This window comes from Brachyistius frenatus, unplaced genomic scaffold (assembly GCF_029030835.1).
Source record: "Brachyistius frenatus isolate BFR_SWC_R1_liver_20210118 unplaced genomic scaffold, ASM2903083v1 Contig_301, whole genome shotgun sequence".
NCBI classification, from domain to species: Eukaryota; Metazoa; Chordata; class Actinopteri; family Embiotocidae; genus Brachyistius; species Brachyistius frenatus.
Window position 1 is genome coordinate 18,556 of NW_027210900.1, and position 143,594 is coordinate 162,149.

The 143,594-nt window shown below is 40.6% G+C and overlaps 8 protein-coding genes across 11 annotated transcripts; 6 read left to right on the forward strand and 2 right to left on the reverse strand.

Moving 5' to 3' along the window:
* Window positions 1-1,170: 1,170 nt before the first annotated feature.
* Window positions 1,171-20,791, forward strand: b3gat1b (beta-1,3-glucuronyltransferase 1 (glucuronosyltransferase P) b). Of its 4 annotated transcripts, none has more exons than XM_069722718.1 (8): window positions 1,171-1,433; window positions 11,177-11,429; window positions 14,608-14,710; window positions 16,274-16,415; window positions 16,707-17,218; window positions 17,389-17,685; window positions 18,001-18,106; window positions 19,399-20,791. In XM_069722718.1, the coding sequence occupies exons 4-7, from the start codon at window positions 16,304-16,306 to the stop codon at window positions 18,085-18,087; spliced, it is 1,008 nt and encodes a 335-aa protein (XP_069578819.1). In that variant the 5' UTR covers window positions 1,171-1,433; window positions 11,177-11,429; window positions 14,608-14,710; window positions 16,274-16,303; the 3' UTR covers window positions 18,088-18,106; window positions 19,399-20,791. The 4 variants fall into 4 exon arrangements, with proteins under 4 accessions (XP_069578819.1, XP_069578820.1, XP_069578822.1 ...); XM_069722719.1 differs by having other exon boundaries at window positions 14,657-14,710; XM_069722721.1 differs by lacking the exon at window positions 11,177-11,429.
* Window positions 20,792-20,928: 137 nt separating this feature from the next.
* LOC138635304 (beta-galactosidase-1-like protein 2) lies at window positions 20,929-28,394 on the reverse strand. Its single transcript, XM_069722716.1, has 19 exons — window positions 28,389-28,394; window positions 27,744-27,929; window positions 27,587-27,655; window positions 26,998-27,093; window positions 26,537-26,645; window positions 26,356-26,448; window positions 26,128-26,209; window positions 25,926-25,990; window positions 25,727-25,811; window positions 24,524-24,661; window positions 24,247-24,327; window positions 24,056-24,162; window positions 23,813-23,959; window positions 22,798-22,869; window positions 22,601-22,679; window positions 22,411-22,498; window positions 22,217-22,328; window positions 21,562-21,678; window positions 20,929-21,072 (listed from the first exon to the last, which is right to left on the reverse strand). Exons 2-19 carry the CDS (start codon window positions 27,905-27,907, stop codon window positions 20,986-20,988), a joined length of 1,791 nt encoding a protein of 596 aa, XP_069578817.1. The 5' UTR covers window positions 27,908-27,929; window positions 28,389-28,394; the 3' UTR covers window positions 20,929-20,985.
* A 795-nt stretch (window positions 28,395-29,189) lies between these two features.
* ei24 (EI24 autophagy associated transmembrane protein) lies at window positions 29,190-37,212 on the forward strand. The gene is made up of 11 exons (XM_069722717.1): window positions 29,190-29,290; window positions 30,515-30,651; window positions 31,404-31,549; window positions 32,740-32,800; window positions 33,153-33,219; window positions 33,305-33,429; window positions 33,990-34,109; window positions 34,536-34,647; window positions 34,742-34,853; window positions 35,586-35,660; window positions 35,740-37,212. The coding sequence occupies exons 2-11, from the start codon at window positions 30,610-30,612 to the stop codon at window positions 35,900-35,902; spliced, it is 1,023 nt and encodes a 340-aa protein (XP_069578818.1). The 5' UTR covers window positions 29,190-29,290; window positions 30,515-30,609; the 3' UTR covers window positions 35,903-37,212.
* Window positions 37,213-37,806: 594 nt separating this feature from the next.
* On the forward strand, window positions 37,807-45,773 carry stt3a (STT3 oligosaccharyltransferase complex catalytic subunit A). Its single transcript, XM_069722704.1, has 18 exons — window positions 37,807-37,872; window positions 38,670-38,790; window positions 38,884-38,944; window positions 39,030-39,151; window positions 39,308-39,453; window positions 39,740-39,830; window positions 40,354-40,460; window positions 40,547-40,711; window positions 40,857-41,037; window positions 41,355-41,510; window positions 41,599-41,690; window positions 42,503-42,658; window positions 43,193-43,381; window positions 43,492-43,608; window positions 43,685-43,787; window positions 44,019-44,207; window positions 44,785-44,900; window positions 45,386-45,773. Exons 2-18 carry the CDS (start codon window positions 38,703-38,705, stop codon window positions 45,422-45,424), a joined length of 2,118 nt encoding a protein of 705 aa, XP_069578805.1. The 5' UTR covers window positions 37,807-37,872; window positions 38,670-38,702; the 3' UTR covers window positions 45,425-45,773.
* Window positions 45,774-46,091: 318 nt separating this feature from the next.
* LOC138635291 (cytoskeleton-associated protein 2) lies at window positions 46,092-49,197 on the reverse strand. The gene is made up of 7 exons (XM_069722703.1): window positions 49,151-49,197; window positions 48,632-48,714; window positions 47,745-48,499; window positions 47,323-47,656; window positions 47,174-47,234; window positions 46,805-47,057; window positions 46,092-46,650 (listed from the first exon to the last, which is right to left on the reverse strand). Exons 2-7 carry the CDS (start codon window positions 48,674-48,676, stop codon window positions 46,386-46,388), a joined length of 1,713 nt encoding a protein of 570 aa, XP_069578804.1. The 5' UTR covers window positions 48,677-48,714; window positions 49,151-49,197; the 3' UTR covers window positions 46,092-46,385.
* Window positions 49,198-50,563: 1,366 nt separating this feature from the next.
* On the forward strand, window positions 50,564-55,867 carry thap12a (THAP domain containing 12a). The gene is made up of 5 exons (XM_069722708.1): window positions 50,564-50,731; window positions 51,965-52,082; window positions 52,349-52,447; window positions 53,430-53,466; window positions 53,561-55,867. Exons 1-5 carry the CDS (start codon window positions 50,646-50,648, stop codon window positions 55,387-55,389), a joined length of 2,169 nt encoding a protein of 722 aa, XP_069578809.1. The 5' UTR covers window positions 50,564-50,645; the 3' UTR covers window positions 55,390-55,867.
* A 2,107-nt stretch (window positions 55,868-57,974) lies between these two features.
* Window positions 57,975-72,290, forward strand: LOC138635289 (uncharacterized). Its single transcript, XM_069722701.1, has 11 exons — window positions 57,975-58,321; window positions 61,272-61,392; window positions 62,721-62,828; window positions 62,933-62,969; window positions 63,116-64,914; window positions 65,013-65,043; window positions 65,726-67,494; window positions 67,645-67,693; window positions 67,803-69,601; window positions 69,911-69,947; window positions 70,089-72,290. Exons 1-11 carry the CDS (start codon window positions 58,227-58,229, stop codon window positions 71,612-71,614), a joined length of 7,371 nt encoding a protein of 2,456 aa, XP_069578802.1. The 5' UTR covers window positions 57,975-58,226; the 3' UTR covers window positions 71,615-72,290.
* A 7,421-nt stretch (window positions 72,291-79,711) lies between these two features.
* Window positions 79,712-89,470, forward strand: wnt11 (wingless-type MMTV integration site family, member 11). Its single transcript, XM_069722709.1, has 6 exons — window positions 79,712-79,949; window positions 81,780-81,971; window positions 83,687-83,931; window positions 85,562-85,839; window positions 85,954-86,246; window positions 88,461-89,470. The coding sequence occupies exons 2-6, from the start codon at window positions 81,889-81,891 to the stop codon at window positions 88,633-88,635; spliced, it is 1,074 nt and encodes a 357-aa protein (XP_069578810.1). The 5' UTR covers window positions 79,712-79,949; window positions 81,780-81,888; the 3' UTR covers window positions 88,636-89,470.
* Window positions 89,471-143,594: the final 54,124 nt, after the last annotated feature.

Here is a 143,594-nt window from a genome sequence, read left to right on the forward strand (position 1 = left end):
TTCAGAACACAGATGAGAAATAATTAAAATAGTTATTTGGTTTTTGATATGGGACGCTATCCATTCAAGGCACATCACTGTACTTAAAGGCCTCAGCTTCTCAGTCCTCCTTTCTTTCACAAACACATTGCAACACTTCTGTAAAAATAAGTGAGACTACTCACACCTAGCCTTACTGACAAATCCCTGTGATTGGGGAGAAACTTTAAATGTCAAAATTCAAACCTTGAAAGGCCACAGCTGCTGCACCCTTGGGGCTCATTTTGATGAAGCTAGCAGGGATGATGCATGTTGTTACCAGAATAACTAAGGCAAGTCCTGCTGTATAAATAGGTTTTAAAACATACGAGCCAGCACACATCTGTCTTGAGATGCAGCAGAATAGCATCACAGTAGAGTGGTAAGATTTCAAAATGTTATTTCACTTCATCACTTCTAGGCTGAGGTGCACATCTTACCTAAACCAATACTGTTTTCGTGCCATTAATCGACAAGGTACATCATAGAGTCGACTAATGTGCACACACATTGCAACAGTTAAAGTGCCGCACTTCGAGTTTCATATTGTTTTCCAATTACTGAGGTGTCACATGATGCACAGCCACAATAAATTATTTAGTAAAGGTTAGGCTCAAGTTTGGTGGACTTCCCTCGTCTGCTTAGCATTTCTTAAATGTCACACCTTTCAAAAAGAGGAAAAGTAGCACTTAATGGTTCCTCAGGGACGATCCTTCACTGTCAAAAAATACGTATTATGTCTTGCATGTTTGTAAGGTGATTCTGTGCTTGTTTAAATCAGTGGCTCCTCATATGTGGACTCTTTTCTCTCAATCTCTCACACAGAGTACTTTTTCTTTCTCATCCTGTTGTACCATTGAACACTGTCTATCCCTCCCTGATACATGCCTGCTTGTTCCAGAGGGAATGGGGGTTGGTTCTGCTCTCAGAGCAGAGAACCCTTCAGTGCCGTCTCGATACACTCACATACACCTTGCTTTGTCCTGTTCGCCCCTCTCTCTGTCTCACACAGACACTTCTGCTGGAATGAGACAGAGACGGTAAAAATAAGAGAATAAGAGGAGAGAAAGTGTGACAGTCAGAGGAAGAGCGATGGGAGGAGAGTAGAATAGAGGGAGGGAGGGTTTATAGTGCCAAATAAGCTGCCCACTCTTCTCCCACATCTCACTCTGTGAGCACTGGAGCACGTCATGAGCTGTGGCAGCGCATTCCCGACATGTACACCTGTAAACCCTATTCATTCATTCAGGGATGCAGCGTTCGTGTGCGAATGAATGGCAGCGACGTCGTTAACTGCAGCGAAGAGTGTTTGAAATCTGTCTTGACAAGATCCTTTGAGCTTGGAGGCAGAGGCAGCGGAAGAGAAGGCGGCATGCAGAGAAGTGGATGCTGGGCTGCTTCAGTCTGCAATTAAGGTCAGAACCCCTTTTTTTCTCCCTTGAGCTCTCAATCTTGAAATATGCAGAATCTACAGACAGGATATGCTGTTTGGTTGTTTTCAAAGGGTCATTCTTCCTTTGCGTCTAAAGTCACAGTGCATATTGAACTACAGACTAAAGTTAGAATAGTTTGTCAAATCCTCAGGTCTATCTGGCTCAAATACACAGACCTTTCATGCTGTTTCTCAGATTAGAGTGCAGATATGTTAAGAATATTTTTCTTGTTTCATAGTTCTTTATTGTTGAAAAAAACCTCCTCCGGTCCAGGTGAAAAGAGTGATACATATTTTATATAGTCATGTTGCAGCCTGTTGTCTAAATTTTGCTCAGCACTATGGGAATGTTAGTCTTTTTATTAGACTCTAGATGATCTTCAAGAGGTCTTTCTGGCATCTTGCTGCTAGCTTTGGGTAAACTAAAATTCCCTTTAAAAAATGTTGACACTGATGAAGATGCCATTTAATATAAGCTTGATTTACTGACACAATATTTCTGTCTATTATTCAAAACCTTACAATGACTCAGACAGACTACAGTAGGACTCTAATGTCCCATCAGCCCAAAATGTCTCAACCACTGAAAACAACAGCACGATAAAAACAATACATAGGAACAAAGAAAACATCACATTAGCAAGTCATCAACAGTACAGCTATCTGTTTGCAATATTAATTAATCAATTTAAAAAAATTAAATCCAGCAAATTGATATTCTAGCAATGTTGCTTCAGCCAAACTGCAAATCAATGTTATCATTTACAGCTTCACAAAATATTTCTAGAATGAAGCATTTAACATTTTGCAGGTTTGAATTTTTCTCTTTGAAATGCGTTAAAACGTTATAGATATTTGTGTTGAATTCTAGAGATTTAACTTTTAGATTTGCACTTCACATGCATTTTCATGAACAAATTCCTGACAAATTATTATTTTTTGATATTTTGGTCAAGAATTAAGATCATCATCTTTTAAATTCATAAGTGGGCTATTTCACTTCAGTGTATGAAATACTTCCCAAATATTTTAATTCTGCATCAATTCCATATGTAATCTATATCAAATGCATCTCAACAGCATCAAGAGTAGCTCAGAAGGATAGTCAAGAGAAAATCAATAGCCATTTTTCTTAATCTGAACACTGCGCTCTCGATGCACATTACAAAAAAGTGACTTTGAGTTAAATTGTCTGAGGTTGTTTTTACCAACTTTAAAGCTGGTTCAGATCAGAGGCAAATTCTCAGTTGAGGCAGAGAGATTACTCAATGAGCAGATCAATACACAGAGTGGGTCTTTGCCAAACCAGCAATATCCTCCTATGAAGCAGGATGCCGACTCCTCTGAAGTTCCCACTGAACTGTACTCTTTCATGCCTGTACTATAAGGGATTTGAAGATGATAGGAACAGTATCATTAATGCTAACTGTGAGTGTGATCTCTATGTAATGACTGACGATTGACTTTATATAAATTTTCAGCATTCAGTTCATAGAGATGCAAGAATGTTGCTATCTAGTGGCTGCACTGTATCCTTACAACATGTACGTGTTATCAGAAGAAGTACTCAAACTGTTTCATGTGGGAATAGAAAGGGACAAAAGTTATTTTCTGTGTGAGTTAGATATATTTTCAGCCATGATAGCAGCGTGGTTTTAGATAAAACTAACCACAGATCTACAAGTGACGGAAAATAATGGACTGAGACGATGTATTCCCCCGAGATTACAGAGTTTATTTTTTTTTAAATTAAAAAATCTAACAAGCAGTGAAATAAAGGGTAATTTATTAAAGCCTTTACCTCACATCAAACGAAACAAAATTCTTACTAGACTTTCTTACCCTCTGAGGAACAGGGGCTAGGCAGGAACCAGCCAGCAGAGGATTCAGGCAAAGTAGCAATAGGTACTGCGGGATGCTGGTCCCTCACACATAGGGTCTGTACTCTGACAGGCCGGGGGATCTGTGGTCCAACTGCAGGTCTGACCACCACCCACAAGTCATGCTCCTCGATGTTAGGGCTTGTTGCAGTTGGGTTAGGCCTATTTACAGGAATAGGATCACAATTGGGAACAGGTATAGGTTTAAACATGGAACGGTGAACATGTTGTACCTTTGTTGGCCTTCATTGTGGGGCAACAGCATACACTGCACCCCCTAGTTCAGGGGGTTTCACCACCTGGAAAACCTCAGGGGCCCAAATGTCCTGGATTTTATTTCATCCTCTAAGGGACTAGTCCCAAAGATAGACATGTTGTCCGGTGGGCAACACCTACTGAATTTTTGTGAATTTAGGTAAATGTGGCCGCCGGGGCATCTCGTTAGGGGGCGCTCTCGAGCCATTTTGCTGCGCCCACTCGCGACTCCACTAGAAAACGAAATTTTTCGCCGGGAGACATATGTGTATCCACTTTCATGAGTTTTAGAATATGATAAAACCTCCAAAAAGGCAAATCACTTTACATAAGAAGAAGAAGAAGAAGAAGAAGATCTTTACGAAAAACAATAGGGCTTTCGCACCGATTCTCGGTGCTCGGGCCCTAATAATTGAGTAGAAATTCCCTCTGGTTGATTTACAATCTGGGCCTGATTCAAAAGCACTACGGGATGACGAGGATGCAAAAGGACATCAAAACAAAAACAGCAGTGACTTTCACTTATTTCTGGCCTGAATGTCATGCCTCCTCCATCCAGGAAGGCTAATGAACTTGAAAGACACCTACCAGATCATTGTGAATCACAATTTATGTAGCACTCAGACACCAGAAGGCAAAAGCAGCCTGATGGCAGCTCATTTGGTGCAGCTTTTATACCCTGCCTAATGGGTGACCCAGGAAGTATGAGGTGCCAAGGCCTACCTGAACCTACAGTAGCTCAGGAGGGACATTTACTCACTGGCTACACAACGTTTACATTTTTTGTAATAACTTAGATTATCTGTTGATCTAGAACCACAATCAAATATAATGAAAGTTATCGCTGTGCTCCCATAATAAAAAAATGTTTTAATAAAGACCAATATAATGTCAACTGACGTCCCTGTGGCTCAGCAAACCGTCCATTCCTTTTGGCAGTTTAAATAGGGAGCGAGGTGTGTGTCCAGGCTGTGGATCAAAGTCAAACCCGCCAATAGAAACTCCTGTCTCCTCCATGAGTGCAGGCTTTACTCATTACATCCAACTCACCTCGCAATCAAAAGTTTTTGCTTCACAACCAAAAGTTTGTTACTCGTAACCAAAGAGGTTGCAAGTTTTTGTGACACAAGCAAAATTCTCAATTGTGTGACCTAGGCCTTTCTTTGTGGAGTTTGCATGTTCTCCCCGTGCCTCCTCTCTGTTCTCTACGGGTACTCCAGCTTCCTCCCACCATCCAAAAAACATGCACCTCAGTTTAATTGGGGGTTCTAAAAAAATAAAATTGCCCTTGAGTGTGAATGAGAGCGTGAATGGGCTTTCTTTCTGTGTGTCTCTATGTGCTGCTGAAGTCCCCTCACCTCCTCCCACCCCCTCCTGGGAGAAACAATCTCAGCAACTAAAATACAAGTGAACAAGTTGATGTATGCATATTGTGTGTGTGTTTTTGCAATTAGGATGAGTGACATGCAGTATAAAGTGGTTGTATATAATAGAAACTGCGGTGGCTGTGTGTATAATTGAGTAAAGGCTATGCAAACGCTTCCTTGCTGATTGAACTTCTTGATTGTTCAACCTATATGTGGCTGTGATTGTTCTGAAGATATTTTTATTTGAATTGGAAGATACAATTGCTCCTGTTGGGGGGCTCAATACTTTCAATCAATGAAAGGTGACTGAATACTAATTTATTTTAAACGAATAAGTGGGTTGTTCTGCGCACATCAACATATACAGATACAAATACCGATAAATATAGGTAATGCAGTCACAATGCAACAATGCTGCCTTAAATCATACAATGTACATTGACATGTATATTGCACACTGACTTCACTGATCTCCTGTGTCCTCCACATTTCTTTTAGATGTAGATACACGAATATTCTGATATCACTTCAAGGCGAAGAAGAAGCTGCTTCATTTGCTGTGACTACTTACACAGACTTGTTATTTCTCGCTTTGATCATGAAAATAATGGGATTAAACTAATTACATCCCCAGCAGTATATTACACTTTGTGTGTACACTGTGATTTTTTTATGGAACTGATTGTTATTTGCCTCTGGCTGCTGATTTGAATTCTATCATGAGAATGCAGGCGTTACGACATGCTTGTATAAGCCTCTTAACATAATTATTACTTGATTATGGTCACATTTAGTGAATTATACTGTGATACATGCATTTTGAGGGTTAGGGTTAGGGTTAGGGTCACTTCAAAATCTGAGTGCATTGGAATTAGTAACGATGTGATTATACTGAATTTCTCCACTGTGGGATTAATGAAGTCCAAGCCTTTATTGCTTACAATTTCAACTTTTCATTGTAAAAGGAACAATGTGTTGTTCTCTCTGAAAAGTTACTTTATGTTCCAAAACCTAAGTGTCGCTCTTATATTATTCTAAAAATGTCACTCTTGTGAAATACCTGGCAATGTGATGTTCATTATTTGAAGAATACTGTTTATATACTGTATATATATTTTTTTATCAAACTAATAAGATCCTTATTGAGAACTGCAATAATGCAAATTGTGCAAAATATTTTTTTTGATGACACAGCGCTGTTCTTCTGAAGAAGACATTCTTTACAATCTTCCAAAAATCAGTTAGCAATTACTTTTTAAATTGAAGTTTGACTTTGTCAAATCTTGTTTTTTTTTAAATTATTTTATTCATAAGCCATAGTGTGAATTAAAAAAAATTGATATTTAATTTACTGATATGAATTTCACTTCAGTAATTTTACATTTACCATTGCTGATTGTGAGATGACTTCTGATAACACTCCATTCACTCCAAACAATTCACTCGTGAATATAATCTTGATAGCAGGAAGCAAAGATGAGGTAGTGAGGAAGCTGGCACCAGCACTAACGATAGGAGGGAAGTGGAATGTTCGGCAGGCAGCTCAGGTGGCATCACAGACTGTAAATAATAGTAGACCTATAGCTTCCGGTTCTGAAAAGTGGGCCAATGTGGAAATACCTTAAGTTGCAATACCACTAAGGCTGCTTGGAGTTGGCTCCAAAAAGTTTTTGGTTACATTGACTCCCATTCAACTTCTCTCATGAATACAAAGTGAATAAATGTGTTCAACAAGTCATAATGGCGTCATTTGTTGAAGTCACTCCTTCTTATTAGTTTTTAGGCAGTCTATCTAAAAATAATCTCATCATTAATTAGATATTAGGCTTCAAAAAGCTGTATATTTGTCGACATGTCTGATTGACAGGCCTCTGGTGTAAACAGGTTTCTGCTCTACATGGGTGGACGTAGTGTCCTAAGGTACCCTTCAGATTGAGTCAAATCCACCGCCCGCTCCTCCCCAGCTTGTCCAAATGTGGTCAATTCTGGCTCCAAAATAGCAAGATGATAGGTGATTTCACAATTGGTTGCTGCTTGGGTGGCACGGGCAGCAGTAAGGCAGGCAAAGGTGGTGGGTATAGGTGCATCATGGAAGGGGTGCTTAAGTCAGTGCACAGGGGATCCAACGTGAAGTAAGGTGTGTCTTGCATAGAGGAGGAAGCCGGTGATAGATGAGGTGTGTCATGAGGAGCAGAGAGATGTGGTGGGGTAGTTGCTTAGGGTAAGCAGGGGCAGTGGGTAAACTGGGCGATTGTAGAGAAAAGAAAGTGCAGTTAAAAAGGACCTGTGGTGAATAGAGGAGAGTCATATGATCTTTCTGCTGGGAGCAACATACAGTGCATCCAGAAAGTATTCACAGCACTTCACTTTTTCCACATTTTGTTATGTTACAGCCTTATTCCAAAATGGATTAAATTCATTTTTTTCCTCAAAATTCTACACACAATACCCCATAGTGGTAACATGAAAAAAGCTGTTTGGAAATTTTTGTAAATCTATTAAAAATAAAAAACAAAAAAATAACATACATGAGTATTCACAGCCTTTGCCATGACACTCAAAATTGAGCTCAGGTGCATCCTGTTTCCACTGATCATCCTTGAAATGTTTCTACAACTTGATTGGACATGATTTGGAAAGGCACACACCTGTCTATTTAAGGTCCCTTATATATATATATATAAAAAAATATATATATATATATATATATACAGTGGGTACGGAAAGTATTCAGACCCCTTTAAATTTTTCACTCTTTGTTTCATTGCAGCCATTTGCTAAAATCAAAAAAGTTCATTTTATTTCTCATTAATGTACACTCAGCACCCCATGTTGACAGAAAAAAACAGAAATGTAGAAATTTGTGCAAATTTATTAAAAAAGAAAAACTGAAATATCACATGGTCATAAGTATTCAGACCATTTGCTCAGTATTGAGTAGAAGCACCCTTTTGAGCTAGTACAGCCATGAGTCTTCTTGGGAATGATGCAACAAGCTTTTCACACCTGGATTTGGGGATCCTCTGCCATTCTTCCTTGCAGATCCTCTCCAGTTCCGTCAGGTTGGATGGTGAACGTTGGTGGACAGCCATTTTCAGGTCTCTCCAGAGATGCTCCATTGGGTTTAGGTCAGGGCTCTGGCTGGGCCAGTCAAGGATGGTCACAGAGTTGTTCCGAAGCCACTCCTTTGTTATTTTAGCTGTGTGCTTAGGGTCATTGTCTTGTTGGAAGGTGAACCTTCAGCCCAGTCTGAGGTCCAGAGCACTCTGGAAGAGGTTTTCTTCCAGGATATCTCTGTACTTGGCCGCATTCATCTTTCCTTCAATTGCAACCGGTCGTCCTGTCCCTGCAGCTGAAAAACACCCCCATAGCATGATGCTGCCACCACCATGTTTCACTGTTGGGATTGTATTGGGCAGGTGATGAGCAGTGCCTGGTTTTCTCCACACATACCGCTTAGAATTAACGCCAAAAAGTTCAATCTTGGTCTCATCAGACCAGAGAATCTTATTTCTCATAGTCTGGGAGTCCTTCATGTGTTTTTTGACAAACTCTATGCGGGCTTTCATATGTCTTGCACTGAGGAGAGGCTTCCGTCGGGCCACTCTGCCATAAAGCCCCGACTGGTGGAGGGCTGCAGTGATAGTTGACTTTGTGGAACTTTCTCCCATCTCCCTACTGCATCTCTGGAGCTCAGCCACAGTGATCTTTGGGTTCTTCTTTACCTCTCTCACCAAGGCTCTTCTCCCACGATTGCTCAGTTTGGCTGGACAGCCGCAGCACTCCACCAAGCAGGCCACTCCTCAGTAAAAGGCACATAACAGCCCACCTGGAGTTTGCCAAAAGGCACCTGACCGTGAGAAACAAAATTCTCTGGTCTGATGAAACAAAGATTGAACTCTTTGGCCTGAATGCCAAGCGTCATGTCTGGAGGAAACCAGGCACCACTCATCACCTGGCCAACACCATCCCTACAGTGAAGCATGGTGGTGGCAGCATCATGCTGTGGGGATGTTTTGCAGCAGCAGGAACTGGGAGACTAGTCAGGATGGAGGGAAAGATGAATGCAGCAATGTACAAAGACATCCTTGATGAAAACCTGCTCCAGAGCGCTCTGGACCTCAGACTGGGGCGAAGGTTCATCTTCCAACAGGACAACGACCTGAAGCACACAGCCAAAATAACAAAGGAGTGGCTTCAGGACAACTCTGTGAATGTCCTTGAGTGGCCCAGCCAGAGCCCAGACTTGAACCCGATTGAACATCTCTGGAGAGATCTGAAAATGTCAGTGCACTGACGCTCCCCATCCAACCAGATGGAGCGTGAGAGGTCCTGCAAAGAAGAATGGGAGAAACTGCCCAAAAATAGGTGCCAAGATTATAGCATCATACTCAAAAAGACTTGAGGCTGTAATTGCTGTCAAACGTGCTTCAACAAAGTATTGAGCAAATGCTGTGAATACTTATGTACGTGTTATATTTTTGTTCTTTATTTTTAATAGATTTGCACAAATTTTAAACAAACTTTTTTCACTTTGTCATTATGGGGTATTGCGTGCAGAATTTTGAAGGAAAAAAATGAATTTAATCCATTTTGGAATAAGGCTGTAACATAACAAAATGTGGAAAAAGTGAAGCGCTGTGAATACTTTCCGGATGCACTGTATAACGTGCTTCCATCAACACAGAATCTCAAGCTGTGGGAGGACCCAACCTGTCCATTATGCTCAACAGTAGGAACAGTAAAACTCATTTGTCAGGCTGTAAGATTAGTTTGCCACACAGTAGGTATACATGGAGGCATAATCAGGTACTGAGGAGCTTGGCTACAGACATCGAGAAGGGGAGAATGGAAATAGGAGCAGGGGATTGTGGAAACAGGGAAACAACTATTTGGTTTTAGAGAGGGAGAGGAAAGCAGGGGAAGAAAAAGCCTAGATAAGCAAGCTTAAAGTCTGCTAAGTGACGGTAGGAACTGGGAAATAATGGTACTTTGGAAAGGTGGAAAGCTTGTGATGCCACCTTGTACATGATCATGTAACCAGCGCATAGTTTATATAACTGCCAACAGACCAATTTACTCTCGCACTCTGGAGGTGCTTCTGTATTGTTGTTCATGAATATTGGTGTAAATATTTGTTTTGTTTTTTAAAGATTCGAGAAGAAGAGATTGCAAATGTGAATTGTTGGTTTGAAGTTACAGAAAAGATTTATTCTGTCAGTAAGTGTAAATCTAATCAGAGTTCACAATGCAGACCACTTTCTGACTCAATAAAACTGTGCTCTGGCTTCCTCCTGTCCAATGAGATGTGTGCTACCTTAATGTGATTGGTCTAGGTCTAGGTCTCGGTCTTGGTAACTGGTCTAGGTGTGAATTTGGTCGTGAATGGTTGTTTGTCTTTCGGTGTTGGCTCTGTGATTGACTGGCAACCAACCACAGTGTGCACCCCAACAAGAGATATAGGGACTTTCGTTATAACCCACTTCGGACTTGTAACAGTCTGACGGATATTACTTGAATGCAGCATTAGGCCTGTTATTTTCCAGCAATCATGCCTGTCTTGAGAAATATCTCTTTTAAATGTTTTTACTTTGCGAGATATAAATAAACATCTTTGTGTCTGCGATACACTGCGAGATTTTAACTGACTTAATCTTTCACATGCTTGAAGTCACAGCCACTCATCTAAACCATTTGCTGTAATTGGCATCATTCACAGCCACATGTCAATCCTCCCCCATTACCAGCCTCCTTAGTTACTGATATGAGCCGTACCATCTTTCAAACTGCTGCCTCCTCTCCATCTGTGGAGTTCTTTAGATTAGAGGCATATTTCTTCTCTATCCCTCTATTAGACTTTTCAAGCATAGGAGTCCATTCAAAATGCACTGCTTTCATATGTCTGTCAGGAAATGAAAGCAGAATGAATAGAAATGCCCTTACTGTCTGACTAGTGGGCCATGTGACTAGCTGTTTATGCCTCAGATAAACAACCCCCATGTTATGCTCTCTCAATTTTTTCAAATCCTGCTTCATCCCCAAGCAAGAACTCCATTTGTGGAGCTGTGACATTTTTTATATGATTTATTCTATTGTCCTGAGTCCTCTGACCGTGGCTGCCCCTCCGCCCCATCCCCTTGCCTTCAGCATTGACAATCCCAGCCTTTGTTTGAGCAATGAGAAGCAGCATTCTTCCAGAGGGATGACCTCCTCTGTCTCCACAGGCGCTGGCACTGTGGATATGACCCCAGCCGAGGATTGGATAGCACCCACCAGATGCTGTGAACGAACTCCGCTAGTTGTCACCCCAACTCTGCTGCTTGCATGAGGGCCAAAAACACTCTCCTCTCCTAAGACAACTTGAGGGATCCATCTGTTCATCACAGCTTGACACTCCAAGGCCCAGCACCAGTATCAGCACTTTCATCATTAGCACAGCACGGCACGATTAAACTCTGTGGCTCATCACTAATTTCTGTAAGTACCTATCTCTTACACCTGATTATTTTTATTGTTACCATTTACTTAACATTGTATTCGAGTCAGCGCTTACTGATATTGGTGTTATCATACAGTTGACTAACAGGGAAAATAATTTTCTTTCCTTCTTACAAAAACAACTTTAGACAAAACTGAGGCAACATAAGGTCCTGAAGTGAAAAACTATTTCAGAAAGACTCATCCTGAAAATCCCACAGCACCTCAATATTAGAATTCCAAACCATTCGTCCAAATCACCCAGCTCAACTGTTACACCTCAAACCAGTTGAAAGGGATGAGTGCAAAGATAAAAACATCAAAAACCAGAATGAGTAACAGATCAGAAACCTACAGCTGTCTGTCATATACAGGCCAGCATAAGGATTTGAGAAATGTAATAACACTTGTGTTACCACACAAGTGCTATTACATTTTCTTGATTTGATTTATGGCTATTTTCTATTCTTAATGCTATAAAAATTCCACATTAACAGAATAACACCTTTAACCAAAGAAGTCACATTGTGGGGTACAGGCAGATACAAGAACAAGTACTGTGTGGTCACAGTAAAATGTTGATGCCCAGCAAATTGTTCCTACTTTGGTTGCTGATTGGTGTTTTGACAGGCACCACTTTAATTGGCTACACGGTTCAGCGCTAGCATGCGGTACAATTGTCATGTTTACGGCCGAGCTGAGGCAAACAATACTGTATTATGTGGCTGGTTCAAAAAGGAATAATTAAAGTATGAGAAAATATATTTTTTTTAAAACATCTAAAAAATCACCATAAAATCCAACTTTATAAGGTAAAAAGCAACTTTACCATTACAGTTATATTGGAGTTCTGGTATTTGTACACTGACTACCTGCAGAGGACATTAACAAGTGGCAGGCCCCTCCTCCCGTGGTGGTATTGTGCCAAGTAGTCTACAAACAATCAACTTCCAGCTTTTGGGCTTTCACAGCAAATATGTTTGATCAAAAATCCCTCCAAAACAGCTTATTTAGTGAGTTACTGTGACCTCTGTTATATTCTTCTCCCCTTACCATGTGCAACAAAGGTCATCCTACAGGGATGATCTGTGAAAGCTGCAGTTACAGTAACTGCAGTTGTTGTAATTGGAAATGTTTCAGGTAAAAAGAATTACAACAGCAAAGGGATTCAGCCAGCTGGAGACAACACTCATTTTCTGTCATATACATTGAAAACCAAAATGAGATGAGGACATAACAATCACATTTTAAATGTGTTGAGTTTAAGTTTGTCCTAAATTTTGGCTGTATTTTGCAACCAATCATTGGTTGCAAAAACAAATAAGCAGAAACAAATTTTGAAATGCATTGCCTAAAATCTGGTATTTGATGTCTGTCATTGCCTAAAAATCCTGATTAATGAACTTTGAGCCAAATGTAGTAACTGTGTGGATTAAATTCTTTGGAGCTGCTGTCGTCACAGACTTCCCAATTGATAATATGAATGTAAAGTGTAAACACAAGTGACTGGACTCTGAACAGAAAGTTATTGCTGCCCATCAGACATCCAGACAGTTGCTGCAGGTTGCAGCACACAATATGGCCCACAGTGATAATCTGTGATCTCGTGTCCATGCACCTTCAGGACAGGGAACTCACTTGAGTTTGATTGACGGGGATTATTGCATTTCCTTGCTGCATATCTGTCAGGAAGACAACCTAGTTAGTGGTTTTATTTCATTATTAATTAGCTCCACCAAGAGGGTTGGCTTTTCATCCACATTTGTCTATTTATTGGTTTGACTGTTTGTGAACAGGATATTTTAAATAAGACTAAGCAGACTGATACATCTTAGCAGTTAGTATTTGGCTGAAAGCAAACACTAATTAGTTCTAGATGTTGGAAGAAATGTACATGTTGCTGATAATTCCTGAACTGTAAAGTGTTGACACAATTTGTTTTCCCTGGCTTCTTTGTTCAAACACTATTACAATGCAGTCGACTATGCACATTTCACAGTACAGTTTCTCCAACAATTATCCAACATATTTCTTTCACTATTTACTCAATTTACTTTGAAATGCAATACATGTCTAACTATTGATTTGTTTCATTAACTGATTGCTAATTTCTTGCAGGCATATCCTAATTGTCAAAAACAAATTGAACAAATTTCAATGACACATTGTGCTAGTGGAACCAAATCTGCTCTTGTACGGTGTATTAATATTCCTTGGATGTAGGAATTACTAAAATTATGCATATTTAAAATGACATTTTTAGCAAAATACTTTGAATGTTGCTTTTTCAGAATACAAATGTAGAAATTGTTTAATTTTCTTTCTTTTCCAACTCATCTTAAAGTAACATTTCACATTCATGGTTGCTTAAAACCTGATGTGATGCAGCTTCAAAAGGGGATGCAAAATGATGAGGTGATGGAGTCCTCGCTCTTCAACCTGATGTGCAAAGATAATTAGCTTGTCTATAGCAATGACATGTTCAAACAGGACCCTGTTAAACCTATTCTCAAAGGTTAATTAGCTAGTAAAACCTTTGATTTCAGACTGGGGTTGATCCTTTTTAATCAAGGATTAATTATGTCTAAAAACTTGTGAATACCCAGCAGAGGATCTGTGTCATGAAGAGAAGACTGAGGAGAAGGGAAACAAAAGCATGCAAAGTGTTTGGTTTTTTCGGGATCACAGATATCTGGGTGTAAACTGAAGGCTGCAGGGCTTTTGGACTGCAGGAATCAGTTGACTAAATATTCAAAACTAAGAATGGAAAGGTACAAACTGTTTTCAGCCTGTCTCTATGTGATCTCCTTCATGCAAATAAGCACCAGGATTTGAATTGCCTGAAAATTACAACTGCTGTAACACGAAGGACTTTTCTGGCAATGATTCAAACCAAAAGCACAAACATAATGTTGATGAAACAGTTGTTTAGGCTTTGATGTAGGATGCTAAACATTTGCCCCACATAAGTCAGTCTACAGGGACCCAATCATAGACTTCACAGTGATCAAATAAGCCCAATCAAAGACTGAGGATGCTCATCATGCTGGGCATCAAAAGTGTAACTTCAACAAAATGAATAACAGAAAAGTTTGTGACATAGATACACGACTCTCATGAAATAGTTATCTGATGTGCTGTCAAACAGATTTTAATCCTACATATGTTTTCTCTGCAGGGATCAGCGAATGAACTGAACCACTAGTGCTCTCAATCTATATTTACAGAGCAGAGCAGTGTCAATCACTGGAATGGCCATGTGTGGTGACCTATAAACATAGGTAAGATAAGAATGGAAGTGGACTGCATTCACACACACACACACACACACACACACACACACACACACACACACACACACACACACACACACACACACACACACACGGCTACTGTGCAAGGGACTGACCACATCTTTGGGATCAGTTTTGACTTCATTGTCTTGCTCAAGGACTTGATCCATTGATCCATTGATCCATCAAGCACTCCCAATTTACCTCCCCACTTAAACTTTCAAACTTTTTTGAATCACATCCGTTACATGACTTCATCACATGGTTTCTTATGAGCCGAGTCATATGTGTGTGTACTTTTTGCACAGAGGCGAGGCAAAAAAAAATTGGATTGTTAGATGTTATCTTTTAGTGGACTGGTGGGTTTATTACACACTTTGGGGTGAGATTTGGCTGGCAGACAAGAGGTACAGGGTTTGGAGCAACAACCCTGTAATTAACCCAGTCACTCTGAGTCCCAGCTTGCCAATTGTAAAGTACTGTCGAGTGTCATATGAAACAATGACTGAGCCTCAAGCAGTAAGATTACTCAGAAAAAAGTTGAAATATTTTAAACCGGAGGCCATGACATTGTTTAAATATTGTGCGTACAGAAATATTTTTTCCACATTTTCAGTAGTATGCCGTACTCTTTGCTCGCTAGTGTTGGAAACAAATATTGTACTGAATTTATCAAGAAAACAGTTCACAGTTTACATTTAACTAGTGAATAAGGGAAATCAGAAATAACTTCTATAGTAGTAATCAATTAAAGCCTGTCTCTGCCACTGGCATAAAGAAGGGCAACTGTTTGTGAATATGAAATATTCAACTATAAAGGTCACATAGATCTTCTTAGTTGTGTCTGTTCTCAGTTGTACTTTCAGGGTTAACTGAGGTTAAAATAGAGTGAATCCATGGCGCGTTTCTCTGTTTACAGGCAGGAAAGGGCCCGACCCTTCCAGCCACTGTAGCCCTCTTCAGATCATTAGCTCAATTGTTCTCTGTAGTACACCAGTATGCTTTCAGTGGAGATACAAAAGAAAGCTTGGAGCAGTTTCTGACCTATATTCTGTTGTGCAAGCAGCTTCAGCAGGCGGAGGCCGCTTCTTAACAAAATGCCTCCTTCCTTTTAGTTCTTCCCTTGCAGCTAGGGATGTTAGTTTTCAATTGAGGGCCTCCATGTATGGACTTCTAAATCTAATTTACATACAGGGATGATGCCAGTAGATGTAGAGACCCAATGAATCAGCTCATCCATTCACAGGCTAAAGACAGAATGATAAATATAACTCAAAAAGCTGTGAAGGTTTTCCTCTAAAAAGATTATCATTCTAAATGGAGTTTGAGGTAAAAGGCCCAATACAGCACTTCATTAATATGCAAATTAGTTCACCTTGTGTAAAAAAATTAATAAATACCATAATGCCTCAAAATTCAGTTTATTTGATTTAATACATGTAGAAAAAAAGACAAATTGTGAAAAGTAAGGTTTGAGAATTGTTCAATGAGATATAATGACACAAACACCTCATTTCATAGATTTCTGGTTCATGTGTTATTTGCCTCAAGGAGTGACATGATGCAGGCCTGACCCCAGAGATGCCGAAGAGACGTGACATCGTCGCCATTGTGTTGATCGTGCTGCCCTGGACACTGCTCATCACTGTTTGGCACCAGAGTGCCATCACTCCTCTGCTTGCTACTCGAAAGGGTAAAAAAAAACTAAGAGTCATAGCAGTATGCAACATAGGCACTTCTGTTACTTACACTGTGCATATGTGTCAGTGTGTTCTTACCTGAGCGGCAAATACCACAGGTTGAATAATGCAGAGCGTTAGGTCTATTTACTTACATGACAACCATAGCATCACATCCAAGAGTCGAAACTGTCTAGAACAATAATTTATCAAGAATAATATACAGACACTGAATGAGGCACAAGGTTCCATCCATATTTGACAGCACACAGAAGCTCATTGTACAAATTTTACCTCCTGGCTAGATGACAGACGTGATGGTCACTCCAAATCCAGAAATACCTTTGCTTTAAAGGAGTCCTGCTCACTCCAGAACAGAGACATCGTTGAGGTGGTGCGAACAGAGTATGTCTATAGCCGGCCTCCGCCCTGGTCCGACATCCTGCCCACTATCCACATCATCACCCCCACCTACAGCCGCCCAGTGCAGAAGGCAGAGCTGACACGCCTGGCCAACACTTTGCTCCATGTGTCCAACCTACACTGGATCCTGGTTGAAGACTCTCAGAGGAGGACCACACTGGTTAGCCGTCTCCTCCAGGACACGGGGCTCAACTACACCCACCTCAATGTGGAGACACCCAGGAACTATAAGGTACACGGGGACACTAGGGACCCCAGAATACCACGAGGCACCATACAGAGGAACCTGGCTCTGCGGTGGCTACGTGAGAGCTTCAGTGTGAATAACAGCCAGTCTGGGATTGTCTACTTTGCAGATGATGACAACACATACAGTCTGGAACTGTTTGAGGAGGTGAGGAGATGTGTTTTAAAGCAAAGACAAAGTCCTTATCCTCCTGTCTCTTCATCCTTTCACTTGTCATACTTGTGTTTTGTGTCTTTAGCTCAATCTATATTTTAGGATTTATCGAATTTGTGGTTTGTAAAGTGATTTGTATTTCTGTCTCTGTTTTCAACAAACAGATGCGTTCCACTAAAAAAGTGTCAGTGTGGCCTGTGGCATTTGTGGGTGGCCTCCGATATGAGTCCCCCAAAGTAAACACCTTGGGCAAGGTGTATGGCTGGAAGACTGTATTTGACCCACACCGGCCGTTTGCCATCGACATGGCTGGGTTCGCAGTGAATCTGCGCCTCATTCTGTCCAAACCTCAGGCTTATTTCAAGTTACGCGGGGTGAAGGGAGGATATCAGGAGAGCAGTTTATTAAAGGAGCTGGTCACTCTCAGTGACTTGGAACCTAAAGCTGCTAACTGCACTAAGGTAAGGAAAGGAGACTCTCTGTATGTTTAAAACACTGTGCAAACCCAGTGAACTCACAGTAAAACATGCTGCATTTGTAAATGCTGGAAGAGTAAGAAGATGAGTCTTGGGATCATTAATGTCATAAAACTGAGTTCTGAAAGCCTTATCAGCTTACAGCCAACCCCTTTAAGCTCATTCTGCCTCTAGACATTGTGCAGCAGGTATGATGTAGAATATTACAACTCCACAGCATTTCAAGCCAAAATTTCTGAAATAGTATCTCATCATATTGACTGTGTTCCTGCTTGTCCATGCTTTTCTTCTTTCCTGCAGGTATTAGTATGGCACACACGGACGGAGAAGCCTGTGCTGGTAAATGAGGGCAAGAAAGGATTTACAGACTCTAATATAGAGATATGACATACTTCATCTGACACAGGTAATAGCAGAGATTTAGAAATGCAAATTACTGCCTTTACACTCACTGATTACTTTGGAGGATTGATCAAAGGGGTAGTGTCTTCTCTCCTGTGTGCATTATGAGATATGGACCTTATCTCAGAAAAATGTCTGACATTTATATAACCTTTTTTTTTTTTTTCATACTTTATTACTTGATCCATGGAGGCTCTGTTTTTGGTGCAGTTTGTTTGTTTGCCTGATTGTCAGCATGATTACAGAAAACGACCAGCCTGATTTTCATGAAACTTGGTGGAAGTGTGTAGCAGAGGTGGAGGAAGAACCTAGTAAATTTCCGAGGCGATCCGAATCACGGGGTTGATCCACAACTTATTTTTCGCTTTAATTGACACTGAAATAGAAAATTTGGCCTGCAAATCTTCATATATCCAGTAGATGGTGGTGAAGTTTAGAACATAAACATATGCTGTGTTCCAACTTGCGTACTTTCATACGAACACTATTTGTAAAGCATAGGTGCGTTCACATGGTCAAGTATAGAAACATGGCAGTGCACTATGAGTACCTTGAGTGTGTAATTAAAACTGTCCACATATTGAGTGTGAAACCATGAACCATGTATCACATTTAACAGTGACCATTATGGTTACATGGTGGAAAGGGAAGGACCACCGACCTCACGTATTATCAAACTATGGTGGCCGAGGAAGCTGCAGCTGTTGTGGAACAGAAGTGTTGATTCTTCTCTAAGTACCTCTGTACTGCTGTTAACAAAAGCAATCAGTATGGGGATGCATTCAAATGTTCCAGTTATTTCCAACAAGTGCAAAACGGTGGTGTGCTCGGTACCTTTAAAATTTCTCCACGAGAGTAAGTGTGCTAAAAGTACGTGAAAGAGGTGGTAATGTGGAGCTTCCATGCACAGCCTCTCTTTCATCTCATCGACTCAATCTCATAGTTCGATATTTTATATATATATATATATATAGAGAGAGAGAGAGAGAGAGAAAGCGAGCGAGCGAGCGAGAGAGAGAGAGAGAGAGCGAGAGAGAGAAAGGGAGAGAGAGATTTCAAGCCTCTACCCTCTGCATGACAGACACCCATTAGTGCTTTAAGAAAAATCAGAGTTACCAAGTTGTAATTATGACAGTGGAAATTGACATTAATGCTGTTACCAAGTTTGAAACTTGCAATGATGATAACTTCAACAAACATGGCATTTGTATAGCCTCTCAGAGAACATTAACATGGCTGTTAACTCGTACTCTGTTTCTTTGTCAGTTTTTATTAAGTCTAAATTTCTTATTTCAGGGGAGGAATATTTCTACTGGATTCTGGCTGGATTCAAAGCAAACCTCAGAGCTCCATAAAGCAATGGCCATGGCAAAATGGAGAAACACCTGTCCACCCCAGCAAGCATGTGCAAAGCCATGTGTGTGTAGCGACAACAGAGTATCAAAGCACAGTTACACAAAAACAATGCAGCCTGTTTTGCTTAGATCACCGGCGGGAGTTTCCAAAAGGAGCTTGCCCACTGATGTCCTCTCCAACAGCCAAAACAAAGGATGTTACATGACTTACATTGCGGGAAGAGATGCCACGACAAGCAATAAAGAGCCTTCTCAGCACAGACAACACCAGCCAACCATCCAATCAGCACTAAAGAGGGCCCTTTTGTTCTGAGGCGAGCTGGCTGTTGGGTACAGGGCTGCACTGAGGAATAAATGAAGTCCTTGTTTGAATTGAGTCAGCACCGACTGACAGACAGTACTGATGGGATCTGAGCCCTCCCCACTCGTACTGTACAACACTGAGCAATTTAAATAGCACCCTGAGCCCAGCACTAATTAGGAGTCCTGTTACTTCTCAACAGTCACACATGCTCAGCTGTCACACTGCACACATACACATGCACTCAAAAACATGGAGCACCAATTTATTGCAGCGTAATAGCAATGCTCTCTCACATTCATTCACTATAAGCTCTTATTTCGTCCTCACATGCTGTAATACTGCTGAGGTCCAATGATTTTTAGGAGAAGATTCAGTCTTGCTACTGGCCTGTTCATTTCACAGGATTCCTCTTCAGCTATAATTAAAATCGCATTGGGATAGCTGGAGGTTTCTTAGCAGTTATTTATTGTTTCAGAATAACTGGTATCATTCACTCGTTAGTTGTGAACTATTCTTGTGAGTCAATTGAATATGAAGCCATTACTTTACCAACTGGAGGTGCATCCTTTCATAAAGCTGTGTTACAAATTGTAATTATTCCTACTATGGATAGATGGTTTGCAAGAGAGGATTTCATACCCCATTTACTTGTAATAGCACCGCCTTTAAATGCAAATGTTCTGTCAGACTACAGCTTTTAAGAATTTGGTTAGATATCAATGTGACAGGCGAAACCTCAACTTAAAGATAAGGGTCAAAGCTGTTTACATTACTTCTTCCTCATCATGTCCCATACAGTCAGTTGTTCTTTTACATGCTGAAGATACATTCTTCAACATATTCACACAAGCAATATAAATCTAATAATATGAAAACTTCCATCCCCAAACAGAAACTCATTAACTGGGAATTCACAGGTAAGAGGATGTGCTTGGTCTCTATTGGATATGCTCTATATGTGTAAAATTACCCTGTAACTAAAGGTACTGTATGTACATAGATATAAAACTGCTCCCATACAATCATGACTTTGTCTTTGATTGATAGTTGATGTGGCTGAATATTAGACCGTGTATGTATGCATGTCGAATTTATTGTATTATATTAGACAATGACCATTAAATTAACAACATTTGAGTTCGACCTGATATGATAAGCACTTTGTAGAAACAAAGGCACATTTTTGCACAAAAAAAATCATTCCCAAAGGTGCGATGAAGATGGTCACTGGATGTCCGCTGCCATTCCGAGATCAGGCATATCTTCAAAGTGGACCTTGTAGTCTCCCTCTTGCTCCTCAAACACAACGACCTTATTTATTTGGACAGAAAAAGGTAAGAGGTGTGGAGGTGTTCGAGACTTGACTCTGACTTGCTGTGTTTTCAGAGGCTGTAAATGTAGAATGAATCTTCTAAGATCATTGTAAGGCAAAGAACATATAAAGGAATAAATATGAAGCTCGAGCAAGCAGTCAGTTAGCTCAGCCAACTGGGAACAGAAGGGAGTATCTAACTTGGCCTGGCCTAAAGCACATTAATTATGATGTTATAGCTCATTATTTTAAACTGTACAAAAACCAAAAGCAGACATAGTGATTAAAAATGAAAGAAAATGGCCAATAACATAGCTATTAGTATTTGATTAGTATCTACTAGGCTAGGTAAAGATAATGGTAATGTAGCATACAGTCCAGAGAATGACATTGAGCTTCTCATCTAACTCTATTATATTCTATTATTGCATGTTTGTCAACATGCCAACATGTTCCTTTAACAAGGGCTGGTTGGTGCACAACTGTACCTGGTTGATTCCACTGTTGAGAAATGGACCAGGGAGGTACAGAGTCTGCTGGGGGCCAATAGACCAGTAGCGGCCCAGATTCAGCCCATTGATAAACACAACGCCTTTCTCCCAGCCCTGTGGAGCCCCAACAATGCATACATCAAGTATTACTTGTTTAAACAAAAAGTGACAATATCATACATAGCATAGAGAACAGAGAAATTGTCATCTTTTTTGACATATTTGGTGAAGCAAACATTTGACCCTCTTTGAAACAGTACCTACAGAAAAGGGTTGTGTATTTGAAACATGGCAAGATAAATTTCCTTTGTCAATAATTTATTCAACAAAAGTATCAATAGATACTTTGAAAAAAGTAAGTCAGTCGTTGTCCGAGAGGCTAGTATTTCTCCCTTCAGCAGAAATAACTTCTTGAAAGCATTTTTCAGACTTGTTTAAATTAACTTAATTTTTCCCTGTGACTGATCACTTTTTATAATCTATTTACATTACAAAAATGCCTACAAAATGTCAATTTGATGTGTCATTTGTTTTATATCCCTTTTATTATTACGCACGTCTTCCAAGAGCATCAAATGTTTGTTTGTCACATGTTCAAATAAGTCAACAATTTGAATAAGATGTACTTATTAATACGTTTCATTTCACTTACTGGCAGCTTCACAAATGTGTCACTGGGATACCCGTATGCAAACAGCCTCCCCATAAAAAATGCTGGGAAGCTCGGGGTCTCCGGAAGAGTTTTCCAAGGTGCCTTATAAAGACTGAAATAAGGCTACTTCAAACACACTATTACAGTCAATGAAGCAAATATGCTGCATATTAGATATAATAAAGTGTACAAACCTATCAATGAAGCTGGGTTTCATATCCAGGCTGTAAATTGTAAAATCCCGCAAGGGGATATTGTTTAATAAAATGTCTCCCACTAGTCCTGCAAGAACACAAATATAAATTGGCTTGTGCAATACCCACCGAGTGTTGTAGTGATTTAATAGCAGGCATAACAAAGAACATCACGTTTTCTGTCGATCACCTTTATGTTGTTTGTCAAGGTCCTTTCCCTGGTGAACTCTTCCACAGTTCTCCACCAATAAACTCAAAGTCCGCTGTTCCTGTAGGGATTGGTTGCTTTTTGGTCTTTTGATAGTTTCAACGGCCAAAGAGCCAACATTTCAGCATCCATTACATCTAATGAAGCATTTGCCTTTATTGTTCAGCTTGATGCTGTACCTTGCCATCAGGAACTGCCAACTCTAGTGTCTGTCGCTTGAAAAGGCCAATGTAGCTTCTGTCTAAAAACACCTGGGGCAACAAAGATCACCGTCAAATAATTGCGTTATAGTATGAAATGTATTAACGTTTGGTTTTTCAAATATCGTTGTCGACTTCACCACATTATTTTCACTGTATGTCTTCAAATGAGTACTGTGGGAAAACCAATGACATGGAACATTGACTCACTGCACTGAATACTCAAGATTTTGGGAAATACACTCGATCAAAATGCTCTAAGTTTTGAGTGGCATTCGCATTTCATTTCATTCTGCCCAAAACCTGAGAAGGCACGTTACATCAGGAATGCAACCAGGTCATTTTTCTGTGGCACTCGCGTTGTTGCGTGCCGTATATTCCTCCAGGGGCAGACGGTCAAACTGAGTGCAATTGAGACGTTCTGAGGGAAACTATTTAGTGTAAATGACCTGAACTGGGGAGCGATGTCGAGCAAGGCGCCTGCTCACAGCACGTTAAAAATGTGTGAGTTTCTCCCTCGCAGCTACACATTTGTTGCTCCCTTACTCAACAGATTTTAGCTTCTTTTTGTTCCCAAAAAAATTGGACACCTGGCTGGCAAACAGGATGCCACATGAACCGTCACAAAAACATACTTTTTTTTTTTTTAAATGGATGATACTTAATATCATGTTTTTATTAATAAGCTGGTATAATTACTTTATTTTTACCTTTAGAGAGAGATGGGCCGGCTGTTTCCTCCTGTTTCCAGTTGTTATGCAAAGCTAATTTAACTGTCTCCTTTTCCAGTTTTAGGCAGATATCAATGGTATCTGCTCATCTAAATTTCAGCAATACGGCATATTTTCCAAATTGTCCAACCTTTCCTTTAAATTAGTTTCTGGCAACTACAAACACATTACGCACCTTAATGTATGCAATTAGTTAATGGAAGGCAACCACATTCATAATACAAAAGGTCGGAGCAGTGAGATTTCCAGTGAAAATGACTCACCAGGGCACGGTCTCTGACATTGTTCCCTGACTTCAATAATCCTCCACTAGTGATGGTCGTCTCATACAGAGTGTAGCCATAGGACTGGCCATTCCTGTTGTTCATGGGTAGATTCTCCATGTTAACTGGCTTAGCTGACTTAAACGGCTGCAGAGAAAATAATGTTATTTTATTAAGAGGAATATTCCTTTTCATTGTAGAGATATTTTATGTAGGTTACAGATAAGCTTGTGTAAAACCTACTCCCTCAGTGAAGCTCAAAGCGTCCCATAAGGACAGATGCTGGTACATGACCGCTGGTTCATAAGCCTCCCTGTAATGCAGGGCTGGCATGTCGGGGAAACTGTCTCCTCCTGCATAGAGGTCAAAGCCAATCAGGCAAAGAGGTCATTACCATTATGTATTCACACACTGTACTTTCATATTTAACTTACTGTTGTGTCGAGATAGTAAATCCCTGAGAAGATGGTACTTCTGCGTGTATTCCCCAGCTTCAGACAAAGGCGCATCATAATCTGCAGAACATCATAGTGTAGGTTAACTGGGATGTGCTGCCACCTGCTGGGTGTTAAGGTCAATGCTGTTCTGTAAACAACAAAAACATACAGTATTCTCCTCTATGCTTCATCAGTTACAGAAAAACCTTGTGAATCTGCATCAAAGTCGCCACTAGTTTGTTTGTGATAGATCACACAACACAGAGGAACCAACCATAGCTGGGGACTAACGCTCTGTAGGAAGGATTGGCGAGTGCTCCGCTCATGAAGCCAAAACTGGATCCTCCGTGGAACATGTACAGGTTGATAGACATCCCTCTCCTCAGAATTTCCCTCACAGTGGACACCATATCTGAAAAGAAGTTCAAACATGTTAACAGTGTCTACTTGCAAACATTAAGGTCATTTTGTATGCCAGCAACAGAGAAATCATTCTCAAATCTCCGTGCTGAAATACAAATTAAAAATTCTGTCACTGAAACCTTTTTGACCCTCTGCTGACCCATTAGCGAGGTGCTGAAGTGACACATACCAGCAGTAGGGCCCTGACTGTCACATTTGCGTTTTCCTTGTTGGCATGTAGCTGGCATTCCTCATGCAAAAAAGGAAACTTTCTATGAAGTGATATACAAAGCAGGAGTTTACAGCAGTTAAGTGACTTGAGATGACATATAACACGTGATATGAGTAAGCTACTGTATGACTAAGGACAGAAAGTAGCTTTATTGTTTTCATGTTTGTTAAATAATTATTTTTTTGGTGCAGAATTGGGTTTTACATGGATGCTTTTTTCAAGGTTAAGGCATTTGTAAAGTAAATCTGCAGATAATCTAATTATTTTTGATTATGGATAAATGTAAAAATGGGTTTAGCCACAAGATATATTACAAACTTTATGGGAAAAAAACATGACAATGAAAGCTACACCGAAAAATGAATTTAGAGAAATTCTGTGAAATTAGCACATCTTTTCTGGTTGACAGAAGTTAATATAGAAGTTTTATTAATTTAGAAGAAATTCAACTTAAAAAAATCTTTTTCATGATTATTTTCAGACCAGTTGAGTATTCTTGGCTTGAAATGAGGAGTTGAATGAGTGGATTGTTAAGAATTCACTTGACTGATTAAATCAAGTTTATAAGACACAAAACTATTATATTAGCAGACTTTGATGCCTGTGTGTGAATGTGACTGTGGATGGTTGTCTGTCTTTTATATGTTAGCCCTGCGATGGCCCGGGAACAGGATGTACCCCAAATTTGCCCAATGTGAGCTAGATACTAAACAGCACATATTTCTGAAGCCAACAATGTACTCACGGACAACTTAACACCTAATTTAGAATAGGAGATAAGCACCAGTAGAGAAGTGTCAATTTCTCTATAAAGCCACTGATTACAAAGATAACCTTCCTTACCCTCTGGGGGCAGCACATGGTGGAGGTTCCCCCACACATCATACCAGCCGGTCCAGTAGTCCATCACCATGGTGGGGTTGTTGGGCTGCAGAAAAGGCACATACTGTCAGTTCACACAGCTCATGCCCAGTGTTTTATTATCAGTCCTCTTTACCGTCCTCAGTGACAAAACAGTGACGTGTAAAGGTAAGAAACATACCTGGATGACATTCAGATCTTGGATGTCTCTCTGATTTAGCTTCTGCAGCTTTACTGTCCTGACGGCTAAGAGAGGAGGTCATACGTTAAAATGTATGTGTGTATGTTTGTGTGTGTGTGTGTGTGTGTGTGTGTGTGTGTGTGTGTGTGTGTGTGTGTGTGTGTGTGTGTGTGTGTGTGTGTACATTAATGATATGCTATACCTCCTTCAACACCACCTGACTGTAATGTGTTGTGGATGTCTGATGTGAGCAGCAGTTCGTTGATCCCTCGGGACTGTAAAGCCTTTCAAAATAAAACACAGTGACAACCGTAGAAATGAAACTCATCTGGCTGATCCTTTACATCAATGTCAACTTCTATTTGTGCACGTCTGCCCTCGTTCAGGTCTGATCTAGGCGAATTTCAATTAAGCAAGACTATAACTTTACCTCTTTAATAAAAAGCATATAACTCTGATCCTTTGCAAAGGATCCATACTCGTTTTCGACCTGCACCGCAATGATGGGACCTCCTTTTTTGAACTAGAATACACAAACAATCATTTTATTATGAGGCTGATAAGTTGAATGAACTGAGGCAATGACAGAATTGTAATCTGTAAAAAGTGACCTGCAGAGGAACCACTTTTGGTATAAGCTTGTCAAAAAACTTGTTGACAGCCTGCGTGAAGCCTGGATGAGTGGTCCTCAGTCTCATGCTACTATCTTGGAGGAGCCAGCTGCAAGTATACAGAAAAAAAAACAGTGCTCAGATATAACTAGAGGCACATAGCTGCAAGAACAACAGAGCCATAGTAACTCTAACATACTGGACAGAGCTTCAAACACTGGGCAAGTCTGTCCTCACAGCAAAATGTTTTTTTTTTTTTTTTTTTTTCAAACCTGATTTCCCTCAACAAAATAAACAGTACTTTGTGGTTAGGATCAAGTTTCTTGTGTTTTTTCAGTTAAATTCACTTACACATTAAATTTAAGTTATTAAGGGAAGGTATTACACATTCAACATTCCTGTTCATACACAGAAAATCAGTATTTTTATATGCACTAATAAGCACATTATACCAGCGCTACCTCGGCAGCCCTCCTAGGTCCAGCTCGGAGGAAATGTAGGGCCCTGGACGCAAAATCACCCATAATCCCAACTCTGCTGCTAGACTGATATAGGCTCTGAAACCAAATAGAGAAGACAATAAATCAGCAGATTCCATCCGCACAAACACAGTTTCAACTCATGTTGAGAGCCCATATCTTGTTGTTTGCAGAGTGTGAAAAGTGCCTGGCAACAACAGCAGCAGGCTTAGGCATCACGTCTCTCTTCACTTATCGCGGCCGTGTAATTAATTGCTTGATAAGTTGCTGTTGTTGTGGAGATGCCACTGTTGTCAGGCGGGACTCGCTGCTTCTAGCTTCTCCCCTGAGCACTGGGGCTTAGATGATGAGAACAAAAGGAAAGTATTCCCAACACGCTTTAGAGCAGGTGGTATTGTCAGAATAGTTGGGGAAGTTGTCCAAGAAAATTTAAATATTAATGATGACATTTTATAGTTGTATATATTGGTTTAATGAGACTATGTTCGACACACCGTCAAACAAAATACTGTATGGTGATTAATCACCGGTGTTGTGTATTTAGGTCAAATAAGACAACACTTCTTTTTACTCTAAATCCAGCTGTGTGTGGAAGTTAAACCTCCCCCTCTCTGGCTGGTGGAGATTCCATGGCACATATCTGCAAGGAAGCAGGATGCCCTCGGTTAGAATTCACCTGGTGACCAGGCTTTTGGCACAAAACATAAACATAGTAGTAGTCTTCATACGTAGTAAGGGTGTTGATGCCACAGGCCTTCAACTTCGTCAGGCGGTCTCTCCAGTAGGCTCTGGGCACACGGAAATAGTGGATGGATCCCCCGAGGACCCGGAAGGGCTCTCCCTCCAGGGTGAACTGGGATGTGTTGGCATATAGGCCCAATTTCCTGCTCATTCTCTGCCCCTTTGGCCAAACGCTGAAGCAGGAGTTGGGAATTCACTTATGTCACACTGACATGCTGCACAAAGGCTATTGTACTTGAACTGACCACATGGCATGCTTGATAGGAATTTGCAGACGTTTTAAAGTTGGCAAACAGAATTTTAAAAAAAGAGGCAGATGTAGGGGCAAGACAGACTTCAACATATTCATATGCAAAACTTGTGTTTTTAATTTTACTTTTCTGTATCATCAATTATGCTGTGGGTGAAGGCTACATTTACACCGTTCCCAAAAGGGAAAATATTTTATGAACTACAGTGAAACTTATGGATACCGAGACTGCAGTGAAATTGCTGCACATTTGCCAGTTTCATGTACTGTGGCAACATTATGATATAGAGATTGACCCGTAATAAGGCACGGCATTAGGCACAAACAGCCACAAAACAACTCTAACTAAAACGTATTTAACAAAAGTGAGAACTTAACTTACCCGAGATATCTGTACATGATAACGCCAACTAGGCACAGGCAGATAAGTGCATATTTCCTTTTGTGCACATTTCTTATCCTCAGGACAGCCATCGGTAGTGTGTGATATCCCGTCCACTATAATAGGCTGGAGTCGGGTTAAGTTTAGAGCAGCATCTGAGCGCGGATGAACGCATGCTGCCCTGAACAACGCACGGCCCGGTGGGAGTGCCTCTATACAGGGCCATGGAAAGTAAGTCACACCATTAACAGGGTTTGCCTGGATGTCCCCTAGGGAGCTCCGTAGTTATTGTTTGATTTGTGCAAAAACACACACACACGCACAAAAAAACCCTCTTCCAGCCAACTAATTATGTTAGGTGGTCTTTATAACATCCAACATCGTCTTCGTTAAAACATGAACATTTAAACTTAGAAAAAGTTTGTATTATCTCCAAAAACAGTGCCAATTGATAGCAAATCAGCATCTCTAAAATGTTCTTTTACACTCGTTTGATTAAAAAAAAACCACACACAAACATCAAACATGGCTATAATAGGCTATAACTGCAACCCTAATAAGGTAGGCTTTTTCTAATATTACTAATATTATGTTCTCAACTGAATACGTCCCAATGTCATACAACAATGTACATATGGACTAACAATTCCGTTTGCGTTTTAAGCGGCATTTCCCACTTTAAAACAGTAAATTAGAGGTCTCTATTCCTGTCGTTCCCTTTGTTGCCCCGTCGCCCTTTGGAGGACTACATTTCCCATGATCCTTAGTGCCGGAGCTTGCGCAATATGTTTTCCACGGCCCTAGCTGCTGGCAGTGTGTTTGGTGTTTGTTGTTGTTGTTACATTAAGGGGGCGAAAGAAAGAATTAACGAAGTTAATATAACCCCGAGCCTGTCGCATGAGGTAAGGAGGACACCGCGGTTAAAAGCGCGCTCTGTTTCTGACTTCGCCGCTTGTTGAGTTATTGTCTGAACGAAGAAACAAGAGTTGCATTAGTTGCTGAGCGCTAACAGTTAGCTAGCGACGCTATAGACGAGCTAGCAGAACACCAAACAAACCACCGACAGTCAAAGAGCCTGATGTCAAAGGCGTCATGCAGACCCGTCTGAGGTCTTCATGTTCACTGTTGAAGACGTTTTGGGAGGCCGAAGACAGCCAGCTAACCCCGAGAGTGAGCTATCACCTAGTCGAGCCTTCAGCAAACTCACTGAGTCAGCTGGCTAACGTTGACTTACTCAAACAGTATCAAGAGACATAAGAAAAGCATGCACCTTTCATCTGGTTACAAATCTGGTTTAATAACAACAGTGGTGGCATTGCTGTTATGTAACGTTACCATGCAACAAATAAATGGGTTTGTTGGAAATAATTGGGTAATAGCAGCATAATACTAAACAGACATGAGCTTTGTTTTCTTGAGGTTAGTTATGTGGCTAGGGACATAAGATTCAGCATTTATGAAGTTTGTTCCACGATTTTCCTTGATATGGTTTGTATTGAAGTTTTTTTTACAATATAAAGAATCACATATAGTATTTACGACAAAGAAAAGACTTGATATGAATACAAATCACTTTGTACAAAGTACTTTAGAGATAAGTGACCGATTGCATACTGACATCGTTTTTTTAAAAAATTATTATTAAATGTGGTGGGTAGTTGGGGTGTTGTTGTTTTTAAAACAAATAGTTACATCATATACGAGTCCTGTCCAAAATAGATACTGAATATTCGTAGTATGGGAACATCATTGTTCTTTGAAGTAAAATAATAGCAATGTGATCCTGAAAGGTGGTATTATGTATATCCATGATAATTCAGCTATGCGAAGATCACTGTTTGTGAAGCCAGACCGAGGCCACTACATAAAGGGCTGACTTTGTGACGTAAAATCAATAATGGTTATTATTTCTGAATATTAATAAAGTTGACATAAGTGTGAAAATTGAGTAAACAGAAATCACCACAAAATGTGTATTTAAGCAACTGTATCTCCGGTATCAGCCAACCAAAGACAGTGTTCTGCTGTTTAGATTTACAGATTAAAGCTTTTTGGACGTTGCTAGAAAGCATTCCATCCATTAACTCCTGTCTGCTCTTTGTGTCCTTGGTTTTGGGTTGTGGCAGGTTCCTGGGTGAGCCCCTCCCTGCCATGAGAGCAGACCACCAGGTCACCAGCCCCCCCTTCTTCTGCAGTTGATGGATCTGCAGTCGGTCCAGAGATGACAGACAGCGTCAGGGCCTTCCTCCGCAATGTTGCGACGGTCAGCTGACACAAACGCATCGCACTCACACATGACACCCAAGAGTGTAGTGTATAGACAGAGAAACAGAAACAATCAAAATAATGGCACAATTTAGCACTATATTGAAATAATAGAGACATCTATAGGTTTGTTTATTTGTTGCTCAGCTGTGCAGATTAAAGATTGAAATTCTGATTGATTTTTATTGTCATGTATCCCACTTACAAATCTTAAAGTGGATAGTATTTTTCAGAAATATCACATTTCTGATACTCTTATACGGTAAAAGGGAACTATTTGTTTATGGTCAGTACAATAAACAATAAAAAAGAACACTTGCACTCTATACTTCCCTCTAGTCCTGAAATAGATGTGTAGGTAAAATATTTGTCACTGTGTCCACAGAAATCCTTCACTTAAATCAAACCATCTCAGTCTTTGACAGGTTTTTGTGGCGTATAAATAGCCAACTTAATAAAAAAAAGTTGTCATAAGCAATACATTAGCATTTCTGTATCTTTGTCCAAGACAAACAAGGATGGTTGACTTAGTTTTATATTTATTATCTTGAACTTTATTATTGTGGAGCATTAGTTTTACAGCCTGAAGATAATGTTTGGAATATTATCAGATATCTCTCTTCTTTTGTTTTTTCCATCATTAGTGGTGCTGCAACTATCTGACAATTCAACACTCTATTACACAGTTTTTTTTAAGTTAGAAACAAACACCCAATGTATGTTCACGCTTTCTTTGTCTGGGCTGTCTAGGGGATCAAGGACTCCATATTGGGGATTGGAACAATCTCTAAGCTGGATGCCCGCATTCAGCAGAAAAGGGAAGAGCAGCGAAGGAGAAGGGCCAGCGGGGCCCTGGCACAGAGACGGGCACAGAGTGAGGAACGCAAACCAGACAAGTAGGCCAGCTGAATAGCCGAAAAGCTGAATATCTTGGTTGCAGTGCCCCTGATTGTCTTCCTTAGCCAGAATCAAATGTGTTCACAGATAATTGTTTATGTATTCTTGTGCTAAAAAAAAGAAAATCAAAGAATCCTTACAACTGTCCGTTCATACAAATTCATACAAAGAATGAATTTTTCCTGATGTAGATCTGAGATATATGTATGTCTGTGTGTGCATAACATTTGGTTTTCTTTTCAAGTCAAGAGTTTTTGTGTTACTCCCCCTGACATCAACCTTTTAGGTAGAACCACTTGTGCACCTCTCATGTTGTCGACTATTTCCCACAATCTCCAACAATTAAATGGCGATATTAACCTTAAGATGAGGGATGGCTAGATTTTTCCAATAAGAGCACAAATTTACACAGCTTGAAAGTAAGTGCTGAACTGAAGAATTTCCAAAGCATGTTACATCTCTTAGCACCTTCAAACAAGAGCTGGATGGAAATGTTTCTATGTGTTCAAGTCACTAATGCGACTAATAATGAAGACAACATTATAAATGAGTAAGTACAACATGCTGCCAACGGGAGCAGTCATGGATCTATACAGTTCTGATATCTCTTCATTTGAAAGTACCTGCAACTGTTACCGTGATATCTGAGTAAACGCCACTGCAAATAGAGGCATGTTAGCAGCATCCATGAGTTACATACAGGAATTTGATCTCTTCATTTAACCATCAGTGAGAAATGAACACACGCTCTCACACACACACACACACACACACACACACACACACACACACACACACACACACACACACACACACACACACACACACACACACACACACACACACACACACACACACACACACACAGCAGAGGGCAGCTGCAGAGCCCAGGGGGCAGTTAGGGGTTAGGTGCCCTGCTTAAGGGCACTACTGCCTCGACTGTTTTTTTTCGAGGCAGTCCAACAAATTCAAGCGATGACCCTTCGGTCCAAAGCCCTGTTTCTCAGGGGCACAACTGCTCCCACAGAGATCCTGCAATGCTGCAGTAAAGTCGACCCCTCATTTACACGGAACCAAAAAAAAAAACGGACATAATGCTGCCCTGATGTTTTTTTTTAGATTGCATGCTCACATCTCCTATTAATAGTCAACAGTGTCTGTCATTGTGATTATTTATTGTGTCTTTCAGTGACCCCAAAGTAGCCAGCAGGATTTTTCAGTGCTGTGCCTGGAATGGAGGAGTGTTCTGGGTAAGACTTGTCTCACATTCATACTGATGGCGATTGTTTCCCACAATAATACTGCCTCTGGGTGGATGTTTTTAAGCCAAATGTTGTCCCTTGCTAATTTTCAATTTCTGTTTTGGGACAACTCTTTTCTACCCATGTTGGCTGGCCTTAATAACCTTAATGTCCCTAATCCTTTGAGTCATCTTAAGACTTTTTTGGGATGCTAAAGAGTTCCTTTGCAGCTCCCAAAAAGTCCTAAGTTGTCTCAGAGTCCATTAAATGATCAAAGCCAAGTACCAGATTTTGAAAAACCCTGTCGTATAGAGAAGCATGAGTTGAAAAGTAACTAAAGCATTTCATTTTGTTTTTCCAGCTCAGTCTGTTTCTCTTCTACCGGGTATTTATCCCACTGCTGCAGACTCTCACAGCAAAAATCATCGGTATGTCTGGCTGCTAGTGAATCTGGGTCAGGTTATCTGGCATTTTGTAGCAACCAGTCAGTCAACAAAGCTGTTTGTGCCTCAGGTGACCCCTCCCTCCATGGTAGTGTGTGGTCCTGGTTAGAGTTCATCCTGACCTCCGTCTTCAGCGCTCTCTGGGTTCTCCCCCTGTTCGTCCTCAGCAAGATAGTCAACGCCATCTGGTTCCAGGTCAGGCCCCTCTTTCATGTCAGAGATGTCATTGCAGTCTGATATGCCATATCCACAAAATTAACCTTAAAGGGTTTTTGTAATATGACACCACATGTGACTGCAGTATCAGCTACTGTGATTTATAAAGCCAACTCTAGCTACTACCAATTATAATGACAGCCATTCTTCCTGTGCAGTGTTTCATAATTCTTCTTTATCCAAAAAAACAAAGCAGCAAAAAATGTGATGCAGATATAGAGAAACCTTTACTGAGTTGTGTGTTGAACTAAAGTCAGATGGGATTCAGTCAAATTAAGGTATGAGCCAATCAGAGAGCACCGCAGGGCTTTTGGTAGGGAGAAGCTGTTAGCACACAGGACTCCTTTCTTTTATATGAGAGGATGAAGACATAATCATTTTGAATAGTTTCATTACACAGAAACGAGTCCATTTAAAGTCAAGTTTTATCTTCTGTCATTTCATATTGCCATCACAGAGCCAAAGGTGACTGTGTTTACAATGTTTTGTATGCTTTGTAAGTTTTTCTACAGTTTCACAGATGCTGTTCTCTGTTGCAGGATATAGCTGACCTAGCATTTGAAGTGTCTGGCTGTAAAGCTCAGCCGTTCCCCAGCGTCAGTAAGATCATCGCAGACATGCTCTTTAACCTCCTCCTTCAGGCACTCTTCCTCATTCAGGTGTGTACCCTACCTTTTTCATCAGTACTACAAAATCACAGTGCACTGCATACAGCCAGAAGAATATGATTCTCTTCACAGCTGCCACACAGGATGTTTGAGTTGAATCGTAACAGTAAAAACTGCGATTGTGGACTGTCACCATAAACTCTGATTCACCACATTTTTTGCTCGTAGTGCAAATCATATAACATATTATTGATTGCACTCAACCCAAAGAGTTTGGTCACTCAGAATGGCTGCTATCAACTGTCATGCCAATTATTTCACTCCTAAACTCTCAAGTCAATCCATTGAATCTTTATGATGTTACACTCTGCAGAGTTGTTTTTTTGACTTGTTTTGAGTCTTTTTTTATTTATCAAACTGCTCTCTCAATGAATTCATGGTGAATTAAATTGTGTGTGTATTTTTGTGGTCCTTCAGGGTATGATTGTTAGCCTATTCCCCATCGATGCCATTGGACAGATGGTCAGCCTCCTCCACATGTCTCTGCTCTACTCCTTGTACTGCTTTGAGTATCGTTGGTTCAACCATGGTGAGATCCTGTCTCATTTTCCACACACACACAGAGTCACCTGGATTAAATGGGAAACTCAATAACAAGTTTTGTCTGTTTATGTTTGTTTTAGGCATCGAGATGCACCAACGGCTGTCCAATATTGAGAGGAATTGGCCGTATTACTTTGGCTTTGGTCTACCCATGGCTTTGCTGACAGCCATGCCCTCCTCATACATTATCAGGTTAACATTGCAACATTTTGATTAAGCAAAAAATAACCAACATCATTGATATTGAAGATTCACGTTAGTTGCAAATGTTTTTGTTTTTTTCCATAAAATTTAGATTGTTAGTTTGGAAAATCCATTTTCCAGTTGTTTATTGCACGTTGTTATTATAGCGACTGACTGACTGACTGTACTTTTTCAGCTCTTGTCAACTCTAACATATGCTTATGTGTGTTCACAAAAGTTTTGCTCGGCATTAATTATGGTGGAAAAAATAACATCTTTGTAGATGAAAAGCATTTTTTGTTTGAACAAAGTTTTGTACCTTCAGTGAGGAAGTCCTATTTATCCAATTGTGACTGTTTGTTCATACTTTGGGAACAGCATGTGTAAGAAAGTCAGCCAAGCCTACAAGCAAAGAGCAGCACATCTCAAGGAACAGTCTCCAGGGTCGCATCCTGTTTTAAGCCTTAACTGAACATAGTTATGAAATGTATTAAAATGTGTAGCGATGAAAAAATTAGTTAATACATTAATCAACACAGAATAATCTGCTATTTAAATGCGTTGCATTGGGCTCTGGAAGTTTATCATTTGTATTTGAGACTATTGACAAAATCATCAAACATGAAAACGGTCACAAAACATGCAGGGATTTTAACAGAGAGAAAGCAATGTGGCAGACAGACCTCATACAGTCGGGGTTGGTTTTAACTGTGTCCAATTTGATCTTTCTTCTCTACCTAGTGGCTGCTTGTTCTCTATTCTCTTTCCTCTGTTCATCATAAGTGCTAACGAGGCAAAGACACCAACGAAGCTCTAGTAAGTGTCAAAGACAACATGTTAAACAAACTTGTTTGTTTCACTGTGCGACTCACTGATGACATTTCTGCTTTTCCAGCCACTTCCAGCTGCGTCTCTTCTCTCTGGTTGTGCTGATCAGCAACAAGCTTTTTCACAAGACCGTCCACCTGCAGTCTTCCTTGACGTCATCTGCCTCGTCCGAGAGGCTGTCCTCGCCCCACACCTCCCCAACACGCCACAGACTGATGCCCACACAGTGATGGATCCCCTCGAAAGAAGATAAGACAAGAACCGCAGAGTGGTGTCACTCAGTGGGCGAAAGAGATTGCCCTTAATGAAAAGATGTGCAGTTTAGGACAAAAGGTTGACAATGTTTTTATCTAACCCCCTGGCCCTTCGGTTATTCATTTGCAGCAACCGCCAGACACATTTTTAGTGTGACACAAAAATCAACTGCCCTGTGCCTCACACTCAAAACACATTATATACTCAGCTCTAAACTTCTTTTGTGATTTTTCTTTCATTGTTTTTTTTTTTTTTTTTTTTTGTATAATGTGCCATTTGAGTGACTCCTTTTAATAAATTACAGCACAAGAGATCGTGTAGTTTTAATATGTGTAAGCAAACGTGTGACTAAAGAAGGATTTTTTTTTTTTTAACTTTGAAGGGGCTCATTTGTGTTCAGAAGCAAAGCACAGTCGTGTTTCACCTACAGTAAGTGTTTTCTTGATGTTGCAAGTCACATTCCTTCCTCACAGATTGAATGCTTTCATGCACATGGATATGTTTCTCTGTCCTATTCTGGTGTCCTGGCAATTCGGTTGACTACCTTGTACAGTTATAAATGGAGGCTTTATTGTTTTGTCTATCCACACGGCTTAGTTTTCAGTAGAATTTACACATCACTTCAGGAGCTGCTACAAAAAGGATTGGTGACCTTTTGTCATGAAAACCAAATAACTAAGTCACTCGTGTGTGTTGACAAAAAAGTGTTGCTTGGTGTCTCATCCCAGATTAAAATCTCCCTCCAGTGTCTGATGTTGCAGTTCATAAGGTGACGCCAGCAAAGGAAAAGCTGCCTAAACCCCTTCAATTTGTGTGAAATGAGTAGGTGACAGGGGAGATGACACTGCCAAACTGCTGCTCTATGTTTTGTTTATTTCACTTTGACCACTACAATGCTAAAGCTCTGTAACAAAGGAAGGAGTCATATAGATAATGCCTTTCACATCTTAACGGGTGATCAGCCTCGACTTGCTTGCTCTAGTCCAACTCTTCCCCTGAGAGCTGATTCAAATATAACTGATCCCCAAAGATCATTGGCTGTTTGTTTTTTGTAATGTATATGATGTTGACACCTCCTGAATGTTCACTCAGAAGCCCACCAACATGCAGCGACCGACAACCTTTCTCTCACTCGTTTGAGCTCGTGGCCGTGGAGAGGAGCCACGATTTTGAAATGGTGTGCTTTTATTGTAAGAAGAGCGTAGTGTTTGTGCTGACTGATATTTGTGAGTGAGATTTTGTAAAAGTAACACGTCTAATTTCAATAAAATTGGTCAGTATTCAATATTTGATGTTTGTTGTTCAGGGTTTTTACGTAGGACGTTTTAAACTGCAGTGGAATGAGTAGGATGCATGGGGAGGGGACCATCAGTTTGAGACCTTGCAAAGAAAATGGTCCCACTGAAAAGCTGTTAAAACACAAAAAACAGGGCTATTAAAAAGCAGTAAATGTATGTCGCAATGAGAATTATTTTATTTCTAATTTTGGTTTTATTTTGGTGAAAGCAATCTTCTCAATCCAAAGAGAATCAGACACCACACCACTTATTTTTGTTATATATATATATATATATATATCTCCCCTTATAATTTACTTTTAGGGACTTATGTAGCATCTTACATTTTCATACAGGACACAAATTGACAAATAAATATATACTTAATGTAACTATTGTGGTAACTAAAGGAATGAGATTAAATCATTTTGAACCAGCAGAGGGCGAAACCTTTTTTCTTTTTCCTTAATAAGGACACGTCACTTATACCAAAACGGCAAGGTAGGAAACGAAATGTAAATGGCAGCCATAAGAACCAATCAAATTCATGTTAGATAGCCGTAAATTGACGTTCACCCAATAAACGCGCAGCGTTGCGCGGTTAGGGCGGGACTACTTTACGGTGAAGGTTTTGCGTGAAAAGTGTATGAGTACCAGGAGCGAAGCGGGTGAGTTTCACTAAACATACATTTAAACCGTAAGCTCATTAAGGCACACCAGTTGTTAGGCTGTATCTTGCTGTCAGATGAAAAGGAGTCACTTATTTTCAAAATAAATCCGAGAGGATGCGCGTGCGAAGGGTTTTCATTAAACAGCGGCTAGCAGTTTGCTAGCGTTGCTAGCTATTACTCACTTTTAAGTGGATGGAAGCAGCATCGGTACTAACCGGCCTGAGTCTTCACTAGTCTTCACTAGTCTTCACTAGTCTTCACTAGTCTTCACTAGCTCCGAAATGGTGTCTAATCTACAAACGTGCATGCATGTATACATGTGCACACCATAGCTAGTTAACGGATATTAGCTGCTGTTCATTTCATTGCTCTGTGATGCTGACGAGGTGGGGTAACTCTAATTCTGCTGTTGAATTGAAAGTTAGCATTTATTAATGCTTCTTTCTTTTTTAAGATTAGTGGCTTGAGTTTTGGCTTTGCATAACACTTGAAGGCAAAAGCTCAAGTAGACGGGATCATATTTCTGCACAGGGTTTTCCAAAGTAGCTGCTTCCTGGTTCCTGACGCCACAGCTGTGCGTGGCCTTGTCTGGTTGGGCTGGACGCGGAGGTTGACTCCCACAAGTTCATGCACTGATTTAGCTCGTTTAAAACCACGATTTGAACAATTTTCCTTTTGTAGGAGTTTTTTTTTGTGTCAATAAATAAACTTGTTAGTCAGTGTCGGGCTGAGACATGCCTTTGCACTGCTTTTTCTCCACAGTTGTGTTATTGTGTCTGTCTTTGTCCCACCAGGTAGTACGGTGAGCTGTCCCTAACCTCGCCAAAATGACCAAGCTGGGCTTCCTGCGTTTGTCCTATGAGAAACAGGACACGCTGCTGAAGCTTCTCATCCTGTCCATGGCTGCTGTCCTCTGTAAGTCGTGTGTACAACAGCATTGCCCCCCCCCTAATGCTATAAAACAAACGCAACCCATTGATCCATGTGCTTTTCCTTCTTCTCCCTTAGCATTCTCCACCAGACTCTTTTCTGTGTTGAGGTTTGAAAGTGTCATCCATGAGTTTGATCCGTAAGTACCGCTCGTGTCGTGGTTATTTTGATCGGTTTCCTCATTTTAAAATCATATCTCACCTTCGGTTTCATCTCACCTTCAGGTACTTCAACTACCGTACCACCCGCTTCCTGGCAGAAGAAGGATTTTATAAGTTTCACAACTGGTTTGATGACAGAGCATGGTATCCTCTGGGGAGGATCATTGGTGGCACCATTTATCCAGGTAAGACTCAACCTAGAATAGAGTTTCTGTAATTGTTGTACTATTTTCAAGTATTTTTTTTTTACTCTGATCACAGAAGTGGAGCAGTTCAAGTGATGAAAAAAAAAAAAAAGTGACGTCAGTCAAAGTCTGTGTCCCTCTCGTCTCCTTCTCCAGGCCTAATGATCACGTCTGCCGTCCTCTACCACGTCCTACATTTTTTCCACATCACCATTGACATCCGTAACGTTTGTGTTTTCCTGGCTCCCTTGTTCTCTTCCTTTACCGCCATTGTCACCTACCACTTCACCAAGGAGCTGAAGGTAAATCCCATCACCATAGAGGAAGGTTTTTGTTTCTGCTGAATGCAATTTTCTTTGTGCGAAGTCATGTCAATTCTTTTTGAGGCTGTCAAAAACTGAATGCACTCAGTTATTAGTTTGTGGCGCTGTTAGAATATAATTTATTATGCACATACATGTTTTTGTTGCTTAATCTACCCTCATTGATATAAATGGATTTGACAATGTAATGGAAACAGCAGTCAGTATAATGCAGTACCATACCAAAAACTGCAGCCTGCCACTGAAAAGTGTTTTGTCTCTTTAGGATGCCGGTGCCGGGCTCCTGGCGGCTGCCATGATTGCAGTGGTGCCTGGATATATCTCCCGTTCGGTTGCTGGCTCTTATGACAATGAAGGTAAAAGAAGCTTCAGTACCAAGTCATTTAATCCTTTGTTGGAATGTAGAGACCAAGTTATACTGATTTTTTTGGGGCTGATACCAAAAATCAGAACAGAAATATGGTTCTGAAATACTTGTGACAAAGATGTATGTAAAGGAGGCAGGATATTGATTAAGTTTAATGATTGATGTTATTGTCAAAATGACATCAGTTCATTGAAACAATGAACTTCACTATTTTTCAGCATTATATTTTATAAAAAAGTTCTTATATGGACCAATTTATTTGCTGTTACTGATGATGTCTATGATGAGCTAAAATCAGCCAACCAGTACATCAGTCTCTAGTGATTGACAGAAAATTAATTTACAATTGTTTTGATATTTGGCTGATTTGTTTTTAAACAATGCTGTTAAGTTTTGGACTGTTGGTCGGGCACAAAACAAGACATTTGAAGGTTTTTTGGGGGGTTTGGTCCATATGATAAATGAAATATCATCAAATTGTTTATGATATCCCTGTTGTCTCCTCTATTCAGGTATTGCCATATTCTGCATGCTGTTGACCTATTACATGTGGATCAAGGCTGTCAAAACCGGGTCGGTGTACTGGTCATCCATGTGTGCACTTGCCTACTTCTACATGGTGAGGAGATCTAAAAATATGCATGTTCTACTGAATTAATTCAGAGTGTACAGAAATCATGATGAGGTCTTTGTGTGTGTCTTTAGGTTTCCTCCTGGGGTGGCTACGTGTTCCTGATCAATCTTATCCCCCTCCATGTCCTTGTGCTGATGCTCACCGGCCGATTCTCTCACCGCATATATGTGGCTTACTGCACAGTCTACTGCTTGGGCACCATCCTCTCCATGCAGATCTCTTTTGTTGGTTTCCAGGTAAGGTGAAAAAAAAGTACTGTCACATCACCAGAGGCCCTCTGCTTTCAGAACACTTACACAAACATTCCAAAAAAAAAAGGTGACAATCACATGATGGGTTGAAGATGTTTCACCTCATTGTCTCTCTCCTCTCGTACACCAGCCGGTGCAGTCATCAGAGCACATGGCAGCCTTCGGGATGTTTGGCCTTTGTCAGATCCATGCCTTTGTGGACTACCTGCGCAGCAAACTCAATGCCCAGCAGTTTGAGGTGCTCTTCAAGAGCGTCATCTCTCTCGTGGGCTTCATCCTGCTGTCTGTGGGTGCTGTTCTCATGCTGACGGGTAAGAGAGTTGACAAAGTGCACCAGTGGAAACACTGTCAAAGAGCAAAGTAATGGATGGAAATCCTTTTAAAATGTTGGCTTCACTCCTATCCTACCTTCTTCTTTCCTTTGGTGACAAACTGATTTGAAGTTCTTTTGCTTTAAACTATGATATGTTTTCCTCTGAGCCACTCTTGGATATTGTTGAGTTCCTTTGTATAATGTTGCAAAGTTCTGTTATAAGGACTTTACCATGTTAAGTGCCCTGAAATAACGTGTTTTATGATTTGGCGCTATATAACTAAAATTGAATTTAATCATGTCTTTTTACCTCAGGAAAAATCTCTCCATGGACTGGTCGTTTTTACTCCCTGCTGGACCCGTCCTACGCCAAGAACAACATCCCCATCATCGCCTCGGTCTCTGAGCACCAGCCCACAACCTGGTCTTCGTACTACTTTGACCTCCAGCTGCTGGTCTTCATGTTTCCAGGCAAGTCAGCTGAAGCACACAGTGGCCAGATTTAATATTATACCATCACAGCATATTTTAATTCTAGTTTACTTTTCCTTTCTTACAGTTGGTCTTTACTACTGTTTTAACAACCTGTCGGACGCCAGGATCTTCATCATCATGTACGGAGTAACTAGCATGTACTTCTCAGCTGTCATGGTACGTCTGTACAGATTTTTATAATTTACATATCCAAATATGTATCCGCTGGTACGACTCAAAGGACTCGGCAGAGGTTTTTCCCATTTAAACAGAGTTGCCAGAGTGAGAATAAGTAAATTATGCACACTTAATTGAATTGAATTAAAGTCCCCAATGCAATTCATTAAATAACAAAACTGATTTAAGAACAGTGTGCTCAAACATCTCTGACGTTGTGGTGTTGATAAATAAACTGCAAATGGGAGCGTTGAGTGTGAATAATTTACTGTGCAAAAATGATTTAAATGGTCAAAGCTGGCTTCTGCGTCATGACACGTGCCAACTGCTTGATTCACATCCAATTCAAGTGACAAGAGTCAGCTTCATTTCTTATACAATTAACTGAATCTAAAGGTTGCCTGTAAAAATCTTGTTTTAATTATATATCTAGGAGGAACTTGCATAAATACCGCATTGGTGTTTATCATTGTAGAACATCCACCAAACCTGTCTGTGGGATTTTGGCTAGGCCTTTTAATGTGTGCTCTTCCCTAATGAAGCCACAAAAAATAGGCCTCTGCCGGCTGCGCTGCACTTAGACCCGGTTCAAGCTGGACGAGGTACAACTTCAGCTCAAAACTGAATCCCAAAATTGCACTTCACGTCCACATCTTTTCCGACACACCCCTTGTGCCGTTCCACCCGTCTGTGCGCGCCTGGATCCACGCTGCGACTGGTGCAGAAAAAGGCCCTGGCAATCTAGCGAAGGGAATTTGCACCTTCGTTATTTGTCTCACGGGTTAAAAGAAGTTTGTTTGTTTCCTCCTCAGGTGCGTCTAATGTTGGTGCTGGCTCCAGTCATGTGCATCCTGTCCGGCATCGGTGTGTCCCAGGTTCTGACCACTTACATGAAGAATTTGGATGTCAGTCGGCCCGACAAGAAGACCAAGAAGCAGCAGGACTCCACCTACCCGATTAAAAATGAGGTAGGACGTCTGAGAGACTGGTTGAGTGTGCTATCGCAGGTCTTCTGACATTCTGGGACACGAAAATTAATGCATTCAAACTGGTTACACCGTAATAGACAAAAGAAGAAAAAAAAAGTATAATATTTCTTATGAATCAAATCTGTTAGAACAGATGTGTGTACAATAGTGTAGGTTTTTTTTTTTTTTTTTTTTTAATCTCTTTTCCTCTCCCACTAATCATCTCACAACCTGTGAGGTTTATCTGGTGACCTTTTGAGGGCCCCAAACCTTAACATTCAATGACCAACTGTAAATAGACAAATGAAAAGGAGCTTCCAGGTCCAACAGTAAAATGTTGCTCACACAGTGAACAACAGTATTAATCATGTCATATAATGTCACTCAGAGGGTTGTTTTTCTGGAGAATGAATAATGTTACTTTGAATACTCAAAATACATGTAGCTGACAATACTTCAGTACTTTTCCTGATGTAGGATTTTTGTACATAAAGTAAAAATCTGATGCCATCCTGTGTTGCGTTTACTGACCAGGTTGCCAGTGGGATGATTCTGGTCATGGCTTTCTTCCTTATCACATACACCTTCCACTCCACCTGGGTGACGAGCGAAGCCTACTCTTCTCCTTCAATTGTCCTGTCGGCCCGCGGTGGTGACGGTAGCCGCATTATCTTCGACGACTTCAGGGAGGCCTACTACTGGCTGCGCCACAACACGCCCGAGGTCAGTCACTCCCACAGAAATCCAGAAAAAGTCCCACATTGAAATAAAGTAAAGCCTTTGGACTAAAAGGTTCCCTTTCAGAACATTTTGGTTTCACTTTGTGTCTCCAGGACGCCAAAGTCATGTCTTGGTGGGATTACGGCTATCAGATAACTGCCATGGCTAATCGAACCATTCTAGTGGACAACAACACGTGGAACAACACGCACATCTCCAGAGTCGGACAGGTGAGCTGGGCCACCTTTTGGCTAGTCATGTTTACAAAGTGCTGCTGTTTTGACCCAGCTGTTGTTTGCTCTGTAGGCCATGGCATCCACAGAAGAGAGGGCTTATGAGATCATGAGGGAGCTGGATGTCAGTTACGTCCTGGTCATCTTTGGAGGATTGACAGGCTATTCCTCAGATGGTACGTCCTCAAGCATTAACACATACTTTATATGCCGTATCAGCATAGTACTTGGAACACTGGCAGGCAGTTTTGCTGTGTTAAGCTGTCAAATGTTTGGAGTTTGATTTCTGTGAATTGGCAGGACTAGAAAATATTTGGCTCACCCATTCAAGTACATCGCTGTTCGAGTATTTTTGAAGCCATTGGTGCCGGGCAGCCGTCTAATCGATGCGTCTCTCTGTATGACAGACATCAATAAGTTTCTGTGGATGGTCCGTATCGGGGGAAGCACGGACACGGGCAAACACATCAAGGAGCACGACTACTACACTCCCACCGGAGAGTTCCGAGTGGACCGGGAGGGTTCGCCTGTCCTGCTCAACTGCCTCATGTACAAGATGTGCTACTACCGCTTCGGACAGGTCTACACAGAAGCCAGTGAGTAGCGTTACGTGCATGAGCCACTTTTTACCTTGCTGTCAGACGTATGTTAAGGATGTAAGTACTTCTGAAAGAGCAGTGGTGTTTACACTGACCAATGGCAGTCGCATTATTTTTAACCAGTTTGACAGAAGGAAAAAAACAGGAAGTATGACAGTAAATGTCGAGCAGGAGAAATGTCTGCTAAAATCAACTTAATCGTTCTTCTCATTTAAAGTGTAGGCTTTAGGGGGATCTATTGGCAGAAATGGAATAGAATATTCATTATTATGTTTACATTGGTATAAAATCACCTGAAACTAAGTATCATTGTGTTTTCAGTAACTTAAAATGAGCCTTTCATATCTACAAAGGAGGAAGTGCACTTCCATGTTTGCACAGTAGCCCAGAAGAGACAAACTAAACATGGAGAGAGTGTCTTTCATACTCACCACAAATTCTCTTATACTCTTGTGAGATGAGGATGAGGAGGTTGGGTGTTCAGTTGGTTGTAATCTACCATAATGCCACTTAATGCCTTTTAAATATACAAGTAGAGCCCTTTGTACTCTAATTCTGATGCTCCTCTCTGCAGAACGCCCACCTGGTTATGACAGAGTGAGGAACGCGGAGATCGGAAACAAAGACTTTGAACTGGATGTATTGGAGGAGGCCTACACAACAGAGCACTGGCTGGTTAGGATATACAAGGTAAACCAGCTGACCTTCTCTTTTTTGATATATCAGTCTGTAAGGATGGTTGAACCCCAGATTGGTTTGCTGATAAAGGTGAGATCTTTTGATATGTAGGAAATCACAAAGTAGATGTAATGCTAGGAGGGTAAATCAAGATTTCTTTACAACTTTAACCTGAAATTCCAACAGCAAGATTTGTCAGTCGATTAGTTGAATAAAAGAAAACGTATCTGCAACTAATTTGAATTGTTTAGGTCTTTTTTTTTTTTAACAAGGCCTAAACTTTGTCTCTTGTGTTAAAAGTGAAATTAATTACAGTAACTTTATTTTTCGTTAAAACAAGATGTATAATGTCATATGAGGAGATTTTTTTTTTATTTCATATGCCATCAGTTGACTAATTGATCAAAAAAATGTTGCACTCTACAACATAATATGAAATCTGAGCACCTGCAACTTTAACAGAACTTTCTAACCAAGTCTTGCATTTACTGTTTTAGGTTAAAGATCTGGACAACCGAGGTCTTTCACGGACATAAAATCTTCAGACGGCAGTGAAACCGCACCGCACACCTTCCCTGTGGTCTGCAGATGAGTGGGAGTGGGGGGGGGGGGGGAGTACTTTTTATACTTTGTTTGGGGACAAAAATTACATCAAAGTGGGGGGGGGGGTGTTTGTGGATGATTTTTAATTTTTTTGTTTTTTTTATTATTTTGTTATAATAAAATGCCTCATCTGGGATCAGAGGGAGCTGGTGTCAAAACGTCCTGTCTGATGTCAAAACGTCCTGTCTGATGTCAGTATCAGGCAAAAGAAAGCAGAGATCATTTGAGCGTTTGGGGATTTTTACAATGTGATCAATTAAAGTGGGATTCAATGTGATAAAATTGTTGTCATTTTTTTGGGGGGGGGGGGTTATCTCTCAAAATGCACAGTATGGTTCAAACCCACAGCTGGTGACCTCTCCAGGTGGACTAAATTCCAGAGGCTATTTATTTCATTACTGACAAAGATAAAAAATGTGCATGTGTTCATCGTGTGGATGAAAGCTAACTGTACTCAACATGAATCTGTTTATGGGATGTTCCCGGATCTCAGCTCTCAGTACAGCTGTAGTGTTATACATACACTTACGATGAATTCAATATTAAATCAACTTCAGAGGTCTAGTGTCAAATTACAACATTTTAAGATGAGGCAATGTTTTTTTTTGACATTTTATTATTGTGCATGTATCAACATCCAAGCTTTATATTAAGGAAGTGTTAGTGTTAAAAGAGAATTACACATTCAAAGCAAGAAAGAATAAACGTGAATATTGTATCACCCCTTACAATAAAACCATCTGCATGACAATTTTGCATAGATGCATTTAGAGGAGTAGAACTAGCTTAAAGGTATCATTATAAAGTGGCCATTAGTTTAATGTTGTACATTTCTGAAGTTTTTTTTTTTTTTATCTCTCTCTCTCTAAAGAGCACAGATATACACAGCCCTCCTCATAATCTGGGCTGGTCTGGCAGATCTTGCAGAAGTGCAGTGTTTTTTCTGTAGATGTATGCGTTGGCATCATCATCCAGCTTCACCAGCTCAGCCAGTGATGACACGCAGGGATCGTGATCGACAAGCATCTTGGGCAGGTGGGAAGATGCACGCTGGATGCGGCAGGAACGGCGAACTGGTGTCAGAAACTTTAGATCTTTGATGTTGCTCTTTCTTCTGGATGTACTTGTGCAGGCCTCATCTTCGATTGTTCTCCTGACGCTACAAGAGATATTTCGAGAGGAAGAAAAAAAAACAGTCTTTGAAATGCTACAAGAAAAATAATTATTTGTGGTTCTTCATGACTTAAGACTGAAACAGCAGACAGACAAAGCAAAGGAATTACAGTACAGCAAATACAAGTTGATGGCCTTACCTTTGCAGGTATGGAGTTGTCTTCACGCTGTATTTTATCACTGAAGCATCCTCCATCATGCCTTCATCATCATCACCACTTTCAACTTCTTCTATCTCCACTTTCTGGTCTTTATTGTCCTCTACTTCATCCTTCACTTGCTCATAAACATCTTCTGGTATCTCATTCTTCCCCTCTTCATTTTTACATTCATCCACCGGTTCACTGCCCTTCATTTCGACATCCTGAAACTCATCTGTCACCTGTGTGAGTTCTTATGGAGACAAAAAAGACAAGTGATTACACTCTTTCAAGATCTGACCTAATACCACAGAATTCACCAAATGCACCATTCTAAACAAATCCTAGAAGACGAGGGCAGTAACTTACCATGACTGCATCTAGACGGTGTCGCCATGGCCTCCAAGGCATCACACAGATTCACAACAATCTGAAAATGAAAACAAAATAGAATCAGGTCTATCACTGGAAGGAAATATTTTTATTCCAGCTAATACAATAACAGAAACCCTGCTTACATCATCCACCCTGTCCTGTGGGTCAAAAAGCAGATCTCCATCAGAGTTGTCGAGCAGGTGCAGGGTGGTGTTCATGATCACGGGACTTTGGCTGTTTGCTGCTAGGTCGGCTCTCTGGTCATCTGCACAGTCACCAGCAGCAGCGACTGGCTTCTGTGCTTCCACAGGTTTTGTTAGCGGCGAAGGAGGCCGAGGATCAACATCAGACCGAGACTGAGGTTTGAGATCAGCCCCAGGTTTTGCAGAAACTTTAGATTTTGAAGGTACTGCTGTTGTCATGGCTGGTCTTTTGAACATCTTACCCTTGGAAGCCATCCACTCAGACAGTTTCGCTCTGCAGAAGGAACACAAACATTTTTGAATACTGTCTGATGTACGGTAACCCCAAGGCAAAAATGACACTTATAAAAGAAAAAATTTACCTTCTCTCCTCTGCAGTCTCCACTGTAAATCTGTACTGGCTGAGGGTGCTTGGGACACAAGGCTTCTTGACCTTTATGTCTGTCCCTGGAACCTTTGGCTTAGAGCTATGAGTCCCACTTAACTTGGTGGGAGCCACAGTCGTGTTTCTGGAGCTGGTGCTGTTTAAAGTTGCTGGAACAGTTCTGGTAGGAGGACGAGTAGAGCAGAATCCAGTGGGAGGACGGCGGCTGGCTGCTGGTTTAAGCGCACGAGCAGGTCTATTGAACCCTGACTCGGATCTCGTCGGTGCACTTTGTAGGTTGCCACGCCCTGGGACGGCAGAGGCAGATTTGGACCGGCTTTTTGTCACATCTCCATTTCTTTGATTCTCTGTTTTGGGTGCTAATGGCTTGGGATCCGCTGGGCATACAGCGGCACTTGACTTCCAAATAGATCCAATTTTTGACTGGATGATCTTGCCTTTGTACATACCTGGAGCGGATTTTGATGACGGCACTGCAGTTGGAGGATTTGGAGTTTCTGCAACTATTTTTTTGTGCATCACAGGCTTTTCGGCGAGAACGGCCTTCCTAGATGTTTGACGTTGTTTGACATTAGTAGCGGCAGTACCTTTCCCATCTCTCTGCACGGGCCCTTTTTTTGCCTGAGTTTCCAGTTTTTCATTGCTTTTTAGTTGTAATGGAACAACAGACGTTTTGTCCGTTTTGGGAAAAGGCTTGCTTTCACGTGCAGGCTGGGTGTTTTCCTTGTTTCTCTAGTACAATAAAAACAAACAAAAAAATCAGATGGACTGAATTTGGGCTGATAAAACTGCATGTTATTTAGCGTTCAAGACAAGTATTTCATGTTTTCAATGTTTCATGTTCACAAACCTTAACTTACTTACTTTCTTATTGGTGTGGTTTCGTCTTGAAACAACAACGTTATCCATTGTGGAGCCGCAAAAAACAAGGAACTTGATGGAAACCTCTGGAAGGTCAAAAATGGAATAAGTAAACATGATTGTAGTGAATCATTTAGGTTATTACATCGTCTAACCTGCTAGGATTGTACTTGGTATAATATGCAAGAAAGATGGTGGCACAAAGCAGAATTCCTGCAAACTGTAAAAGCCATTACATAAAATGCACCTCTAGGATTTAAGTTTGAACAAACTTGACCCCGGTACATTTAGAGAATATGATCTATTACACAGTTACCTTTCTTTTTCTAGTTTCGGGTTCACTGCATACATTAGGTAGTCCGTCGACCTTAAAACGTGACATTAACTAGCATGAACGGCAAAAGCGAATAAATGGTCATGTAATCGAGACGTGTGGAACATTCGGTAAAATTCTGCTCCAGTGACCTAATTAGGCCTGTCACTATGCTAACGTGCCAACGTTAACAATCAACTTCAACTTACCCTTAAGTGGTCTTTCGTTGTGATAAAAGTGTGGAAAGCTCCGCCAACGTAACACACCGTAAGAGCAAAACAAGTCGCTTAACTTGCTTCTTGAGGCAACGCGATTTGTTTTTGACTTGGCGCCGCTGCACTGCTATTGGTCACGCTAGTATCGCGAGAATAAAAGTAACCAATCAAATGTATCCAAACCAAACTAAGAACGAGAATTGAAGAAGACTGCCTTCATTCTTCCATCGCCAGTTGTTTGAATCCAAACAGGCTCCTCTTCAAGCCGCCGTGACGCGGTACACGCCCTGACAGCCACTTGTTCTCACAAGAGTACACATAAGCGTGCGAATGATTTAGATGATATTATCATTTTAATATTTAAGATATTGGCGGTAGTTTCTACACAAGTGGATAAAATCTTCTTGAAATTAATATAATATTAAATTAATATGACAGCAGTTGGCACGTGTATCTATTATCAACTTCAACTAGAGCTCTAATCCATCCATATCGATGTGAGATATGAATTCCACACCAGTGATTTGTTTTGTAAATAGACTTGGGATATGTCGCGGTATGTTTTTAACGCTTGGACTTTGAAGAGACCGCTGAGGATTATGGGACATAAAGGAAAGGCGCGCTCGTTTGATGACCTACAAAACAGTTTGAACACGGAGCGGATCCGCCTTCAAAATAAAAGTACAATCAGAAACCAAGAGCACGTGAAGAGTATTTTCGGAACAAATAGAGTTAAGGTGATTAATGATGAATAACATCTTGCATTTCAAATCCTTTACGAAGTACAACATTACTCTTTACAAAATGTACTAAAGTATCAAAATAACAGTACCTGTGCAATAAAATAGTCAACAGTCGGTATAGCTGATTGAGGAGAAACTAGTTTTTACTATCATTTAAATTTCAGGTCGCCTTTTAGTGGAACAGTCAATGCATAAACATTTTTCACAAAAGGACCAAGAGCTTTTTTTGGTGACTTGCCACATGTCAAAATGGTTGGAAAACACTGATTTAATCGTTTTCAGTGTTATCACATGTTTCTCTCATGTTAAATCTTAAAATATGATACTGTCAGTTAGTTGAAGCATAAGTAATGATATGTGAAATGAGGCATTAACAACTCCAAGAGATATAAGATCACTGCATCTGAAATAAGCATGTAGAGATGCACAGAAAGACATGCAGAACCACTTCAAAGAGATGTCAAATATTTACAAAGAGAAATGACGAGACTATAAAGATATATGAAATGATTACAAGGACGAGCATAAAAAACACAAAGAGGAGCGAAATGGCTTCAAAGAGTCATATTACTGCTTTTTCATGACGCATTAAATTACAACCGATTTTATTTTGAAAGCAAAAGTCGGAAGAGGTTTTGTTGTTCCAAGAGGCTTGCTAGCGACTGTTAGCAGCTACTCATAAGTATCTCACGGAAAAACCAAGCCGGTCTGTGATAAAAACATTTTTTAAAAACAACAACTTAAAAATGCAAAATCATTGCGCTGTGCCGAACTGCCTTAGTGGCAAATCGGACCCGGAGCCACTCTTTCGGTTTCCGCATGATCCAGAAAGGTAACTAATGCAAGTAGCGATGCTAAAGCAAACGGAAACTAGCTAGCAAACACCCGTTTCTGTTGTATTTGCGATGACAACACAAAGCGTTGTTCTTAGTTAGGTCATTATGATTAAATGGTCCCAATTTAGCTTTTGCAATAATTTAAACCTTTGTTTCGTCTTAAAGTATATCTTTTGTCAGATATGTCTACATGTGGTTTTCATTTAAATGTTCGACCGGTTCACGTCCTGTTGTATTTCCCTCAGTGTTTCTGGCACATCGTAGAATTGTTTGGAAATATGTTTTGGTAATTGCGATGTCTCTAAAAACAGCATTACATTTAACTTGGCATAAAGGATGCTTCCGTCCGTGCGCATCTGCTGCGTAGCTTCCGACAAGACAAGACAACACAACCAGTGTTGGGAAGTAACGAAGTACAGCAACTCAAGTTCTGTATTTAGGTGTAATTTAGAGGTGCTCGTACTTTACTTTAGTATTTTCATTTGATGCCACTTTATATTTTCATTCAATTACATTTCAGAGGGAGATGTTGTACATTCTACTCCACTACATTGATCTGACAGCATTTGTTACTTTCCAGATCAGTATTTTATACCTACAATATATAAACAGCTACTATATATGCATTGATATACATAGATTACAATCTACATCAGAATAGTGTTAAACTTGTACCTACCATGACAACATTATGCTGCCCACATCTACATGCAAGTTAAATAATATTCCAGTCATTTATATATTCTAAATATAAAACTCTAATTTGGGCAATTTTGCTGAATGATTACTTATAATTTTGATACTTTAAGTACATGGTGCTAATATGGTATTTTACTTAAGATTTTCTACTACTTCTACTTGTAATTGAGTATATATATTTTTTTTTTTACCTGTTACAACTTTTAGTTAAGTCAAACATCTGAGTACTCTTTCCGTCACTGTCTATAAAAATTATTATTATTTTTTTTATTCCCAGTTTTTGGTAACTGAAAGTCATATCTCTTATATGCAAAGCTTTTTAAAAGCTATTTTAAACACTATGAGCATCCGCATTTCATACATTTTACGCTGCTTAATAATTGATCAGGATGCTTGTCATCAATGTATTTTCAGGCAACATTTCCGTATCTGCAAATGTCCAATACTTGAATGAACTGATTGAATGAATAGAGAGTGAACCATAATTGCACCGCAGAGACAAACGTTGGCAATCTGGTATCTCCTTTCAGGTCCAGGACGTGGGTTGAAAAATGCCAGCGGCAAGACCTTATAGGCAAATCACCAGAACAGCTGTACAGATACTACAGAGTTTGTGGAAAACATTTTGAGACATCTTCGATTGATAATGTAAGTCATGTGCTGAAATAGCGCAAGTTTGGACCACATTGCAGATGTGACGCCAGACTGTGCAGTGTTTTAGATGCAATTTTCAATCTTTATGTAAAATGTGATAAGGGCATAGTCCCCTCCACCTGCCAAACCTACCCATGTAATTTTATTATTAAACAGTATATTTTATAGGGTTCAGTGAATAGGTATGCAATGTAGGTTTAAGTTCATAACACAAGTTATATTTTCTTTTTTTCCTGTCATTATGTGTGCTTTGGTTACAGGACACTCGGAGTACAATGTTGAAGGATGATGCCATACCAACTATTTTCGATGTGCCAAGCCAACCTCAAAACAGACAGGTGAAGCGCGGTAAAGAGATGGTGGGTAAAAGTAATCAGACTTGTTTTGAATATTGGAACCCTTTAAAAATTTTGATTAACAAGTACTCACAGATTTCTGATAAGGCAGACTTGTTTTGGGCTGAAAAGCAAGACTTGGTTCCAGTCCGTTGTGTAACATACATGGATGCATGTATGAGAACACCAGTTGGTACTCGTCAGAACATACCTAAGAATCATCAAGTCTAAAAGATTTCTGTAGTATCAGTATAATTTGGTGATGGTTGGCGGTACATCTAATGCCACGTTGCAAAAATTAACTGTTATTAAGTGAGTTTAATTTAATAATTTAAACAAATATAGGCTAAAAGAACAGGGTAATTCACTGTATCCATGGTATCCTTACTGTTTCTTGTAAAAGTTTACATTGGTTCACACACAAGTGAAGACTGTCAATGTTTAATGCAACATTTTCAAAAATAAGGAAGCATTTATTTATTTATTTAAATAGCCAAATAGGACATACAATTACATCAGGTAGCAGCATAATGCAACATTGTAATAAGCTTATATACATATAATCTATATTGATAACCCCATTAACCTTTTCATATAATAATGAGATCCAGATCTTGTAAGTTTTAGATCTGATGTCATAATTATGAGATAGTAAGGCACAATTATGTAACAAGATCTCTTTTTTTTACATTATTTTGTGAATGCGTTGCACTTCCATGCAATCACCTAGCAAGAAAGTAACCTTAATAAAAATGTTCAGCTCAGTTCAGTTCGATTAAGCATCTTTTCTCCAATTTATAACTGTCAAACCCAAAACAAATGAACAAAGCAAAAATGTGTCCCAATGACTACAAAAAAACTAAAATTAGATATCCAATTGCCTGGCCGCTGACCGTTATAATAATTATTTATCTCACCCCTATTTTAAATGGCGAAAAATATTTGGCATATGAGTTTTGTCATTTCTGTTTCATCACATTTTTTATTTATCAATTTATTTTTGTAGATCAAAGACAAGGAAACAGAGAGCACTGGGAACAAAAGTAAGTAAAATTATTTATACAGATGTTTGCGAGTCTCACAGCCACATTTGGATACAAGATGAATCATTTTTTTGGATATATGTTTCCCTTACAGAAATCAAAAAGTCTCAATCAGAGACGGTTGAGGAACATGTCCAGACAGAATCAGAGGAAGACGAATACAAAGAGTATCTCAAGTCATTATTTGAAGTTCTGCTACTGTTGGGAGGGCAAAGCATTCCTCCCACAATGCCCTCTGATAATAAAGAGGAAGGCCTCAACAACATTCGGGCACTGCTAGAATTTCGCATGACCTGTGGAGATGAAGTCCTGAAGAAGAGGTACGACGTGAATAAGGAGTGCTGCTCCTCAGAACAGCTGAATCAGTTGATTGAGGTGTGTGAGAAATGCATCCGGGACAAGCTGGTGGAGGAAGTTAAGCAAAACGGCTTTTTCTCATTACTAACTGATGATCTGGTGAAGATCTCCGGAGAATGGCACCTCCCCGTATTTCTTCGTTACATGGACCAGTCCAACTGCCAACAGGAGAGGTTTGTTGGATTCCTAAACTTTGAAGGAGATGGAGACACCCTGGCTGAGACACTGCTGTCTGAAATCACTGACAAATGGGGTTTGGATATGAAACAGTGTAGAGGTCAAGCCCACTGCTGTCCTGGACCACATTTTAGTCGGATAAAGGCATTTGCCGCGAAACTCATTGAGAGGTATCCCAGGGCGGTACTCGCACTGAGATCTACTCATGCCTTCAACATGTCACTGGCCAATGGTATGGCTCTGTCAGGGGTTCAGCTTGTCATGTCCACCTTTAAGAAGATCGAATCCTTCTTCGGTCAGTCCTCTGTGTTGCAGTTGGAGTTTGAGCACGCCATTTCCATTTTCTACCCGGACAAAGAAGAGAAAGTCAACGAATTGAAGGAAATCTGTCAAAACAGCTGGATGAGGAGACACGATGCGTTTGAGGTTGCAGTGGAAATCCTAGAGGCACTGTTACTCTGCGTGGACAGTGTGCACGATAACGAAGACATGAGGTGGAACGACCAAGTTACGCACGATGCCTTAGAGATTTCAAAAGCGCTAACTGACTTTGAGTTCGTCATGGCGTTGGTTGTGCTGAAAAATGCTACGACGCTGACCCAGGCCTTCGGGAAAAACATACAAGGCAACACAACAGATGCCCATTTCGCTGCGAGCACTCTCAAAGCTTTGTTGCACTCCTTGACAGAAGTGTCCCACAACATCGACGTGTATCACGAGTTCTGGAACGATGAAGCCGTTAACCTGGCCACGGCCATGGAGATCCCAGTCAAGGTTCCTCGGTCATTCTTGAGAAAGCATGAGGCGGAATCTGGAGCCGTTCGGCCGGAGTGTTACTACAAAGAACAGCTGTCTGTCCCGGTGGTAAACCACATCATCAGAGAAATAAATGAGCTCTTCTGTGAGGACCACCTGAAGATTCTGAGATGCCTGTCACTCGTGCCTGCTGTCATAGAGCAGCACAAATCCACAGAGCCCGAAGAGGACAGCGTGCAGGTGTTCAGTGATGACATCCCGAATGCAGCGACCCTCTCCGCGGAGCTGCACTGCTGGTGGGTTAAATGGAGCAAAAAAGGCAAAGATGAGACGTTTCCCTCCAGCCTCAACGAAACACTGCAGCTGGCCGACGTGAAGTTCTTCCGCAACATGCTCGCGGTCCTGAGGCTGATCGGCATCCTGCCGACCCTGGCTCTGGAGGAGAACTGTGACGTGGCGTACAAGCGCTTCAGGATGTACGTAGAGAACACACCTGACAAATTCAAATCAAAAAGCCTTGCTCTGTTGAACATGAACAATAACGGTGGGTTTGATCTGGATTCAATGGTTGAGGTCTACATGAAGACCTACCCTGACAGGCCAGAGGTGTCCGAGATAGCTTGTGGGAACTAGGCTGCTGGATAGAGTCGGTGTTTTTTACTTTCTAGCCCTGAAACTGAAGTAACATCTTTTTGTAGGCTGTTTCATTTTTTTATGATAAAATGTAGAAATGAGAGGCAGTACTGAACTGCAACCTGTGTTCCTGCCATCAATACAGACTTGTCTGAACGAACTGCAACCCCTCGACTCACTCCTGGACTCGCGTATTTTGTGTAGAGCCTTGACATCCATGCTGCACTCACGTCTTGCGGCATGGATGGAAAAGTTGTGAAAGATTCCCAAATCATCAACTCATTACAGGAGGATAGTATTCTCACTACCTTTTTCTGTGGCAAGCTGTTGTTCTCGTAGAATGTCACTATACTTCTGTAAATGTTTGTTAGTGTCTTTTAGCTCTGTCACCTATGGTGACATTTAATAAACGGGTAAGAAGGATCAGCTATATATCCCTCTCTCACTGTTAATAAAAAGATCATTTTGTCTCCTTCTACTTTTGAGTATGTGTGTGTGCTTTTCTTAAACCTGTCTTGAGTAAAGTGTGCCTTGATTTTTTTACATGTTGAGCTGGACCTCAGGACAAAGTAGATTGAGTCGTATAATTGGTAGCTCCTCCCCTTCTAGTATCTAACACTACCCATCTTACACGCTGGGTATTATGTCTGTAAATGGAGTGTAAACTTGCGGCTAAAAAGCTGAGGAACTGCTTTGAGGCTCAATTTTCCACTGTTGTGTTCAGTATCAATTGAATCTGATCTGTTTACAGCAGTGACAGGTCTCCTTCTTCACCAAATATACACATTTTGAAGTAAAAACTTTGAGTTTTTAAATAGTTTTTAGTTGGTAAATCATCTCTTCAGGAGGCCGATGTACAAAAGAAAGAGTTTTCCTCGTGAATTGCTCTGACGAGCTAACTTGTATAGTGTGTAGGAGGAGGGAGTTCATATAATCTGTAGTTATTTGTCCTGAATTACACAATGTGTGTTTGCTACTCTGGTTTTAAGATTTAATTTGTATTATTTGGAGACATTACCTTTCTTTTGGACACTAAAGCCATAAAATGATTTACCCAATTCATTTTGTGCTTGAATTAGACCTGTTTTATTCTGGACATATTAAATCACCACAGGCTGTGTTCTACACATGCATCAACCACTATATTGAAGGTTCAAGTCAGTGCAGTCATTAGGCCTCGATCAACAAGATCTTAAGTTTATTTTTTATTTTTTTTTATGTGTTCTTAAATAGATCTTAAGAAAAGTCTACATCAGCTCTATTGAGTGTTTGAAACCAAACATTCTCCCTGCTTCTCACATATCCATGTGATTAACAGGCATACAATTTGTATTCAGCTTTCAAACATTTTATTTTGCAGTAGGCCACAATGGTTTGTTTTTATACACTGTAATTTATTCTTATCTCAGATCAGACTTAAGTGAACACTGACACATAGCTTCAACATTGGCCACAATCTCAGAAACGCATGACAAAATAATACAAATTTGAAAAAATAAAGACACACTGAAATCGGGTTTTTTTTTTTATGATGTGTTTCCTTCTTGAGATTAATTTTAAACTATAAATAAGCATACTGTAAAAGTCAAATTAATTTTAAAGACTTTATTTACAAACAAGCTACTGCTGTCCAACCAGGACAGCCACTGTGTTGTCCAGTCCTAGGAGTGTTAGTGTAGTGTTCCTTTAAGACTACAATGGTTGTAGTAAAGTAATTAAAATAATTATTAAAATGTATATTTTTGCAGATTATAAATCTATCATTATGATATAACTACTACAATGATATTACCATTATTATTTAAACTGCAGAATTGAAAACACAATAACCAATTGTTTTGTTCAAACATGCACTCAGATGTGCTCTTAAGTGTGCATAGATTCTGTTCTTAGCCAAGAAGAAATAGGAAAACATTGGTGAATCTTTGTTAAAACTATGGAAGTGGGCTTAAAGAAGACATTTTGTCTTCAGGAAAGTTGGTGCACGAGGCCCCTGTTTTGGGATATAGCATACAGGATCAGAGGGTTTAATGGTCTTCTGGAGAAGGTGTTTAATGCGTGTTCAGGATCAACAGTAAAAGATTTGAAATGAACCAGGATTGCTTTTCAATGTGTGAAAAGGGAAAGAGGAAGCTGCAAATTCAAATCAAAGAGTATCCAGTCAAACAAGAGGAGCACTGTTACTCGGTTTAATGCCTGTGTAATGTCAGGTATGTCATAAATAAATCGAAAGTTTTAATTAAACTAGATGTCTGGAAATAAAGTAATGGAGTTTCTTCAAAGGCCACCAACAGGAATAGGTAGGCTAGAGAACATTCATTTAATAGTTAATTAAGAAATACATTGAAATCCATCCCAAGAGTGATGTTTTATTATTGTAGCAATGAGGGGGGGGGGGACAATAAAAGCTTTATGTTCAGCTACACAAAAGTAAAGAGCGTTTCCCCCCCATGCTTAAGCGCTTTGCTCGATCACACTTGAATGGGGCGTGAACTATCTTGATCATGTGCCCTCTTTGGCCGAGGCCAGCGGTGCCACTCTGCCCTCTGCTGGTGGACATTCAACGCTGCACGGTCCAGTTCCTGGTTGATGGGATAACACGCTTTCGGTGACTCTTAGCTCAGCACGCAACATCAACTTTTGAAAGCATGGATTCAGTGTGTTCTTAGTTTGTAAAAGAGACCTTAAGCGAAAACAACATTGAAACGCAACTGTGCCGGTTGCAGGTTTTGTCCGAGGCATGACTCTGTAGGCAGAGTTTGCTCACAGTAGGCTTGTCAGCTTGCAACCGCCAGCTAAGCTAGCTAACTTGCTTGCGAGCTACATCACAGTCCAAAATGACTGACTGCTGCGCCGCAGCGAGCTGTGATTACCAGCAGCGGGAATCCGAAAACACCGCTACACTTTTCAGCTTTCCGTTGGACCCGGAGCGGTAAGGCTTGTGCTTATTTATTTATTTATTTTATTGCGATGCGGGATAGAAACGAGCCGCAGAGCATGCGAAATGAGCGTGTTAGCTGTGCACCGTTAGCCCTGGCGTTAGCTTGACATGATGTTGGCTAGTAGTGACACTACTGTGGAAAATGGCGCAGACTTACGTTACTCTTGAGAGAAAAGTCGCTGTGAAGCAGACTGTGCGCTCATCGAGGCTCGGAAACCCGCACTGACGCTCGGTCACGTTTCTGTCCGGTTAGCTTTATGTTCGAGTCGTTTCCCACACGAAGAGAAACCACAGTTAAAAACTTTTTTTGTGTTGTAATTTAAATCGACACCTCCGACCCGGTAACGTTAGCAGACCGACTCACGGTAGCTTAGCCAAGTTGAGATGACTCTGAACAACAGTCCCGGTGGCCTGGTTGAGGGGTTCTGATCAAACTGGTCATTTAGCTGTACAGCTCATTATTTAAATCCAAACTTCATTACCATATTTCAGCTTTGCGGTTTTCTGACCCTGTGAATAAACATCGGTGGAGCACTTTGGTTTAATGCTGCTGTTCTCCTCCCTCATAACATCTGGATCAGTAGCTGGAAGGACTGGGACTTTACTTCAACACTCATCCACCTATTTATTCATTCACTGTACCAGTTTAAAATCTCTTGTTTAGTCCTCAATAAGTTCATTATCACGCAGGACGAAATGGACCAGAACATTTTAACAATGAAGAAGCGGTAATCAGATCATTTTTGCATTTTTCTTCCATCCATTAAATAAACTGACTCCAAATGATGAATCAATTATCAAAATAGTTTGCGTTTAATTTTCTGTCAATTGACTGAAGGTTGCATCTCTAGAAGTACATTTGTTCTTGTTTGTGTTTCTGTCGTAGCTTGAATGCTCATTAAAAACATATATGAAGTAGTACGTTTTTATTGTTTAATCGATCCGTTGGATGGAGCTTATCTGTAGCATTTATAATCATTATTTGCAGGCCATATTATCTCTCTGTGTCCAATCATACTTTCACACTTTGGCCACGATGATCATGAAATAGGTTAGGTTAGGTTAGGTTAGGGTTAGGTTAGGTAGTTACTTTATTAATCCCCAAGGGGACTTTTTTTTTTCACTACAGCAGCATACAGGAAAGCAATAAAATAATAAAAAGCAATTAAATAGCATTACCAAAATATATATATATATATATATTTTTTATTTTTTATATATATAAACAACCAAGAAACACAGACAACAGTGTTATTGTTGTGTGGTGGATTTTGCCAGAGGTGAGTTATTGTACAGTCTTATTGCAGTATTTCATTGGTTCTGGAAAGGTCTTAAGTTTAATATGTTGAACTGGTAGATTATAATATTAAATAGATAATCAAATTAATTAGTTTGTTTTTCACACAGTACCCTTGTTGAACTGCCTGAGAAAGAAAATAATGTTTCCTATTGAAAAATGAATTAAAAAATGGTTTTGATGATGTTGTGTCATGATATAAAACAAATTAGCCAGTCAGTTGCTGTCTATAGTGTACCAGTTAAATCTGTTACTGTGATGGCACTGATGACTGTCTGTAAAGATGGCCGACATGTCGCCACTTCCTCCAACTGCGAAAAAGCAAAAGTGTTGTAGAAATAAGAGCAGCCATCATTTGGAGCCAAAGTCGAGTCAGTCGTGACCAGAGACTCGATATAAAAGTAGATGTAGCTTCCCAGTCGGACAAGTGAGGCCAAATGTGTAAGTGCCTTAAACTGCAATACCACCAAAGACCACTAGGTGTTGGCTCCGAGAAGCCTCTGACTCATCGACGCACGTGAAATGCAAAGTCAATCAAATGTTTTCCAACGATTTAGTATGGTGTCATTTGTTAATCCTATCACTTATGAAACACAATGTATGGGCGTGTGTCTGTTTAAGGTTTCTGCTGTAGTCGGGCAGGTGTAGCGTCCTCATGTTTCCAATCAGATCGAGTCAGATTCACCGCTTGTTCCTCCCCAGCTCGTCTGAATGTGGTCACTTCTGGCTCCACCATAGTAATGATGCCAACAGATGGCGTGAATCTGAACTCGCGGCTTCAGGACGGCCCTTATGAAGCCTCGAAATTGGATTTTGGCCGGCGCCATCTTGCTAGTTTGGAGCGGTTTGGAACCTGAAGTGACCATATTTGGGCGAGCAGGTGGATCTGATCTCGATTCGATTGGAAACCTGGCGATACTACGTCCCGCCCACCGTTGGCTGTAACCTGACTACACCACGGGCCTGTCAATCAAATAGAAACGCCCCCCAAAAACACGTCAGATGGACCTCCAGAAAACTAATAAGAAGGAGCAACTTTAGCTAGAAAAAAGAAAGAAAAAAAAACATTTGGGAGAAAAAAAATGATTGACAAAATTTTTATGGGACTAGTTGAATGGGAGTCTGGAGCAGGAGGCTTTTTTTTGAGCCACCTTCTAGTGGCACTTTGTAGTATTGCAGCTGAAGACACTTCTGCATCATTTTTTCAGGGTCTGGAAGCTTCGTCCACTTAAACGGTCAATGCTGTCTCCCATTAAATTGGTTGTGCTCTTAGTTTTGTATGGAGGGCTGGAAGGAAGCGTTATCATGTCTCCACCCCTTTTCAGTACTGCACAGACTCTGATTGCAAAGTCACCAGCACAAGATGCCAGTGCCTATGTCTGAGATATTTTGGCTTCGCTTCTGGGGAACACTCATGCTCTCTGTCAGGTTGTGGAGTTTATGTCAGTCAACCGTGTTAAACTGGTATCTCACGATGACCAGAGTTGAACATTTTATGAGCTGTTGGACACTCAAAAATAAGGAGACCCTTTCAATGACTGAGCCATTATTCAGTGTTTGTCGTCCACTTATAATCCTGCTTTAGTAGTAATGGTTTAGTTTTGACCCGAACAACTGATGTTTTTTTCCTCCTGTATTTTTCAGCTGCAAACAATGGGTGAACAACTGTCACCGTCAAGATTTGACATCAGAACCTCCCGAGCAGCTGCATAAGCTGTACAGACTTTGTGTGCAGCACTTTGAGCCGTCGATGATCTCTCATCAGGTAAGAAGCAAATCTGTTGCTCGTTGCTCTTTGTATAGATTAATAGACAAAGAAGAAGAACTGTCGTTTTACCCTCTGTTTTGTTATTGTAGCACTCTGCAAATACTACCTGTTCTGCTATTTTCTCATCTGACAGGATCCCCTGAGTTACCAGTTAATACAAACAGATGCTTTTAATGTTTCTTATTAACATACACCAGAGAGAGGATCACTTGTGTGCAGTCAATGTAATGACAGTGTTTCCCATACATTTACTCTACTTGGGTGGCCCGCATATAAAAGTTGAAAACACAAGTTAATCTGGAAACATCCAGAAAGTCTGTCACATACAGGCTGAAAGAGATGAAAATTACAGACAAGCTGGAAGTTCATGTGTCGGTGCTGCAGTATGAAATCAGCCTGCAGCCAGACACAGAGTCAACTAAAGTATATCAACATGGGTTAACAATTAAAGTTACCATTAACCAGCTGATGGTTATGGGTGCGTTCATAAATTCAGTCTGAAATGGTCAAAGCGCCATCTGAGCTGTGGGTCAGAAACTCAGTTTCACTTTCATATCACTCAGCAGGAGCGGATCAATCATTCCGCGACGAGGGGCTGCAGGTAAAACTACTGTCAAAGAAAAAGTCCTGTTTAATATAATGCTGATGCAGTTTGCTACTTAAGAATTTATATATAGTACATGCTGTATTTTTTTTTTTGCTCTTAAACCCAAAAGAACCAATTAGAGTGTCATTGGAGTGTTGAATCAATAAGCAGTATCATTAAAATCTAAACAATATCCATCCCTGTTCCTCACTTGCTGTAAATACAGAAAACTCGAGAAGCAAATTAAATAATTTCAGCCAATAAAACAAAAATAAGTTGTTGAATCTTGACTCATTTTTATGTTGTGTATTTATTTGATCTTTTGTGCCAAATTATGGACAGTCATATCCATTAGAGTTTCAATAAGTAACCATCGTATAAACACACCCACACACCCCACTACCAACCACCACAAGTCAATTCTCAACCTATGGGAAACACTGTAATGCAATCAAATAAAACTACAAAGAATCTTAGACCTGTATCAACACCACTCTGAAACGCGCATAAAATAAAAAGCAGCTCTAACATTGATGTGATTGTTGGTGTAAACTTTAAGTCAGGGAAGAAAAAGTACTTTTGGTTTTTTTATAATGTGTCAGTGTTTATATTGGTTTTATATAACTTGATTTTTAAGACAAATATTAATGATGTTGATGGGAAATTCAATTTTTTTTAAATTTTTTTTTACTGTTGAATATTTAATATGATCTGCTTGTTGTTGTTTTGTTTTTTTCAGAGCGCCTCTGGTTGTGTCTTAAAGGAAGATGCTATTCCCACAATATTTGACTTCACAGCTCCTGTGAATAATCAGTCAACCTGCAACAGGAAACGAGCCCGAGATCCTGTAAGTGTTTCACTCGGTGTTTAAAATGACTCCTGTTGGTATTATTCATTAGTCATTAAAATACTAATTATGTAAATCTGTAATTATCCGTTTCATCTACGTAGTCCAAAGAAGAAGCTACTGCTGTGAAGAAAACAAAAGGTACAGTAACTAGTTTCAATCCTTGATCTCCTTGAGGTGTCGTTCATGTTAATAACGCGTATTAGCTATTGTTGTGTTAAATGACTAATTAAATTAGCCATTTTTTTAAATTAACCTGTCAATCAGTATATTCTCTTTCACCATAGAAAACGCAGCAGCAGAACTAACACAAGAGGCGAAAGAAGCTTCTGGAGAGAACAGTGCGCTGACCGAACTGCAAACGCATAACCAAACCCAAGAGGATGTAGCCAGCTGCAAAGCAAAAGACACGCTCAAAGTCTATTTTAAGGAAATCTTGGCACTGACAGGATTTAGCATCAATGGCGCAAACATCAACGCCGATGAGCCGATGGGAGGCGCGAGGGGCCAGCAGGCTCTTAATCGCGTCTGTGTGGAGAAAATTGACAGGAAGGAAATCCTGCAGTTCAGCGAAGACCTCATGCGGGAGGAAATCCAAAACAGCCTCAGACTGGCCCGATTCTTCTCCATTCTGCTTCAGGACGTGACGAGCATCGAGGGAAAGGAGCAGATCCCCGTGTTCATCAGGTCCGTCACCGTAGCCGGGTTCCCACAGAAGCACCTTATTGGCTTCTTACCATGCGACATGGATGCAGAGAACCTGTTTTACATGCTCCTCTCCGACCTGCGGAACAAGTGGGGGCTGAGGATGGGGCACTGCAGAGGACTCACTTATCTGGTTACAGGGAGCGTGTGTCAGAAAATGCGAGATCTCACCTGCAGGATTCTGCAGGAGTTTCCACAAGTGGTTCTGTCACCTAGCGACCCATATGCCTTCAACATATGGATCATCCGCTGCATGCCCGTGCCCTCCATCCAAAAGGTCGCAGACACTGTAGAGGAGGTGGCTACGTTACTCAGGAGAACACCAGAGCTGTGCACGCGGTTGGAAGGAAAGATCCAGATGACCTACGGGCATGTAAAAGGGGAGGTGGACAGGATCAAGGCAGCCATCAGCGGGAATTGGGAATACGGCACGGATGCTTTCCAGACCATGCTAGATATTCTGGAGCCGTTCCTGAACTGCATCAACGAGACCATTTCAAAGGTAGACGAAGACACTGCTGAACAGATGGCCAAGCTCAAACCAGTTCTGAAGAATTTTAATTTCATCATCTCACTTGTTGTTCTGAAGAACACCCTCTGCTGTGTGAGCATACTCAACTCGAGTCTCAGGGGAATCATTAGCATCAGCAGTACCTTGCAGTACACAATTTCCAATGCCTTAAAGCTGGTTAGCAAATACCAACAGGAGCTCGCAATATTCCACAGGAAGTGGTTTTCGGATGCAGTTGGCCGTGCGAAGAAGCTCGGAGTGGAGGTCACTAAACCGGAGATGGAGCAAGGAGACCCAGCTGAGACCCCGCTGGAGGACTTGTATAGAGAAACTCTGAGCCGGCCCATCCTGCAGTATCTCGTTGCAGAGGTGAAGAGAGTGTTCAGCACGGAGATGGTCCGGATCCTCCGATGGCTCTCGTTGGTGCCGTCTTACATGGCCGACCACAATTTCAGCATTCGCAGGGATAAAGTGGCGGACGCCAACTTAAACAACCTGGCACGGCCCGACACGTTCTACGAAGAACTCGGGTGTTGGGAAGTGAAGTGGAGACACGCGAGCAAGAGGAGAATCCTCCCAACCACTGTGTTTGCGACCCTCAAGATTCCAGATATCGGCTTTTACCCAAATGTGCAGAGCTTGCTGAGGGTGTTGGGCACCGTTCCGTGTGTGAACGCCGAGGCAGACGTGTACGGCCAATACCACATGGTTCTGGAGCGGTGCCACTCCTACCTGAGAGCCACACCAGAGGACCAAAGACAGTGCAGCATGGCGTATGTCTACGTGAACCAGGACGTGCACTTCAATGTTGAACAAATGGTGGACTCGTATGTCCAGAAGCACCCGGACATCCTGCAGCTGCTGCAGACGGTGAGTCGCCGTTCGTAAGTCGAATACCACAGCAGTTTCGTAGCTCACCGTTCATCTGGTAATGACACAAGTTTTGTGCGGTTGTTTGTTTGTTACAGGATGAAGACACAAAAGAGAAGCCACCGCAAGGTGAGATGATTTTCATTTCAACTGCTGCACTTGTGCTTCATCACACCACAATTTATACACATACATCCAGAATACACAACGCTAACCTCCCTGAATCGCTGGATAGAAAGACATGTTTTCTTTTACAAATGGGCCAGAATTCCATTATTTATCAAAGCCAGAAACTGTAAAAATAGAAATTATCTTTGGGTTTTCAAATTACTGACAGTCTTTGAACTAAACATAATACACCGAAATGCTTCCATCGGGTAAAAAAACTAAAACGCAAATCTAAACTTGAAATAGTGCTATTTCATTTTAAGTCACTTGTTTCTGTGTCTCATTTAAAGTTTTCGCCAAAATAAACTGTTGGCAAGACGCAGATTCAGTAAAAGACCCCAAATTCTGCGCTCCTCAGCACAACTGGGAAGACTTGAACGAATCTGTTGAGACCAACAGTCACGTGACAAAAATGGAGGGAATTTTTGCCTGAATTGCAGGCTTGAACACAGAAGATATCATAATGGAACATGAAAGGAAATATAGCTGCGTGCACAATAATGGAGATTGCGTTAAAGATTACGTTTTAAAATTGTATGACTCGGGTTTGAGTGGGAAAAACTTGAACTACAGACTTCAATTTGTGAAACCAGTTATTTACTACTATGATCTTATCAATGACCTTTCCCATATTTCATTCCAGTGGCAGCTCACGGAAACCATGCTGAGAAGGACACCGAGGAAGAATTGCAGTTCATAAACCTCGAGATGGATGCTGAGAGGCTTGTCGAGCTGAAGTGTGCAGAGACTGATAGAGAATCTCTTAAATCTGCTCTGCAGGCTGCGGTGACAGCTGCATACAGCAGTCAAAGCAGGCTTCACAGTGACGCTTGTCCTGCTCAGGACGGAGAGCTCGAGTACGTCACCAAGTCTGAAATGAAAGAAGTTCTCTCCGTGTGCGAGAACGCTGTCAGGGAGGGAATCCTGCTGGAAGTGGGCACTTCGTTCTTTTCCTTGTTCATCGACCGCGTTGTGAAACTCGGGGAGAAAGACTACCTTCCACTCTTCCTCCGGTTTGTGGACAGCTTTGATGTCATGCGATTGGAGCTGATGGGATTCCTTGAGGCAGATCTCGATTGCGATGACATGGTGCAACGTCTCCTGCATATCGTAACGGTGGAGTGGCGTCTTGACTTGAATAACTGCAGAGGTCAAGCGTACCTCGGCTCCGGTGATGTTTCCTACAAGCTCAAAGCTTTTGCCTGCAAAGTCCAGGAGAAGCACCCTCTCGCTATAAGCACACACTGCTCTTCCTATTCGTTCAACACCTGGTGGTCAAAATCCATCCCGGTGCCTGCTGTGAAAAGAGCCCTGGATACATTCGAAGAGGTGTTGATGTTTTTTGGCAACAGTGCCGCTTTAGAAAAACAGCTCGACCATGTGATAGGCATCGGTCTGAGAGAGAGCTACGAAAAGATCCAGGAGTTCCAAGGGACGTTCTGTACCCTTTGGCAAGAGAAGCACGATTCTTACGAGGTGTTTGTGCAGATGCTGGAGCCCCTGGTCGAATGTCTGGAGAAAGTCAAAAAAAACCCGCAGAGATGGAAAGCCTTTGTGTCTGAACAAGCAGGAGCGCTTCTTCGCAAGGTGATGGAATTTGATTTCATCATTGCCATGGTGGTGTTGAAAAACGCTTCCTCTTTTACCAGAGAGCTAAGTGCCGGTATCCAGAAAGACCAGTTCACTGCTGCGTCCCAGCTCTGCCAAATCAGCGGTATTGTGGCCACTCTGAATCGAGTAAAAACGAATATCAAGGTGTTTCACCAGAACTGGTTCGACGAGGCATGTGCAATGGCACAGAGTCTGAGGGTGCAGATTGAAGTGCCTGAAAACTCTTTGCCGTGGGACAGCATGATAAAGCCAGTTGGTTACTACAAAGATGGCTTGAGTGTGCCCCTAGTGGACAACCTCATCAATGCTGTAAAGGATCATTTTTCCGAGGACCACAAAGAAGCTCTCAACTTCCTCTCCCTGGTCCCCTGCTCTGTCACAGTGAGTTACATGTTTGAGAGCTTAAAGTCGAAGCCTCCTCTCTACAGCAGTGATCTCCCCGATGCCGACAACTTCTTCACGGAGCTGTGCTGCTGGAGAGTGACGTGGAAGACCAAAGTCGCCTCTGTGACTATCCCGAGCTCCATTTTCCACACACTGCGTCTGCCGCTCATGCAGTATTTCGGCAACATCAACGCGCTGCTGAGGATTATGTCCGTGTTGCCCAGCACAGCACTGGAGGACTGTGGTGTCGTAATGCGCCACAAGAAGTTCCAAGACTACCTGAGAAAAACCAATCCCAAAGACAGGTCCCCGTGCCTGGCCATGCTGCTGGTGGGCACAGACTTCAGCAGAGACCTGGACCGCATGGTGAGCCAGTGTTTGAAGGTCACCCCACAAGCCTTGGAGGGAATCTGTCTGGTATGTGCTTCTTTAATATCTCATTATTCTTTAATAGAAACGACACTGTGTTGCATCGGTTTTCTTCTCATCTCAGTCTGTATATTTTATTAATCGTATCAGTAGAATAATATTTCATATTTTATATATCTGGTTTTTTTTTTCTTGCAGGACAAGGAATCCAAGAGTTTCAACAGGAACTCAGAAAATAATATGGAAGGTATAGTTGTTGAGATGCACTTTTTGTGATACTCTTTTTGCAATGACGTGAATGTTTGTCATAACCACTGTTGTGTTGTCTGTTTTTCTTCTTTTTTCTTCCATTGAAGTTGATTGTATTAAGAAGGAGACTGAGCAGCCCAAAATTCAGCAATCTCTGGAGAAGATGGAGGACCAAGACATGAAAACAGCAGATGAGAACGGGCACACGGGAGACAACCGTCAAAGTCTGGCAACAGTTTTCAGACTGGCTGCGCTGCTGGGGAAAAGGAACAGCAGTCTCTGTGACGTGTCGGAAGAAGACCGAGAGCTTTTCATCCAGGAGCTCACCTTGTGCCACTGGTTTGAAAGTCAGGGCAAAAGCACAGCCTCTATAGGTGATGACGAAATGGTGAACCTGCTTATCAATGGAATCAGAGATGTCATACTAAAGGAAATCCAGGAATCTCCTTTCTTCTCACTCATAACAGAAAAGCCTGTTAAAATTGCTGACAAAACCCACCTACCTGTTTTTGTCCGGTATGTCGGAGAATCTTCCCCAAAAGTTGAACTCCTGGGTTTCTTGCCCTTTGACGAAAGCTGTCATGTTGATGCACAGGCACGTAACCTCACAAAGATCCTCACCGAGGACTGGGGTTTACCCATGTCTCAGTGTCGGGGCCAAGCGTTCATGCACTTGGGCTCAGGTTATCAGAGCCTGAAGAAAATGTCTCTGGACTTTCTCAAAAGCTACCCGCTCTGTGTTGTGACACCCAGTGAGTCTTGTGGTCTTGCCCATTGGCTGGCAGGAAGCGTGCCTTGCCCTTCTGTAGCGAAAATGCTGGATATCACAGAAGATCTGCTGCTGTTCTTCGACGAATCTCCTCAACTGCAGGGACAGTTAGCTCAGGCTGTTGAGGGGCTTTTGAATATGCCCAGAGAGGCCCTGGAGGAAATTCCAGAAACATGTTGCTCGCGGTGGAAAAAGAGAGAGGACTTCTTCGACATACTCGCTGACACATTAGAGGGCATCCTTAGTTGCCTGGATGCTGTTAGCTCGAGTGCCACAGGTGCCAAGTCAATGCATGCGCAAGTTCTCTCTACTGCTCTGACAAATATGGATTTCATCATCACCCTTGTGATTTTGAAGAATGCTTGTGTTCCTCTTCGTAACTGCAGCACTGTCTTTCGCTGTGGAAACCCTGCTGACATTCTCTGTGAAGTGGACAAAATCCCAGCCATCATAGAGACTCTCAACAAAATGTTAGAAAATGTGAGCGCCGTTCACTCTACTTGGTTTGAGCAGGCATTCCAGCTGGCAACCAAGGTCGCCCCTGAACAAGTGTGTTTCTCAGAGGAAGCCAACAACTATGAATCTCCCGAGATATATTACAGAGAAAATCTCAGCGTTCCTCTCCTCCGAGGTCTCATTGATGAAATGAAGTACAGCTTCTCAGACAGCCACTTGAAGGCCCTGTCGGTTCTGTCGCTGCTGCCCTCCTGCAATCCGCAACCAATCCTGTCGGAGACTGCAGACAAGCCTTTCAGCCTCTATCTCACCGATCTTCCAGAGCCCGAAGCGGCCGAGCAGGAAATCAACACCTGGGCCTCCGTCTGGAGCGAGAAATACCAGGATGTTGCTCCTCCAACATCTATCGCTGAAACGCTAATCCACCCCGAGTCCAAGAGCCACCCAACAGTGACCTTACTGCTGAGACTGGTAGCCGTCCTGCCTAGTGTCAGTATGGAGTGGGACCTGATGAAGACCACTCTGAACTCAATGAGGGATCTGTTCAAAAACACCGTATGCAAAGGCAGCAGGATGGATCGCGTGATGCTCCTCTCTCACTGCACAACGCTGCAGAGGCTGCCAGAGGTTATTGAGAAGTGTATGGAGATTGATCCAGTTAGCAGTCCCTGTCTGTCCCAGGTAAATTTTAAAACAGATGTTTTTAGGTTACACTAGAGCTACAACAATTTATCATCCTTAGTCTCTAAGTAAAGATTGATTGGGTCCAACTTTCCAAAGGTTAACATTTCCAGTTTTTTTTTTTCCGTGATGTTGGGTTACGGTTTGTTGGCTATTTTTTTTTAAATGTACTGACAGTTCATAGCCTAAACAGTTAATCACTTTATAGAGACAGTAATCAGTGGTTGCAGCTGTCTGTAACAAATCAAATCGTTTTATAGTAATTGCATTCTGTGCTATATATGTTAAGTTGTTGTCCATATATTTTAGGTGATGGGAAGTCTACAAAGACTAAAGCTGGACAGTGGTAAGTGCATTCATGGCTTCTTGGTACTAAAAACATCTTCTGTATAGTTCTGATTGGGAATTGCAACGATAATTTTGTGTGTGTGTGTGTGTGCGTGTTCATTTTGGTGTGGACAATTGATCTATTTATTTTTTAAATCAGGAGGTGCTGAAGTAAAACCAGCAGAATCGCCAGGCTCCAGTGGAGCTGAGAAACCTACTGATGGAGAGGTGAAACTGGCCGATAATGAAGTGATGGCGGAGGTCGTTACAGGACCAAGAACAGCTGTGTCTTTCTATGAGCCACAACTACGCGAGCAAATCCTCAAGGAACTCTGGGACTCTCAGTTCTTCACAGTTATAACTGAGCAAACAGTTGAAATTGACGGTGAGCATTATGTCCCACTGTGCATCAGGTACTTAAACAAAGAGGACATCCAGTGTGAGGAAACGCTGGCTTTCATCCCGTTCAGTGAAGACGCAGCCGTTCTCACAGATGCTATTGAAACTGCCCTGTCTGAGAAGTGGGGGCTTAACATGGAGTACTGTAGAGGACAGGCCTCGCTGAGTGTCGGAGAAGTTGGAGCGCAAATGAGGGCTGTAAGTTTAGCTATAGCTCAGAAATACCCACAGGCCGTTAGAACGGTCAGCTCTGCCCTGTCTCTCAATTCATGGCTGGCTAAATCTTCTCCCGCTGAAGAAGCAGCTGACGGCGCAGGGCTCATCGGTAAACTATTACACTGGCTCACTGAGGATGTAGAACGCCAGAACAAACTGGAAGACTTGATCATTCACGTGTTCGTGCACGATGAAGGAAAGGGCAACGAGTTGAGGGACAAACTCATCAAGAACTGGGAGAAGAGTCATGACATGCACGAGGTGATGGTAGAGATTTTAGAAGCAGTTCTGCTCTGCTTAAATGAGCTGAAGTGTGAGGGAGGTGCTTCAAACCAGCAGCAAGCGTCACAGTTCTTCGATGCAATCCGAAACTTTGACTTCATCCTATCAACAGTGGTGCAGAAGAACGTGTTGAGTGTAACCAAGAAGCTGAGTCAGTCTCTTCAGGGCAAACCCTTAGATATGTTGCTCGCTGTGAATATCTTGCCTGAATTCAAAGCGTCCCTCAGTCAGTTGAAGAGCGATATAGACACTCATCACAAGGCCTGGTTTGAGGAAGCCATCGTCCTGGCTTCGAAACTCCACGTCACAATGTTACACTCGGTGCTTCTAGAGCCGCTGAGTGAGTTTTACAAAGAATCGGTTAGCATGAAGGTCGTAGAGCACTCGATAGCAGAAATAGATGACCTCTTCACTGAAAAGGTATTGGATACCTTGAGGTGTCTGGAGATTGTGCCTTACGCAATGTCCAAAGTAGAAACCAGCATTCTCAGTGGTCTTGTGTTCCGCCTGTACAAGGAGGACTTGCCCGATCAGGTCTCCCTTCACTCAGAGATGAAGTTGTGGAAGGAGAAATGGTTGGATCCCCTGGCAGGCTACCTTCCAACTACTGTGCTGGATACACTCAAGACGTCGCAGATACGAAGTTTTAGTAACATTGAAACTCTCCTCAGACTTCAGGTCATCTTGCCGTTTTCAAGGAGGGAAAGCAACTTTAGGCAGGGAAGAAGAAGCTTACAGGAGTTTGTCCAGCAGGAGAGGAGATCCCTCGCTGAGCTCCATCCTCTGTGAGAGCTGCAGGTCTTCCATCACAGTTGGCAGATCTGAGCATTTAGTTTGCAGAGTCAGTGCGATGTCACCACAAACATACTGACTAACTAATGTGTTCCAGCCTTACTGAGGTCCCACGTTCTGAACTCAATATTTCTCTGTACATTATTGATCTAAATTCTTTGAGATTTCCTTTGGCTGTACTCCTGCAAAGCCCTATCTTCTGGTTTTTTGTTTTGTTGTTTTTTTTTTATTCTGTAGTTTGTACAGTTGTACTGCCCAATGGGACCAATGTCTTGGCAAAAAAAAAAAAAAAAAATAGAAATGCTCCACTGACGGTTATCAATGCTTGTGTGCCTTGATGCAAAACTAATAATTCACCCCATGTGTCATGATAACAGATGTTTAAAAATGTCCCATTGGCGTTTGAAACAACTATTTTTGTCATTACTAGAAATGACCAGACTGACTTCTGTATCACTGTCATTGGTTTATTCTGATTCTTAAAATGCACCCTTATCTTTCCTGGGCACAAATAGAAATGGTTAGATTCATCATGTCTTCTAATGATTTCCCATATTTCCTGTCTCTTTGCAGGAATGAATTTGCTGTAAACGTATCTTTGAAAAGAATGTTTCCTTAATAGGAAAACCTTCATATATATTTGTCAGAAAAGTAATAAAATTCTCCAAAAAGACATTTTTCCTTCTGATGTTCTTTTGCCCCGTGAACAGTAGGTCATACTGTCCTGAGTCATTAAGCCTATAGTTATGTCTGAAAGTTAACACAAGATGGCGCTGTGAGTCTGTAATTTGTGTTAAATTGGTTGAACAGGTACTTCAAATAAGTGAATATACAAATAGTGGTTGATACTTAATTTAACTTCTCAATGCTGTGCAGGAAAACTTTATGTAAGCCATATTCACAAAACTGGGATTCACGGTAACGTCTGGTGAGGAGAGCGATTCTCCAAAAACATCTCAATAAATACCTATACAGATCCTCTTGGTGGTAAATGAAGCTACACCAAGAGGATCTGTATGATTCTTCTGACAATATGTAAAGTTACATATTTGTCACACACAAAAGCTGTGATAAGGTTTTGCCTCATTTCAACCAAACTGAATTCACAATACAGGCCCCTTGTGTTAATGATTGCTAGATGCAGGTCATAATGTATTGAATGAATATTGTCTTGTGGGATTCAGTCACTTGGCAACAAGGATGTGGATTTAGAGAGAAGGTCATTAAGGTCATGAAACCACTGAATAATCTCTAGAAACCAGGTAAATATTTCTTTCAAAATTGCTGCTTGTCCTCAGTGTGAAGCGACTACAATAGTGGGTCTGTGAGATAGACAGGTTTGATTGGTATCCACCAGAGATGCAAATCATCACTTTTTGGGCTCTATTGTTACTATTGTGGTTTAGTTAATGTGTAATTTCAAAGAATAAGTGTATTCTGTGGGTCTGCTTCAGGACATTGTCAATTATTTGCTATGAATTCCAATCTGGTGTGGACACCTTCACATGAGGAATTTCAGTAATACAGCTACTGTGCTGACAGTCAGAGAGGCAAGGTATTTGTAGCTGTTTGCATGTATGACTTTATTTAAGCCCTGAAATCATATCAATTTGTATACGTCTTGAACAATAGCAATTATTGTTACAAATGTTATGCTAAATTTAAATTTGCATTGTAAAATAATAGAATTTCTCTCTTTGGTTTACTACAGTTTAACGAGAGTGTTATTAAGTGACTGAAGCCATGTGTCCTGACAACGGGGCTTAGTTACTTGTAGACCTGGTTTAAATAAGGACTGAAGGCTTTTTTTTTTTTTTTTTTTTTACAAAGTGGGACGTGTTTGGCCCTGAAATATCTTACAGCTTTCATGAATACTTAAAACCTATTGAATTTAGTTTGTTGACATGAGACACACTGTCTTTTAGCACCGATAACCCGACTGAGTGCACTTTTTAAAGAGACATGTATTCTTCCTGTGAGCTGGAACAGCAGATGCCTCTATGACAAAGCCCTGATTGTCGGTGCTTAGCTCAGTGTGAAAGGAGCATCTCCGTGTCCCCTCTCAGCTGCTGACCAAACGGATCTGCCTCCGCTGTGGGCCACCAGCTGCAATGTTCACAGACCCTCAATGTACAGCAGCGCAGGAGCCTGCCGGCGTCCTCGCACAAGAACCCTTCCTCTGCACATTCTGCCAAGAGCCATACAACTCCTTCAAGCTGTGCTTTATTTATTTACACTTTGGATGTACGAGTAGATGTCGTTCCACTTTAAATCTCAGGTGCGGCTTGTGTGTTTGAGCATGAAGAACACATCCTCCATCTCTAAGCAAAACATGGTATTGCCATAATTGACCCGTGCACCAGGTTTCCTGCTGGAAGTCAAGGTTCTGCCCTGATGTAACACCTGTGGCACTCTGTAATCATGTCCATACACAACCATGATTTAACTACACTCTGGAGGGGAAGACAGAGGGCTTAAGTGGATTTTGTTTCAAGGTTCCCTTTCAGGGAAAATTGGCTGCACAGCCCACAATTCAGATCCTCCTGGTGCTACGAGCAAAACTTTTGGTTTGAATTATTCAGATGCCATTTTGTTGACTATACTCTTAAAGAACACTCCCTTTTTACTTGCCATTGTAAGTCCATATGATTTGATACAGTGAGTAATAAGGATTGTCTTTGTGTACGCCTCAGCACTGAGGTGTATATCAGACGATCTGACCAGGAGTCACTGAATAAAATGTATTGTATGATTGTTGACTGCCATCAAAAAACACTCTCAGGTGCCTTTTTGGAACATTGTCACAGAGCAATTGGCATGCAGCCAATTTCAAATGCTTTTGTAATGCTCAAAGATCCTTCCAAGAAATATTTTACTTTGAATATTAATGTGCCTGATATGTTTTTTGCACACACAAAAAATAATCTTAGAAATCCTTTATGTGACGTCTACTGTCACTCAGAAGTTCCTTAATCAATAGATATGCAATTTAATTTAATTTACAGTGAAGATGACTATTCACTGTAAAGTCTATTGTCAGTGTATGTGCACTGGAAGTTTCAAGTTTTGACATCATAATTGTACAAGTTGAACCGGACCAGGATTGGCTTCCAAATCATTTGTGATGTCACAAATCATGCTCACAGAACAGCCCCTTAAAATCCCTATTTCAATGACCACAGAAAAACTTCCCCACTTCAGCAGATGACTGTGAAAACAGTATTAACGTTTTAAAATCCACTCATACATTACACTGCGCAGTGGAGCTCATACACTGAAGAAGACAATATTAAAGGGGTTAAAGAAGTAAGCTTTAATCATTTACAAGGATGCTCCAGAGCTCTCACGCCTCCACCGACCACAATCTAAAGGCCTTTATTCATAAGAACCAGATGTATCTGCACAATTTATCTATTGTACTGTTTAGAGTCTGCAGCCAGGCTGGTGCCAGTGTCTCTGATTCCTCCCTTGCTCTTTGGCTTTATGTTTACCACAGAGGTGCGGGTGGAGAGACATCTGTAAATGAACGGAGCAACCATGAACTGCTGAGGTCATCACCCCACCCACCCACGTGGTTCACCTGACTGCCCTCTGCCCTCAACACCTTTTGCTCCTCTTCAGCAACACCTCTGCAGACACACTGACATGCCGACACACACTGTGATAAAGGACTTGTGTGGAGATGGTGCTGCCGCTCTTGATGTGGGAAGAATTTTTTTTTTTTTTTTCAAGGGAGGAAATCAGCCCAAAAATAGGATCCACACATGTTGAATTTTAAGTGGTGTATACCTCCGTTTTAAATCATGGCTTGATCGGGCTGAGCAGTAAAAATTCAGACTGTAATTGTAATGTAAGGAAACAAATCCTGCAGCAACTCCAGGAATAGAAAATAATGGAACAAATCCCACGGCATTTTGAAGAATTATAGACACAGCATCTAATTCACAGCTGTAAGTGCAGCTCTACATTCAAATATAACTCAGTTGGATGACAAAAAGTGGGGCAAAATTCCACTTTTCTGAAGGCATCAACTCATTTAAAAAAAAAAAAATTGAATTCCCCTCTTAGTGGACTCTGTGTTAAGATGATTTATTTACTCCAGGAGATGTAATAAAACGACCTATTTTAGGGTGAATGTTCCCTTTGCCCTTTTCCCTCATACCCTGATGGACTTATTTAACTCATATGTATAAAACTGCTGATTGTGACTGTGAATGCGCTTAATCAGTTGTATTACTGGAATCCATTCCTCCCTTGGCTGATTAACCCATGATGCCCTCAGCTCAAAAAATAGCCACCTGGGTGTTTTTGTTTTTCGGGAATGATTGTCTAGTGCTGGTAACCCCCCCCCCCCCCACACACACACACACACACACACACCCACACACCCCTCCACAGGCACAGAGCTCATCGTGCAGTCTGAGCGGCCCTGAAGGACACAACGGTCTCAAAAAGTGCCACCCATCTGTCACTTGAAAGGGCGTCATCCTCAAAGCACAATAGAGACAGAGGTTGTAAACAAATGGTATACAAAAGATGTTGGTCCAGTCTTGTCCTTCGTGGCAGAGATTGGACGCAGCTTTGTTGTTTCTGTTACGATCCCCACTGTGAGCTACGGCCGCTTCCCCAGTAGGGATCCACCGGAGGATGATGGGATTCTCACCTGGCGAATGTAAAGCTGTCACTGCCCCTCTGAAGGTCCAATCTGAACCTTTTCCCCCTTTGGAGGATGCGGTTGATAATACATGATGTTCTTGTTATTTGTCAATAATCAGCTGGCAGCAGAGCCCTGGACTGTTCAGTGTTTGGTCGGAGATGAGAAGAAAAATGAAAACTAACCGTTACGGTTATGGTTCACTGATTGTTTCCATTTGAAAATTCCCTTTTAAGTTCTTGCTTTATTGCATTTATGATGGCTGTTAATCAAACTCCTGGTTTCAATTTTGATTGTAAAATAGTCACAAGGCTTTAGCTGATTTATAGAGAGCACGTAGAGATGAGCATACCTCTTCAGAGGGTTAAACCTCATTGTGGTTTACACATTTCTGTCTTTTAATAAAAAGACAGAAACACTGGTAAAATGAAAGAGCCAGATTATTAAAATAAAAGCATGGCACCGAGTTTACATTGATTATTCTTCTAAAGCTGAACTACCCTCGATTTTATTGTCTATTTTGTTAATCTCCCTTTTTATATATTTATAATCGTATCAGAAAATGTTCATGAAACTTTCTCGTGCGCTAACTAAGAAACAGATAGGTACATTTACACAGCAGTGTTTGTCACAGCCCAGTTCAGTTTTGCAACCCTGCCGGAGCATGGGAGTATTTTCCAAGGACATAATAGTAACTCTGCACCCATTCAGGCTCTGATCCTCCTGGGTGAAAGTTGAGTGTCCTCATTCCCCTCCCCCAGTATGCCTCCTGATTCCTGATATTGGCTTGATCCTCCTGAGATTTATAGGACAATGGCCCAATGCTGTGAGGCTCGCTCTTTACCAAACATTCACGCTGTATTCAGCCAGTGTGGGCCTATAACTCCATCTTCCATTCACTATGTTTGGAAGATTCTTCTTAAACATTTACACTGTGGCAACAGTTTTGCAACACAAGAATTGTGATATCCAGTTTGCAGTGTTTCACCGGAGCATGAAAAAAAAATCATGTGCATTTACATTTTGGGTTGTTAAAATATTTCATTGTTTTTTTCATGATATCGCAAAATATAAAGGGATTTAACTGATTGACCCGTTTGAAAATAAACTTCAAGCTCAGGCTCAAACCACATCTGAGATAAACAATAGTGTTCGTAATGGAAACTTGGAACTGTAATTATAGTGTGTATTTTCATAGAAACATTGTAGCTTGTTCACCAGTAATCCCACCATATCTAAAGCTGATTATAGTGACAGTTAAAAAGTACAAGTTGACTGTAACATTATCTCCGTAAAGCTGGTTCTCATCCTCGTTGTGGATTATCTCTCATAACTCATCTGTGATTCTGCTGTTATATGACATGAGTTATTTCATTTTCATGAACTCCAGTGGCGCTATCATCTACCTGTGTCGTCAGAAGGTGTTCTCCCCCCTCTGTGAAGCTCGGAAAGCGAGATGTGAAGATCAAGAGGCTGTGTGTTGATCCTAGCTCAGGAATGGAGAGCCTGTGTGTAAAAAGTCCGTCTGTGGATGTAGCCGGTCCTGCTGGAAGCTCCAAGACTCCCCACACACACACGCCGATCCTGAGCCCAGTCACAGTTTACTGTCACGCAAAACACACAAAGTCTCTCTGGAACCAGGTTCACAGGTCCTCCATACTGTAAATAAGATGCGGTACAAATGGAGCTATCGTACAGTGAACTCTGTTCGGCAAACAGATTTGGAGACGGGCTCGGGGTGTTCTCAGAGGAAGAGGCCTTGTTGTGGTCTGTGAATGTGTCTGCTCCATAGACAGCATGACCACACCTGGCCTGCTGTTCCCGGTGGAGCAGCCAGCGGTGCACGAGGCCAGCCGTGTTAGCTATACTAGTTGTAAGGTCAAGGTCTGGACAACAGCTCAGTACTTTTGTCTGAGCGCTGGAAGTGCAGCAGATTCTCAGGGAACTATACATTACTTTCCCACAGCTGGCTCGGCAGCGTATCGCTTACAGTGTGGTTAATATTTAAGGAAATCAGCCAGTGCTGAAAAACTCTGTGTTACTTTAGGAAGCTTATATTTGATTTGATTTTATTATTATTTTTTTTTTTCAAAGAACATGCTGGTATGTTGAACAGCATTTGTGTGTGTGTGTGTGTGTGTGTGTGTGTGTGTGTGTGTGTGTGTGTGTGTGTGTGTGTGTGTGTGTGTGTGTGTGTGTGTGTGTGTGTGTGTGTGTGTGTGTGTGTGTGTGTGTGTGTGTGTGTATTTGGAATGGGCATACCACAATATCATGTCACACTGTATTATTGTATATATATTGTATGGTATCCACATCAATAAATTAAAGATATTTTTAATGTTGCAGTGAATTCAGAGCATCATTTACCTTTCAAACTGCTCCAATTGTAAAGAAAGATAATGTTTCATTTCAGGGTGTGCCTGTGACTGTGACATTTCCTTTAAACATTAATTCCTAGAAAAAAAAATTTTTAGGAAGGCAGTTTACTTTCAAATGAAATGATGATCCAGCAGAGATTTACCAAGGCCGAAGCTTTGTTGTATTTTGATTGTAGTGAGTGCAAAAAAAATATATATATTAAAAAAAAAAAGCAACAGCGTCTGAATGTAAAACACAGTTGCTGTATGGCCTTTAATTAAAAGCATGAGACAGGATATTTTCAATAATTATAATTGATTAATTACATTAGTCCACATTTTCCCATTAGGCATTTGAAATACAGTACATTTTAATTTTGATTTCAGTCTTTGGAACAATAACAGCACTTTTGGGTCATCAGTTTTTTCCTCCAAGTCTTTTTATATCACAAGAATAAAATAGATTACAACCCATGAATGTGTCATTGTGTCCCTTAACACTATTGTTACTTAGATTACACAATTGTAAACTCTAATATACTTCATAATTTTTGTAGCAAATATAATTTGTAAGCAGTACTTGGGGTAAAAAGAGTATTTTCAAAGAAGATAAATTAGAGGCATTTTGTTTTCATAGTAAGTGATATTATTAAAATCCGAAAACAGGATTTTATATAAATCGAATTTAATATTCCAGTGCCTGCCAAATGATACCTTGATAGAATAACTGGTAACATGCCAGTTACTATGAAGCTTGATAAAGCACCACAAACTGTACTTTGAGAAATTCAAGAATCTATAACGGTCTTTTATTGGAGTATCAGAGAAACAATAAAAATGCCTTTAAAATAAGGTCCGTGTTTGGGTTATTGTTCATCACACTCTAGATCCCGGTGGGAATATTAAGGGGCTATTCCAAAGTCTTTTCAGTAGGATATCAATCCAGCAACATTGCAGTGTTTCCGAGTAGGTCCCAGTACAGCCTGCTTTCTTATGCTAATGCTGGTCTGACATCAGCAGCGAGATCAAAGCGGGGCAGAAGTACTTTAGAGCTGAGTCTGCCCCCACTCAGGCTCACTCACTCTCCTCCACTCCAACCTCCTTCTGTCCACCACATACACACGCACACACACACACACACACACACACACACACCATGCGTACCTGTCCGGAGCTATTCTACCACCCCGTGCTGGATTTTACCGATGCATCTGGCTGATATCGACACAGACAGGTCTCTGAAAGGATATCCCGACGCACTGAGATTTGACTTTTCTTCTTCCTATGTCGGTTTTTTGAACGGAGGAGCGCCACGGCAAAGGTGAGGCGAGTTGGTGGTTGGAGGAAATTCCGTAGGCTGCTTGTCTTGAGACTGAACGGCGTAAAAGTTCAGGATGATTCAAAGAAACGGGAGCTGGTTGATTGTTCGTGTGATTTGTTCTGAAAACAAAAAGTGTAGGAATATTTTTAATCGGTAGGCTATACTTTAAAACACTTTTGAGACTTTATGGGTGTATTGATGGATGAACTTAATGTTTAAAATGAGAGATCACACCTACTGCCTGCTTCTGGAGACTTTTGTCCTCGATGACTTGTCTTCACAAACAGACTCGCAAAAAAAAAAAAAAACCCCAAAAAAACGTGTTTATAGGCCCAATTTACTTATGATTATACGATATCCTTGTCCGATCAGTTTGGTAATGTTCTCCAATTAGACCCGTTAGGTAGATTAGATCGTTAGGACATAATAGCTGTGTCTTCTATGGCTTGCTTCAATGGTGAGTCTCGCCCCGCTTATCTGAGTTTTGATGAGGGGCACACGGCGGATAATGTCCTTATCTGGGCCACTTCGACCAAATACCGTAAGCAGTAAATCGATTAGAGGCTACTGCATCGCGCCAAGCAGCAATAAAACCTGCAAAGTACTGGTGAACTACCTTTTTTTTGGTTTTTTGTTTGTTTTAATTTATTATAAATTATAAGCTATTTGTTTTATTATTTTAGCCTGCAGGTCAGACTTTGTGGTGCTTGAAATATAGTTGTCCGGTGAGTTCTCGTTCGCTTTATTTGAATAAATAATATTAGTGATTTCACACAGTTTTGGACGCGCCTCGGCCAATCAGGAAGGAGGAGTGACCTGCAGCTTCAAACAGGCGTGTTAACAGCTACCTGCTGTGTAAACGCGCTCACTTTAAGCTCTCTGGAGGAGCTTTCGTATCGGCTGCTATCAGATAAAGCTTCTGATGCGCTGCCCTGTCCGCTGACCGCAAATTACTGCCTTGTTCCGCTAATGTCAGCCTAAATTCTTGACATTTTTGCGCGATGACAATGACTGACACCAAACGGAATTACATAGACTTAACCTATCTGTGAAAATAAACTGCTTGATAGCGTTTAATCAAGGGGAAAAGTCCCTCCTTGTCTGACTGCCTCTGCTTCAAAGTTTAGCAGAGGTTCATGGGATTGTACAGTATAGCCTGTAACCTAAATAATCCATCCGCTTAAACCTCGCCGAGCAGTGGGATCAAAAATATAGTTTAACGGAAAAATAATCATCTATGTTATCTGAGAATGTATTCATGTGCTGTCTATTAGAGGTGATTCCCAAAAACATGAAGCTTGAAATAATTTTACACTCACTAAGTTGGTTGTTCCCTCTGAAACTGGGCATGTCTGCAGATAAAGAATGAATGTCTTTATGAACATGCAAGAGATTCTTTACTCTTCAAGGTTTCATTGCACCTCTTTTCTTTTCTAGTGTGTTTACTCATAGGAGGCCGAAGAGCTATGTAACTGTTGATTTTCTTTACTGCATACTCGAACGCTCACAACCGTGTTAGTGAATTGTCTGACTTTATCTTAAAAAGCACAAGCTTTGCTTATTTCCATATTTTACTTTTTTGTGAAATTGTTGACAGAGAAGTAAAATTCGGCTTTTTCTTTCATCGCCAATCACCTTCGATTGATCGTCATGTTTGATGGGTCTTTTTGAGATCTATACATCTTGTGATTTCAGAGCGCATGTTATGACTTTCACATTGGGTCGTACACTGTTTTCATCATCCCATCATGAAAACATACAACAAATCTGAAAATGTTACAACTGGTTTGCTTGGCACCACTGAGATATTATTTCTTTGATTCATTACAGGATTTAGAAGAGGAGGGTCTGCCATGAGACTTGGCCTTTGAGTCTGAGCCAAGAAGCCCGCCAGCCCTTTGTATTTGTGTCCTGTGTGAACTGGAGCCACTGTCCAACCATGAGGAGCAGCTCTCATGTCCTGCCTCTTGTTGTGCTCACGGCTCTGCTGCTGTCTCAAGTCTGCTCTGGCATCAAATGGCTGTAAGTATTCTCCAGAGTGCCACCATTTCCTTCTTTAGGCCATTTGCCATCTTTATACTGCTTTGCATTCGAACAATGTTGAAACAGATGACGTCAGTAGGATACTCAATATTGTGTGGCTCTTTTCTATGTGTTTTATGGAGTGCAGGGCCCATGGCAGCTTTGAAATGGGCCCCAACATTCCTCAAGTTGCTCCTGATCAAGGCAGAGACTGTGTGTTATGTTCATGTATATCGGATGAAGGGGACAGTAGATTAGCCTCTTTCTTTTATGGATGTGGATGCAGCTTCAGAAAAAGAAGACAGCATATGTATTTCAGTTTGCAGATTCAGGTTCAATGTACCTCCTGCTGTACAATAAGAAGAACAGAAATTAAAACTGTGATGACGAGGCGTCGTGGTGGTGCAGACAGCTCCAGTGATGTCACTGGTTTCTGTGTGTAGGCCAGTTAGGCATCAAATGACAAAAATAGAGCGCTGTAGAAGGAAGCTGTGATGCTGTAAATGTTAACAAATGTTGATTGCTCACACTGAGCACCATATTGTTTTCATGCCTGTTAAAGCAAACAATAATTTTCACAATAATTTTAGGTGAAATTCCCAGGTTGCTGTTTTTAGATGTTTCTGTTGAACGTTTGGTTTTCTTACAAACCATTGGAGCCTCTCTTCACTATTTGCATGCTGTGTGATTTATTTCTTGGTCTGACTTTTTTTTGTTTTTGTTTATCTCTGTGCTTTATGTCTGATCACTGTAAAAACATACCTTTCTGCATTGGCTTTAACAAAACTAGCAGTGGCTTCTTATCAGAAGGAGAGGCAATGCTCCCAGCGGGTTAGCTCGGATGGCATGTGCTAAATCTAAGTGAGAAGTCTTACAGTGTTGATAATGCACAGCGGTGCAATGCAAAACAGATGCGGCTGTAAACACCTGTAAGTGGCGGGTTAGTACGAGCCCAGTGGAGTCACAGCTTATCATTGGGCACAGAATGACGGCCCCTCGGCCCCTAATGCAAAACAGGCCAAGGTGCAGGCGGCGCTGCCTAGTTCTCACGAACTCTCAGCAGAGTGCAAGACACAGAAAGCAGAGATCAGCACTAACCTGCTCTGCCTGTGGTTTCTCTATTAAGTTAATCCCCAATAAGTTAAAATGGGTTAAATTAAATGAGTGCACCCTTTAGTCGTCTGTAAACAGTTGATTCATGTCAAACTGATGCCATGAAGGACATTGCTTCCTGTGGTGGAAAATTCAAATAGTGAGGGACCTACGCAATTTCTCATCTGACTGTGGATTTGAATGTAGTGGAGTTTTTATATTGTTTTGGCGTATCTTGAGGCCTTTTCTGTGCTTTAACAAAAGAAAAGCCCCGTGCCAGGAATCTGTCACTTGTATTTTATGAATCCGCAGCTGACTTTCCTTTGGGATTCTCACTGTGATAAGATGGTTCTTTGCTGCAGCTCATGCCAAAATACTTCCCTGCCTAAAGCATTATCTGTTTTGATTTTACAATTGTTTGCTAAAAGCTGATGTGTCTCACAGCCTAGAAATGTGTGTACACAAGAAACCCAAATCTCTCACTATAAATTCTTATAAATGTGATCATATCTTTTTAAGCAGTCAGCACCATAATGCCATCATCACCACCCACAGTTAATACAAATATACTGATAATACATACTGACCAATAGCTTTTGTTTCTTTGTCTTTTCCCCTTACAGAGCAATATCACACGCTCCTGCATCTTTACACGTCAACCAGACCCAGCACTGTAAGCTGCTGCCTGGCATGGTGTCCTCCCAAGCTCAGCTGTGCCGTAGTAACCTGGAACTCATGCAAACCATTATCCAAGCTGCCCGCGAAGTCAAGAAAACATGTCAGAAGACCTTCGGTGATATGCGCTGGAACTGCTCCTCCATTGACATCCCCATGGATTCCCCAAAGTATCGGCCAGACCTCGACCGAGGTATGGACATAAACCATTTGGAATGACAGTGCGGACACACACAACATAAGAAAAACGGCTCCAAGTCGGATGTTTATGGTTTAGCTTGACAATCAATGAACATCCAAAAAGTTATTAAATGCTACATTTGTTGCTGTTCAGTTTGCAGTAACTGCTGAAATCCTCAGTTCTTTAATTGTGTTTGTGCTCGGATGCCACAATAGATCTTTTTTCATGTGTTAACATGGCTGCTATCTACAGAACTCTGATACAGAAATATGTATAAACAATTTCTGGTTTTATGATGACATGTTGCCTCATCTGTCCATTTTATTGCTGCCAGCCAAATGATCTGATCATTAATTCCTGAGCCCTCACTAGGAACTTGTACTGAAGCTGTTAGTGAGAATAATCTCTCCCCTCCCCCTCTCAACAAGATGTGCAGATTTGATATGAAATTGTGATTGATGTGTTAATTCTGTAACCCGCTGCATTTTCAGACTGCACGCCTGTTTGTGTTGCAGTCTGACTTTTGTTCCTATCGCCAGAAGAACCTTGAATCAGCCAGAGACAGTTGCTGGGTTGTGGGAGGGGATGGAAGGGGGGTGATGGTGGTGGTGGTGGTGGTGATGGGGGGCGGGGGCAACTCTCCCCGAAAAAGGATACTGGCTGCATTTTGCTGAATGAACAGTCTGCAGCGAACAGGAAATGTCTCATCTTTGTCCAGGGATGGCTTTGATATAACCAGCCCATGGTCATACATGATTTCATCCCTGACTTCAAATTGCTCCCCAGCCTTTAACATATGTGCTCACCGTGTACGCACATCACCACCAATTACATCAGCGCTCACTCTGCATTAGAGCATGAACCCTGATGTATGATAGATACGTTTTGTGCGCCCACTTTAATTTTTTAGTGAGACAGAATAAAGGCAGAGAGGGAAATTAGAGAGACATAGCGGTAGATAAGTTGATTATGCAGCATCAGTGGTTTGTAAACTTAATGTGGATGTTTTGATTCATTATAATAATTTTTTAATCACTGGAATCCATAGTAACCAACATCAGTTAAAGCTGACTACTATTTGCTCCATGCTGGCAGTAAATGCTAGTAGAGCAGAAGAGTAAAAAACACTGTTTACACACTGTACTGCCATAAAGTGCAAATATTATTATTTACATTTCTAAATCCACAGATATTTTATTACTAACTTGTCCACTAGACTTGATACGAGTAGTCACTTCACAGATTAGTTAAAAAACAAATTTCAGCTCCAGCTTTTGGTTGTTATTTCAGTCACACAAAACAAGATTTCTGATGTCATCACATTGGGCTTTATCTCGTAGTAACAGGAATATATTATGATTATGATAGGACTATATTCTGTCTTCATTTAATACATGCAATAAACCAAACAATGAGCCAAGAGGAGGATCTACTAAATAATCTTTAGTTACAGTCTTATTAACTGCTGTTCACCACTGGATGTATTTATGCTCCATTTTTATCCTTGAACTCAGGAGGATGTTATCTTTGAACGGCTGTGATGTCTACACTGTTTGTTTGCCGGGTTAGGGACTAAAGAATCTGGCGTGTTTCCTTTGAAACTACAGTATATCATTTGGATTTCCCTACCTGTTTCTATCAGGAACAAGGGAGGCTGCATTTGTCTACGCCCTGTCCGCTGCAACCATCAGTCACACTATAGCTCGGGCATGCACCTCTGGGGATCTACGGTTGTGCTCATGTGGTCCGATCCCTGCGGAGATCCCAGAGCCTGGCTACCGCTGGGGTGGCTGCGGTGACAACCTGCACTACGGATTGATCATGGGCTCCAAGTTTTCTGATGCTCCCCTGAAGATGAAGCGCTCAGGTTCCCATGCCAACAAACTGATGCACCTGCACAACAGCGAAGTTGGGAGACAGGTACGCAGTATGGACACATCTCTTTGTCTTAAAACAAGATAAGAAATGCAAAGATCTTGTCCCATATTTACCGATCCCATATCTAACCTCCATGTCCTCTCTCCTCATGTCCAGGCACTGAGAGAGGCACTGGTGATGAAGTGTAAATGCCATGGTGTGTCTGGATCCTGCTCTATAAGGACGTGCTGGAGAGGCCTGCAAGACCTGAGGGAGATCGCCATGGACCTGAAGATCAAGTACCTGTCTGCCACTAAAGTTGTTCACCGGCCCACGGGGACACGCAAGCAGCTCGTCCCCAAGGACATTGACATCAGGCCAGTGAGGGACAACGAGCTGGTCTACCTGCAGAGCTCCTCGGACTTCTGCTCCAAGAATGATAAACTGGGCTCTGTTGGCACACAGGATCGGTGAGTAAGACAGGTTTTGACCCCTTTTGATTGTTAATGTGCATGACATAGAGGGGGATATTTGGTAGTGATGATTGTTCTCTGATGCTTAGAGTTAGATTTGTTAGCATGACTCACACCAGTGCCAGACCACATGCAGCTGACAAAGAGGTTCTGACCAATCCTGAATGTCTGCTCATCCAGGATGTTGACTCAAGTGTAGTGCTGTCCTGCCTGGTGGCACCGTTTACTTTACAGGCTGCCTGATAACAAGCGCTGGCCCTGAGAGTGCTTCGTCTGTGGCTTGTCTGAGCATGTGCTACTGAAAAGGCCACTGTGACTGGAGCTCTTGTCCTGCTATCTGAAACAATTACTAATACGGATATTCTTAGGACTGAGAGCACTCAAGCTGATATTGATTTAAGAGGGCCACACAAACAGGGAAATAGTTAATGGTCCCCCAAAGATAAAGGTTTACTTACACCATACCACCTGTGCGAACTGTGTTTTAGCGGATATGTTCCTGCTCTGTGAGAAGGAAGGGGGTAGCAAGGAACTGAGGGTTCAGAGAAATTATAGTACAAATATACAGTACTATCCTTTGAACTGATTGTATTTCCCGAATGTGGATAACTGTGTTGAAGAGAAGGACAGGTTGAATTTCAGGCTTTATTATTTAGTTTTGAATCACAGGGCACAGGAGGCTAATTTGGAGAATGACAAGGAGGGTTTCTGACGTTTCTCAGTAAAAAACATGATCTCATAAATGCATGGTCAACCAGACACACCTTAGTTTACAAGAAAAATGTAGTGTTGTTCATCCACATGCACCACAGCGTGCTTCAACAGTACCAGAAAACAATCATGGCTGTGTATAGTGTCGAAGATAAAACGGGTACTGAATGCCATATAATGTTGTTAGTTATAAATGGCACACATCATATGTCATATCATGTGGCAGAAGACATGCTTCATGTCAGAGACACTCACTGTGCCCAATGCATCTCCGCAGCCTGATAACGCAGCAGCCACACAGTCCACTACATTAGTGCTTCTGCCAAATCATGTGGCACCCGCATAGCTATCGTCTTTCCATGAATGTGTCATGCCAGTGTTTGTGCATGAGTAAACTATGAGTGTAAACATGTGGGTATTGATTATTCCTGTAATAGACTGATTGTATTGGAGGGATTCTCTGCCTCCCCTACGTCATAATGCTTGATCACATGGTATAAATACTGTCCGTCATCTCACCAGTGACTTTTCCTTCTGGTTGACTTGAATTGAACAGTTTTTACACTTGAATTGATCCGGCTCCTGACTGGATTGCCAGCTCTGACCCTCACACCACATCTAGGAGCTGTACCAATGCAATAAGAGAATCTGGGACAGGGAAAGTGAATTTTAGAGCAGTCCCTCATGAATTAAGTGTGATCGCTGGTGAAAGAGCATGTCATGTCCCTGGAAAGTACCTGTGCTTTAGTTTTTAATTAGATTATTGTCTCTCCTTAAAACAGCAGAAGTGAACTATACAATTTGCAGTGCTGTCCTCTTGCATGACAGATGTGATATAACGAGATCTTACTCCTGATGAAACATATCTGTGTGAGGGTTTCTGTCTATTTGCTGGCTCACACTGATGTAATAAACCTGTCTTACATTCTCGATGACTCTTGTCCCTCCTCCACCTTGTTCTTCACTCCTGCCGCAGCCATCAGCTCAGCGGCTCTCTCACCCTGCTGGTCATTAACACTCTGACATCATAAAACAAAGCAATTATGTGGAGAGGGCGTGCTAAAGAGAGGGAGGCTAGCACTGTGTATTCAGTGTGATTTATGGCAGGGCTATTCTCTGCTCATTCAAGATGCCCCAGGCTTCTGAAATGAGAGGCTCCAAAGCACCCACCGCTCAAAGACAACGAAACAAAAAGAAGATGGAAGAAAACAATGTTTGGGAGAAGGAGAGCACAAAAGGTTAAAGCACGCCGGTCGGTCAAGCCCTTTCAGAAGACTATTGTAGACTCCTGACAGGCTGCGAGATTGTGCAAAATGATTTAGAATGAAGCTGTAAATGTAATTGTCTTGGGCAGGAAAGAAAATAGGAAATATGTTATCTTTCATTGCCTGTTGTTCAGTCCAACATTTGCCTCCCTTTTCTATGTCTTGGTTTGGAGAAAGTATTATTGCAACACAAAATAAAACGAAAGTCTAACCTGATAGCTTCTGTGTTTTCCAGGCAGTGCAACAAAACCTCATTGGGCAGTGACAGCTGTGACCTGATGTGCTGTGGCCGTGGCTACAACCCGTACACGGAGAAGCTGGTGGAGCGCTGCCACTGCAAGTACCACTGGTGCTGCTATGTCACCTGCAAAAAGTGCGAGCGGATTGTGGAGCGATACGTCTGCAAATGAGTCCTCGCTCCCGCCGGCCCCACCAGCAGTCCCTGCTTTTTACCCAGCTACCCGAGGCTACAGATTAACCAAAGCACTACAATACAGAGAAGGCTTACTTTTGTTTTAAGCATGCGTGTCTGAACGAGAAGTGGTCTATTCTTGCATCAGTATCATTTTTGTATCAACTCTCCAAACTGCCAGTTGGGCATTCGCGCTTTCTTGCTCCACACACCTGGGCGTTGGGAGTGTGGCGTTTGGTTCATGTGAAGACCGCCGTCCTCCCGGGTATTTTCTTTTTCTTGTTAATGGTTATAAATGCCCCCCAACAGGGATACTAAAATCTATTTTATTATATCTCTAATAAAGAAATAATGTTGGATTTTATGCTGGAGGAGAGGGATTGTCTTCTCTCCTGACTAGACAAAGACTTATGTTTGGCTTCATTCCACAGAAATTAAAAGGTTCTCATGGATCCACATTTTTGTTTTTTGGTACTATTAAAACTTTTTTCCTCTTCAGAAATACACGAGAGGAAAAAGGAACACAAAGGGAACATTACGAACTTTGCATTCAAGGAACATTTTTGTGGTTGATGTTTTGGACTCTCAGCGTGTGTCCTGTGTGGATCATGACATGCCTGCATCCCTGTGGATTGAGAGAAGACATTTAAGGACTTTGTGAAATGGTGCATTATCTCCTTTTTGTCTGACATGCAGGCAATTCAAAATATATTCTATTTTTCAGAGCATATGAGCTGAACTCATGGATTTTGTAAACCACCTTTGTGTGGATGTACATACTGTTATTTTGTATACTGAAATAAAGAAAGAAGTATTTATAAATAATTAAATGATCTTCACCATCATCTTTACGTGGATATTTCATGTTTTTCTCCTTTTCTGTGAACCGCAACTTTGATGACGTCTCGTTGAGCCCATTTTTCACAAATCTGGCAAAGACAAATCTATAATCTCCACAACTAATGATCGCAAACTTCGCAACATTTATTGTAATTCTCCTCTAATCCAAGTGTTATAAAATAGCAGTTAACCACATCTTATAGCACACTGATTGTAAATCACAGTCGGGTATGAGTTGCAGGGTTCAACCTGACAGCCTACTGGGATCACTCTTTGAATTACCCAAATCCTAGGAAAGTGTTGGTTTGGCCATTCCACTTCCAGACAAAAGCCATTGCAAAGGGATGTTTGTCGCTCCTACCACGGCTTTAACACTTAAACACTCATCTGTGTGAGACAACCAATGGACAAATATCAAATTTAAAAAAAAGATAAATCTAATTTACTTTTAACATAGAAGACCGCAAGCCTGTTGTTGGGAACAAATTTGGTGCAGTGTGGAGCTGAGATATTACCCTCTGACCAGCCTTGTGTTGGTTAAAGTGGTTCTCATGATTTTACACTGACAGAAATAGCTGTGGAAGATGTTGAGCCCATGCCATGAGCTCACATGATGCATTGCAGCACCAGCCTGCACAGGCTGCACACTCACTTCTTGACCCTAGCCTGTGGACGTACACAGAAACTGTCAAAACAATCCGGCATACTCTGGAAAAACAAGGCGGAGGGGAATGTTATCAACAGTCATTTGGATTTTAGAGGCCTTTTTATGATACTGGACTTGTCTCACAACTGTCCTTTTAATTTAATTTAATTTTTAGCCGCAACCACGGGTGGAAAAGAGTTGATTAGGCTCATCATCTATTTCAAGCCTTGAGCTAAAATGTGACTCCACTTTCAAAGCCAAGTAACTAGTTACACAACTTTTTGAATGTTCCAACAGAAAGACTGAGTATAGTTACTGAACAACAACTTCTAAGTCTTTATAAAGGTTTGATCAGTGGACATTGTTGTGGCAACAGTCTAAAAGCAGCAGTAGCCAGAGAGGACATATAGCATTTAGTGGTCGTTAGGTTTGGGGGCAGGGAGGATCCGCTGTGTGCAGGTGATCAGGGATCTAATGTCTGCACACTGGCCTGTCCGTCGACAACGTCAAGGACTCTTCAGTCACTGACATTCCTCTGCCTGGCATTTGGAGAGAATAGGTTATGAGTCTACCCACTGCTGTCTGTCACTGAGTTCACTACTACAGAAATGTGAAGCTTCACCTGCTGATTGAGGACTAACTTGTTGCCCTCAAACCACAGTAGATGTGGCTCCGTGGAGTCAAAAGTGTTTTTCAGGACATCCAAGTCCCTGAGTATGTGAGGGAGTGGATGCAAAGCTTCATTGTATATCATATGTTCCTGCAGAAACTGAATAGGTTTTAAAACAGTCACATAATTGTCAAATATAATCCGGAATTTATCGATAAAGTGAAGAGACAATCAGCTGAATCCCAGACCTCTTGGAAATCACTAAATCTACTAAATATGCAATTGTGTAAATGTGTAAAGGAAGTTCAGAAATTCTCCTGGAATTTGCATCACACCAAAATCATATGAAATTGTCACAACTAAAACCTAAGCATGACATTAGAGTAATTTCATCATGGCTCTGAAGATTAGATAGGCCTGAGGTCTGGCGCTGTTCAGCGTAGAAATGCTAGACTGACCCCCTGAACAACCATTGTTATCATTAAGCCGTGCAACTATTCAGATGACCTTCGACTAACCCTTCTGAAATATCTCACCTAGACAAAGTCCACATAATAGAACATTTCTTTAAGGCCTGAAAGTGCTAAGACTAAGTTAACCTGCTGTTCTTAAGGTGCTCCATATTTTTCCAGACTTCTGTCAACACAAAGCTGTGGCGGAGTGGAGCAGTGGCTCTGTGAGTAAATTGGACATAAATGGGCTGCCTTTTTGGCCAGGATCAGGTTAAAAAAAAAAAAGAACTTTGGAGCCGCTGTCATCCTGGCTGTTAAAGACTTTAGTGTTCGAAACGAAGACAAAACAAAAGTAAAAACAAAATAACGGAACTAATTGCTGCCGAAGTTTATGTTTCTTTTCTTTCTTTCTGTCTTTGTCAGAGTATCTAAGTATCTCTCCATGCTTGGTGTGACCCCTTGCTCTGTGGGAATTGCCTGGTAATAGAGAAGGAAAAGAAGACTTTAATTGAGAGCAGTGAAAATATCAGGGGTTAATGTCAGCCCGGACAATATAAAGCCAATTGCCTTTGTGCTACCCGCAGTTTAGAAAAGTAGCTGTGAATGAGGGAGACAAAGAATTTGGCTGGAGTGGTAAAGGCTTTCAGATGTACTGACCCGTACTGTAAATGGACTTTTGTGGACCCCACCCCCACCCTCACTCTCCAGCCTTTAAATAGGAGACCAGCAGCATGTGCTGTTAAAGGCCCTTTTGTGTGTGTGTGTGTGTGTGTGTGTGTGTGTGTGTGTGTGTGTGTGTGTGTGTGTGTGTGTGTGTGTGTGTGTGTGTGTGTGTGTGTGTGTGTGTGTGTGTATGTGTGTGTGTGTGTGTGTGTGTGTGTGTCCTCAGGCACGTTGCCGGGAGATAGCAGATCATGCAAAGTATGCACCTTTCTAGATAAAGACAAACCAGTGGATGGTTAAAGAACATACAGTGACACCAGGAGTTTATGGTGTTTAGTCGGAAACTAATTTAGCCAAAGACCTTTAAAGCAAGTGCGGGATTTTTACATATAAATAAACTTCCGTTACATTCAAGCTCTTGCCGAAAAAGTTCAAACATTCCTAATTTATTCTATCACCGATAAATCTCTTTTTAGTTCACTATTCAATTTTTAAATCTACTGCCTGGTGGAGCTTTTCCTCAGTGGAGCACTTTAAAAGAAGAAAAAGGGAAAGAGATCTGACACAGCTGTTGCGTAACAGGTTATTATTAGTAAAATATATGGAGTTGGCTATGTAGCAATTACGTTTTTATAATGCATCGCATTGTCAGAAGAGAACGACAGAAATTCCACCCTGCAGGTACAAGTGAATTTAAGGTGTCTGGAAATAACATTAACATTTAGTGTTTTTATTTTATCCTTTAGTTCACCCTTCAATTTTAGAAATTACACCTCATAAATTCTGCATGTCCAGGTCCGTGTCTTTTTTTTTGTTTGTTTTTGTGTAGGTTGTTATAGACAGAAAAAAAAAACCTAAAAAAAACCTTCAATTTAAATACTGACTTGACTGATTTAGATTACATCCTACTGAAAACTTATCCTGGAACAGCTGTAATATCAACGACAATAATGACATTGTAGCTACTGTAAATATTTTGTTTTAATTAATCTAATGAACCCACGTGAAAGCAGATATGCAAACATAATAAACATAAAATGTATGTTGACATGTGACTGGAATATTACAGTCGAATGGAAATTATTTTTCAAAGCTTCCTTTCCCTTAAAATAACTTTTTTTTTTTTTCACATTTGCTGGTTTCAAACGGGAGCAGAGCTACAGTGCAGATTTTGTTTTCTGTTAATAGTCACAGAGAGGTAAGGTAATTGCAGTAAGCCTATAAATTCATACAGCACACAAATTAGGATAAGATATGTGTAACTCAGGTTTGCAGCGTAAACAGGTGAAAAGCCCGCCAAGCAAAGCCAACTCAAGTTTTAAAGCTGAAATCAACAGCAACCGCAGAACTAAATTAATTTCAATGATTCCTTCAATTTCCTAATTTATACATCTCCATCATATTCTCATTCATTTCACTTTTTCAGAGTTATGCACCTTCCAGATAAGAAGCATATTAGTTTATGCAAGCCAAACGACATAACACAAATTAGACTAACCTGCACTTTAAAATGCTGCAAGAGAAAAATCCGTAAATTAAATCAGTGCTTATCTGGATAGCAGACCTTCAGCATAAGCTATACAAGCCAGGATAGATTAAAAGAGCTGTGGAGAGGGAAGGAGCGAGACTGAATTAATATGAATAAAAGAAACAGCGAGCTAAGTATGCTGGGAAAAGTAAACACTGGTCCGTGTAATCACAGTAAATCTGTCCAGGGGGCCAACAGAGCAGGCTGTGCCCTCAGTCCAGGAGTCAACAAACCCAAAGAAAAAACAGCTAACTAACTAACATTACTGAGAGGGGTTAAAGAGGGTAGCGGTGCGGCTTTATTCACATGAAGATCAGTGAAACGCCGCCATATTTACCTAGTGTCTGGATGAGTTAAACTATGTAAACTTCAGTATATAATTCAAGGAGAGATTTCAGGGTCACAAATGAAAAGAAGACTTCAGTGACGGTGTCGGAGGATTTTTGCCTGATGTGTGCGTGTTCTGTGAAGACAGTCGTACCTGCAGGATGGTTAAGGCTATTTATGCCACCACTAACATGAAACCTCTCACTGTTGAAGGCCAGACTAAGAACATTCACCGAGATCAGCCGTGCTGATCTGATAAATGAAGCGGCCCCGATCCCCACACCAACCACAGATCTGTTAAGTTGTCAGGCCAATTGCCTTTGCAAGGCATTTCATCAACCCTGCATGAAGAATTTCATCCCTGCTAATATCCTAATCTAACAGGCACATGTCCCGCCAAGTTAACTGATGTCATATAATCACATCAAAGGAATCGGTTTAATGGCAGAATTGACAAATGATGGAATATTAAGGAAACCATGAGAACAAAGAGATGATGTTATGCAATAATTACTTTTATTTGTATTAAGATTTGCATTACTTTCCCATCTGTCAGTGATGCAAAGGAAACAGAGGTGATGTTGATTGTCAGTTCATTTATTCTAGTCTCAATATTTCTAAAAACTGAGGCGCAGACTTTATGAGTACATTTCAATCCAATTTAGCTCAGGCTATTAAGGACACAGCTCATGTGAGGGGGCAGAGAACATTAAAATAATGAAATAAAAAAAAGAAAACAAATGAAAACATTCCACAATGATCAGGCATTTACAAACAGACGAAAACGCCACTGGCTCCACATTCTAGAGTTTAGCCTGACTGAGTTTAGTTCAAGATCAGCTAAAACCTAAATAATGCTGTTTGCAGATTCAGATGACACACACAATATCTGTCAAGCCACTCTGAGGCAGTACCAGCCAGGAAGAAATCAGAAAATGCCAATGTTCAGTTTTTCCTTAGTTATAACAATACTAACCTTACTCACATATTTGGATTATATTTTATGTGAAAATTCATACCATACTGTAGCAAACCCTCAACAACAACAACAACAATTAAACACATTATAATATTGTTTTTGCCACAACTTTTCAAAACTCTGATTTCTTTCTCAAAGTCGATTTAGACCTCTGTGTTCTCATTTATTTAATAAATCGATGTTTAAAACTTGAATTTTACATGCTTCACATATTCAAACAAAGCTTCTCTCTCTGACTCAACCCATGCTTTAAATGATCATCTAGCCTTAGCATGTAATTCTTTGTCAAAGTCTCTCCATCCTAACTTCACATTGTACACATTAGTCTTCACTTTATGTTAAGACATACAGGATAAAAAGAGTTTCCTGAATAGCTTCATACAAGAGACATAACTCGGTACCACATTCCCAGTTCTTGCAAATGATAACAACAAATTATGGCATCTTTTGGTAGCTCAGTACTGGCCAGCATGGCATCAGACATTGTTAAATAAGACAAAAAACATTGAAACACTTGGAATAAACTCGCCCACACTATACTGATTAGCAGATCTTCACTTGAAGCAAAGCATAGCTTGAGCGTTCTTTTGTGTCAGGGAACAGTTTTATAAAATAAGTGCTCTAGTGGAGATCGTTGGGGAAAGACTTTGTTTGTCATATATAGATATATTGAAAACAGATGTGGACCTTGTTTATTTCTGTCAAATACAGTATTCCCCTCTCATTGTGACAGATGGCCAAAGGTTAAATGTGAGAATCAGTCTTCTTCAAGGTTTTAAAATTCAGCAGCCTGCTGATCACCATTCAGCTTTGTTGAGTATTTTGTTAACCCAAGCAACTCAGGCGGTTCACTGGAACATTGGCCTAAGTGCTAAAATTGCTCCTCCACTTCCTTTGACAGCCACAGTTGTTGAGTGGCTGAACCATCACACAGTCTTGGCTTAAAGCAGATAGACCATATGAGCTCAGTGTGGGCCTCAAATCCCCCCTGATCTGGTTAAATGCCGCCGTTCTATCAAGTTGTCCAAATGAATGGCTGAGGCATAAAATTCAGAAATATTTTCTCTTGCTGCAACTCAAGCGCATCACAGTAAATCAATCATTGGCCCTCGCAAATCTTTCCGCTTGAGTTCTCATTTAAAGGAACCATTTTTTATTGGAGGAAAAACCAAAAGATGTGACGAGAGAATCGACTTTTTACACATGCATATTTAGTTGAGTCTCTCCACCATTTGTCACATGAGGGTAATTTTGAGTGGTAGCCAGATTATCCCCTTGCTTTAATTGCTTCCATACTTCTCAGTTTGAATGAGGTTAGACCATTTATTTGGCAAATGACTGAGTGTGAGGGGCAGCCAGTAAAGTCATTATGTGTGATTAGCACTGTTTGCAGCTCTGACTTCAGTTGTCTGATTGGTGACGCGCCTTGTGGGAAAAGAGTATATTTTTTTTATATGAACAACAAACTGGAAACTATGTGCCACCATCAATCATCAATGACCTGCTACTGCAAGTAAAACAGGTGCTGAAATATTTGGAGCTCCACCAGTTTTGAAAGGTAAAATTAGCACAGACATACTGTGTTTTGGCTGATATTATATGTACTTATTGTTATAAATAATTAAAATTCTTAAAAGGAAGAAAAACGGTATCTAAACCTTTTGATGCATAAAAAGTGTTACATTAATATACTCAAGTCAAGTAATAACTATAGTTTATTCCCACTTGACTTTTTTTGTAGTTAGTGTTTATTGTAAAATCTGTCACTTTAAAGGGTTTCGGGGTATGTTTATGTTATATCCTATTCACATAACTTAAACTTTTTACAAAATATAAATGCTCAAACTGCTCTTAGAAGATGTATCTGTTGTGGTAACATTGTCTTCAGGTTTATTATTGAGAACATAGAAGTGTCAAAACACAAAGTCAATGAGACCTTAACACTTTGTATGGATGGATGGATGGATGGATGGATGGATGGATAGATAGATAATGATTACGTTTTTGATACTGAGGAAACTCTTGAAATAATAATTGAAAATCAAAACGCACAAATAATTAGTGTGAAAAAAAAAATATAGAGACATAAGGAGCTACTGCAACTGTCTACTTAAATAAATCTCAGCCAGGCACCTTTTTCATCGCGCCACTGGTCTAATAACCAGTTTTATCATAACCAACAGAAATAATGCCCAACGCTATGTAATGTAATAAACCAAAGTTAACCTCTAACTTTCCTTCATAATAACTATTTTTTTTTACTGACGACCAGGTAAAGTTTCTATGAGACGAAACTGCACTTCTTTTTTTCAAACATGGGAATGACTAAATAACTACATCCAACGTTTGGTTAGAAGAGTTCTCGTGGATGGTACCAAAACCCATTTGTTCTTCCGTCTCTGACCTACAGACCTCGACCACAGGTCCACTACATTACACATGTAGCCTGATGCCAGCCTTGATTTACTGGCCTCATTTAGACCTGCAATGATCTCAACCCTCGGTTTGGCTGTTAAATATACACAATGATGGAGCCAAGAAGACAGCAGGCACTGCTGCTACACAGTCTCACCTCCTCCAATGGCGGATACATCCTGGCTAGTGACTTGATTCATCCACAGATGTACACACAGTGTGTGGTCGCAGAATCTCTTATCAATACATACTCCTGAAAGGCCTTTCGTTAAACCTGTACAAGTGGCCTCACAACAGTGAACACATTAAAGTTGGACCTACAATCACAAAGCACATTTAGAGCTGGTCATGAACATATTAGACTGCATTGTGACTGTAGGATGAATGCAGAGAATATTTCCCACCTGCGTTTGACACAAATACAGAGATGGCCCTCCTTCTGTCTCTGAGCAGCTTCCCACTGCTAGAGCAGCCTCTCTCTCCTCTGTCCTGATCCTTCTTGACCTTTCTGCTGCATTTGACACAGTGAACTACCAGATCCTTATTTCCTCCCTTCAGGACCTCGGTGTCTCAGGCTCTGCTCTCTCCCTGTTCTCATCCTACCTAAATGACCGCACCTACCTGGTAACTTGGAGAGGATTGGTGTCTGAACCTTGTCCTCTCACTACCGGGGTCCCTCAAGGCTCCATCCTGGGTCCCCTCCTCTTCTCACTGTACACCGACTCTCTCGGCTCTGTCATTCACTCACATGGCTTTTCCTACCACAGCTATGCTGATGACACCCAACTGATCCTCTCTTTTCCCCGATCTGAAACATAGGTAGCCGCACGAATCTCTGCCTGTCTGACTGACATCTCTCAGTGGATGTCCTCACACCACCTGAAAATCAACCTCGACAAGACCGAACTGCTCTTCCTTCCAGAGAAAGACTCTCCCACCCTCGACCTGACTACTACCTTCAACAACTCTGTGTTATCCCCGACCCTGACTGCTAAGAACCTCGGAGACACTCGACAGTCAACTCTCTCTTTCTGCCAACATCGCTGCAACGACACGTTCCTGTAGATACATGCTGCACAACAGCAGGAGAATACGTCCTCTTCTCACTCAGAAGGCGGCACAGGCTCTGGTCCAGGTTCTGGTCCAGGCTCTGGTCCAGGTTCTGGTCCAGGCTCTGGTCCAGGTTCTGGTCCAGGCTCTGTTCCAGGCTCTGGTTATCTCACGCTTAGACTACTGTAACTCCCTCCTGGCAGGTCTACCCGTTAGTGCCATTCGTCCTCTGCAGCTCATCCAGAATGCAGCAGGTCAACTAGTCTTTAACCTCCCTAAATTCACTCACACTACTCTGCTCCCTTCACTGGTTACCAGCAGCTGCCCGCATCCATTTCAAAACATTGGCACACGCGTGCCACGCTGCAAACCAATCAGGTCCAATCTACATCCAGGACATGGTCAAACCCTACACCCCAGCCCGCTAACTCCGCTCTGCCAATCGGCTTGTCGCTCCCTCCCGCTAAGCTCTCTACAAAATCATAGCTGTTTGCTGTCCTGGCTCCTAAATGGTGGAATGAGCTCCCCACCGACATCAGGACAGCAGAAAGTCTGTACATCTTCCGCTGCAAACTAAAAACACACCTCTTCCGACTTTACCTCAAATAGGTAGCACTTACTTATAGCACTTTGAAGTTTGGCTATCTTGAAGAAAATTGTACTTTTGTGACCACCAGTACCACAGGGTGGGTTATTTCCTTAGAATTTAGCTAGAACAACCACGGATCCACAAGTGACTGAAAGCAAATTTTTGATTTTATACACTTTATTAATCCCCGAGGGGAAATTTCTTCACTACAGCAGGGGGGCTCTCAGGGACTGAGGCAAAGGATTCCCCCAAGATTACAAATGTTTATTCAAACAATTTTAAGAATATAACAGTAAAATAAAAAGCAATTTATTAAATCAACTCATGAAGAAACTAAGCATAAAATCACAATCCAATGTGCTTTAAAACAAGCGGAGTGCTACTGGTGACTAGACCGCAGCTGTAGGCAGTACAAAGGGGGGGGGGAACAGACTCTGGGACAGGGCCCTCACCAGCTCCTGTGTTAATATTGTAACATTATATATATTCTTATTAGCAGTTTCTTGTCATTTAGCAATGTGCTGTTTTGCTCACTCTGATCAGAGAATAAAGTCACATACAGACAGAATGTCAGCAACTGAAAATACTGGAAATAAAATACATCCATTATGTGCTTAGAGTAAGTAAGTCAGGGAAGACTAATCTTTATTTGAAGAGGAATAACTGGAGGACCATTACAAGGGGCAAGTAGATGTGAAGGGTTAAAGCAATTAGCACACATCTCTGTCACATCCTGCTGGAGACCACATCACAGATGTTCTGCCAGTGGACTCGATAACTCCTCCTTTCTCCCACTAACCTCCTCATGGTGCTGCTGGGGGCTGCACTTTTCCAACTCTTTCTAAATAGTCCAGTCCTAATATTTACTTCTCGCTTTTAAACCTAAGCAGAGCGGGAGCTGGCTGCAGTCTGTCAGAGCTGGAGAGTGGCGATGGCAAGAACTGATGCCCTCGTTAATTCTACTGAGGGAAACAAACATTTGTCCTTCAGAGGGGAGGGGGTGTAGGCTACTCTGAAACTTGTGTGTGTGCATACATGAGTGTGTGTGAGTGACTTACAGGACAACTAACAGCAAGGTTAGTATTGTTCTGGTCCTAAATATACTGTACTGTCTACATGTCAGGAAAGATTTAAGCAGATATCTAACATGCACATCAGTGAGATACAACCTAAGCTGTACAAAATATTCACTGTAGTGTTCAGCAAGAAACATAAGAGAAAGCAAGGAAGGACAATACAAGAATACTGTTGGTATGAAAGCAGTGTGACCAGCCAATAGCAGATCTTTAGTTTCAGTTTAATGACAATAACACTGAAAACGGAGAACTAACAATTTAGCTTTGTGCAGCAATGGTTATCCAACCAAACGATTAAGGAGGTTTTTTTCTCTTTCTGTACCAAAGTTTCATAAACCAATAAAAGCAATACAATCTGCTTTGTACATTGTAGAATGACTCAAAAATATCGGATTAACACTACCTTTCCGTAAAGGTGTCTTTGTGCCAGAAACAGTTGCAGTTCTGCCATGTGTTGTGTCTGCCAGTATCCCCTCCCTCCTGCTATCAGACCATTTAACTTTGGCAAATTGAGATGACCTATGACAGATTGTTTCTTCTTGTTGTCAATTCCCTCCTTTCTCTTTCTCACTCTCTTGTCTGCAGCAGAACTCGATTATTGCCAAGGAGGTTGGATAACAGTGCATTCCGACATGAATCTGTTCCCTCAAGAATTTGCATCACAATTTTTCCCAACACCGCACCACAATTCACAGCTGTGCTGGTTCAGCAGGCATGATCATCGATTCCAATGGCAGACACTTGGCTTGTCACAAAACCTTTTTGATGACAGCTTTTATGTTGTGACAAACATTGGAATCAGTAGCTCTGTTTGTGAAAACAAAAAATTAACAAATAAAGCAACTAATTACAAAATGTCCTATGAGTATGTATGTATATAAGACTTTGTTTTCAAGACTAAAATGATGCAGTAAATTACTTTGGCTAAAGATACTTTGCCTATTTAAGATGCCTTAAACAAGGAAAGAAAGAAACTTAAACATTTTCAAAATTATATGAACTTGAAAAAATATGAGATTTTACTTCACTTTCCTCTTCAGTTACTCTAATTTGAGATGAAATGACATTTATTCTAACCTCTCCATCAGTTTAACAACTGCCAAGATAGAACGCCCTTCACTCCTTAAGTACTTTTTGACAGAAGGGACACAGCATTTCACAGTGATGGACGGCCTCCTCGGCACAGAGATCCTCACACTTCTCCTCAGCCTGCCAACTAGGGATTAGCACTACAACCCCGGCTGCTAGCCCCAAATCCCCTCTGAAAATCTTCCTCAAACCTCGATGGTTCCCCACCACTGTCCTCCACACACCGTCCCTCCATCTCCCCCCTCCGACCCAACATTGGCCTCCAGCATTCCTTGCTGCGTCACATGGCCCTCGAGCTCAGTCAGTGTAGTCCGGGTCGAGAGATTGGAGTACCAGCACTGTGCCAACATTCCAGGCTGGCGGGTGTTTTGTTGGAGGGATTTCCTGTGGGCTTTCATGCCAGCATGGTACAATTACTGCTGCTCAACAATCACTGGCTATGACAGATGGACACCGGTCCAGGGGTGAACCACCAATCTGGTTTGGGGTGGAGCTGCCAATTTGAGCTGAGTGCTCACTGGGAGGCTGACTGCACTGGCATAAAGTTCTGACTGAAATAAACTAAACAAACAAGAAGACAAAGGAGAGTGGTGGAAAGGAGGAATCTTGCCCTCAGGGGCTTTTAAGGACCCCCAAAATGTTTTCTTTTTCAACAGAGGTCACTTCTTCTTATCAGTTTGATTGTCTGAAGTTGTGCTGCACTTCGACCACACAAGGGCCATATTAGCTTTAAATTAGATCATGTTTAGCACAGATTAAATCAACCCAGCTCCTCAACAAGGTGCAGCTGTGTGTCCGGCTCTATTTTGGCTGGGTTATTTGAGGAGGCTTTGATGAGGAGCGTGGAATGGATCTCTGAATCATTCATCCTTGCAACATTTCACAGACATGCCTTTGGTCTATCAGATTGATTTAGCCCAACTTTTCATCGGTGTATTTATATTCTTCACCATGGCAGCATCTTGGGTGTGCGTTGGCGTGAGAGGTGTTTCAAAGAAAGGAAAATTGGTAAAAGTTTGTATTTTGCATGTTACTTTGAGACTCTTTGTCACACACACATGTGCACGCACTTTCAATCGGCTGGTTTCCATTGAGGTGAAGGTCGGAGCGCAGCTGCCATTTAAACAGCTTTAATAGAGGCTGATTAAGCAAGGACAAACGGAGGACTGGAGATCATTTGAAATGCCTGAGAAGGCTAGAAATCCTGTTCTCCATTTATACATACTTTGTCTCAGCTCTTCATTATGTCCTCAATTTGAACATAGTCAGTAAGTTTTAGCTATTTTGAATTCTCCTGTACCTGTGTTAGTATGTATGACCATATGTAAAATTAGATTCAAACATCTGTGCTTTAAATATTGGCAAAGGCAATTATTCCACTGGGACTGAGAGTCAGTGATTTTTGCCAAAGGGAAATAGATAAAAGAAAGTCAGACATTTACTTTAGTCCATAATTCTAGTAAGTGCAAAGAGCTCAGTTGCTCTAAATCCTTCTTTCTGCCAAACAAGACCAGTGATAACTAGGTACTTCAGTTATGACTGCGCCGGGACAAGAGAAACGAATCATTTGCAACAACACCATTAGTCATGAGTTGAAGTTTTGGTTGGAGGGTGTAACGGAATAAATTATTTGTCTGTACCGCCGCCAGTCAGAGGCAAGAGATGTTTTGTCCTTGAAGCTGAGAGGGGCACATGAGATGGTCCCCACATGAAAGACTGTCTGGCCTTCTGCTTTAATCACTGCTGGCCCTCACTGGGAGGAACCGTATCATGTCTGCACGTTTGGAATCTCTTTGTTTGTTTTATACTTTTGTTTTGATAGTTGATAGCCAGTTTGTTTGCAACTGTGTTTAGAGCCTGCCCTTTACAGCTGACATGGTGGTGCATGATTGATATGAAAGAGATGAAACTGGACAGACAGAGTAGTGGACAAACTGAAAACATATCTGACCTGCCAGGTCCCAGATATTTTATTTTTTATGTCGGAGAGGCAGGGATCCTTTAATGGTTGAACCACGCTACAAGGAGATTCCACATTAGCTGGGCTGCAGTTGTTTACATTTACATGGTCTCAGTGTGAGCTATAGTCTGCCAGAATCAATTACCACCTTCAGAGCTGTGCTGCTGCTAATAAAAGCTCAATGAGTCAGAAAACACCTTGGGTCTTCATAGAGGGATGTGCCGGGACTCAGACTTGCGTACTTCCTCCTTCTCCACATGCCTGAGCAATGTGTCTGAGCCATCGGCAGCACATATGATTTATGAGCTCCTATATGCACCAGGCTCCCCTGTCTGACCTTGTACAGCCAGAGGACAAGGTGACGTAACAAATTAAAGTGTAAGAACGTTTAGGCGATTAAGAAACTCGTGTTTCAAGAGAATTTGTGTTTTTCTTTTTTTTTTAAACATCTTTCCACTCTTCACTTGTCTCCCGTGTCATAACAGTTTTTCACTCATGGGTCTTTGTGCTCAGTCTTTTTTGTTCGCTAAACGCTCTACTAACCTTGTACTTTTCTTGTTTCCCTCAATGGGTTGCAGCAGCTGGTCTGGTGGCGCTGGCCTCTGACATGCCTCCATGGGGCCATGATCATTTCCTGTGCGCACCTCTGCCCTTTCTCTTGCTGACAGTGGCTCTAATCCCTCTGGGTACATTGTGCCTGCCAGCAGTGGGAAGCATTACTTTTAAAATGGAAATTATTATCTGATTAAACATAATTCTTCCTTTGGTTTTGTTTCTCCAAGAATTGAATAAAATCCCTGCTAAACGGCAGATGCTTTTGGTCAGAGGTCAACAAAATGAATTCAGTGCAGTAAAACTAGTAAGTATATGAAACAATCAAGCAGCATTTGGATGCAATCTAAATGTCTAAATCATGTTGCAATTAGTTTCAGTTTCTTGAAAACACATGAAAGCTGACGGAAAACAGGTGGAATTATTGAAGACCCAACAGTTAGTTATTTTGATATTAAAGCAACTAGTTGGTGAAATGAATTCATTAAATGTTACTTCCATTTGATATGTATTGCTACTTTGGATATTTTACATGTTGCTAATAATACATCTGCACTCTTACTAGCAGGACCTCTGCTAGTAATGGAGCACTTTATAGTTTAGGATTCCTTTTTCACAGCAGACATTTGGACTTGATGTCGTAAGAAAAATGTTTTCAATGTTACAGATGTTATAAATTAAATTAACAATGTCTCAGGGACCAATGCCAGTGTGATGTTAATAATGTAAAATAACTTAACATAAAACACTATTGTTCTTTGTCACTTCTCCTTTCCCACACTGTGAAATCATTCACAGCTCGGTAAAGTATGACAGCTGTAATACCAGTGATTTAAAGGATTATTGTTACTAAAAGGCAATAACGATGATATTGAGAGCTTGTGGATTATATCGTTGGCAATATGCTAACTTTGAGAATGCTATCAACTTTATAGTTGGTCAGCTGACACTTGAAGCAGGTGCAGTGTGCACTTCATGCTGAAAGGAGAAAGCCTGTTGTGCTGTACTGTCTCTCTATATATAAACCTATCTCGTGCACACGATTAAATGACAACAACATTATGTTTTGTGCGCATGAGATAGTAAATCGTGGCCTCGATTTACTATCTCGTGGCCTTAATTTAGTATTTCGTGCTCATGATTTTTTATTTTTTCTCTCTATGGGCACTCCGGGACTCCGTATCTTGTCGTCACTTCCACAAGGAACTTTCCTCTGGCATTTTTTTAACCAATCATTTTCTTGTCCCTGTTCTTTGAACATCATCATTTTGCCTTCCGAACTCCCAGACACTTAACCCTCAGCTGAAGTTCGCTTCAGATTTTGAGCCTGGTTATGTCAGAGGTTTCTACCTGTTAAAATGGACTTTTTCCCTCTTCTTGTCTGAGGTTTTCTTCCTATTAAAAGGACGTTTTTCTTTCTTGTTGTCAGAGCTTTTCCTCCAGCTAAAAGAGAGTTTTTCCTTGCCACTCTAGGGGTTTTTCATTCTCTTAAAGGAGAGTTTTTCCTTGTTGTTATTGGAGGTTTTCTTCCAATAAAAACAATTAAATTGTTTGAACCGAACAATTGTATTGTGTTAAGTGTCCTGAAAAGTCTTATGTTGTGATTTGGCGATACATGGTTGAAAAGTTAAAATCCACTTACTCTGCTCCACCACCTCTAATGTTTAGGCATCACTCTATGAAGTGATCTCTCAATGTCTGAGTTTAATAGCCAAAATGTATTACTCAAACTGTCATGACACCAATAAATTGTTATTCACTTCTAATGAATCTTCCTTATGGTTACATGAAGTTTGCTTGGAATATCACACTTAACCAAACATGAGAGAACATGTTTTTAATCTATATTTATCATACCAAAACTACAAGACAAAAATAAATTAAGATACCTTCTGAGTTTTCTTACACCCACATTTATAAAATGCAAATGCTGCAAAATAAAAGAGAACTGCTTTAGTTGCAGAAATAATAAGAAAAAAAAAAAATCGGTTTCTTTGCATTAGTATGTAAGCTCCTTTGATTGATTAGTCTCCCTGCTCATAAATCTGGGTCCTGTGGCAAACACTCACAATTCCCTCATTTTTCCTTCGCTCTCCTGTCCTCTCCTCATCCTTCTCACTCAGAGCAGCCTTGCTATATCACATCTTCGTGCACATTCTCTGCTACAAGGATACACCCCGTTACAAGCACACAGCAAACAGGATTTATATTCGCCTCCTAACTTGCTTATAGCCAGACATACAATAAAACAGGCTACTTGAGGTTAGTATTGGTAAGTTCTCGCAGCAGAAGCTCCTACAAAGGATTGTTTCAAATAACTTTTAGTTGCCAAAATGTGAACTCAGTGTCACACGTCCTCAGTAACATCAACAGGATGATTTGTCATATGACATTGTACGTAAGACCCCGTTTCCAACAAAGTTGGTAAGTGTAAAATGTAAATAAAAACAGAACGTGATTATTTGCAAATCCTGTAAACCTATATTTAATGAAAAACAGACCAACGACAACATATAAAATGTTCAAACAATAAAACAAATTTTATTATTTTGTCAAAAAATATACGCTCATTAGGAATTTGATGGCAGCAACACGTTTCAAAAAAGTTGGGACAGGGGCATGTTTGTGTTGCATCAACTCTTTTTTTAACAACACATGTAATCAATGAGGAGACCACTTTGTGGAGTTTTGAAACACTCCCCCTTTTGTATAAACGCGCTCATAGCTGGTTTGGGAAACCCTGCGTCAATTTAGCAAGTTGTTAATCAAACTCGTGTAACTGCTTAGCAGCATCTCATTTGTTTGGTTTTGTTAAGCCAAAATACAGAAAGACATCCTGGGTATGTTGAACCTGCTTCATAGTAGAGGCTTCATGGGTGGTTGGATGGAACAAGCCTTTCACCTGGGAGACCAGTGTTCAAGTCCATGTTTTGTGCTTAACACTAACCAAGTGACCATGAGTCACATTTAACCCAAACCGTGATATTTTTATATATACATATATAAAACACTGTGGAGTATGCAATTGGCTTTAAGAGAAGTTTTGTATTGGACGCCCTGTGAATGTCATTATTACGCACTTGGAATGAGAATGCGTTGGTCTTTATGAGGACCCTCCCTCCATTGGGGCCCTGGATCTTCAGTTCCACTTTTTCCCCTACAATGATGCCCCGGTGGGGCAGTAAATGTGTTGCAACAAAAATATAACATGCAGTTTGTAAAAAGTCATATTTTACCATTTAAATTTTGTTATTTGTGCTGCAGGTACACAGACATCTGCTCAGCTCGTGGAATATGGTCACTACAATCCAGGCAGAAATAATCTGTCTGCAAGCACATATATTTAGATAAACGACTTGGAAGGAGCTTTTTCTTTCATACTGCTTTAACTTTAGAATATTAAAACATGTAACAAATTGAAATGTTATTACTGACAGTAATCTGAGCACTCTTGTGGTTACTTGATTCCCCCCTTGCTCATGGAAATAACTCCATACTTTTGGGAACATAGAACTGTGGTAGATGCCAGAGGCTACACAATGACAAATGCATATGCAGAGAGGAGACTTGAATCACATCTCGGTGTCAGTGGGAGAAGGTGTTAGGCTATAGTTCATACAGAAGCATGTTCACTTCTCTCAGGTGTATTTAGATCATATGCGTTATAATAATCAATATGACAAACATTAGGAGAGATAAATCATACAGCCTTGTGTCTGTCTGTTCATGTGAGTGATCAGTCTGACAGAGTCTTTAGATATCATGACATACAACGTGCTGGTGAAAATAATGTGCTGCTGAAAACACCCTGATGTTTCTCATTGCAACTGTCTGACTTTTTGTATTACTTTTGAAATAAAATTGTCTATTGAGTTGTGCAGCAAAAAAAACCTCAAAGCAAAGTACTCTGGAAGAAAGATTGCTCCCTTTCATCACCAATTACAAGCCTGCTTCAGACATGCAACTACTACATAACTTAAAAGCCACCTCATAACTGGAGTATTCTCTAATCTGGCTTGAGGTTGTAAAAATGTCTGTCTAGTCTTCTTCATCTGCTGCATCAAACCATGGAGAGGAGCCATTGCAAATAAAACAAATCAAGTATTTGTGTGAAATATTGGCAGCACCTAAAACAGCTTATATCTGTCTGAAAGGCGTATTCAGAGCATACATTATAACACTGGGCCTGTGACATGGTTTCATGGTCAACAATAAACAATGTACATTTTATTATTTGTTTTCTCTTTATATGTACATTGAGAGACGGATGATGTACTTACCTGTCACCATTAGATCCACAAAAGTATTTTCAAATCCAGTTTCATATAAAATGCTGAAAGAGAAATCTATTTGTTTAAGTATTCAGAACGACTACTTAAACATTATTCATTAATGTATCTACATCAAGAAACTAAGGCAGTAGATTTATTTAGCCAGTCAACATTAATAATTAAAGACATGTAAAGATGCTTTGCTTTGAATAATGTTGTACTTACTTTCCTAAACAATTTTTCAAATTTACATGTAGTCCTTCTCCCTCTGATGTACAGCTCACACAGACTGTATTCAGCAGTGGTGGAAGAAGTACTGAGATGCTTTAGTTAAGTAAAAAAGCAATGCAGCTATGTAAAAATACTCCATTACATGAAAAAGTTCTGCATGAACAATAGTAAAAGTACAAAAGTATTAGGAACAAAATACAGTCTATGTATTAAGTAAAAGTGTTGGTTTGGAACACGTTTTAAAAAAATAATTGTATAATTAAACTAAAAAAAATGACCTCAACTCAGAGGCACATGAGCAAAGAGCTTTATTTGAAGTGATTACTGAACAATAAAAATCACAAGATGTGGAATTAGGCATGTGCATGAACACGATTGAAACAAAGATGTTTTGTTTCTGATCTGTAATGTGCACACGTGTGTTCCGCTGATCTATTCGGTTTTGCTGCAAAGCTTTGGTGAAAGTCCAAAACTATCGCTGCTGATTGGTGCTTTCAGTAAATGTATTTCTTTGTGCTTATGTTGGATTCTATAATTGTCATTCTCTTGAATGGAAACTGACCTGAATAATGAGAAGTGGATGTTGAGACACCCCTTACTGACAGACAGCCCTTCAAAAAGATGTGTTTGTTTGCTTGAAAAAAGGCAACAATGAAAATTCGGTCATCAACTCAGATAAACACTATTAGCAGTCTCTGATAGCAGCCGCAGCGATAAATAGAGTTCCAGTCATGACTTTGATGTTTCTCATTCTCTCCTAAACATTTATACTTCAATTAAAACCATATTTCATTTCTCACACAAGCTGTTTATATGTCGTTATACACTAGCGGCATGCAATCTTTTGAATCTTAGCCTTTATTTGTAATGACAGCTAGACACAGCAGAGCAGAAAGATGGATCAAATATTTATTTTCTCCATTGTTCTCTTTCACATGCTAAGGTATCCAATAATTGTAAAACGAGTCATCTGTAGACTCATTAAAAACACAGTTTGGCAGGTTTTAAAGTTATTTTTGTCCTTTTTGTCATAATAGGGAATACAGTGCTGTCAGTAAGTTTCCATGAAAGTGATACAAATGAGGACATTCTTGCAAAACGGATTTCGAGGTTTGACATCCAGGGGAGGATTTCATGTAGCACTCAGCAGAAGAATAAAAAATACTATAATTTGTGTTGGTAAATCAAACTCCTCTCAGGATTTCAAAGTGTGGAAGTGTTAATTAGAAGGTTGCGGCATATTGTCTCCAAAACTATGCGGCTGATGAGAGCAGACCGTTGGTACTCAGCCATAAACACTCATCTTTTATCTCCATAGCAAAATAAACAAACAAACCACCACTTTAAAATTACCTCTCAGACAGAGAAGTCTCATTTTTCTGTGATCACAAACTACCACATGCGGTGTGATTACAAATGTATATACCTGCAAGGAATTATTTGTTTTTAACAGCAACCCGAGGCAGATGAAATAACAGCTTTACAGAGTTAAAATACACAGCACAGACTTGTTTTACAGCGGCATAAAATCGTATTCTCTGTTTGACCTTGGAATCACTGTTAACATACAATAAATTACATTGTAGGTGGACAATATTCACGAACTCGTACTGATTTTTCAGAATATTAATCGTTCACCGAAATGTTTTTGATACTTTAAACATTCACTTCCTTTTTCACTAGAAATGACAAAAAAACTTAAAAAGCATTGTGTTTGTTGGACTCTTACATAGAAATTGTTTCTTACATAGTAAGAGTAAGTAATTGTACTGCATTATACACAATGAATCAGTATTTTGCCTGCACTCGTTGATAGAAACAGGATAGAAAAAAATAAAAGAAACATCAGTTGTTGCAATGCAGTACAGTTCAACAACACCAAGAGCTGCAGCCTTCAAAATAAAACAGTTGGAGACAGTTTCAACAAAACCAGGACCATTTATTACATAGATAATAATTCAAACAAAAATTATATAATGATAGTAAAAATAATCCTTTGTTGCAGGCCTACATATCAGTGTTATATTGGTCAAATATATTGCCAAACACGAGCACAAAAACAACAGAAATAGCAACCAAAATATTAGTGATGATGGTGATGATGAAACTGAGGAAAACATAAAGTGAAAAGAGGTATCCCTCGTGACCAGTGTTTGTCCTCTTGAGGTCTTTAAGAGGTATCACTCAGCTCTGCTTTAATAAAGTCAGTCAGAACTCTGTGAGCAGTCTAATAAATCTACTTGTTCTCCCTCCAATCTTTCCTTCACCACCAACAAAGAGCATTAGGAGAAAGCAGCCACGGGGTATTTAGTTTCTCTTGAAACCCCAAACCCAAGCATTGATGAGGACCTGAGATGTAGCGCTCACCGGGGAACAAAGAGATTTTATTGGAGTCCGTCCCTGCAGGGAGTTTCTGGCCTTTAAAGAGGCTGAGCTGCCTGAGCTGTCCCTGTTGCTCCCTGTTGTGGTGGGATTACAGGGTGAAGGCCCATCTGCCCTAGTGGAGCGAGATGTGGAGGTCAAGCAGGCCCATGAGGATGGCCCCTGCCCCCTGTTGCATTCCTCTTAGGCTTCTTTTAGCAATACTGTCACTGAAAGATGCCCACATACAATGTGTGAGTCCCAGGTAGGAAGCACATCATGAAACTCTTAGGTGATCATTTGAACTAGTTCACTTTCAAAGCCTGAAAACAGAAATTCAACCATTATATTGTGACTTAAACCTTTTATGTTTGCTCTGTTGAAGAGGCCCGGTCTCTCTTGCTTGGGGAAAGTCCTTTGGTTCATATTGAGAAATGTGTTTTTATTTTTTCAGAAACAGCTCCAACAGTGTTTTCTTAGCAATATATAAAGTTAGCAGAAGCAGTAATAACCACAGCTGCAAAGAAAAGTTTACCACCTGCAGAAAATAAATATCTAAGATTTCATTTTGTTACTTCCATTGACGCTATAATATAATTTTGACCGTTTACAGCATTTTACCAGATACTGCAGTTTGAGTTGATAAATTAGTCTCCAACAGATCAGGAGTGTTTTTACAGTGAAGACTTTTATCGGTGCTGCTTTAAAACTAATTTAAAAGCTAATTTGCTTCAAGCCTTTTCATGAATTTCCATCTTTTATACCACTTATTAGCAGATAACTTTTGGGTCTTGTAAGCCAGAACACACAGAACTGACATGTAGGCATGATTTGTTTAGCTTCCTGTGATCAGAGGAAAGAGTCACATGCCTTCACTCACAAAACATGTGCATAAGATATGCTAAAACTGTAAGCATCTGCCACAGGACTGAATCCAGCAGGTGTTTAACTACATCAGACAGAAAGCTCAAACATTTCAGGGATCTGTAATCTTGTATTGTTCTTCATCTGTGTATTTTTTGTCTCATGACAGTTGCAGGCCAAGAGAGACCTACTCAAATTTAGTTTGCATAAACTGTGAGAGCTTTACTGGTCCCCTGTGAAGGAATATCACAGACTCAAATCATAAAATCCAACGTGGTTACGTATGAGAGAGCAGTTTCCCAACAGAGCAAGTTCCTCTTGTTTGTTCAGCTTGCAGTGCCCACAGTACCGAGGCCTTCTCTGTGTGTGACTCTTCCCTAAAGCTGTTGTGACCTGATTCTCCTAACGAGGAAGACGGGAGGTTGTTATGCTGTGGTGTGGTGTGTTGCATGCTATCCAATGTCCCCATGGGGGAGCTTCTGCCATCAGTGTTCAGATCCGCTGCCCAAGACTCAGTGTGAAGCCAAATGTGAGCAGATACAAGCAGTCAGTGTGTTCGGAACAAATTTACAAGTCCTAATTGTATGCTCCAAATGATGCGTCAGAAATCACATCACAGGGAGAGTGTTGGTCTTAAAATAATACAGCAGTCTGTTAATGCACCTCAGACTTTCAGAGACTCCAGATTTGTCTGTGATTTCTCTCTGTTTGTGTTTCAGAGCAATACTGCATTATAATTTCATCGTGTTACTGCAATGTTGCAAAGTGTTGATAGAGAAATCGTTTTTTTTCTGTGAATTAAAAGCTGGCTAAACATCAAGCTGAAAGTAGAGAGCAAACAGAATATGGCATACCTCTGTCAAGATTTACTGGAATAATAAATATAGGTGAGAACATGTTCTGATTTTTTTTTAATCTGCATTTGGATCGGAATGAAAGACAAAGTGAAAATAAGCCCTATTGCTCGTAATGTTAAGAAAACTTTAACTTAACAGCAGCTTTAGTGGCTTTTTGAGTCCCAACAAAGTTACAGACGCTTTGAACAACATGCTTGCATGCAGTTACCCAGCTAAAACGTTTCTATTCTAAAAACATTGAAAATATTATGCAATGTTCTCGTAATATTTTCAGGAGGAAGGTTTTTCTTTTGTTCACAGAAAATTCTTCTTAATGCAAGGATAACGTTCTCCTAAAATATTAAAACAATATTTTGTCTTGATATTCTTAAAAGTGGGTTTAATGTTTACCATGTTCACCATCTTATACTTATAAAGCCTATAAGCAATGCAAACATCTGCTAATTATCACTAAATGCAAACATAGTTTCTCATTAAAAAACAAAAATCAAGGAAACACCAATTCAGTAGAATTTATATACAAAGGAACTGAAGTAGCTGCAGCTAATTTTTACTGCAACCCAGTGGTTGATATTTCAGTCTGGACCCAAAGTGGTGAACCGACCTACCTCATCTGAATTCTGAATACAAGTGGATTTGAACATGCAAAACGATGTGTCATCTCACACCTCATCCCATCATCTAACTTTCCCCCAAGAGTTAGTGTAATCGACAGCACCTCTTGAGATATCCAAAAAGAGAAAAATTAGCTAAAAACAACCCCCCCCCTTAATTAAATCAAAAGGCACATTTCTTAGAAAATACTTGATTGAAATTTGGCTTGATGAGCTCACACAAAGACAAGCAGAAAACCTCACATCAAACACAGCAACTAAACCGGGACTTAAACAAGTGCAAAAAAATATAACCAACAAATATTACGGAATTTAAACAAACCAGCTGAATTTCCGAAACATTTATTACTAATGGCTTGAACTGATTCCAACTTCTTTTTCTATGAGTCTGTCTATTTTTATATATTTTGAATATCCTCTGTCTACAGATATTTTGCCCGAGGGGATGTTACGTAGTAAAACTGTGTCTGTTATTTCTCATGTCAGTCCTGAGTGTTGACTTTGGGGAGAGTTAATTGATTCACCTTCTAAATTTTTTTTTTTTTTTTTTTAAAGACGAGGCAGACTTTTACACACTGCAACCGTCTAATATCACTTCATCAAACTGTGGTATTTCCTCTAATGTTTGTCAAAGTCAAATGACTGCCATTTTTGTTTTCTTTCAGCTGCCCTTTCATCTCTCTGTACCAACCTCTCTGTGTCCCGTCCTGAGTTGAGCCAGGCTCTGAGGAACTTGAATGGGAGACTCCCTGTGCCTTGACACACTGAGAAGGTGCCTGATGAAGACCTTTGGTCATCGCAGGACTTTGTTTTCAGGTCAGACAGTGGACACATGCTGCCAGGAGCTGAATGGCACCCCGCCCTCATCCAGAGACACGAGGTCAGGGGGCAGCTAGCCTCCTGACATCCCTCCTTGACCTCTGGAGCACCTCATGTCTTCTTTGTACTTTGGCCATCAGATCCACGTGACCGGACAGATCTGCATATGTCACAGGTGTTATTTACTGAGAGATAGATAAGCAGACAGACAGACAGTCAACCATCTTCTACGATTTGCAACTTTCTTTCTTCTCCATGGCTGTGTTCCTCAACAGGGATAGCCTGGATTAGGTTGACTCCTTCTCTGAAGCCTCGGGGGACCAGGCGGTAAATTAGGCTTTATTGCAGGGAAATGGATGGGTCAGGTACCTGCTGTGGCCTGTCGTTAGCCCCGAGGCAGTCTTATCAGCTTAGACTCAATGTGGGCTCTCAGATACTGCGGATTACATTTGCAGCCACTGCCTCTGTGCCCCAAAACATCCCCTACTGTTGGTAGACAGAAGCATTTTCACAATGGACCCCAGTGAAGCAAAGTGAGAAGGCTGCATAGGATTATAAAGTCCCATTCAGGGCTTGTTTGTAAGCTCTCAACAAGACATGGCTCCCTTAAACGTTATTTATCCCCATTCTTAACCACAACTTTACAGGAAACAGATTAACTGCAGTAACTGAAGCTTTGATTTGATCTTTGAAAGTGGGCAAGGCAAGGCACTCAACTGCTTTTCAATGTGTTCTTTGAAGATGATTCATATGGAAACACATTAAAAATGTGTGACATATCATGTCTGAAAACTGATACAATGACTTATGCACAGGGCAGTTACAAAAGCGGGCACAAATCTGCTGAAACACCCTCTCCATCCCATCTGAAATCTAATTTTATAATAGCCTACAAAGGTGTTTTTGAAGAACAACATTTTTACACAAACGGTTATAAATTGCAAAAACAAATTGTGATTAAAACAATCAAACGAGATATGACAAAGACAGCAAAAACAAAATGATAAGTATCTCCAAGGATATCAATGGACACAATAAATTTGTTTATTTTTTAAGCGGTATTGATGGACTCTACTGTCCCAAAGTATATAATGCACAAAAGAAATGGGATACAAACTGTGGACAATCATGAGACAGCAGCAGGAACATCTCACAAAGAAATGTATTATATTTTGCAGATTTAAACAGGGTTTCTACAAGGTTCAACAAGGTGAATTAATAGTTTTTAATACCACACAGAATGTCATTTAATATGTTTCACTGGCATATAGATGAAAGAATGGAAATAAAAAATTCCAAATGCATTAATATATTTATTAATTTGTATTACACTTATCATAGTAGCCTGCTTCCCAGCAGTAAAATGAAAACACAACCTAGACCGGAATAAAATAGCAGAAAATGGATGGTTGAACGGAACAACTACTTTAAAAGAATAATTTAGGTTTAGGTCTACGAAGGTCCATGAAACAACAGTAGTGGTGATTTCTTTCAGCCATTTTTTTTTGCATTTTATTGTGTTTATTTATTTATTATGTATTAATTTACTTATTGTTTATTGTAATGCAGTTACAGTATACAGTATAGTTTTAGTATAATGTGTACAGTTGGATCACATCTGTGGAGTATCTCCCAAAATGTCTGCCAGCATAAGGTTAACATGAAGCTTTTACAGTGCACTCACTTCCTTAATGCTTACTCTGCAGTAACTTTTTCATCAAGTTTTTCTGATTTATATTCTCCTCCACCTGACACCTTCAATATTAATCACCTTGTAACCTGGTTCAACGACCAGTGTACCTCTGTTGTAGATTCATCAGCTGCCGACACTAATGGCTCATTTTCTTGAAAAGCTGAAAGGGAAGAGTGGCGTGAAGGTGGAAGAAATCCAAAGTCAGGGTCAAACTTCCTTGCTAAACCAAACCATTAAAGAGGCAAGAGCTGTCTGTTTTGTTGTCCAACAACAGTAACAGCAAACACAATCCCAGGTTCCCGTTTGACACCATTGCCTATCCAGGTGTATCTCCCTCCTTCTTTGTTGACAAAATCAATATAATCTGATCCAGTATTAATAATGCTACCACCAATATAAGAGTTAACTGTCCTACTCTATTACCTAAGCTTTCCCTATATCTTTGCAGTTCAAACCTGGATCCCATCTTCTTCTTCCTGTACATGTTACCTCGAGGCCATCTATAAACTAGTCCAGCTGTATCTCTCACCACTGCTATGCTGATGACTTCTTCCTGTATTTTTCAGTTAATTCCATGATATGGGTAAAACTGGTTCCTCCATGACTATCTTGATAGATGTCACTCAACTTCCTTCAGTTTAACTAAACTGGTCCTAACAAATTTGTTTTTTGAAGTGCGACCCCTAATCGGCCCTCTGGGAGTCAATGTTAAACCATTCTGTGAGGATCTTCTAAAGAACTTCCAGCAGTGAGGCTGTGAATATTTTATTTTTGTGTATATTGTTATGTACATGTTTTTTTTTTCTGTTTGTACATCCTATGCAGCACTTTGTTACTATGTTTTAAAAGCTACAATATAAATAACATTGTACATTTTCACTTTTCTGTGTCTTTTATTTTAAATTCCTGCTGTTCTCACAGATGCTTTGTTTCTGATATGGTCCTTTGGGTTTCAAAAGAACTAAAACAGATTCCATAAATAATTTACAGACTGGAAAAAGAGACACTAGTATTGACAATAAACCAGTATCCTAAGAACTAAAAAATCAGGGATGCGTGAAACTGGACGGAAAAATATATTTAATTCTTTAAACATTTTTGTCTTTGAAGATATTTTAAAAGCTCAAAAATTCCCATTTGGCGTCAATGTTCAGCCCATTCCCACAGAACAAAGACAAAGTGAACAGGCAGAATAGTAAACTACGTCTTGCGCTTTATCTGTTCCGGTTAATTTTCTGTGGCTTAACATCTCAGTTGCTCATCATAACACAGAGCCAGCCTGCTCTGGTGTCATCTTCCTCCGTACAACAGACCTACAGCTCAGACCAAAAGAAGGGAACATATGCTTTCTCAACAATTGTTCCTGTTTACTTGGAGAGGCTTTGTCTGTTTTCCATTTTCACTTTTCCACGCACTGTTGGAAGAGGCTTCATTTACATATAATGCTGAGATGCCTTTTTCTGGTAAACCTAATAACTGAGTAAACACAGCCTTTCGGGGTAACTTTTCTAATAACCAACAGAGCTAAGAGTTACTGTGTCCTCCAAACTCTGGGAAAACAACATGCAGAACACATACAACCATGAAAAGACTGAATTAAAGAAAAAACTGCAGAAATCACACTGAATAATAAAAGTAAGCCAGTGGTGAATCATTAAAACAAAATATCTTGCTTGTTTTTACAATGAGTTGTGAGTCTTTATAGTTTGCGAGTTGCAGCATAGCCTCTTACTGTTATTAAAAAAAAAAAAAAAAATCCTCTGAGAATGTTTTATTAGAGTTTGAGGAATGATGGTCCATGATTGAAATTTATAGCTTAATCAAACGGAATGAAAACAATGCCATAATCTTGTACTCAGTTACTAGCAATTACGCTGCCAGCTCTACTCTTATCAGCCCCAAATACATGATGGATAATGGTGATGGATAACTGTTTAAAGAGATCTTCCATAATTAGTGCAATTGAACCCACAAAAGAATTGCTATGAAACACAGTTCACACTCAGCTGAAACTGAAGAATCTCATTTGGTTACAGTTTGCATGTTATAAACTGCTGTCAGTCAATTGTGCAAGAAAAGGCACTTGAGGTAGTCTGTTGTCAACATTTTCGACTCATCTCACACTGAAAATAAACACACAAAAAAACAGTCATCCGACTACGGACTGTTTGACTTCACAGGAATGTGGACATCGTTTAAGCTAATTAGTGGTTCAGGCTGCTTCAAACAAGCTATCATTTCCTATCACAGTCAAATGATTCTCACTTTCAGATGTGGGAATGGATATAAGAACGGATCATTAAGAAAACAGCCTTCTATTAAGTAAAAAAACATAAGCCAGATACTCTGTCGATTTTTCTTTTAAGAAATCCTCTTTTTTTTTTTTTTTATAAGTTCTCAATGTGGCTTTCAACAGCACAGCAAACAAGTCCAACTTTTCTGTATAAAAATTTAGACAGAAGAGTAACTTGTTTTCAGCACAGTTTTATGCTTTTGAAGAATTTCTTTGGAAATAAATGAAGTCCACATTTTTAGAAGACAACAGAACATCAGAGAAAGGAATTAACTTGGATGGTGCAGGAAATAGTTGAAATAACCTTACCCCACAACCAAGTATCACCAAAGCATGTAATATTCAGAGTCCAATACTGTGCCAGTGTAATATTTGCCTCAGGCATTAAAAGTAAGGTACCTAAGGTCAGCTGCCAAAAACCATGTAGTCAGGTTAAAAGAACAAACTTCTTGGTTAGGGTTTCGAAAATATCATATTTTGGGTTAAAACAAGTAATTTCACACAAGTAATGTTACATGCATTACATACGTTTCTTTCCATACATTATGGAATTGAAATATCTTACATTATGTGACTAACTTACTTCCATGTAAATCCTCATCACTTTCTTATGGATTCGAACCATGACGTCCTGGGGTGAAAATCCTGGGTTTGTTTCACTCCACCTCCTCTGACCTTCCTCCCTACTTACACTTTATCACTCTTTGTACTTTGTCACATGACCTCCACCACATGGACCTGCTTCTTCGACCCTGGTCACGCTTGTGTGCACTTTTTACACATAGGCGAGGTAAAACGTAACACTGACACGGGATCCACGGACTGATGGGTATATTACACGGTTCGTCGTGATTCTGGGCTGCACATCATCTTTGGGCTTAAAAAAAAAAAAAGTATACAAAAAAAAAAAAACAGTTGTAGTAACAAGTCGTGTCGTTAAGAATTAATCGCTGCACAAAAACAATGTGTATGCAAAACATGTTGAGTCAAAGTTAAACCAGGAAGTTCAATGATGACCACTTTTACTATTATGCTTTCTTCTCTCCCATTTATGTTTGACTAACCGAGAAGTTTGTTTAAATCCTATCTGATTATCGACAGCTAATTTCTCATCGATCATACTTTAGTGTTATGTAATTTAATGCCGTGTGTTGGTTGGCCTTTGTAGAAAGACTTTTATAAGAGAAACTACAAGAACTCTCAAGGTTCAGTACTTTAATGCACAAAACAGATCAGGAAATATGGACTATGGCCCGGCATTAAATGGTTTGGATTGACAGGCTCCACCCTGTGGCATTAATGACAACTTTACTTTCAAACCATTCTTTTAAGTACATGTGAATTTTGATAAACAAGTGTTGTATTTCTACGTTCATGCATTTTTAAAGACATATGCTAGCCCTGTTGTCTGTCCTGTTCTTGTACTGTCTGAGAGTCAGTGTCTTGATTATGCTGTATGTAAGTGGCTTCCTATGAAATAGTCGATCCAAATCACAGCCTCTGAGGGAGGCATCTAAATGCATCTGTGCAACTGTTTTCCTACTTTTACAACTGCTGTTGTTTTTCAAACTCGGACTTGATTAAGTTGTGATCCCAGAGTACAGATATTATTTTGGTGACGACAGACTGATGGCCAAAAACTACAAACAAATGGACCTTAGTTGTGAAAAAATTAAGTATCCTTATGAGCTGAAAGGAAAGAAACAGCATTCAGAAAGTGTAAATAATTCAGTTCTATGTCTCAAATGTCTTATCATGAATTCCAAGTCATGGTTTTGCCTTCCAGTAATCTTACCTCAAATCCCCGTGCTCTTTCATTTTATTTTAGCAAACCCTCACATGCTTGGTGAATTAAACTATCAGAGAGTGAGATGGCACAAGGATGACATTGTGCAGGTGTTTCATTTTCTCTCCTCCCGAATATGAATCATCCCACTGCACACACATGCAACAGGACGTATGACTGAGCCGTGCGGCTCCTCCACTAAATGCTCCTACTGTCCTCCTCTGGAAGGACTGCTGCAGTGTGGCTGAAGACTAAAATTAAAGTCAACTCTTTCTCCTCTGACCGCAGGTGAAACCACAGGCCTTTTTGCATGCTGTATAAATGTTTAGACACGGGGAGGCCAACAGGCCTTCTCCTCTTATGCTTATTAAAATTGTAATCTTCCGTCACTAAATATGTATAACGATGAGCACCTTGAGGCAAAAAGGATGGAATTATTTGTTTATTTGACTCCTAGCACTGACTTTGCAGCGGAAAGCCGTGTCACAGCTCAGGGGCAATTGAAATGGAGGTTGGAAAGTCAAAATATACTGACCTCATATTTGACTTGTGCTGACCAAAAGCAGGCATACAAATCATGACCTGAACTAAGTCAACAAACGGATATCTGGGTTTATTTGTGTCTTACTGTGCAGTGCACGCAGAGCTAATACCTTAACTGTATAATGGATATGCCGACCTCACTGTCATCACTCTTTTTTTTTAAAGAAATGATTGACAGACAGGATTTCGAAAGATAAAATTGATATAATCAGGAGGTGGTTTGTATGGGTGAAATGTTGTGTAACCTCAGATTTGCCCTGAGGGCATCTTAGCTTTTAGATGTCCCCACACGCCTTCCATTTGCCTTGGTGGGTGGGAAAACAAAACCAGAGCAGACCTAAGGCTGGTTTGGAACAACAACACTAAGGCACTGTTAGTGTTCAAATTTCATGGATGCTTTGTAGCAGATATTTTCTTAAGCATACTTTTAAAAGTATAGGATTTTGTACAATCATTACATCTGCCCCTAATGTGCGCAACCCCCCCCCCCAAAAAAAAATAAAATCCAGTCCTTTATTAATATATTGTCACTTTTGAATGGTGAGGCTTGAAACGTTTATTTGGGAGAGCTATGTACCAGATGACCTGATGACCTTTTCAGTCAGTCCTGTACCTATTCATTTTAAAACTGAAGCTTTGAATTCAATAAAAGGGTCAGTGTGGAAATATTTTCAGATAGCTAGTGAAAAACCTTTTTTTTAAGTAATATCGTTATTCTCTGGTCTGAGACTTTTTATTCCTGGCAAAAAAAACATGCAATTTAAGTCACAGTCAATAAAAAAAACTAAAAAAAAAAAACTAAGGGGTTAAACATCTATACTATTTTGTGTGTCTCTTTTTTAAAATTAAATCTAATTTTAAAAAAGAGACACACAAAATAGTGATTAAGCAGGAATCCTTAAAAGGTAAAGCACCTCACTGAAGTAATAGCCATATAAACCCAATTTCTTAAAGTTCACCACCTACCCTTACAAACACTGCCTGTTTTTCTGGTTAAAATCTGTCTGTCAGTTGACGGTTATTTATGGCACCGCTGACCTGTGTGCTGGATAATTAATAATAGTCTGATTCATCCTTGTCCAAATGTACACGGCTCTGAAGGAGGACACAGCACAACTCAGCCCAGAAAATCTCCCGTGATTTAAAGCTCCCTGACTTTAAGTACAGCCTGCAACTCTGTGCGGACGGAGGCAGCAGGAGCGCAGCACAGCTCCTCCTGGAATAATTACTCCATCACGTTTCTGTCAGAGGTACACAGATTGGTCAAAGGACATGTGTGACATGTTTCTGTCGTTATTTGTGGTAATGGAAAAATCATTGAAAGTATATCACGGTATTGCTACACATATTTCTGCCAGTTTTCAAGGTGGTGACAGCGATTATAGAAAAAGCTTGTTGATATTTGAACAGCCCAAAAAAATAAATCCCTCTCTTCAGGCCACCTTCAAGAGATCTGCTGCCAAATTCATGGTCCCAGCCTGCTAAGGCAACAACAAACTAAAAGCTACACTTTTCAATCTTATTTGGCGTGACCGTTGATCTCTCTCTTTTATATAAAATATAAAAAATCATCACAAACACAACAGCAAAAGCACATGGAGTGATAACTTGCAGGAGGTAGATGTTAAGATGTTGTTTTTTAAAAAACGTCTGTGACTATAACAAGGACTGTAGGTTTTAGTTTAACTAACAAGGAAAGTAACATCATCCGGCGTAGTATTTCAAATAATACATCAATCCAAACAATCTCACTGTGCTGGCAGACTTGCGTTTGTAAGTCTTCATAATAATAAAATCCTTTAAAAACGTTGTATGGACAATTACCGCAATGTAGATTGTAAATTGTGGAGAGGATGATGTGACAATCATCTGATCACAAGTGGCCAGCATTAAATACAGAAGTCCACACCTGGCATTATAATGCAGCTGAGTGATTTCACTTTCCCATTCTATATGCAAATGAAAACTTGTATGACAAAAATATACAAGTAAACTGGCACATGAACACGTACATAAACGGGAAGAGAGGGGTTGAAGCAACTGGCATATAACAACATCTTCACTCACTGGAGCCTCATTTTAATGCACCTTCTGTTTGAGATTTATGATGTTTTTAACATGTGTAAAATAGTTTGTAATTCACAACCTGAAACGTCAGGACCGATTGGTATCGGGTCAGATTATTTCATTATTTCAGTGGGTTGGGCTCTGTGATAAATGAACTTTGAGGTGGCACACAGAGGTGTTTCTTCCACAGCTGTGGGTCTGATGTGTGTCAGAAATTAGATGAGATAAACTAAAGAGAAAAAGGTAAACCCAGAGGAGGCTTTGGTAAAACAAGCATCAAGTACAGTTTTAATCACTAAACAACTGCATGATTCTGCCAAGCACAGCTGAACTGAGTTTGAATCACTCAGAATATATTTTCTGGTAAAAAAAATATGAAAGATGGGAAAAGGAGAGCACTTTCAGCAATATAAATAACCTGATCATACCATGTATCATTTTAAGGGATTATTCAAATTTCTTGGAAATTACAGAGTTACTACCAACCTCATATCTGTAAATATGAGACTACAGCTAGGATATCATCAATTTTGCGAAGACAAGGCAGAGGGAAACAGTTAGCTTGGTTCTGTCTAAAATGCCAAACTATTCCTTCCTCAGGAGTACTCAGCTTTTGGCCTCACAGTTGCTATTATTTCCTGTTGTTTCAAATCACTTGGCGTGTATCAGTTAAATGTTACATGTGAAAACAATGTTTTGATAATCTAGGAAATCAAATGATTTATAGGGCGATAAATTTAGTTTCTCAATTAATACTCATTTGGACATTTTATTCCTTAATGTCATAGTGAAAACAGGCCACAAAAATATCCCTTCATCTCTTTGTTTTTCAGTGTAATTTTTGGACCGAGCTCAATTTATTTTTGTTTCTGCCTGCTGTGACGAGGACATCAAGGAGTCTGGAGAGGAACCTAATAACTGAGGGGGACATTAAGACAGACTTGATCACCCGCCTGAAAAACAGCAGGACTGCTCCTCTCTACCCAGAAGTGCCTCTTTGACTCAATGATGGCAGGTCTGGTCTATCTCAGCCACAGCCGCATGTCACATCCAGACGTGACCTCTTCGTTTTCCTGCTGCTGGTCCCCCAAATGGCACATTAGGCGTTAGGTGATACCTCTTTCTGCTGAAAAGTAAAATACAAATGGAAGAAACAAAATCTTAGAGTGCAGCTTCAGAGGGACCATTGTAAAAAGCAGAGATGCTAAGGAGTGGATAATGTCTAGGGAGCCATTTTCACAGATTGTAAAAGTGTTGCTCCCCAAAACCTTTTTTTTTCTTCTTTTTACAAGGGTATTCTCATGTATCGTAGGTTTTGGGACTAATAATGCTGCAGCTTGTACATGATCTATAAACTCTTGTTAAAGGACTTTTCATAACCCATATACTGCTTCACAAAGGACAACAAAATAAAACAAATAAATCCTAAAATTATTCAATTTTAAAACTAAATCAAAAGAATAAAAAAATAATAAAGCAGGTCAAATCAGGATAGGCTCTCCGATAAAAGCATCATTTAAGAAGAGATTTAAGAGACACTTCTGACTCTGCCAACTTGATTTCCACAGGCAAGTTGTTCCAAAGCCTCAGTGACCGACATTAAACTCTCTGTTCCTTTAAGTTTTCCGCAAGGGCCTCTGGAACAGATACAAGACCTCTGCCTGAGGATTTCAAACTGCGTACCAGATTGTATGGTACCCATAGGTTAGAGATATAGCAAGGAGAGAGGCAATGAGGAACTGTAAAAGTAATTCAACTCTAGAACAAAGTGGGAGCCAGTGTGAAGAGACTAAAACAGGCATGGTGTGAACAGACATTAAATGACTTGCAAAAGGGCAGAATGTTCAGTACATGCACTGGATGGAAAGAGCTTCCCACAAAGACATGATGAGACGGGCCTGGGCTTCAATGCAGACACACAATCCGTTGTCAAACCCTAAACTAAAACCTTCATAGAAATATATTTTTTAATTAAAAAAGGCCACAGTTAATCACATAAATCTGAGCTCCCACCATAAGATGTAATATTTTGAAATTAATGTCTTTATAATACTCTGAAACTGACAGCAGCTTCAGGAATGCATATGGTACCAATAGCCATCGTTATTCTGGTTCCAACTACAATCTGAGTTGGCTGAATTTCTAAGTGAGGGGAAAAGGCCAGAAATGCTCCTAAATTATTCAAAAGGTTTCCAAGACACTGTCTTCGTGATCCTTTGGACTTATAGTGCAAATCCAATGTCGACACAGGCTGATATTTAGACTGAGCGGACATTTTTTGAATTGTTTCACAAAATCGGAGATGTGGGTGGCGAGTCAGATGTCTGAAACCTGGTTTGAATCATTTTGTCTGTGACTTCTAGTGTTAAAAAATGCCAAAGTGTCATTGGGCAACCAATCCTTTCAGAGTTTAGAGGATACAACAATTATATGCATGAAGCTTGGTTGAGTTCAAGAATCATTTTGTGATTCAGTTGGTAAACTAGTGCAAGAAGCTCTCAGCACTCACCACACTGTCCATTTTAACAGAAAAGCAGTTGTTTCAGTCATTGTGAGTCCACTTCCACACGGATGGTTAATAAACTGGATATTCTCTTTAAAATTCTTCTTGCACATAAAGGTACCATTTTTCTCATGCACACTTTAAAGCATCTAAATATATTATTAATTCACATGCATCAGAAATACTGAACAGCCCATCGTTTTTCTCACTGCAACCTCAATACATGTGTAAATGAAAGTGTAATGAAGTAGACAGGAATTGGCTGTGAAAAGCTGGAACAGGAAGAAGACTATAAAGCTTGTTGCCAATGGATGACCTGTTGAAAAGGCATTTACATTTTATAGGCTTTGACACTCCACTTAGAAGGGCATTGTTTGTCCATGAGGGAAAGTTATACTCCCCATAATGGGTTGCTAAAAACCTCTACTTAAAAATCTGACATGCCTGTCTCCTAGAAATTATATTTATTTATTGCGGAATTGTTTTCTGTATCACATCGTGGTGTGGAACATATCTTCTGGCTGGATTAAAATTCATAGGCCAAGTAAAGCAGTAAATTTATGAATACCTAAATGTGGTCAGGGTGGATGCTGGGCATACAATGCAAATGGGTTGTGTCTGTGGACATTTTACTTACACATCAGTAGCAAAAACTTTTTGACTATATGTAAATTAAGATGTCTTTTTCATGTTAACAGAAAAAATAATCTTGCCCGCATGATGTTTATTCATTTTCTGATGCAAATCAATTGTTCAGTTCAGTTGAATATAATTTCTAAAAGACAAGGTTGGGCCAGATGTGATTAAAAGTTTTAGCACTTCATGATTTTAAATAACTGCTCAGACTTCTACAGTGTTTGGGAGTAATTTGTTATGTGTAACAGAGTTACGTAATTAAATTACGAAATTAATGTAACTGTAATCAGTTACTGTTACTGAGAAAACATATAGAGTTTTATATTTATTCTTCTGCTTTGCATCTTTTTGTCGTCCTTTTGTTTACATCTGGATTGGCTCCAGTCATTGGCAGTATGTGCTCAGATTTTGAGCTGAGTTTTTGATCTGTTCTTTTGTTAGCTTTACATTGCTTTTTCTCTGCCAATCAAATCACTGTGAATTGCTCTGAGTAACCACAGCAATGTGGTTAGCCATGTTGTTGGACAAGAGTAAGAGATATTTATCACTGAGGATTATGAACAGTACCCAGCTCTATTGATATTTCTATAATCATTCAGCATGGAGTTGACCTGAATGTAGACTTGGTTTGAGGTTATAGGAATTTTTTTAATTTATTTTATTTATATAGCGCTAAATCACAACATGGGTTATTTCATGGCACTTAACACATTAAAGTCCTTACAGCAAGACTTTACAATATTATAGAGAAACCCAACAATTCAACAATTCCCACATAAGCTAGGAGGTAAAAACTCCTCTTTAAGGGAGAAAAACCTCCAACAGAGGGAAGAAAAACTCCCTCTTAACAGGAAGAAACCTCCGACAGAACCAGACTCAGAGGTGGAGAACATCTGTTCACAGAACCAGACTCAGAGGTGGGCGGCCATCTGCCTCGACCGGTTGGGGTGAGAGGAGAGCAGAGAGAGAAAAGGACAGCATAGATATACAAGAGAAGAACTGTTGGTGGAGATGACAAGCAGAGACATGCAGCTCCATGACGGGACATCTGCAAAAGAAAGAACAGAAACTACGCGAGCGAGGGAACTGAATGGAGACAACAGACAATAAGAAAAAGCTACGGGAGAGAAAGATGATGAGGTATGAGTCAGTTTAATATTCCCTCTCCTGCGATCAGTTGTAATCTTATCCAGTCTTAATTCAAGTTACCTTGAAGAAATTTTAATGAAAGTTTGACAGTAATCTGTGCTGAATACAGTTGTGATGTTCACACTGCCAAGTTTAAATTAAATGTTTAGCTTTTCAGCTTCATCGCTCAGTTTAAAACATTTGTTAAAGTAAGCAAATGTAATAAGTTAAACATTACTGTGATGAAGTAATTAAAATGGTTACATCATATTTTTACATTTGTAACAGGTTAATTAGTAATCCGTAACCTACTTCAAAAGTAACCTTCTCAACACTGGACTTCTATAACGGTCCGACATTTGAACTTGAACATCCCATAGACCAAAATGTTAGAGCTTCCCGACGTTCAAATACCTCCAGACAGAATGCTATAACAAACTAGCTGATAGCCATCACGGCAGCTTCATCTTCCCCAGTCATTCCCTTTCATGCCTGAGAACAAATGAAGTTGCATATTGACAGGAGCTTTGACAGCATACCACACTGAAGATCCTGTTTAGAAATCCATTCGTTATGCGTGAGCTGCTTACTGCAGCCGTTTCACAGCATTCCCAACATTCAGACAGCAATGCCTGCTTTATGTTTGATCCCCCTCCTCGAGCTGTAGCCCTGCGTTGTGCCCTGTACCAGTTGTTACTGGAATGACCTCTAATTATCACTGAGCTCCAGGCTTTAATGTCCTTGCAAGTGGTTGTGTGTTTATGTGTGTGTTCCAGCTCTCTACATAACCAAGTAAATACCCTCCGGCACAAAGTAGCGATTCTGATCAGGGAACACTGCTATTGGCTGTCTGTGTGTGTGTGTGTGTGTCTGTGTGTGGGCATAAATACAGTATGTATTTGCATGCCTTTGTGCCTGTTGGTTTGTATGTGTGTGGCACATAAAAACTAAAGGCTGCTTCATTAGTGTTTACAACAGAGCAGAAAGTTAAAAAAAAAAGGTGCAACATTTTCCCACCTGTAACTATTCAGGTGGTCGATAATGTTTTAATTCAAACATGGGGTGTTCCACCATCCCACACACAAGCGGTGTGGACACACACACACACATAGACGCCAACACATGCTTTCCACTTGTTGACCTGCGTTGCCAGCCTGATCTCGTCTTTCTAGCAGCTCATGAAGGCAGCCTGCAGTGTGAACAGCCCCTTCACACTCAAGGGTCCTTCTCAGATCTCATTACACTGTATTACAGCTAAGCCCACCATGTGTTCCCACAGTGGAAAATCCTGCTTTTCTCAAGGTATGGCTGAAAAACCATTAATTCCACCTCCCCCATCTTACGCTCATACAATCGTCCATTCCTCATGTTCATAAAACCAATGAGCGCTCTCCGGGCTGCCGAGATACCGGCTGCATGGATGGTGTTCCTACTATATGAGCAAAGAAGGAGGACTGCCTGGAGGGCCTCATCTCATTGCTCACAGCAGGAGAGGCTCAGCTCATAATGTTGAGAAATGACTTTTAAAGAAGGTGTGATATTCTCTGAATGAAATCTCACAGGATGCAAAAACTCGAGCAGAAGCTGGCAGCTCTAAATCAAGACAGAGGGTGCTTCATTAATTTGCTTTTTTGTTTTCCTCCCTGTGTCAACGCTGGTATTTTTAGAGCAAATGTGGAGCGGTTCCCCCAGCAGCTGTGACCCACCTGGGATAAGTGTGTGTGTGTATGTTTGTATGAGGGTGAATGCTGTTATTAGTTCATGGTCACCTTCCCGGCTTAGCAACCAGTGACAGGCTGGGTGGGGTGTGGACACGAGCCAGGCCACACACACCTCATACGTGGCTGCAGTGTTTATGTCCCATGGTTTCATCCTCAGCTGTATGGATTACGGTCAGAGGCGCAGAGACAGCCTAGTTGGGGTCTAGTGTTAGCAGTCACATATATTAGCCTGTACGGCTCCACCTGGGGGAGATAAAAAGCTTAGAGAGCTGATCCTCCTCATGCTGATACTCCTGTATGATATGATACTGTGTGTTTTCACTCTCTGAGTGATTTGACACTGAGGTGCACAAGGCCAAAAGGTTTTGAGAAAGTGTGTGTCGAGCCCTGCCCCACTGATGCACAGAGGGATCTGGAATGGAGAAGCCCAGAACTCTGCATCTACAAAAATAATAATAACATGCTTCTTTTGTAGCTCCCTCCGTTTCAAAATCCCAGCCTGCTGCGATCACAGGGGCAAAGAATGAATTCCTGTCGGAGGTGCCAGAAGCTATTAGTCTGAGCAGCAGTGTTCAGCTCACTGCATTCATACAAGTGAAAGGGGAAGATGAGGGCAGGGGAGACGGGTATATTTGGAAGATTTGAATTGGACGGGAGGCGATTAGATCAGTGAAGGTAAACAGAGCTTGGAGTTGCAAAGCAATAATACCTGGAAAGAAATTCAGCTTTTTTTTCTTTAACACATCTCTTCTTTCTAACATTCTTAAACATCTCTGTTATCCTTTCCCATTAATTGCTCTCCTTTCCTTCACACAGTTCCTTCTTTCTCTCTCTCTCCACCTTTTGCCTCCATTTTTGCCTTCTTTTGCCTGGCATACATTATTTCATGAACTTCTCCTTCTTTCTTTCAACTTTTTCACAATTTCATTTACCTTTTTTTTTTTTTTTTTAATCTTCTCTCATACTCCCCTTTGTCTATTTTCTGTCCTGTCATGCTTTCTGCCATCCTTACATTTGTTCTTCACTTCTTTTTTGTCCCCCTTCCTTATATATACAGTATATATTTATTTTTCATCTTCCTAATTTCTTCCATCTATCAACTATTTTTTGTTTTTCTGAATGTCTCTGATCACCTTTTTTGGACCTTTTACACCTTTTCTGCTTTTTTTTCATCATGTCCTACTTTCATCAAGCTTCTCTTCTTTTTTTCCCCCACTTCCTTCCCTTTTTTGCTTTCGTCTCTGAGCACATCAGACAGCTGAACTCACTGTGTACCTGTCTGATAAAGTGACAGGCACACCGAGAGGAGGGGGTTACAGTTGCACACTGAGTTCCATGCTTCCATTGTGACAGGTCTTAAACGCTGCTGCTGCGGCAGTGACAGGCTGCTGAGCGCCGTGGTTGATGGGACACAGTTAAAGTTACAGCAGCAGATGGAAAAGCATTACAGAGAGGCATTCAGAGCTACTTCACATGCCCCCTGCCTTTGTGCAGCAGCATATATATATATGGAGAGGTATTAAAAGCAGAGGGTCACATACATCTTCTGCTCAAACACATCCTGGGCAACCAGGAAAGAGAGCCTCATAGTTTTCCTCATAGTTTTCCCACATTGCACCAGGGTGAATTTTGAACCCTCCACACTAGCTCACTTCCGTCTTCATTTGTCTTTTCCTTTTGTTTTTTCTTCCTCAGCCGAGTATCCGACACCTCTAAGCTGCCACTTTGACAGTTGATTTATATCCATTAGGTGCAAAAGGGAATCCCACCTTGGGAGGGTGGCAGGTAGCGTGGTGTTACACTACAGGCCCTTGCGGTTTATATTGTTGTCCTGTTGCACTGACGTCATTTGACATTCATACCTACCTCATACCCTGCAGAACGGCTGATCTCGTTACCATTCAGCAAGCGGAATTTAAGAAGAATAAATCCTGGCCTGTGTAAGAGTTTATAGGGCTCCCTGGATGTTATTTATCCCTGTAGCTGGGGGAAGATCCCATGTGAGTACAAGGCATTCAGGGGTTAATGTGAAATCCTCCTTATTCCCCTCATACAAGATGATTTATTCCTCAGACTTAAGTTGTAGCACATGTGTCTCGCATGGACAGAGCAGCACATCGGATATGACTGTTGCCCCTGATGCCTTGGGAGTCATTTGTTAAGGGTCCAAAGGGGTCAGAAAGAATTTTTGACCCTACAATCAGCCAAGCCTGCTAGCTGCGCTAGTTGTTGAACACGTTGAACCTCAAAGGTTCTTTGTGTTGCCTAACAAGCAGGAGGCTTATACTCAAGTACCGACAGCTGGCGAGCTGTCACGCTAAAATTCATCCAAGCACACAGACAGGCAGAATATGAGAGCCAACAACTGACAAACTGTTACCTTAACACTGAGAAGCAGCCATTGTGCAGCCACAGATCCCTGTTACTGAATCACAAGAGAACCTGTGTGACTCGAGGCTACGAATCTGTAAGAGCCCATTAAGGTGAGCTGCAAAGGTTAGCAATTCACGATGTCAAAGCCATGTCGAGGCTTAAAATACATCATTGTCCCTATTGAATGTGTATTTTCATTCCTTTTCACCATTGTTCATCCCCATCTCCAATATCTACTTGGCTTCTATTCTTAGCTCTATTGTAGCGGGGATTATGGTGACATGTTGTCTATTGTGGCTCTTACAGCAAGTACAGCATCCGTCGCCGCAGGACAACCGCAGCTCAGTCAGTGCCTGTTACAGGAGTCTTGACACGCACTGCACACCTGGATAGAGTTCCCTGTTGGTCTGCTGAAGTTCACAGCTCCTAATGAGAAAAGTTTGAGGTGAAGTTTCTGTTGCTACTTTTCAACATACCAGGTGAGCATTAATTGTAATCGTTTTTACATGGTTATAACATTTCCCGCTGCTTAAAGGAATAGTTCAACATTTTCAAAACTATGCTTACATGCTTTCTTGACACAAACTAGATGAAAAGACTTACACCAAATATAAAGCGACAGCAGATTAATTATTTTAGCAATTTAAGCACCAGGAAATAGTCGGGCAATGTTATGTACAAACAATAAATAAAAGCAGGAATGGTATATTTATCATGTTTTAAAGTGGAGAAAAGATTTCCTCTGGATGTGTTGAAGTTTGTTTGGATGACAGCCACCCAAAAAGATGCAAAATGAACACTCGACGTGTGATAAATTTTTTTAAAAAGTGCATTTTCCCAGCAGCCGAAAACAAACCAAAATCAGATCAGTCTGCTCGGAAACATTGCTTCACTGCAGTGATTCTCCCAGAGGTCAGCAGGTGAAATACATTCATACTTCTGAGCTGTTTGACCCATTGCTACATACTGCACACCATCTGGGCTGGCTGTGTTTGTTCACCTGAAATATAATACTTCCCTGCTACAAACAAGTAAGACGTCCTGTTTCTGTTTTGGCTTAACATTCTCGATTGTACAGTAAGTTGCTTCAGCACTTCTAGCATTAAGCTCTACAGACGTGGACACACAGAATAAACCGTTTCAGCCGTTCAGAATCATGTAAAGACACTCAAATTCTGCAGGCAGGATTTTAAACGTTGGTGTCTAAATGCAGTCTTTGAGTGATTCTTTAAAAGGACTGTAAATCTTTTTCAACAAATCACAATATGGCTGATTAAACGTGATACATCTAGGGGAGAATTGCCACTTTCTTTCACGTGTTTGAAAAAAAAAAAAAAAAAAATTAATAGAGGATGATAGTCTCCCATTACTTTAAAGTGTAAGTTTTGCAGGCTGTGGTACTATATGTTGGGGAAATGTATCTACCTTTCACATTTTTTTCCCCCTTTTTTTGTCAAGGATTATAAAATGTAGGACATTAAAACACCATCTACATTTTCACACGTGATACCAGGTGGGTGTGCACACACAGTAGTTTCTGATTTCGATAGGTTATAGATATATATGCTGACAAGTCCATTAATGTAATGTTTTATCTATTTACTCAAACAGATAAACTCTCTCACTAAAAAAGATCTGATGTTTTGTCAGATGTCATTTGTGTTGTTGCCAGGCTATCGAAAAGCATGTAAAAGTTCAGCCCATTTGAGGCCCAACTTGAATAAAGTCATGTGTCTTCATGCTAATTCAGTTAGACTTGAACCGGTAAAGACCACAGCTGCATTGTTTTGTATGAGGACGGACTACCAATTCTGATAATGTATCCACATATGCCTCCAATAAAAAGTGGTGGGGAATCGGGGTCAAAGTTGACATGGCTAAGGCTGACAAAACATCAGAAGACAGAGATATAAATCTGGCAAAGTCAATATTAGTCAGATAGGAGATATGAGGACTTTGAAGGAGACATCTCTAGATCAATGCCCCAGCCCTTGGGGTTTTTAAAGTGGACCCCTCCGCCCAGCCCCACCCTCATCCCTCCTCTGTTTAACCAAGCCTGCACTGCAGCCTCTATCTCATCCATCTCATCTGCACCAGTGCTGTGAGGCTGCTCCCACTCGCCCAGCTGCCTCCTTAGGAATCCACACACCACCTTTTCTCTGCACTTCCCCACCCCTGCCAAGCCCCATTCAGTCCACAAACAACAAACAACTTACCTCATCTGATGGATGACTCACTGTGAAACCTAAGATGTCAGCTTTCATCTCATCTGCAGAGCTACTGACAGCGTAACTGGAGGCTTTTCAATTCAATTCAACTTTATTTATATAGTGTCAAATCACAACATAGGTTATTTCATGGCACTTAACACATTAAAGTCCTTACAGCAAGACTTTACAATATTATACAGAGAAACCCAACAATTCAACAATTCCCACATAAGCTAGGAGGGAAAAAACCTCCTCTTTAAGGGAGAAAAACCTCCAACAGAGGGAAGAAAAACTCCCTCTTAACAGGAAGAAACCTCCGACAGAACCAAGCTCAGAGGTGGGCGGCCATCTGCCTCGACCGGTTGAGGTGAGAGGAGAGCAGAGAGAGAAAAGGACAGCATAGAGATAGAAGAGAAGAACTGTTGGTGGAGACGACAAGCACAGAGCAGAGACATGCAGCTCCATGACGGGACATCTGCAAAAGAAAGAAGAGAAACTATGCGAGCGAGGGAACTGAATGGAGACAACAGACAATAAGAAGAAACTATGGGAGAGAAAAAGATGGTGAGGTATGAGTCAGTTAAAGAGTAGGAGGAAAGAAAAGAAGCTCAGCATGTAACGAGGTCCCCCAGCAGCCTCGGCCTATAACAGCATAACTAAGGGTTGGTTCAGGTCTACCTGAGCCAGCCCTAACTATAGGCTTTATCAAAAAGGAGCGTTATGAGTCTAATCTTAAAGCTAGAGAGGGTTTCTGCCCCTCCAACACAAACTGGGAGCTGGTTCCACAGGAGAGGAGCCTGAAAACTGAAGCTCCGCCTCCCATTCTACTTCTGGAAACTCTAGGAACCACAAGTAGACCAGCGTACTGAGAGCGAAGTGCTCTGATAGGATTATATGGTTCTATAAGATCTCTGAGATATGATGGAGCCTGGTCATCTAGAGCTTTGTAAGTCATCAAGAGAATTTTAAATTCTAGTCCTGATTTAACAGGAAGCCAGTGAAGAGAAGCTAAAACTGGAGAAATATGATCTCTCTTGCTAAATCCCATCAGTCCTCTTGCTACAGCATTTTGGATCAGCTGCAGGGTTTTTAATGAGTAATTTGGACATCCTAACAACAAGGAATTACAATAATCTAGCTTGATCAGTTATCAAGTCATTTACTAACAGAGATTTAGACCAGAGATCTGATATTTAATAGTCCGCTTTTAATTGTCAGATTTTTTTGATCCATTAATTTGGTAGGATCAATTTTTATTACATTTTTATTGGTACATCTTTTCTTGAGTTTTTTAAATACAGGTGGTCTGGGTACAGACACAACCTCTATAGGATGTTGAATGTTTTGGGTGAGTGATAGCTGTAAAGAAGCTGCAGAGGAGCTGTAAGACTGCAGCTCTGCGTCCTGGCCTCAACCCAGGATGTCAGGTTTTAGGGCTGTTAAGAGACATGGCCATATTTCTAGAAAGAAGAGCTGCACCATCCAAAGTAGGATGGATGCCGTCTCTCTGGATCAGACCAGGTTTTCCCCAGAAAGTATTCCAATTGTCAATGAAGCCCACATTGTTAGCGGGACATCACCTCGACAACCAGCGGTGAAGTGAAGACGTACGGCTGAACATATCATCACTGGTCCGGTTAAGAAAAGGTTTGACCGTAATGAAAAAGTTGGCAATCATGGTAACGGAACATCCTAAACTTTATTCTGTGCTTGCTGATAAGACATGATTTTTGTTTTTTATAATTTTATAATGTAACATTTAATAGAATATTTAATTTAGCCAGCACATGTCCAAACACAGTTGATCCAGTTTAAGGCTGTGGCTTAGACGGTAGAGTGGGTTGCACACTAATCGGAAGGTTGGTGGTTCAATCCCTGTAACATGTTCATCTTTTTAAATGGTGGCTTTGAATTGACAATTAGTTAAAACAATCAGGGTTTAGGGCAGCTCGGTGTAACCACAAAGCGTGTAATACACCCGTAGTCCACTAGAGGATACTGGGTCGGTGTCAGACTCTGCTTCGCCTAGACGTGAAAAAGTACATGCATGTATGACGGGCTGGTTCTTTTGTGATTTTTGATTTTATACACTTTATTAATCCCCGAGGGGAAATGTCTTCACTACAGCAGGGGGGCTCTCAGGGGGGAGATGCTGCAACAGGCTGCCACTAGCGCGGCGCCAGGTAACCTGACCTGAGATGCATGTTTTTGGATGATGGGAGGAAGCCGGAGAACCCGGAGAGAACCCACGCAAGCACAGGGAGAACATGCAAACTCCGCACAGAAAGGCCCAGGACCGGATTCGAACCCGGAACCTTTGTTGCTGTGAGGTGACAGTGCTAACCACTGCACCACCGTGCCGCCCCATTCCCAGGGCATCAAATACTGCAGTTTTGTGAAAAAGTTGAGGAAAAAAGTCATGTGACAAAGTACAAAGAGTGATAATGTCCACATGAAAGTCCACATGGGGAGGCTGTGGCTCAGATGGTAGAGTGGGTTGCCCACTAATCAGAAGGTTGGTGGTTTAATCCCCGGCACCTCCTGTCCACATGCCTAAGTGTCCTTGGGCAAGACACTGAACCCCAAGTTGCTCCTGATAGCATACCATCAGTGTGTGAATGTACTCCTGATGACGGGCACCTTGCATGGCAGCTCAGTCTCATTAGTGTGTGAATGGAAAACCATGTAAAAGTGCTTTGAGACTGATGAGGTGATAAAACGCTATACAAGTGCAGACCATTTACCATTTATGACTGTCACCTGGGAGACCAGTATTCAAGCCTGTAAGAAAGGAAGTGTTAACGTGGACTCCTTTTAAGTAATGTAATTAAATTGAATACATAATGTGACATACTTAACTTACAAAAGGTACTTATGTGACACATTATCTAACTTACGTATATGTTCTCACTTATTTTACCTCAGACCATGATCTTTTACGAAACCTATGTGGTTTTGGTGCCTAAACCTCAGGCACCGTACTTTTCATGTTAAAGAGAGGTAAAACGTGACACTGACATAATATCATCTAGTGGACTGATGGATGGATTAAACACTTTGACGTGATACCGAGTTGATTCGTGCCCATATTTGACAGCAACTTTAAGAATATAGGCCTAAGTAAAAAAGGAAAGGAACAGGATGGTGACATGTAACAAAGGACAGATTAAATGGGGTCTTCATACACTATATCAATTAAATGATCCATCCATCAGATATATCTGCTCTGTCCTGGGGTCACAGCAGGTTGGGGCCTAGCTGATATCAGGTGAAAGGCAGGGTACACCTGGACAGGTCGCCATTTACAGGGCTAACACAGGAGGACAGACAGCCATTCATGTTTCCACCAGCTACAGTCAAATCAGAATCACCGATCATCCCAACACACATGTCTTTGGACTGTGGGAGGAAGCTGCCAGAGAAAACCCCTGCAGACAAAAGGAGAACATGAAAACTCGGCAGGCAAGGCGCCAGCTGACCAGTAGGTTTGAACTGAGAATCTCTGAGGTGTCAGTGTTTACCATTGCACCGATGTGTGCTGCTGTCCTGCCCGCTTGAAGTACTTACAATTGTCAGGGTACATAATGTTTGAGATGTACTTTGCAAATGTTTCATTGCATCTGATAAATGTATCTTACAAACGTGGAGACCTTTTTACCTTTACTACAACAGTTTTCGAGTTTCTTTTAATGCAGAGTGAGATCACATATCTGTAATGAGATGTTCAGTATAATGTTAACTATAACAATCCTCAACAATAACACAACTGAGATACTTTCATATATACCTTTTATTCCTTCAGTTTTCTTTATAAATTCAGGTTATTGTATATTCCAGCATCATGACAAAATAATCTCACTTTTTACTGAAGTCACTCGTGAATAAATTATCAAATATATTTATGCCCTTCACATTTGTATATTAATCATACGGTATTGTTTCATCATCTTTGCAGTACTAGTGTTTGGGCTCTGGCTCCAAAATCAGTGGCCCTTCTACAGATTTATCATCTCAGCCACACTATCTCACTTGCTACACTCACTTGGTAAATTTTACACTGATTAAAAGTATTGGAAAAAAAAAAAAAAACATATGAAACTGTATTCTTCTCTTAGCATTTGGCTCCAGCTGGCTTTGTCTTCTTTGTCCTTGATGACATCATTGCTGCAGTCTAAGCAGCAGCCTGAGCTTAAGTTAAGTAAGTATAGTTTCTTTAATACCTCAGAATTTGCCAGTAGATGGTGAAGGTGAACTAAGTGGCAACAGCAATACAGAGCACTCTACCAGAGCATGATGTCTGTATAGCAAATGTGGCACATGGAAATAAAGTTGAAAATGAGCAAAGTGTTTCTTTAATCCAAAATGAGGCATAAATATAATCACACTTGCTGAATTTTCTGTTCACAGTGCCTACAGTACATTTGTCACTTAGCAGGAACTAAGCAGGAAGCAGGAACACTCAGTGCACTGTGCAGTAAACTGTATGTAGACTAATGGACGAGCAATCTGCACTTTAACCACTTGAATCGCTCTCCTCATTAGACTCTAATCAGACTTTAATATGGCTCTGTGTTGTTTTACAGTGCATGTGTGACTTATATGTGACCAGTCAGTTAATCAGGGTACACTTACGTTAATGTGCTCTTGATAGATTGAAACGGTTTCACCCCTTGCTCTGCCGCTTGCCATTTCAACGTCATTAGACATTATTGTTATGATAACCAGGACAGAATCTTTGGAATGGCAAGGGCCGCAGGAACATTTGATTAAATGCATCAATCTCTATTAGGTGTCTGTGCTTAATACATACAGATGATGAAACCCTGGTGTACTGCTGATATAAATTAAATAGGCACTTATCCAACTTCTCATTGGTACCAACCCTCATGACACTGATATGAAATGCACACAATATTTATGGGCAATATGAGTGAATTTCAAGCTTTGAAAAATGTTATTCCTCTGCGAGATAGCTCAGTATGTGTTACACAAACTCTGGTTTATCACACCTGAATAAGAGCTTTGTAATAGCTGCATGGCAAGCTGTGTACTATTTCTGATTCAGCCATTTATAACTGAAAAGTATACCTTCGGGTTAGCCACAGGCAATGCCTGTTTTCTCTGCGCTCTCTGACATTGCATGCTGTCTGTTATACGTACCGCTAGCTGACATACTGGCCTCTTTATGTGCTTTTCATCAGTCTGACAGTTTATGAGGTCTCATCCAGACTGCTTTTCTTTGGCTAAGCCTAATATTGTGGAGGATATTTCTGATAGTATCCATCCCAACCATTGTTACACACAGAGCACAATATTGCTTGTTGATGTTATCGCATCCTCCCCCTCGCTGCTGTTGGTGATAGGCGATTTACTTGTTCACTGTGGTTGCATTCCAAAAGATGCATCACGACAAAAGTCCCAGGACATGAATACATTTGTTTCCATCTGTGCATAGTCCTGTATCTGATACCTGTTAGATCCTGTGTGTGTCAGTATTGACTCATTATCATTACTACAAGACTGAGATTTTACAGCCATTCTAGCTGCTCAGTGAGGATGTTGGAGACAGCAATGCAACTGCTCGTGGGAAACATTTGCCTTCAGGGCATTCTGCCAGAAAGTCTTTCTAACAGATATGCAAACCCTTCCCTCTTTCCCTCACCCTAACCTTTTCAGGAAGGAAACCTTGAAGGCAAACTTGCCCCAAAACCGTTGCAACTCAGCCATGCTGCCAGGTTGTCGCAGTGGTGTCTCGTGGTAACTGCAACAAAATATGTAAACCATGTGACGACTCCAAAAACATTTCCCCCATAGAGCTCAATTATAAGAGAGACATCAATGAAACTGTTGGCAGGAAACCTCCAACTGCAAACAAGGCTGGTTTGTAATCTTTCTATCATAATTTTTTTTGGAGGTTTCATATTTTTAAAACCTCTCCAGCACTAAAAAAAGTGACTTCATCCTTATTAAAGGGCCAAGCAGGAACCTGTGGACTGGGTCAACAGGCGAAACTGTAATGCACAAGTGAACCACACGACCCTGACGTCAACCTGGAATCAAGAAAATCTTTTAAGCTCATGGACAATGAGATTATTTTTCATTTCGGTTCAAATAAACCATTTTTGAATATAACTCTCAACACATTGATGGGCTATTTAAGATAAATGCAAACACCAGCATGCTAACATACTCCAGTATGCACCGAAGATGCACCGATGAGAAGATGCACCGACAGGAGGAGACTGCAAGAAGCGCAAAGGCTGTCTCTCTTGCTAAACAGCAGCAATGTATGCAATAAGAAGGGGGAGAGGAGAAAGATCAGATGGACGGAGCTGTGCGAGATCAGCAAGCAAGATTAAGGCCTGTTCGACTTACTGCCAAGAAGCGACATTGGAGACGGCTTATGGTCGTGAAACATTCCTGCAGTCAGCACGCCAATGACACACTCCCTCAAAACTTGTAACATCTGTGGCATTGTGTTGTGTGACAAAACTGCACATTTTAAAGAGTCCTTTCATTGTGACCAATCACATGGATTTGAACAAATTTGTGATTTTTTTTTTTGTTGTTGAAAAAATATACATTTTGTGATCATAGAGGAAATCTGACAGTTTTTATTTAAACTCATGAAAAACATGAGCAAAAACAGAAGTGTTAATATTTTTGTTGAGTGTAGTTTCACAATATTGCAATGGTATGGATGCAGAAGCAAATATCTGTCACTTCAAGACAAATAATCTGAGGGAAAAAAATAAACTGAGTGAATTAGCAGTGCCAGGCTCCCGTTCCCCTCTCTCATGTCGTACCTAAAATGCACATTAAAAGTTGACATTCATTCTTAAAATTCATTATGTGGGAAAACTTAAATGTCTGATAATGAAGGTTCTACACTCAAATGCTTTCAGGCTCAACCTGATTACATCATTTCAGATTAAGATTAAATAATTAGTCCAGTGGGTTTGACGGAATCACACAGGATGTTTCTTTTACTGGATTTTGTTTCTGTTGCTGAAGCAGAGGACATCCGTTGAGTCGACGTACCCTCAGTGTGGCCCAGGACATATTTGGGTTCTCACTGCTAAAAGAATGTCACCATGTGTGGCCCAGAGCACCACCGAAGGCATTTACTCCTCTTCTTGGAGCTGTCAGGATACATTTGCATGCCAGGTGTTAAATAGTATCCAATATTTCAGTCAGGGCCAAAGTAATAGACCATCCAGCTCAATGACATTACGAACCCTCAAGCGGTGCTGCTAGAATAAAAACGTTAACAGCGTTATATCGCTTGTCCACCGGTCAAGTACTGAAAAATTTGACTGAAAACATTGAGTATTTATTTCAAGTTAAAAGCTGTACCAACAGTTCAGATGTTTTGCATGCTTCATGTTGTTAAAGTCATTTTTGGCATGGAAAGAGCCAACAATAACGAACAGCAAAATATTTCCAGAACACAGCAATCTTTAAAGAATACAGTCCTTTTCCCGCTGAGGGTTGAATGATTACACAGATTAAAGTAACACTATCAGACATCTTTAACGAAAACTACAATAACATAATAACACCTTAAAAGGACTTTTTATGTGCTTTCTGAAGCTTAGTCAAGATGATATTGTCTTATATGTCATTCTTCACATTACAAAAGACTTTGATACTGTGTCTGATTTCAGTGTTAAACCGATAATGAGAGTGATGTTAATGGCGTAATTCTACAATTTCTTATGACATAGGAGGCTGAGTATCCATTTTAAGGGCCACTAATGGACTTCTGGTGTGACAGAAGAAACTGTGGAATGCTCTGGGTCTGCTTTCACAAAGACAAATATACGTATAGCAACTGAGCAATAAATGTACTGACAGCTATGGAAGAATAAAAACATGACTGTTGCACAATATATATAAGAACAAATATCCTGGTCAGAGCTGATGATAATTTGGAAGCAGTTGGTGGTTTTAATTTTGCGGTGTTCAGACGTTCTGGCAGGAGTCGTCTCTACATTCTGTCCGTGCTTTGTTCTTTCTTGGTCACACATACTACTTTATCTTTCATAACATATGAACAAAAAGCCTCAATATTAATCTTGCTCTAGTTGCCAACTTTGTATGTCCTGGAAATGCATTAGATTTGTTCAACATGAGTATCTTATGAGAAATGTTTGGCCAAAGAGCGTCTAAATATCAGACAGGCTGCCAGGTCTTTGGGAAGTATTTTGATTCTTGGCAGATTGTAAGAATCTAGTTTATTGTTTGAAACAGGAATTTGTGTAGTCATTCTACATACATACATACATACATACATACATACATACATACATACATACATACATACATACATACATACATACATACATACATACATACATACATACATACATACATACATACATACATACATACATACATAATGGGATGGATCCAGCATTTTTAGGCTTTTTATTAAGGCTAATAAGAAAATAGATAAATTATTACGTTTTTCTTCAATCAGAACCTCACCCCTAGCCAAGATAGAGATTGCTTTGAAGTGGCAACCAGGTCTTTCTTTTGAGAAAAAAAAAAAGATAAAACCTTAATTATAATGTAGAATTACCAGGAAATTCTACAGAAATTATCATTTATGAGCATTTTCTAGAGGCATTTCCTCAAAATAACTGCATCATTTAATTGATTTCCGGAGGTCAAATCTGAACGATCTGAACACTTTGTATGTGTTGACGTCAGTATTTTTATAATCCTGGCTGAACCATATTCTTGTTTCATAGCTGAGAAATAACTTAAAGTTATAAAGATACCAATACATCTCTCTTCCACCTTACTGCTCATAAAAAGCTCATAAAGTTCTGTCACCCTGATGCAAACCTGCTTCTCCCTATTTATACCAGAATATTATTAGGCCCTGAATAAGAACATTTGTTTGGGTTCCTCTCCAGAGGAAGTTGGTTGGAGAAGGTCAGGGTGGTTATGGCTGTTTGTCAGTGCGGTTGCAGAGCTGAAGCGCTGGAACAGATTTCTGGAAGGGTCTTCAAAACAGAGGCATGCCATGTTTCTTCCCCCCGGTGAAACCTAGACCATGAGGCCCTCTAGAATAACACGGGATGCCTGGAGCAAAACTAATCCTCCCCATTTCACACAATAGGGGAGTATGTGGATTTTGTCTCCAGCACAGCTCTGAAAAATGTGGAGATTGATAAGAATGCTGCCCTGTTTATCATAAAAAACTGAGAAGTCTTACAATCAGTTTGATTCCTGGCAGTCAGGCTCTTTCTGCATTCATGTCATCATGAAGAGGTAACTGAAAACATATTCAGTGCTTTGGGAGATGCTCCATCTTCATGGTATTTTTTTGTAAATGTATGAGGTTATTTAGAGCTTCTTATTTGCATAAGTATGTACAATAGTCACATTTGATAAAAAAAAAAAAAAAAAATAGGACTATTTTCCTTTAATAAATGTGCTTTTAATTTAAAGATGGCAATCAGATCAAAGAAACAACTTCCATGAAGATGATTTACGGAAAAAGGCATCGGCTGATTATGCAGTAATTTCATTGACCATAAAAGATCAATCAAGTTCTTTGAAGAAAAAATGGTAACATTAAACAGCAACTGCAGATAAACCGACAGGGAAAGAGCCGCCTGGTATTACACTAAAGTGTGTAAAACACCCACCGGTTCACCAGAGGATACCGTGTCAGTGTCACGTTTCGCCTCGTCTAGGTGTGAAAAGTTCATGCACAAATGAGCAGAGTCATGTGATGAAAAGTAATAAGGTCTGTGTAAGGAATAGGGATTAAACGATAAGCAAAACAAACAAAACCAGGACACACAACATCGATCATGGCAGAACAGCCATGTTTTATTGGATTGGATTTTATTGGATTAGAGGCATTTATAAGACTTCTTCCATTTGTGATTTAACTGACAGGCCCATATAAACTATTCTGGAACAAGCACATAAAAACCTGCTAAGGCTGGAGACAAAGTCACAAGAGATCTTGTGACTAGTGTTACTGTGACATTGAATGATACCAAACGCAGGCAGTATGGTTGCGTTTGATCAAATAAGTAAATACTGTGTGTGCAGATGGTTTTATGTCAAAGATCCTCATCGGTACTGTAAAAATTCACAGTGAAGCTCCTTTAACTAATGCTAAAGAATGGTTATCAAAAGACTGTAAATCTAAATATATGTGATATAATCAGTGCTTCTATCAGCATAGTTTTGTACTTAAGTAACTGCAACAGTTACCAGAAACAGACTGAGCGTACCACTGAAACAAGCCAGTCAGTGTCAGCACAGAAGTTATGGTGATATGAATAGTGATGCAATCACTTAATGATACATAGTAACATATTTGAATACTGATTGTTTACTGACTGTAAACCTTTTTCCTGACAAATGTTTGGATTTTTAGTCTTAATAGTAAGAGGTGAGAAAAAAAGTGTTGATGATGAACTAGTGCATCTAAAGAGAATAAAGATGTTTATCTCATAAGTTACACGCTTTTCCTGCTATGACAACAGAACATTTATGCTGTGAAAACCAGCAACCACTGGGGCTGCTAAGTGTGATGACATCGAAGTCAAGCGTTTGTCTCTACATGTAGGTCATACAATGGTTGCACTGGTAGAGATAGATTTAACTGTGCGAACAGTTGTACTGTAGCAACGCTAACAAAATATCAGGAATTGAAGCCGAACAAGAAAGGCGCCTAAAATTTTAAAAAGTCCGCAATGGTAATTTACCGACATGACATGGCATTGGGGCAGCACAGTGGTGCAGAGATTAGCATTGTCGCCTCTCAGCGAAAAGGTTCCGCGTTCGATTCCTGGTCTTTCTGTGCGGAGTTTGCGTGTTCTCCCTGTGCCTGCGTGGGTACTCTGGCTTCCTCCCTCCATCCAAAAACATACATTAACTGGTGATTCCTTTCGGTGTGAATGGTCTTTGTGTTGGCCCTGTGATGATCTGGACTGGCAACTTGTCCAGGGTGTACCCTGCCCTCACCAAAAGTGAGCTGGGATAGGCTCCAGCCCCCCCCCCCTCCCCCCGTGACCCGGTTCAGGATAAAGCAGGTATAGATAATGGATGGATGACATGGCATTGCACTCTGCTCATATTGGGGGAGAGTTACTCTTGTTTAGAGCTCAGTAAGTTTCGGCGCACGTGCGCTGTATAGTGGTCAATGTCGACTACTTAAAGGCTGTTTCAATAGTTTTG

Coding starts and splice junctions, on each gene's coding strand:
- b3gat1b (XM_069722718.1), top strand. CDS start 16,304: ATGCCGAAGAGACGTGACATCGTCGCCATTGTGTTGATCGTGCTGCCC. Junction 16,416..16,706: donor TCTGCTTGCTACTCGAAAGG/GTAAAAAAAAAC, acceptor CCTCCTGGCTAG/ATGACAGACGTGATGGTCAC. Junction 17,219..17,388: donor GTCTGGAACTGTTTGAGGAG/GTGAGGAGATGT, acceptor TTCAACAAACAG/ATGCGTTCCACTAAAAAAGT.
- LOC138635304 (XM_069722716.1), bottom strand. CDS start 27,907: ATGAGCAGGAAATTGGGCCTATATGCCAACACATCCCAGTTCACCCTG. Junction 26,646..26,997: donor GACCTAGGAGGGCTGCCGAG/GTAGCGCTGGTA, acceptor GTATACTTGCAG/CTGGCTCCTCCAAGATAGTA. Junction 23,960..24,055: donor CTTTGAGCTTCACTGAGGGA/GTAGGTTTTACA, acceptor TTTTCTCTGCAG/CCGTTTAAGTCAGCTAAGCC.
- ei24 (XM_069722717.1), top strand. CDS start 30,610: ATGACAGACAGCGTCAGGGCCTTCCTCCGCAATGTTGCGACG. Junction 31,550..32,739: donor GAGGAACGCAAACCAGACAA/GTAGGCCAGCTG, acceptor TGTGTCTTTCAG/TGACCCCAAAGTAGCCAGCA. Junction 34,648..34,741: donor GTATCGTTGGTTCAACCATG/GTGAGATCCTGT, acceptor TGTTTGTTTTAG/GCATCGAGATGCACCAACGG.
- stt3a (XM_069722704.1), top strand. CDS start 38,703: ATGACCAAGCTGGGCTTCCTGCGTTTGTCCTATGAGAAACAGGACACG. Junction 38,791..38,883: donor GTCCATGGCTGCTGTCCTCT/GTAAGTCGTGTG, acceptor CTTCTCCCTTAG/CATTCTCCACCAGACTCTTT. Junction 44,901..45,385: donor GGCTGGTTAGGATATACAAG/GTAAACCAGCTG, acceptor TTACTGTTTTAG/GTTAAAGATCTGGACAACCG.
- LOC138635291 (XM_069722703.1), bottom strand. CDS start 48,676: ATGGATAACGTTGTTGTTTCAAGACGAAACCACACCAATAAGAAA. Junction 48,500..48,631: donor GAAACCACACCAATAAGAAA/GTAAGTAAGTTA, acceptor TTATTGTACTAG/AGAAACAAGGAAAACACCCA. Junction 47,058..47,173: donor ACCGTCTAGATGCAGTCATG/GTAAGTTACTGC, acceptor TGTCTCCATAAG/AACTCACACAGGTGACAGAT.
- thap12a (XM_069722708.1), top strand. CDS start 50,646: ATGCAAAATCATTGCGCTGTGCCGAACTGCCTTAGTGGCAAATCGGAC. Junction 52,448..53,429: donor TGAAGCGCGGTAAAGAGATG/GTGGGTAAAAGT, acceptor TTATTTTTGTAG/ATCAAAGACAAGGAAACAGA. Junction 53,467..53,560: donor AGAGAGCACTGGGAACAAAA/GTAAGTAAAATT, acceptor TTTCCCTTACAG/AAATCAAAAAGTCTCAATCA.
- LOC138635289 (XM_069722701.1), top strand. CDS start 58,227: ATGACTGACTGCTGCGCCGCAGCGAGCTGTGATTACCAGCAGCGGGAA. Junction 62,970..63,115: donor TGCTGTGAAGAAAACAAAAG/GTACAGTAACTA, acceptor CTTTCACCATAG/AAAACGCAGCAGCAGAACTA. Junction 67,694..67,802: donor CTCAGAAAATAATATGGAAG/GTATAGTTGTTG, acceptor CTTCCATTGAAG/TTGATTGTATTAAGAAGGAG.
- wnt11 (XM_069722709.1), top strand. CDS start 81,889: ATGAGGAGCAGCTCTCATGTCCTGCCTCTTGTTGTGCTCACGGCTCTG. Junction 81,972..83,686: donor TGCTCTGGCATCAAATGGCT/GTAAGTATTCTC, acceptor TTCCCCTTACAG/AGCAATATCACACGCTCCTG. Junction 86,247..88,460: donor TCTGTTGGCACACAGGATCG/GTGAGTAAGACA, acceptor TGTGTTTTCCAG/GCAGTGCAACAAAACCTCAT.